The sequence below is a fragment of the Somniosus microcephalus genome, chromosome 1 (genome assembly GCF_052327205.1).
Source record: "Somniosus microcephalus isolate GS21.2 chromosome 1, FLI_Smic_1.0, whole genome shotgun sequence".
Classification (NCBI taxonomy): Eukaryota; Metazoa; Chordata; class Chondrichthyes; order Squaliformes; family Somniosidae; genus Somniosus; species Somniosus microcephalus.
The window spans coordinates 36,917,933-37,062,111 of record NC_140987.1 but is presented as its reverse complement, the minus strand read 5'-3'; positions in this window follow the sequence as shown (position 1 = coordinate 37,062,111).

Sequence of the window (144,179 nt, the reverse complement as noted above, 5' to 3'; positions counted from 1 at the left end):
TAATCTAGGAAAGGCAGCAGCCAATTTGCGCACAGCAAGGTCCCACAAACAGCAATGCGATAAATGACGAGGAAATCTGTTTCAGTGATATGGGTTGAGGGACAAATGTTGACCCCAGGACAATGAGGAGAACTCCCCTGCTCTTCTTCGAATAGCAGTCATGAGATGTCACTTCCTTCCTTCTTTTCACTTTTATTTTGCGATAAGGTCCCACATAAGAGATTAGCGTGCAAAATTAAGGCACATGGGATTGGGGGCAAGGTATTGACTTGGATAGAGAACTGGTTGGCGGACAGAAAGCAAAGAGTTGGAATAAACGAGTCGCTTTCCGAGTGGCAGGCAGTGACTAGTGGGGTACCGCAAGGATCGGTCCCAGGACCCCAGCTGTTTACAATATATATTAATGATCTGGACGAGGGAATTGGATGTAATATCTCCAAATTTGCAGACGACACAAAGCTGGGTGGGAGGGTATGCTGTGAGGAGGATGTCGTGAAACTCCAGTATGATTTGGACAGGTTGGTTGATTGGGCAGAAACATGGCAAATGCGCTATAATGTGGATAAATGTGAGGTTATCCACTTTGGTGGCAAAAACAGGAAGGCAGATTATTATTTGAATGGCAATAGGTTGGGAGAAGGGGAAGTGCAAAGAGACCTGGGTGTTATTGTGCACCAGTCGCTGAAGGTAAGCATGCAGGTGCAGCAGGCGGTTAAGAAGGCAAATGGTATGTTGGCCTTCGTAGCAAGACGGTTCTGTAGTGTATGTACTTTTAAGAGAGAACTACTTTTACAGCTCCTGTATACTGTAGTACCGGCAGTGACCACACCTGTATATAAGCCTTGAGCATGCCTCCGTACCCCAGTCTTGAGACTACCCTACTCCAGTAAATACCTGTTGATTGTTAAGTTACAGCATCCGTGTGGTTATTGAAAAACATCATACTCTCAGAATCACGGATCTAACAGTGGCAACGAGTGGCGATTCAAATCTACCTGCAACTCTGCATTTTCCCTTCGAGGATTTGCTCCGGGAGGGCGGTGGAAGAAAGTCGAGGCCAGAAACACGGGCGTCGACCACGAGCAACCGCCCAGTCGTCCGGCAGAGAGTGAACATCGCAGGAGAGGCTGTGGAGAGCCGGGCTTGGTTCCCCAGCCACGACGATCAGCAATAGACTGACGACAGGTACAGCGCAGACCCTTCCCGTACAGCGGCAGCTGGAGCCAACCGACGGCGGAGAGAAAGCCGAGCAGCGTCGACGGGGTAAGACAGAGGGTGAAGCGCACAGGGTGCAGCCGGGGGTTGAAAACCGAGCGGCGTCGAGGAAAAACAAAACGGAGAGAGAGAGGGTAAAGCAACAGCCGGGTTCAGGACCGAGTGGCGAAAACGGGAAAGGCACACACAAAAAAAAAGAACGCGCAGAGCACAGCCAGGGCTCAAGGGCTGAACAGTGTCTGCGGGGAGAAGAAGGGAGAGCGCGGGAGATGCCATTGAGCCGCGGAGAAGAAGGAAGAACGCGGGAGACGCCATTTTTAGAAGCCGCAGCGGAGAAGAAGGGTGAGCGCAGGAAGGAAGGAAAGCGTGGGAGACGCCATTTTGTGCCAGCGCAGAAGAAGGGGAAGCGCGGGAGATGCCATTTTTGACAGTTAAATCACACCCAGGGATGCAGAAGAGTGGCAGTATCTCTACGTTCGACAATGAAGTCGAAGATTGGGCGACATATGTGGAACGTATTGAGGTGTACTGCAGGGCGAATGAAGTGCCAGATGCTAGGAAAGCACTGCTTTTTAAAATTCCATGGGTGCAAAAACTTATGGTTTACTGCAAAACCTAATAACCCCGGAGGAGCCTGTGAACAAGAATTTCGAAAGCATAGTAGAAATCCTACAGGACTACTATAACCCCACACTGCTGCTGATAGCAGAACGATTTAAGTTCCATAAAAGGAACCAACACAAAGACGAAAGCAATGCTGAGTACCTAACGGAACTGCGCAAGCTATCGAAACACTGCCAGTTTGGAGTGGAACTAGCAGATACGTTAAGGGACAAGTTTGTGTGTGGGCTGCAAAGTGAAGGAACCCAGAAACGGCTTCTATCAGAAAAGGATCTTACGCTGGACAAGGCTTTCAGTATGGCAGTATCACACGAAGCAGCCGCAAGGGGCGCTGCAGAGATACAACGGAGACCGCAAGAATATGGCACCACTCAAATGTCCTATGGAACAGGGAAGTGCTATCGCTGCGGCAGAACAACACATGACCAGAAGGATTGTTGGTTCAAGGACCAAGTGTGCAGACAGTGTGGAAAAGCAGGACACATAGCAAGAGTCTGCAGGTCTGGGAAGAAAACAAACAGTAAGAAATCTCCACAGGAGAAGTACAAAAAGGTACACCAGGTGGTGGACAGTAGTTCAGACGAACAGAAAAGTGACACAGACTCCGGCAGCAAGGAGCTGGGTTGTCTGAAACTACATAAGGTAACCAAAATGGAGGATCACCAGACTATCTGGGTTACACTCAAGATAGACGGAATCCAAGTGAAAATGGAATTGGACACAGTATCAGCCCTAACAGTCATAAACCAAAGGGACTACAAGCGGCTATTTTCACATATACCCTTGAAAGCTACAGAGATTGTCTTGAAGACGTACACGGGGCAAAAAGTCTACCCCAAAGGAAAAATAAGGGTGAAAGTGATATATAAAGGCCAGGAAATACCAAAAATGGATATATATGTATTGCCAGATGGAGGACCACCACTGCTAGGATGTGAATGGATCGGGAAGATACAATTAGATTGGCATTCCATACAGGCACTGAAGGATGAGGCCAAAAAGGATGACGACGTCACACCTGGACGACTGTCAAAAATGCTAACTGACGCAAAAGAAGTGTTCCAGGAGGGACTCGGAACAGTAAAAGGCACGAAACAGCATGGAAACGCTGATGGTCTATCGCACCTGCCACTGCCTACTGTGGAGGAAGCACCAGCAGTGGACCCTATCGAGATATTTTATTCGTCAATAATTGAACGATTGCCAGTAACGAATGCGGATATAGAGAAGGAGACCCGCAATGATCCGGCGCTGTCTTGGGTATATGATTTGACGGTGAGGGGATGGCCAACACATGGCGACTCACTGTTGCCAGCATTCTCATCCAGAAGAGAACAGCTGTCAGTATGCCAGGGGACAGTGATGTGTGGATCCAGAGTGGTGATTCCACCCAAGTTAAGGGAGAGAGTGCTAAATGAGCTACATGAAGGTCATCTGGGGGGAGTGAAAATGAAAAGCCTTGCTAGGGCTTATGTGTGGTGGCCGGGAATCGATCAACAAATCGAAGACATAAGAACATAAGAACATAAGAAATAGGAGCAGGAGTAGGCCAATTGGCCCCTCGAGCCTGCTCCGCCATTCAATAAGATCATGGCTGACCTGATCCTAACCGCCAATCCACTATGACAGGACTATCTCCTGAATCTAACAGCATTAGACACACGAAAACAGGAGCAGGATCAGGCTACACGGCCCCTGGGCCCGCTCCGCTACCCACAGGGCCATGACCTATCCGAACCTAGACTCATGTCCAAATTCCTGCCCGCTCTCCGTAACCCTTAATTCCCTTTTCTACTAGGAAACTGTCTATTTCTGTTTTAAATTTATGTAATGATGTAGCTTCGACAGCTTTTTGGGGCAGCATATTCCATGGACCTACCACCCTCTGAGTGAAGTAGTTCCTCCTCATCTCAGTTTTGAAAGAGCAGCCCCTTATTCTAAGACTATGCCCCCTAGTTCTAGTTTCACCCATCATCTGGAACATTCTCCCTGCATCCACCCGATCCAACCCCTTCATAATCTTATATGTTTCAATAAGATCGCCTCTCATTCTTCTGAACTCCAATGAGTAGAGTCCCAATCTACTCAACCTCTCCTCATATGTCCATCCCCTCATCCCCGGGATTAATCGAGTGAACCTTCTTTGTACTGACTCGAGAGCAAGTATGTCCTTTCTTAAGTATGGACACCAAAACTGTATGCAGTATTCCAGGTGCGGTCTCACCAATACCTTGTACAACTGAAGCAATACCTCCCTATTTTTATATTCTATCCCCCTAGCAATGAAAGCCAACATTCCATTGGCCTTCTTAATCACTTGCTGCACCTGCACACTAACCTTTTGAGTTTCGTGCACCAGGACCCCCAGATCCCTTTGTACTTCAGTACTTTCAAGTTTCTTGCCATTAAGATAATAACTTGCTCTACGATTTTTCCTGCCAAAGTGCATAACCTCACACTTTCCAGTATTGTATTCCATCTGCCAAATCTCTGCCCACTTACTTAGCCTGTCTATGTCCCCTTGCAGGTTTTTTATGTCCTCCTCACTCACTACTTTCCCTCCCATCTTAGTATCATCTGCAAACTTTGACGTGTTACACTCGGTCCCCTACTCCAAATCGTTAATATAGATTGTAAAGAGTTGGGGACCCAGCACTGACCCCTGCAGAACACCACTGGTTACTGATTGCCAGTCTGAATATGAACCATTTATCCCAACTCTCTGCCTTCTGTTAGATAGCCAATCCTCTATCCATGCCAGAATATTACCCCCACTCCCGTGATTTTTTATCTTAAGCAATAATCTTTTGTGTGGCACCTTGTCAAATGCCTTTTGGAAGTCTAAATACACTACGTCCACTGGTTCACCTTTATCCACCCTATATGTTACTTCCTCAAAGAACTCCAGCAAATTTGTCAAACATGACTTCCCCTTCATAAAACCATGCTGACTTTGTCTTATTAAATTATGATTATCCAAATGTCCTGTTACTGTCTCCTTAATAATGGACTCCAAAATTTTACCTACCACAGATGTTAGGCTAACCGGTCTATAGTTTCCAGCCTTCTGTCTACTGCCCTTTTTAAGTAAGGGTGTTACATTAGCAGTTTTCCAGTCTGCTGGGACCTTTGCTGAGTCCAGGGAGTTTTGGAAGATTATTACCAATGCATCCACAATCCCTACCGCCACTTCCCTCAAAACCCTGGGATGTAAGCCATCAGGTCCAGGTGATTTATCTGCCTTGAGTCCCATTATTTTACCAAGTACTGCTTCCTTAGTGATTTTAATTGTATTTAGCTCCTCCCCCCCTATAGCCCCCTGCTTGTCAAGTGTTGGGATATTCTTGGTGTCCTCTACTGTAAAGACTGATGTAAAATATTCATTCAGTGTTTTTGCCATCTCCATATTTCCCACCATTAATTTCCCGGTCTCATCCTCTAAGGGACCAACATTTACTTTAGCCACCCTTTTTCTTTTTATATAACTATAAAAACTCTTACTATCTGTCTTTATATTTTTTGCTAATTTACTTTCATAATGTATCTTCCCTTTCTTAATCAATCTTTTTGTTATTTTTTGCTGTCTTTTAAAGTTTTCCCAATCCTCTATCCTCCCACTAGATTTGGCTACCTTATATGCCCTTGTTTTTAGTCGAATACTATCCTTAATTTCTTTACTTAGCCACGGATGGCTGTCTTTTCTTTTACACCCTTTTTTTCTCAGTGGAATATACTTTTTTTGGAATTTGTAAAATAACTCCTTAAATGTACACCACTGATCATGTATCGTCTTATCCTTTAACCTATTTTCCCAATCCACTTTACTCAAGTCCGCTCTCATACCTTCATAGTCTCCTTTATTCAAGCTTAGCATGCTTGTTTGAGATACAGCCTCCTCACCCTCTAACTGAATATGGAATTCAACCATGTTATGGTCACTCATTCCAAGGGGATCCTTTACTAGGACATTTTTAATTAATCCTGTCTCGTTACACAGGGCCAGATCTAAGGTTGCTTGCCCCCTGGTTGGTTCAGTTACATACTGCTCAAGAAACCCATCCCTAATACACTCAATGAACTCATCCTCAAGGCAGCCCTGCCCAATTTGATTCATCCAATTTATATGATAGTTAAAATCCCCCATAATTATAGATGTTCCCTTATTACAAGCCTCAACTATTTCCTGATTGATACTCCGTCCAACCGAGTTGCGACTGTTCGGAGGCCTATATACTACACCCACTAGTGTTTTTTTCCCCTTATTATTCCTTATCTCCACCCAAACTGTTTCATTATCCTGATCCTTTGACCCAATATCATTTCTCTGTATTACAGTGATTCCTTCCTTTATTAACATAGCCACCCCACCTCCCCTTCCTTCCTGCCTGTCCTTCCTGATTGTTAAATAACCTGGTATGTTTAATTCCCAGGCATTGTCACCCTGCAGCCATGTTTCTGTAATGGCCACAAGATCATACCCATATGTAGCTATTTGTGCCTTTAACTCGTCTATTTTGTTACGAATGCTACGTGCATTCAGATAGAGAACTTTCAAATATGTTTTATGACACTTAGTTCCTGCTATTGCCCTTTTTATTACTTTACCTTTTACTCCACACCTTCTACCCCTTCCTGACACGCTCTGGTTTTTAATTTCCCCACTGCTACCTAAGTCTATGACCTTCTCTGTTGTCATTTGTATTATTTGCTCTCTGGGAACCTCCCCCCCACTAGTTAGTTTAAAGCCCTCTCTACAGCCCTAGTTATATGATCCGCCAGGACTCTAGTCCCAGCACTGGCCAAGTGAAGCCCGTCCCAACGGAACAGCTCCCTCCTGTCCCAGTACTGGTGCCAGTGTCCCAGGAAGCAAAACCCATTTCTCCCACACCAGTCTTTGAGCCACGCATTTAACTCTCTTATTTTATTTGTCCTAGCCAAATTCGCTCGTGGCTCAGGTAATAATCCAGAGATTATTACCCTTGTGGTTCTGCTTTTTAATTTGGCCCCTAGCTGCTCAAACTCCCTCAGCAGAACCTCCTTCCTTGTCCTATCTATGTCGTTGGTACCAACATGGACCACGACAACTGGATCCTCCCCCTCCCACTCCGAGTTTCTGTCCAGCCCAGAGGAGATGTCCTTAACCCTGGCACCGGGTAGGCAACACAGCCTACGGGACTCTCGCTCTTGGCTGCAGAGAACTCTATCTATCCCCCTAATAATACTATCCCCTACCACTACAACATTTCTATTTACTCCCCCCTCTTGAATGGCCCCCCTCTCCACGGTGCTGTGGCCAGGTTGCTCATCCTCCCTGCAGCCCCTGCTTCCGTCTCCACAGGGAGTAAGAAGCTCGAACCTGTTGGACAAGAGCAACGGCTGCGGCTCCTCCAACACTACCTTCTGGATCCCCGTACCTGCCTCACTCGTGGTCACACCGTCCAGTCCCTGACCATGGGCTACATCTGAATTAATTAACTTCATAGGTGTGACCACCTCCTGAAACACAGAGTCCAGGTACTTCTCCCCCTCCCTGATGTGTCGCAGTATCTGAAGCTCAGACTCCAGCTCATCAACACGGAGCTGGAGATCCTGTAGCAGCAGGACACTTGTCACAGATGTAATCACCGTTAGCCTCAATGGGGGTCTACCGGCTCCCACATCTCGCAACAGTAACACATCATCTGCTCCATTCTATGTAATTAATTTAATTTTTTTTTAATTTAATTAGATTAAATCAATCCCTCTAAATTACACCAGTTTAATGGTTAACCAACTGTCTCCCTTACAGCACAGACCCTAGAAAAAAACCGCCGAATTTAAACTTGTAATAAAAAGAAGAAATACTCACCAACCAATCCAACCAATCACCTACCTGCTTCCTGGTGACGTCACTCTTGGATTATTTTTTACCTCTCTCCTCTGCTGTTGATTTGGTACGCCTCTGGTCGCTGCCGCTGGTTTTTATGCCGGTTATAGCTCCTCCTCCTGACCTCGCTGCTCACTCCTAGGTCCGATGCTGGTCTCGGGCCTCTGGTCGCTGCCGCTGGTTTTTATGCCGGTTATAGCTCCTCCTCCTGACCTCGCTGCTCACTCCTAGGTCCGATGCTGGTCTCGGGCCTCTGGTCGCTGCCGCTGGTTTTTATGCCGGTTATAGCTCCTCCTCCTGACCTCGCTGCTCACTCCTAGGTCCGATGCTGGTCTCGGGCCTCTGGTCGCTGCCGCTGGTTTTTATGCCAGTTATAGCTCCTCCTCCTGACCTCGCTGCTCACTCCTAGGTCCGATGCTGGTCTCGGGCCTCTGGCCGCTGCCGCTGGTTTTTATGCCGGTTATAGCTCCTCCTCCTGACCTCGCTGCTCACTCCTAGGTCCGATGCTGGTCTCGGGCCTCTGGTCGCTGCCGCTGGTTTTTATGCCGGTTATAGCTCCTCCTCCTGACCTCGCTGCTCACTCCTAGGTCCGATGCTGGTCTCGGGCCTCTGGTCGCTGCCGCTGGTTTTTATGCCGGTTATAGCTCCTCCTCCTGACCTCGCTGCTCACTCCTAGGTCCGATGCCTAACCAAGAGCTGCTCAGGATGCCAGAAGGTCCAAAATGCACCACCACATGCCCCTCTAAACCCATGGGAGTGGCCCTCCTCTCCATGGCAATGGGTGCATATTGATTTTGCTGGTCCATTCATGGACTCAATGTTCTTAATAGCAGTGGATGCTCATTCGAAGTGGCCTGAGGTGATAAAAATGTCCTCAACCACTACAGAGAAAACGATTGCAGTCCTACGGACCATATTTGCCAGAAACGGCTTGCCAGAGCAGATTTGTTCTGATAATGGACCACAGTTTGTGTCCGAAGAGTTTCGAAAATTTATGAGAAGGAATGGGGTAAGGTATTACACATCCGCCCCGTATCATCCAGCCACAAATGGATTGGCTGAGAGGTTCGTACAAACCTTTAAGAAGGTGATAAAGGCCATGTGCGACGATGAAATTCCACTACAGCATAAGGTGGACAATTTCTTATTAGCCTACCGAAACGCGACACATGCAGTTACCAACCAGACCCCGGCCATGATGTTCTTTAATCGAAGGTTGCGATCTCCTCTGGACTTGCTTAGACCAAATGTGCGAAGAAATGTTGAGGATAAACAATTCCAGCACATCAATGAGAAGCCGACAAGGAGCTTCAATGTAGGACAACCAGTCTTGGCCTGTGACTACCGAACAGAGAAATGGCAACCCGGAACGATATGCACATGGCAAGGGCCATTAATGTACACAGTGGATGTCAGGGAAAACATTGTGAGATGCCACGTTGATCAGATCTTAGCGTCACAGGAATGAGTCAACCCCATGTCTTGCGTACCTGGGATGAACCCGACATACTGGTAGCATCTACCTCCGAACCAGTAGCAGTGGAAGCCGATGAACTAACCGATGAAAAGGGGCCAGAATCACCTCCGCACCAAGAACAAGAACCTCAGGAAAGGCGCTATCCCGAAAGGATCAGGAAGCCGCCCCAAAGACTGAATCTATAAATGGACTATTGTTGTTTAATGTACATGTTAAAGTGTTAATTGTTATTTGAATATAATGGGTACTACTAATCTAAAAGGGGAGGAATTGTAGTGTATGTACCTTTAAGAGAGAACTACTTTTACAGCTCCTGTATACTGTAGTACTGGCAGTGACCACACCTGTATATAAGCCTTGAGCATGCCTCTGTACCCCAGTCTTGAGACTACCCTACTCCAGTAAATACCTGTTGATTGTTAAGTTACAGCATCCGTGTGGCTATTGAAAAACATCATACTCTCAGAATCACGGATCTAACAGGTTCGAGTACAGGAACAAGAATGTCTTGCTACAGTTGTACAGGGCCTTGGTGAGACCGCACCTTGAGTATTGTGTGCAGTTTTGGTCACCTTACCTGAGGAAGGACGTTCTTGCCATGGAGGGAGTGCAGCGAAGATTCACCAGGCTGATACCTGGGGTGGCAGGAATGACGTATGAGGAGAGATTGTGTCAATTGGGCATATACTCACTGGAGTTTAGAAGATTGAGAGGGGATCTCATCGAAACCTATAAAATTCTGTCAGGTCTGGACAGACTAGATGCAGGAAGGATGTTTCTGATGGCCGGGGAGTCCAGAACCAGGGGTCATAGTCTAAGGATAAGGGGTAAGCCATTTAGGACTGAAATGAGGAGGAATTTATTCATCCAGAGAGTGGTGAACCTGTGGAATTCTCTACCACAGGGACGGTGGAGGCCAGTTCATTAAATATATTGAAGAAAGATTTGGCTATATTTCTTGAGGCTAAAGGGATCAAGGGATATGAGGAGAAGGCAGGCACAGGGGTACTGAATTTGGATGATCAGCCATGATCTCATTGAATGGCGGAGCAGGCTCGAAGGGCCGAATGGCCTACTCCTGCTCCTATCTTCTATGTTTCTATGTTTCTATGTTTTACCACCAGCCGAGCTGGGTTTTTAAAGTTTTAGGGGATCAATTATCTATATTATAAAGCGGTTTGTCTCTCTTTTTGTCTGTTTGTCTGTTTGTCTGTCTGTCTGTTATACGCTCAAAAGTTATAGAGCATACCTACACACATGTTATATCAAAGAAAGCTTATCATTAGGGGAGTCTAATAGGCATTTTTACTTTTTGTCAGAAAAAAATTGTTCGGACAGTATACAAAAAAGGTTCAAAAAACGGCAACATTCCGCTCATTAGCGTTGAGTGATGAGATGGTTGACCAATCATACAGGGGATTAACCTGATGGTTGACCAATCGGTGCGTCATGGGGGGTGTTTCATTGCGTGTGTGGGCGGGCCTAATCCTTCCGAGCTGAGGTGAGTGGCCGCCATCTTGATTCCTAACAATTCTTTTATTTTTCCCACATTCTGCGTGTTTATTTTGAAATATAGATTTCCAGCAAAAATAAAGTTGCTTTGAAAAGAAAAAAAAATCCTTCTCCAAAGGGGCACTCAGGCTTTCCCCCCTTCGGCGGTGGATGAGCAGCCTGCAGGCCTCACGCCTCGAAGCCTCAGCCTCTCCTCGCCAGCCACGCCCGAGCTAGGCACCGCCCGTCCCGCTGGGCCCGCCCCGCGATCGCCACCATCTTGGTAAAGGCTGGCGGCGCAGGACTGAGCTGAGCGTAGCCATCGCCGCCATCTTAGTAAAGGCTGGCGGGAGTCAGCGCGCGCGGTCAACGTCGGCGGCGGCCCGTAGCGCAACCTCAGCTAAGGTGAGTCTGGCTGGGCCTCACTTGCTAGGCCGTGCACCGGCCGGCCCTGAGGCGCTGATCCGCACACGGGGGCTTCGTCTCACCGCGTCCGGGCTCTGAGGAAAGGCAGAGAGAGAGGGGGAGGGAGGGACAGAAAGGAAATCAGGGAGAGACAGGGGGAGGGAGAGGAGAGGGGGAGGGAGAGGAGAGGGGGGGAGGGAGAGGAGAGGGGGGAGGGGGAGGGAGAGGAGGGGGGAGGGGGACGGAGAGGAGAGGGGGGAGGGTGAGGAGAGGGGGGAGGGAGAAAGGGGGGGAGGGAGAGGAGAGGGGGGGAGGGAAGAGGAGGGGGGGAGGGAGAGGAGAAGGGGGGAGGGAGAGGAGAAGGGGGGAGGGAGAGGAGAGGAGGAGAAGGAGAGGAGGGGGGTAGTAAGAGCAGGGAGGGAGGGAGAGGAGAGGGGGAGGGAGAGGAGAGGGGGAGGAAGGGAGAGGGGGAGGGAGGGAGAGGAGAGGGGGAGGGAGAGGAGAGGGGCAGGGAGGGAGAGGGGGAGGGAGGGAGAGGAGAGGGGGGAGGGAGAGGAGAGGGGGAGGGAGGGGGGGAGGGAGGGAGAGGAGAGGGGGAGGGAGAGGAGAGGGGCAGGAAGGGTGAGGAGAGGGGCAGGGAGGGAGAGGAGAGGGGCAGGGAGGGAGAGGAGAGGGGAGGGAGAGAGAGAGAGTAAAGCAGGGAGAGACAGGGGCAGGGAGAGAGAGAGGGTGAGGGAGGGAAAGAGTGAGGGGGTGGGACAGGGAGGGAGAGCTCGCCTTCTTCCTTCCTTCCTTCCTTCGCAGGGGTCGATCGGGCCAGGCCTGAGGCGCTCCTTCCCCCCCTCTCTCTCCAGGCTAATCCCGAACGAAATCCAGCAGTCTCTCTCTCTCTCTCTTCTCCCCCCAGTCTCTCTCTTCTCCCCCCAGTCTCTCTCTCTTCCAACAACAACATGCCTTCAAAAAACCCTCGGCACCGCCGGGCACTCCAGCTAGTTTAGAATAATAGAGAAAGATAATCACAAGTTGTTGGTCTCAGTAACAGAGTTTTTTTAAGGAATGCTTGAGGTGGAAAGCTGTTATTCTTGAGGGTTAAGGGCAATTGCTTTCAGTGCTGAGACATGTTTGCTCGCTTGCGGTAGAACCCAAAGGCAAGTTAAAGTCTTAAAAGTCTGTTGCCAGGGGAAACAGCCTTTTCAAAGTGGGATGCTGATGAATTATATCTCTGCTGAAGGACACATTACAAAGCATGCAAAGTCCCCTCTCACCTCACGGACGTGGGTTTCATAGAATCATAGAATAAGCACAGAACAGAAGGAGGCCATTCTGGCCCATCGAGTCTGCGCCGGCTCTTTCGAAGAGCAATCCAGTTAGTCCCACTCCCCCCGCTCTTTCCCCATATCCCTGCAAATTTTTCTCCTTCAAGTATTTATCCAATTCCCTTTTGAATGCTGCTGTTGAATCTGTTTCCACCGCCCTCTCAGGCGGCGTATTCCAAATCCTAACCACTTTCACACACTTTTCCTGAGGATTAATGTGCCTCATCTTAACAAATTAAAATTAAAATCAAAACTTTCATTAAAATATAACAATGTTAATATGTTGCCCACAGAGAAGTGTTTGCTTAAGCATTAGAAAGTTATAAATATATCTCGAAAAAAAAACTGTGCGCAGATTTTATATACGGGGCAGTTTCTAATGAATTTGCACAGCAGGGACACGGATACGGAGTTCTGGTGCAGAGGTCAATGGGCCCTATGCGATTTTCCATTCATCAAAGTTCATTGGTTGAAAAACCTGAGGAGCCGATCTCCTTTCCCGATATGCGCTCCCAGTGTGCAAAGCTCCACAGCAGCAGCGCACATTCTTAAAACTTGCCCTATAATATATTATTTCAGGCCTGTCCATGTGGCTGCGAGGCTGATGGAATAAAGTCATAGCTGCAGAGTCGGCTCCCCAATCAGGATCTTCAGACACAAAACAGCGCTCACATGGCGAGCTGGTCAGGAAACCGTGGTGTTAGATCTGTGTATTTTGATGTTGTGTGTCCTTCAATAGCTAGACACAAGACTGCAGGGAACAATCAACAGGTGTTTACTGGATGAGGGTTACTCTAAAACTAAATATACAGATCCCTACTCAGGGTTTATATACAGGTGTGGTCACTGCCGGTACTACAGTATACAGGAGCTGTAAAAAGTAGTTCTCCCCTTAAAGGTACATACACTACAATTCCCCCCCTTTTAGATTAACAGTACCATAACATTCATTTAACAATTAACACTTTTAACATGCACATTAACTGAAAATAGTCCATTTATAAATTCAGTCTTTGGGGCGGCTTCCTGATCCTTTCTGGATCGCGCCTTTCCTGAGTGTCTTACTCTTGGTGCGGAGGCGATTCTGGCCCCCTGTCGTCGGTTGGTTCATCAGTTTCCGATGCTACTGTTTCTGGGGTAGATGCTACCAGTAGGTCGGGTTCATCACCAGGTACGCGAGACATGGGATTGACTCGTTCCTGTGAATCTATGATCTGGTCGACATGGCGTCTCACAATGTTCTCCCCAACATCCACTGTATACATTAGTGGCCCCTGCCGTGTGCATATCGTTCCTGGTTGCCATTTCTCTGTTCGATAGTCGCGGGCCAAGACTGGTTGCCCTACATTGAAGCTCCTTGTCGGCTTCTCATTGATGTGCTGGAATTGCTTATTCTCAACATCTCTTCGTACATTTGGTCTGAGCAAATCCAGACAAGATCTCAACCTTCGGTTAAAGAACATCATGGCCGGGGTCTGGTTGGCCGGGGTCTGGTTGGTGACTGCATGTGTTGCATTTCTGTAGGCTAACAGGAAATTGTCCACCTTATGCTGCAGTGGAATGTCGTCATCGCAATTGGCCCTTACTGCTTTCTTAAAGGTTTGTACGAACCTCTCAGCCAACCCATTTGTGGCTCGATGATACGGGGCGGATGTGTAATGACTTACCCCATTCCTTTTCATGAATCTTAGAAACTCTTCGGACACAAACTGTGGTCCGTTATCAGAGCAAATCTGCTCTGGCAAGCCATTCCTGGCAACTATGGTCCGTAGGACTGCAATAGTTTTCTCCGTGGTGGTGGAGGACATTTTGATCACCTCAGGCCATTTCAAGTGCGCATCCACGGCTATTAAAAACATTGAGTCCATGAATGGACCAGCAAAATCAATATGCACCTGTTGCCATGGAGATGAGGGCCACTCCCATGGGTGTAGAGGGGCATGTGGTGGTGCATTTTGGACCTTCTGGCATCCTGAGCAGCTCTTTGTGAGGTCCTCAATTTGCTGATCGATCCCCGGCCACCACACATAAGCCCCAGCAAGGCTTTTCATTTTCACCCCTCCCAGATGGCCTTCGTGAAGCTCATTTAGCACTCTCTCCCTTAACTTGGGTGGAATTACCACTCGGGATCCACACATCAAGGTCCCCTGGCATACTGACAGCTGTTCTCTTCTGGATGAGAATGCTGGCAACAGTGAGTCGCCATGTGTTGGCCATCCCTTCACCGTCAAGTCATATACCCGAGACAGTGTCGGGTCATTTCGGGTCTCCTGCTCTATAGCAGCGTTAGTTACTGGCAAGCGTTCAATTATAGTCGAATAAAATATTTCGACAGGGTCCACTGCTGGTGCTTCCTCTGCAGTAGGCAGTGGCAGGCGTGATAGCCCATCAGCGTTTCCATGCTGTTTCGTGCCCTTATACTCGATTTCATATTGGTTCGCCCCTAGAAAAAGGGACCATCTTTGTAGCCGTTGCGCAGTCATCACCGGAACGCCCTTCTTTGGATTAAAGATGGAGACAAGTGGTTGGTGATCAGTCAGCAAGGTGAACTTCTGCCCGTGCAGATAGCGGTTGAACTTTTTCACTCCCCACACATTTGTGGCGATTTGCTCGGAGCCCATATTCCTTCAATCTAGTGAGCACCTGCTCCATGTTGGCAAGGTGATCACTCTCATTTTCGCCCGTGACCAGGATGTCGTCCAAATAACACTGGGTCCCTGGAATCCCTTGCAGGACTTGATCCATTGCCCTTTGCCAAATAGCCGGAGCTGATGCTACCCCGAACACCAGCTGGTTGTATTGTTAGAGACCTTTATGAGTGTTGATCATGAGCTACTTTTTTGAGGCTTCTTCTACCTCCATTTGCAGGTACGCCTGGGCCAGATCAATCTTAGTGAAGCGTTTCCCTCCAGATAGCGAGGCGAAAATATCTTTAATCCGCGGAAGCGGATATTGTACCATGTGAAGGACTGGGTTCACTGTCACCTTAAAGTCCCCACAGATGCGAACCTTCTTTGGTTCCCCAGGCGTATTACTCAATGACCTCTTCATTACAAGAACGATGGGTGTAGCCCACTCGCTCCAGCCCACTTTGGACAGTACTCCTGAACGTTCCAAACCTTCCAGCTCTGCTTCGACGGCTGGGCGGATCGCATAAGGCACCGGTCTGGCATTAAAAACTTTGGGCTTGCATTTCCCTCTATTTTGATCGTCGCTGTTATGCCTTTTAGTGTTCCAAGTCCCTCCTGGAACACTTCTTGTGCGTCAGTTAGCATTTTTGACAGTCGTCCAGGTGTGGCATCGTCATCCGTTTTGGCATCTACAGTCAGTGCTTGTATGGAATGCCAATCTAGCTGTATCTTCCGGATTCATTCACGTCCTAGTAGTGGTGGTCCTCCATCTGGCAATACATATAGGTCCATTTTTGGTGTTTCCTTGCCGTTATATTTAATGTTCACCCTTATTTTTCCTTTGGGGTAGACTTTTTGCCCCGTGTACGTCTTCAAGACAATCTCTGTATCTCTCAAGGGTATATGTGAGAATCGCCGCTTGTAGTCCCTTCGGTTTATGACTGTGAGGGCTGATCCTGTGTCCAATTCCATTTTCACTTGGACTCCAGCTATCTTGAGCGTGACCCAGATAGTTTGGTGATCCTCCATTTTGATCACCTTATGTAGTTTCAGACAACCCAGCTCCTTGCTTCCGGAGTCTGTATCACTTTTCTGTTCGTCTGAACCACTCTCCATTACCTTATGTACCTTCTTGTACTTCTCCTGTGGAGATTTCTTGCTGCTGGTTTTCTTTCCCGACCTGCAGACTCTTGCTATGTGTCCTAATTTTCCACACTGTCTGCACACTTTGTCCTTGAACCAGCAATCATTATGGTCGTGTGTTGTTCTGCCGCAGCGATAGCACTTCACTGTTCCGTATGACATTTCATTTGTGCCATATTCTTGCGGTCTCCGTTGTATCTCTGCAGCGCCCTTTGCGGCTGCTTCATGTGATACTGCCATGCTGAAAGCCTTGTCCAGCGTAAGATCCTTTTCTGATAGAAGCCGTTTCTGGGTTCCTTCACTTTGAAGCCCACACACAAACTTGTCCCTTAAAGTATCTGCTAGTCCCGTTCCAAACTGGCAGTGTTTCGATAGCTTGCACAGTTCCGTTAAATACTCAGCATTACTTTCATCTTTATGCTGGTTCCTTTTGTGAAACTTAAATCTTTCTGCTATCAGCAGCGATGTGGGGTTTAAGTGGTCCTGTAGGATTGACACTATTATGTTTCCAAAATCCTTTTCCACTGGCTTCTCTGGGGTTACTAGGTTTCGCAGTAAGCCATACGTTTTTGCACCCATTGAATTCAACAATACCAGCGCTTTCCTCTCATCTGGCACTTCATTCACCTTGCAGTACACTTCTATGCGTTCGACATATGTCGTCCAATCTTCAACTTCATTGTCGAACACTGTGATACTGCCTCTCTTCGGCAGCCCTGGGTGTGGTTAGACTGGCTCAAAATGGCGTTTTCCCCGCGCTCTCCCATCTTCTCGCGGCTCAAAATGGCGATTTCCCGCGCTCTCCCTTCTTCTCCGCTGCGGCTCAAAATGGTGTTTCCCGCGCTCTCCCTTCTTCTCCGCTGCGGCTGCTCGGCCCTTGAACACCGGCTGCGCTCTGCGCATTTCCCTTTCTTCCCCGCTGACGCTGCTTGTCCCTTGAACACCGGCTGCGCTCTGCGCGTTTTCCTCTCTCTTCTCCCGTCGACGCCGCTCGGTCCTGAACACCGGCTGTGCCCTGTGCGCTCTACCCTCTCTCTTCTCCCGTCGACACCGCTCGGTCCTGAACGCCGGCTGTGCCCTGTGCGCTCTACCCTCTCTCTTCTCCCGTCGACGCCGCTCGGTCCTGAAAACCGGCTGCGCCCTGTGCGCTCTACCCTCTCTCTTCTCCCGTCAACGCTGCTCGGCCTTTTCTGTGCCGTCGGTCGGCTCTAGCCGCCGCTATCCGGGAAGGGTCTGCGCCGTATCTGTTGCCAGCCCATTTTGCTGGACCACCGTGACTGGAGAACCAAGCCCAGCTCTCAACAGCCTCCCCTGCGATGCTCAATTCTCCGCTGGATGACTGGGCGGTTGCTCGTGGTCGACGCCCGTGCTTCTGGACTCGACCTTCTTCCACTGTTCTCCAGGAGCGAATCCCTGGGAGGTGATGCAGAGTTGCAGGTAGGTTCGAATTTGCCTCATCGCCAATGTTAGATCCGTGTATTTTGATGTTGTGTGTCCTTCAATAACTAGACACGAGACTGCAGGGAACAATCAACAGGTGTTTACTGGATGAGGGTTACTCTAAAACTAAACGTACAGATCCCTAGTCAGGGTTTATATACAGGTGTGGTCACTGCCGGTACTACAGTATACAGGAGCTGTAAGAAGTAGTTCTCCCCTTAAAGGTACATACACTACACGTGGGCCCGCAACCCCAATGTTTCCGTTCATTCATTTAAATTAACAGAAAATCAGGGGGCTGTGAGAGTCCAATTTCCTGAACCGAGCTCCATGCAGAAACCACTGGGCAAGGAGTACCCGAATGGGAAATTGGCCCTTATTGCATTCAGACTAAGATTAAACTCACCAGCCTAAAAACTACTGTGTGTGATACTAGCATGATTATATCACATTACTAAGTCCACTATTCTAACAGAGGCACTGACACATTTATTTATTTTATTTATTCATTCACAGGGTGTGGGCATCGCTGGCAAGGCCAGCATTTATTGCCCATCCCTAGTTGCCCTTGAGAAGGTGGTGGTGAGCCGCCTTCTTGAACCGTTGCAGTCTGTGTGGTGAAGGTACTCCCGCAGTGCTGTTAAGTAGGGAGTTCCAGGATTCTTTTTTGTAGCGGTTTGGTACAACTGAGTGGCTTGCTGGGCCATTTCAGAGGGGCAGTTCAGAGTCAACCACATTACTGTGGGTCTGGAGTCACATATAGGCCAGACCGGGTAAGGACGGCAGATTTCCTTCCCTAAAGGACATTGCTGAACCAGTTGGGTTTTTACAACAATCTGATAGCTTCATGGTTATCATTATTGATACTAGCTTTTTATTCCAGATTTATTGAATTGTGTTTTTTTTAAACTGAATTCAAATTCACAAACTGCAATGGAGAGATTTGATGTCACTTTTTTTTTATTATTCATTGATGGGATGTGGGCGTTGCTGGCTGGCTAGGCCTGCATTTAGTGCCCATCCCTAATTGCCCTTGAGAAGATGGTGGTGAGCCGCCTTCTTGAACCGCTGCAGTCCATATGGTGTAGGTACACCCACAATGCTGTTAGGAAGGGAGTTCCAGGATTTTGGCCCAGCGACAGTGAAGGAACGGCGATACAGGTCCAAGTCAGGATGGTGTGTGGCTTGGAGGGGAACTTGTAGGTGGTGATGTTCCCATGCGTCTGCTGCCCTTGTCCTTCTAAGTGGTAGAGGTCACGGGTTTGGAAGGTGCTGTTGAAGGAGCTTTGGCGAGTTGCTGCAGTGCATCTTGTAGATGGTACACACTGCAGCCACAGTGCGCCGGTGGTGGAGGGAGTGAATATTGAAGGTGGATGGAGTGCCAATCAAGCGGGCTGCTTTATCCTGAATGGTGTCGAGCTTCTTGAGTGTTGTTGGAGCTGCACTCTTCCAGGCAAGTGGAGAGTATTCCATCACACTCCTGACTTGTGCCTTGTAGATGGTGGAAAGGCTTTGGGGAGTCAGGAGGTGAGACACTCGCCGCAGAAATCCCAGCCTCTGGCCTGCTCTTGTAGCCACAGTATTTATATGGCTGGTCCAGTTCAGCTTCTGATCAATGGTAACCCCCAGGATGTTGATCGTGGGGGATTCAGCGATGGTAATGCCATTGAATGTCATGGGGAGATGGTTAGAGTCTCACTTGTTGGAGATGGTCATTGCCTGGCACTTGTGTGGTGCAAATGTTACTTGCCACTTGTCAGCCCAAGTCTGAATGTTCTCCTAACACATCTATTAAAAAGCGGAAAAATACAGTTACATGAATGTTAATTGGCTTCCATGTTTCAGCACTGGACTGGGAATAGTTAAGTGACAAAAAAAAACTGTCCCACATTTTAGATCTCAAGTATTCCATTTACAGTTGCTATGGGGACAAGCCCTGATTTTAATTCCCTGGCAGGATTCACATGCTTGGGCCCCAAGCGGACGGCAAATCCTCTGGCCTTCCGTTGTGTAACTCCCGAGTAACATTTGCATAGGCCCTGTCTGTCTCCAGCCCGAACTTGCCAGATAGGGCTAACAAGCGGGAATTTTGGGCGACAGGAAGCTGAAAGAGCGCTCCTCGGCACTCGGGTAAATGCTTGGAACGGGGAGCCAGGAGGATATCACTGTCAAGGGAGAAGGAGCGAAGCCTGGGAGGCCCAAGGCTTGCTTGTGGGGCCCTGAGAAGCATTCCTGTGAAGGGATAATTACTAGTCCTATCCCCTTTAGGGCTACCCCGGATCAGGCATATTCCTCAAACGTTCACTTTCAACTAAAGTTTGAGGTAGCCGAATCCTAAAGACGCTTAATTGGGTCTAAAGGTCCGGACTATCTCACCCTAAAGGAAAGGAACAACCCGAGAATGTTACCGTCCTCCAGATAGCGCTTTTAATAAGTTTAGCTAGACTGTAACGTTCCGGATATTATGAGGGTCCGGAAAATTCCCCCAGAATTCTGCAACTCCTCACCAAAGTGTGTACAGAGATTGAGTTTGCGACTTTTTGATACAGAAGTCTTATGTGAGACAATTCTAAAAAAAATATAGATTTATTAAAGAGCCGCCATGCAATTTACAGTTGGTGAGTCAATCGCAACATTACCAGTTCCAAAAAGAGAAAACTTACAATCTTATTATCAGAGAATCTTTCTTTTAAATCTTAACTTCACTACAGTATTACAGTACTTAGGGCTAAAAATTCGGTATCGCCGCGCCAGGTCTTTAGTGCCCGAAATTTTGCGCTCGCCCGGATTCCCGTAGCGCCCGCCTGAAATTCAGTTGCGCCGCCCCAAGACGGAGGCGGGCGCTATTGCAGGGTTTGGCCGCCTCGTTTGGGGCGATGAAAGTCAGTTTCAGGCGTCCAGCTGCCGCTGCGGCACCCGATGCGGTGCGGCAGGCTGGGGTACTGCAGGCCTCCTCCTTCTCTTAAGGAGGAGCTGCCTGCAGCCGTGAGATCGCCGCTGGATTCCCCCGGCAAATGAGCCCGGCACCACGGAGAAGTGCCGGGCTCACGGGAGTCAGACACCAATGCCGCGGGGGGGTGGTGCAGGAGTCCGGGGAGGGAGGTGCGGCCAGGCGGCCGCCGGGAAAGCGGCCGGCCGCCCCTCCACCTTTATGCGCCGGCCTCTCGGAGCTGCAAGGCACCGTTTTTCAAACGCTGTTTGCGGCCACTACGGGCGAGGCGGCCGCAACTGAATTTGTCCATCGGCACGGAATAGCATTGGAACCGGGGCGCTGCGCACACCGATGACATCATTGGTGCCGGCGCAGCGCTACCGGCTAACGCCGATGTTAGGGACCAGCTGAATTTCGGGCGCTAAAAGACTTCCGGCGCAAACCACTCTATAGCCAATAAGTGGGCGCAAACGTGACTGAATTTCTAGTCCTTAGTGTTCTACAGGATATCCACCAAAATCAAATACCTTTGATCCCCGAGGTACAAAGAGTTGGAGACTTACACAGCCACCTCTGAAGCCGAAAATCGCTTTGCCCGATTAAAGTGAGTCTACTATCCCAGTTGAGCATTCAATATTTATAGCCTTCTCCAGTGGTATATCCTTTAAGGTTTTCTGCTGATGCAAGCTAATTATGTGAGGAGATTGCAGGGGCTCTGGCACAAATTTTCAGGACCTCTCTGGCCACAGGGGAGGTGCCAGAGGACTGGAGGACAGCTAACGTAGTACCATTATTCAAGAAGGGTAGTAGGGATAAACCAGGGAATTACAGGCCAGTGAACCTAACATCAGTGGTAGGGAAATTATTGGAAAAAATTCTGAGGGACAGACTTAGTCTCCACTTGGAGAGGCAAGGATTAATCAATAATAGTCAGCATGGCTTTGTCAGGGAGAGATCATGTCTAACCAATTTGATTGAATTTTTCGAGGGGGTGACTAGGTGTGTAGATGAAGGTACTGCAGTTGATGTAGTCTACATGGACTTCAGTAAGGCTTTTGACAAAGTCCCGCATGGGAGACTGGTCAAGAAGGTAAGAGCCCATGGGATCCATGGCAATTTGGCACATCGGATCCAAAATTGGCTTAGTGGCAGGAGGCAGAGGGTGATGGTCAAAAGCTGTTTTTGCGACTGGAAGCCTGTGTCCAGTGGTGTACTGCAGGGATCGGTGCTGGGTCCTTTGCTGTTTGTAGTGTACATTAGTGATTTAGATATGAATGTAGGAGGTATGATCAGTAAGTTCGCAGATGACATGAAAATTGGTGGAGTGGTAAATAGCGAGGAGGGAAGCCTCAGGCTGCAGGACGATATAGATGGGATGGTTAGATGGGCAGAACAGTGGCAAATGGAATTTAACCCTGAAAAGTGTGAGGTGATGCATTTTGGGAGGACTAACAAGGCAAGGGAATACACAATGAATGGTAGGACCCTAGGAAGGACAGAGGATCAGAGGGACCTTGGTGTGCATGTACATAGATCCCTGAAGGCAGCAGGACAGGTAGATAAGGTGGTTATAAAGGCATATGGGATACTTGCCTTCATTAGCCGAGGCATAGAATATAAGAGCAGGGAGGTTATAAGGGAACTGTACAAAACGCTAGTTAGGCCGCAGCTGGAATATTGTGTGCAGTTCTGGTCGCCACACTATAGGAAGGATGTAATTGCATTGGAGAGGGTGCAGAGCAGATTCACTAGGATGTTACCTGGGCTGGAGCACTTCAGCTATGAAGAGAGACTGGACAGGCTGGGGTTGAATTCCTTAGAGCAGAGAAGGCTGAGGGGGGACCTGATTGAGGTGTACAAAATTATGAGGGGCGTAGATAGGGTAGTTAGAAATAAATTTTTCCCCTTAGTGGGGGGGGTCAATAACCAGGAGGCATAGTTTCAAGATAAGGGGCAGGATGTTTAGAGGGGATTTGAGGAAAAACATTTTCACCCAGAGGGTGGTTGGAATCTGGAACTCACTGCCTGAAAGGGTGGTAGAGGCAGGAACCCTCACAACATTCAAAAAGCATTTAGATGCGCACTTGAAACGCCATAGCATACAAGGCTATGGACCAAGTGCTGGAAAATGGGGTTAGAATAGACAGGGCTTGATGGCCGGCATTGACACGATGGGCCGAAGGGCCTCTTTTGACTCTATGACTATCTCTAGTCATTTTTCTGCTGACCTCTGCAATTCTTACTGCCAGTTCAGCCAGACTCACGTCTCATCTTAAGGTGTTCTAACTTACCATATAAAAAACGATGTGACAGCAGGTGTTCCTTACTTGATGTCATCTTTACGAGGGCAGATGTTCCTTCCTTTATGTGCTTCTTTACGAAGTGTAAATTAGAACACCTTATCCAGGGTGAACCATTGTTTCGTTCCAAAAAAGTTCAGCCTGTCGGAGCCCTTAACCTTCTGTTTCAATAAGGTTATTTATTCATGGTCAACAACTACCTTATCTCAATAGCCAGGATGCTTTCACAGCTATTTCATCGTTAGGTTTCTCGATTTCCAAACCCAGTTTGTCATGTTTTGATAAGGCCAGAATACTTTCCTAAGATAGTTAATTTTTCTGAATAGGTTATATGGCTTATTCCTTAACACCTGCTCTTGCGACCAGGTTGGAATGACCGGGAAGCCACGACAACTTCCCCATGTAGCCCCTCATGTTAAAGTTGCAATCGGGCCATGATGATATCGCTCCCTTCTGACGGGGTGTCTCTCTCGCCTGCTCAAAAATTGCAACCTACAGGCAGGTGTCCTTTGTAACTGCCTGCCCTCCCAGTTTTCCACCGGATGGGTGGGGTTAAAATCGATCCTTCATTTCAATGGTAAACAGCGCACTGTCTGAAATGTGAAGGAGCCAATAAAGACAAGTTCCGGAACATGACCGCTCATCAAGGACACCTGGGATTGTCGTCCTTTCTTTTTTTATCGTTTTGTGGTTTATTATATGTCTTCTGAAGAAAATATTATGGGAATCGAGAAATACGGTATTCTTGTGACAAATCGGGTAAATATTTACCACTGTGATTACCTCACCTGGAAAACCCAGTGCTCCAACGTACTTTTCCTTAAAAATGATCAGAGGCGGGGATAGGTCCATCCCACAGTTAGATCATCAAAATGAACAATGTTTGTATGTGATCCCATAGAAAGAAAGACTTGCATTTATTTAGCGCCTTTCATGACCTCAGGATGTCCCAAAGCGCTATACAGCCAATGAAGTACTTTTGAAGTATAGTCACTTGTTATAATGTAGGGAGGTCAAAGCAGATCAAGAAGATATTCAATCATAGGGCTCTCATACCACACAGATACTCTGAGATCAGGATGGCTTAGAATCCTTTTTTTTGCAAGTTTGATGGAAACAAATTAATATTGGTCGGGCAGTCAAGATGTTTGACTCAACTATTTTCTCATCAGATCCTATCCGAATCATGCCCTACTTTCCATGCGTCTTCTGGCATCCTTGTTCCAAATAATTAGGGCATATGATTTTACGTGGTATGAGATCCGGTGACAAATCCCATGAATTTCTGCATTTATCACAATTTTCCACCCGCATTTACATGGAAACTGTAAATACAGTGACTGGACCGGGACGGTGACTGGGCCGGGACGGTGACTGGGCCGGGACGGTGACTGGGCCGGGACGGTGACTGGACCGGGGCGGTGACTGGGCCGGGACGGTGACTGGGCCGGGACTGTGACTGAGCCGGGACAGTGACTGGACCGGGACGGTGACTGGACCGGGACGGTGACTGGGCCGGGACGGTGACTGGGCCGGGACGGTGACTGGGCCGGGACGGTGACTGGGCCGGGACGGTGACTGGGCCGGGACGGTGACTGGGCCGGGACGGTGACTGGGCCGGGACGGTGACTGGGCCGGGACGGTGACTGGACCGGGACGGTGACTGGACCAGGACGGTGATTGGGCCGGGACAGTGACTGGGCTGGGCCGGTGACTGGGCCGGGACAGTGGCTGGACCGGGACGGTGACTGGGCCGGGACGGTGACTGGGCCGGGACGGTGACTGGGCCGGGACGGTGACTGGGCCGGGACGGTGACTGGACCGGGACGGTGACTGGGCCGGGACAGTGACTGGACCGGGACGGTGACTGGGCCGGGACGGTGACTGGGCCGGGACGGTGACTGGACCGGGACGGCGACTGGACCGGGACGGTGACTGGACCGGGATGGTGACTGGACCAGGACAGTGACTGGACCGGGACGGTGACTGGACCGGGACGGTGACTGGACCGGGACAGTGACTGGGCCGGGACGGTGACTGGACCGGGACGGTGACTGGACCGGGACGGTGACTGGGCCGGGACAGTGACTGGGCCGGGACGGTGACTGGGCCGGGACGGTGACTGGACCGGGACGGTGACTGGACCAGGACGGTGATTGGGCCGGGACAGTGACTGGGCTGGGCCGGTGACTGGGCCGGGACAGTGACTGGACCGGGCCGGTGACTGGGCCGGGACGGTGACTGGGCCGGGACGGTGACTGGGCCGGGACGGTGACTGGGCCGGGACGGTGACTGGGCCGGGACAGTGACTGGACCGGGACGGTGACTGGGCCGGGACAGTGACTGGACCGGGACGGTGACTGGACCGGGACGGTGACTGGGCCGGGACGGTGACTGGGCCGGGACGGTGACTGGGCCTGGACGGTGACTGGACCAGGACGGTGACTGGGCCGGGATGGTGGCTGGACCGGGACGGTGACTGGACCGGGACGGTGACTGGGCCGGGACGGTGACTGGGCCGGGACGGTGGCTGGACCGGGACGGTGACTGGGCCGGGACGGTGACTGGGCCGGGACAGTGACTGGGCCAGGACGGTGACTGGGCCGGGACGGTGACTGGACCGGGACGGTGACTGGACCAGGACAGTGACTGGGCCGGGACGGTGACTGGGCCGGGACGGTGACTGGACCGGGACGGTGACTGGGCCGGGACGGTGACTGGGCCGGGACGGTGACTGGGCCGGGACGGTGACTGGACCGGGACGGTGACTGGACCGGGACGGTGACTGGACCGGGACGGTGACTGGGCCGGGACGGTGACTGGGCCGGGACGGTGACTGGGCCGGGACGGTGACTGGACCGGGACGGTGACTGGACCGGGACGGTGACTGGGCCGGGACGGTGACTGGGCCGGGACGGTGACTGGGCCGGGACGGTGACTGGGCGGGGACAGTGACTGGACCAGGACAGTGACTGGGCTGGGCCGGTGACTGGACCGGGACAGTGACTGGGCTGGGACGGTGACTGGACCGGGACGGTGACTGGGCCGGGATGGTGACTGGGCCGGGATGGTGACTGGACCGGACAGTGACTGGGCCGGGACAGTGACTGGGCCGGGACGGTGACTGGGCCGGGACGGTGATTGGGCAGGGACAGTGACTGGACCAGGACAGTGACTGGGCTGGGCCGGTGACTGGACCGGGACAGTGACTGGACCAGGACAGTGACTGGGCTGGGCCGGTGACTGGACCGGGACAGTGACTGGGCCGGGACAGTGACTGGGCTGGGACGGTGACTGGGCCGGGACGGTGACTGGGCCGGGACGGTGACTGGGCGGGGACAGTGACTGGACCAGGACAGTGACTGGGCTGGGCCGGTGACTGGACCGGGACAGGGACTGGACCAGGACAGTGACTGGACCAGGACGGTGACTGGACCAGGACAGGGACTGGACCAGGACAGGGACTGGGCCGGGACGGTGTGGTGATTATTCTTGTTTTGTAAGAAGTATTGTGATTGGTTGTCTGTTTCCTGCCTTGAGATGTATGCTGTAAACTCATTGGTAGTTGATGTCATGTGATTTGTGGTGGCCATCTTAAATTCAGTTCTCTACAGCCTTGGTTGGGACTGGGTGTTGAAGATGTGCTGCTGGGTTTTTAAGGTTAATAAAGCCTAGATTTAGAAAGGCAAATCTACTCTTTATTTCAATTTATTAGCCTTTTGTTAGAATGGAACGATATCTTCAACCGGAACGATTTAATGCTGACCCTAATTCTGCAGGAGTGGATGATAAATGGAAACACTGGTATCGTACATTTAAAAACGTTTTGGGTGTGTTGGATCAAGAGTCTCTAAATAAGTTGAATATACTGATCAACTACATTACTCCGGATGTGCATAAGTATATCTTGGACTGTGAAACTTACGAATTGGCTATTGCTACATTGGAAAAGATTTTTGTTAAACCAAAGAATTAGGTATTTGCACGTCATCTTTTATCTGCCCGTAGGCAGCAGGTGGGAGAATCTTTGGATGCTTATTTACAAGCACTTCGGCGCCTTGGTGCTAACTGTAATTATAAGGCCGTGTCGGCAGAAGAATATAAGGAAGAATCGGTACGGGATGCTTTTATTAATGGATTACTGTCCAGATCAATTCGTCAGCGGTTATTAGAAAATAAGACTTTGGATCTCAAGAGTGCTTTTGAGCAAGCCTCTACATTGGATTTGGCTCAGAGAAGTTCGGATTCTTACGCTCTTTTTAATCGGCCTGCGACTGTGGTTTCGGCAGTTCCGGATGAAAAGGAATTATGTGGACTTAATAGGAGTGGTTTACCAGATTCTGAAACAGTTTCTACTTCGGCTGCTGTTGCCTCTAGGATTCAGAAGTGTTATTTTTGTGGGAACGCCCGGCACCCTCGTCTGAAGTGTCCTGCTCGGGAGGCTGTGTGTAGTAAATGCGGCAAGAGAGGTCATTATGCACGTGTTTGTAAATCAATTGCCTCCTCTGCGACTATTCAGCCTTTAGATAGGGCATTTATTGCATCAGTTTCTGCTGCCTTTGCTCATGGCCTAAATAAAGCTATAGTTACGGCCCAAGTTAATGGGTTAGAAGTGAAGGCCCTTATAGATACGGGCAGCACCGAGAGTTTTATAAGTCTTCAGTTTGTGAAGGAGAAGCGTTTCAAAATTTTGCCTGTTACTTATCAGGTGTGTATGGCTCAGACGACTCTCACCTCACAGGTAGCTGGTTGTTGCCTTGTGAAATTAATTCTTCTAGGTAATACGTATACTGATATACTCCTATCTGTTTTGCCTAATCTCTGTGCGGATATTTTGATTGGTCATGATGTGCTTCAATTACACGAGTCTCTCAGTCTTTCTTTTGGAGGAACTAAGCCACCTTTATCTATTTGTGGATTAACTTCTTTATCCATTTCTCCATTATCACTTTTTTCCAATTTGATGCCGGATTGTAAGCCAATTGCTACCAAGTCAAGAAGGTATAACAGTCAGGATAAAGAATTTATTAATTCTGAAGTTCAACGTCTTTTATTGGAAGGAATCATTGAACCTAGTTGTTCACCCTGGCGGGCAAAAGTAGTTGTCACCACTAACGAGAGACATAAGAAACGAATGGTGATAGACCACTCTCAAACTATTAATAGGTATACTCAATTAGATGCGTACCCTTTGCCTAAGATTGATGAGCTTATCAACAAAGTATCTCAGTATAAGGTTTTTAGCACTATTGACCTAAAGAGTGCTTATCATCAGATTCCTATTGTTAAGAGGGATCAACCATATACGGCCTTTGAGGCTGGCGGAAAGCTGTATCAGTTTTGCCGAGTACCATTTGGTGTTACTAATGGTGTTGCCTGTTTTCAACGGGCAATGGATGCTTTTATAAGTGATATCTCTCTCTCTGACACCTTTTCATATTTAGATGACATCACGGTGTGTGGCAAATCAAGGGTGGAGCATGATTCTAATTTAGAAAGATTCCTTCAAGCTGCGGAAAAAGTTGGTTTAACTTTCAATAAAGAGAAGTGTATCTTTTCGACCACTGAGGTAAATCTACTGGGGTATATTATCTCGGGAAACAAGATTAAACCAGATCCAGAGCGCCTGCGACCATTGATTGATTTACCCTGTCCTACTAATTCTAAGGCTTTGCAATGAGTTGTTGGACTGTTTTCTTATTATTCTAATTGGATTGCAAATTTTTCGCCGAAGATCCGGCCCCTTATTCGGGTTACGACATATCCTCTATCATGGGAGGCCAGGACGTGTTTTGATAATTTCAAAAAGGATATCCTTGGAGCAGTTGTGCATTCTATTGATGAGCAGGTTCCCTTTGTGATTGAGACGGACGCTTCCGATTTTGCAATTGAGGCTACTCTGAACCAAAATGGAAGACCTGTGGCCTTTTTCTCACGTACTCTGAACAATAGTGAGAAAAGACACACCTCAATAGAGAAAGAGGCGTATGCAATAGTAGAAGCACTGCGTAAATGGAGACATTATTTATCGGGGTGACATTTTACGTTGGTAACTGACCAAAAATCTGTGTCCTTCATGTTTGATGTCAAACATTTTGGAAAGATCAAGAATGATAAAATAATGAGGTGGAGGATTGAGTTGGCATGCTACCATTTTGATATAGTTTACCGTCCGGGGAAGGATAATGTTGCTGCTGATGCGCTGTTGAGGGCTTATTGTTCTGTGATTCACGGAGATACGCTTATTAATCTTCATAATGCTTTGTGCCATCCTGGTGTTACGAGGATGATACACTTCGTACGCAGTAAGAATTTGCCCTTTTCAGTTGAAGACGTCAAGCGGATGACTTCATCATGTTCTATCTGTGCTCGGTGTAAACTGAATTTCTTTAAGCCTTAGCGAGCTCATCTTATAAAGGCTACTTCTCCTTTTGAACGTTTGAGCATTGATTTTAAGGGGCCTCTTCCTTCAACGACTCAGAATCGATATATATTTACTGTTGTGGATGAGTTTTCAAGGTTCCCTTTTGCTTTTCCTTGCGCAGACGTATCAGCTGCTACAGTTATCAAATGTCTGACTCAACTTTTTGTCATCTTTGGGATGCCTGCGTATATCCATTTGGACCAGGGAAGTTCTTTTATGTCTTCCCAGTTGAAGGAATACCTCCAGAGTCGGGGAATCGCTACTAGTAGAACTACCCCGTATAATCCCCAGGGTAATGGACAGTGCGAATGATATAATGGGGTAATCTGGAAGGCAGTTATGTTGGCTTTGACATCCCGGAACCTTAAGAATACACAGTGGGAAATGGTATTGCCTGATGCCCTGCATTCCATTAGATCATTGCTTTCAACGGCTACTAATGTGACCCCCCATGAAAGGATCTTTAACTATCCGTGGAGATCTACTACGGGATATTCGGTACCTTCATGGCTTACTATGCAGGGACCTGTGCTGCTTCGACGCCATGTTAGATTGTCAAAATATGATCCTTTAGTGGAGGAGGTGGAGCTGTTGGAGGCAAATTCCCAATATGCTCATATTCGATTCCAAGATGGGAAAGAAAGTACTGTTTCAATTAAAGACTTGGCTCCTTGTGGTGGCCAGCCCTCTTCTGAGGATATTAACAATAGTCATGATTCAGATAATGTGGATTTCGTCACAGATACTACGAATATTTCCAATCCTATTGCAGATAATTATAATTCTATTAGTCAGCCATCGATGGATGTTCATGACCGTCCCAGTTTACCTCCTGATAGGATTTCTAATCCGGAAACCGTTGATAATCGGGATATGGATAGCCTTCCTGCAGAAGATACTTCCGTGTCTCCTGGTGTGGGAGGGCAAGGAATTTCACCAAGGTTAAGAAGGTCGACACGAACAAGATATCCGGTCGACCGATTGAAAATGGACTTTTAAAATAATTTGATAGTAATGTTTTAAAATTGTTGAAATATTATATTTGTATTATTTTAGTTATAAATAATTAATTGTAAATTGTAAAGGCTACCTAGGTTGGAGTATGTTTTAAAAGGAGGGGTGAATGTGGTGATTATTCTTGTTTTGTAAGAAGTATTGTGACTGGTTGTCTGTTTCCTGCCTTGAGATGTATGCTGTAAACTCATTGGTAGTTGATGTCATGTGATTTGTGGTGGCCATCTTAAATTCAGTTCTCTACAGCCTTGGCTGGGACTGGGTGTTGAAGATGTGCTGCTGGGTTTTTAAGGTTAATAAAGCCTAGATTTAGAAAGGCAAATCTACTCTTTATTTCAGACGGTGACTGGGCCGGGACGGTGACTGGGCCGGGACGGTGACTGGGCCGGGACGGTGACTGGGCCGGGACGGTGACTGGGCCGGGACGGTGACTGGGCCGGGTCGGTGACTGGGCCGGGACGGTGACTGGGCCGGGACGGTGACTGGGCCGGGACGGTGACTGGACCGGGACGGTGACTGGACCGGGACGGTGACTGGGCCGGGACGGTGACTGGGCCGGGACGGTGACTGGACCGGGGCGGTGACAGTCTTCCTACTTCTTCTTAGGCAGTCCCTCGGAACCGAGGATGACTTGCTTCCACACTAAAAATGAGTTCTCAGGTGACTGATGAGTCCAATGTGGGACCTACAGTCTCTGTCACAGGTGGGGCAGACGGTGGTTGAAGGGGCTGGTGGGTGGAGTGCTTGGGTTGACGTGCGCTCCTTGCGCTGCCTGTGCTTGGCTTCTGCTTGCGCCCGGCGGTGTTGGACTTCGTCGTCGATGTCTGCCTTGTTGACAGTAGGCTCCCAAGGTGTCGAAAGTGGTCCACGTTGTCCAAGGCCTTGTCATGGATTTTGATAATCGGGGGGCAGTATTGTGTGGCGGGGTCATGTTGGTAGAGGACCTTTGTCTTACGGATGTTTAGTGTAAGGCTCATGCTCTCGTATGCTTCAGTGAAGGTATTGACGATGGTTTGGAGTTCGACCTCCGAGTGAGCGCAGACGCAAGTGTCGTCTGCATACTGTAATTCGACGACAGAGGATGGGGCGACCTTGGATCTGGACTGGAGGCGATGGAGGTTGAACAGTTTCCCATTTGTTCTGTAAATTAGCTCCACTACAGTGGGGAGCTTACTGAGGGTGAGATGGAGCATTGCAGCAAGGAAGATTGAGAAGAGCGTTGGTGCAATGACACAGCCTTGCTTGACCCCGGTCCGTATGTGAATTGGGTCTGAGGTGGAACCGTTGGTCAGGATCATGGCTTGCATGTCATCATGAAGCAGGCAGAGGATAGTGACAAACTTTTGAGGTGCTTCCGAGTTTGAAGAGGACACTCCATAATCCCTCACGGGTGAGTGTCGAAGGCCTTTGTGAGATCCCTCCATTTCTCTTGTTATTGACGTGCGGTGATGATCATGTCCATTGTGCCCCTTAGTGGGAGGAATTCGCATTGTGACTCTGGGAGGAGCTCTTCGGCCACTGGGAGAAGGCGATTGAGGAGGATTCTTGCAATGACTTTCCCTGTGGCAGACAGCAGGGAAACTCCTCTGTAATTACCGCAATCGGACTTGTCACCTTTCTTGAAGATGGTCACAATTACGGCATCTCTGAGATCCCCTGGCATGCTCTCCTCCTTCCAGATAAGAGAAATGAGCTCATTAATTCACGCCAGTAGTGCTTCTCCGCCATGCTTTAGTGCCTCGGCGGGGAATCCATCTGCTCCTGAGGCCTTGTTGTTCTTCAGTTGTCGGATGGCCTTTTCAACCTCATGCTGGGCTGGGGTTGTGCTGAGATGGTGGCGGGTAGCATGCTGTGGGATGGAGTTGAGGACACTCGTGTTGAAGACAGAGTCGTGGTTGAGGTGATCTTCGAAGTGCTCCTTCCAGTGGGCATTGACTGCCTCTCTGTCCTTGATGAGTACCTCTCCGTTCTTGGCCCGCAGCGGGGAAGGGCCTTGGGTGCTTGTGCCGTAGATGGTCTTGACTGCGCAAAAGAATCCACGCACGTCGTGGTTGTCAGCTAGCTGCTGGATCTCCTGCGCTTTCTCCACCCACCATCTGTTCTTTAGTTCGCGAGTTTTTTGTTGGACCTCAGCCTTCAGGCTTCTGTAGAGCTGTTTTCTTGCCCTCGAGTTCTGTTGCTGTTTCCAGATCAGGAATGCCTTGCGCTTGTGACTTATTAGCTCCTGGATCTCCTGGTCATTCTCGTCGAACCAGTCTTGGTGTTTCCTGGCCGAGTCTTTTCACAGGTGCTGATTATGGAGGCCTTGCGTGCAAACCAGATGCTGTGGGCACTCTGTGTCTCTGCATCACTGGGAGTCGTCAGGTTGTTTGTGAGGCGCAGGCTGAATAGGGCTTTCTTAGCGGGGTCTTTGAGTGCTCCAGCGTTAATTTTCCTGCGGCATTGTTTCTGTTGCCGCTGCTGTTTTGGGGCTACATTGATGGAGATGACAGAGCGGATTAGGCGGTGGTCTGTCCAGCAGTCGTCAGCTCCTGTCATGGCGCGGGTGATGCAGACGTCCTTGCGGTCCCTCACTCGGACGATGACGTAGTCCAGCAGATGCCAGTGCTTGGAGCGAGGGTGCTGCCATGAAGCCTTGTATTTGTCTCTCTGATGGAACAAGGTGTTGGTTATGACGAGGCCATGTTCTAAGCATTTCGACAGGAAGAGGGTACCATTGGAGTTAGCTTTCCCTACCCCCTCTCTGCCGATCACACCTCCACATTGACAGGGCCAGGACAGTGACTGGACCAGGACAGTGACTGGGCCAGGACGGTGTCTGGACCAGGACAGTCATAGAGTCATAGGCCTAGAAAATCAGTTGGGCGCGCCAGCCGTTAGCGCCTTAGGGGGAGTAGATCTCGAGCGCTAGGCGCTTATCGCCCGGGCGCAGCGCGATCTGCGCCTCTCCCCAACTTCAGGACACATTTAGCGCCGGCGCAAAGTCTTAGCGCGCGCCCTGCTGCACGCACAGATCATGACGTCATTTAATAGTGCAACACCCTTTGTGCGCCCCAAACCGGAACTTCACTCGTGCCGGCCCATTGTGCGCCGGGCGTCCCGAGCGACTGTGAAGTGGAACGGTACACAGGCCAGCCGGGCAGGGGGGAGCGCTAATTAAAGGGCACTTACCCAGCAGTATAAAGGCCAGCCATTTTGCAGCATTCACTCTTGTGCAACGGTTTTTTGGACAGATACCAAGGAGGAGAGTTTACTGCTTTGGACCAACACTTGGACAGGTATTTTTGGCTCAGGCCAGAGCTTACCAATTATCTTTGCCTTCATTCAGAGCTCAGTGTTTGCCAGCATATAATGGGGGCTGCATTGGGTGGCAACGCAGAATTTCAGCCTTATGCCAGAAGGGCTTACAGACGCCGTGAGAGAGTGGCAGCCCTGGCTAGACGCAGAGGGGGCAACAGGCGTCATCACTGAGGCCTTACCCACGCAGGGTATACCGCCCGCAGACCTCCTATCTGACCATGTCTGCCGCGATGTGTGTTAGGAGGCTGCGATTCCGAAGGGAGGTGGTTGCAGACATCTGCCGGCTGCTTCAGAGAGATCTGCAGCCACAGCTGATGCGCAGGACGTCTCTGTCGGTGGCAGTGAAGGTGACGGTGGCCCTCAACTTCTATGCCTCCGGCTCCTTCCAATCCGCTACTGGGGACATCGCTAACATCTCCCAGTTCGCCGTGCATTGCTGCATCCGCCAGGTGACCGAAGCCCTTTTCAGAAGGAGACATCAATTCATCTCCTTCCCCATGACCCTGGACAAGCAGCAGCAGCGTGCAGTGGGGTTTGCAAGAATAGCGGGCTTCCCCATGGTGCAGGGCGCCATTGACTGCACGCATGTGGCTTTGCGGGCACCTCTTGAGCATGCCGAGGAGTACCGCAACCGGAAGGGCTACCATTCCCTCAATGTACAGCTGGTGTGTGACCACAGGCAGCGCATCCTAGCTGTCAATGCCCGCTTTCCAGGCAGCAGCCATGATGCCTTTATCCTGCGACAGACAACTGTGGCTGACATGTTCCAGGCACAGCCTCCCCCAAGAGGATGGCTTATCGGGGACAAAGGCTATCCATTGTGTACCTGGCTCATGACTGTAAAGTCTGTGGGTTATATGGTGAATTAATACACAGACTACAAGAGTAACTTTAACAGGACTTTACTATTCGAAGGTCAGGGCGAATCTGCCCAATCAATCCTTACACAGCGCTTATATACCGGTGTGGTCACCACCGGTATTACAGTATACAATAGCCAAGACAAAGTAGTGCAACCCTTAAAATAGTTCTCTTAAAGGTGGAACGTTACATACACTACAATGACCCCGCTCCACGCGCCCACGACCCCTGCTGAAGAGGCATACAACGAGAGCCATCAAGCGACGAGGAACCTCATAGAACAAACAATCGGCGTGCTCAAGCAACGGTTCCGCTGTCTCGACCGCTCCGGGGGAGCCCTCCAGTATTCGCAGGATCGAGTCTCCCAATTCGTCGTCGTTTGCTGCATGCTGCACAACCTGGCTATCCGCAGGACTCAGGCACTGCAACCTCACGTTGGACCACCACCTCAGGAGGAGGAGCAGGAGGAGCATGAGGACGACGAGGACGAGGAATACCAGCCCAGGAGGGACGCACAAGGTCCAAGGGCCGCCCGTCGTCGGCTTATTGAACGTCACTTCTAGGCCCCCTGTCAGGGAATGGCTTGTGCCAATGATAGAACATGATTGCAGCCGCTCCGCAAGCCCTCAGCCGGTTAAGGCAACAAACACTTCAAAGATCAAACATGGACAATGTAAATAAATAAAATGCTTTATTGTACAAACTCTGGGCCCTTCCCACATGAAAACCAAAAACAGATGAAACCCCCAAAAAACACTCAAACACATAACTCGCTCCCACAACCTGGGGAGGATTAACAAAATAGGGCAACTAAAATGGCCGTCATTCTCCGCCTTCGTCCAAAACAAACATCACATCATCGGCCTTCAAAAAACAAACATCCAATTCTCGGCCTCAAGAAACAAACACAAATGGCCACACATTCGACTATTTGGCCCGCTATGGCGATGCCTTGGCCATCTTTGGGTGGCCGCTGCCCACCCTGCTGCTCCGCCTCAAAGTAAGGCCATTGGCTGCTGCAAGGCTGGGGGCAGGCTCCTGAGGGGCAGATGTCGTGACTGCAGATGCCCTTGGGGGTCGGCCTAGTCGAGGTCTGGCCGTCGAGCGGCCGGCTGTTGATTGCTGCAGCTGTGGCTGGCCAGCATCAGTCGCTGCAGCAGCTCCTGGCAGCTCCACTGGGGGAGTGGCAGTGGCGGCTGGAGGAATGGCGGCAAGCTGGCGGATGGCAGGCGCTCGCTGGTCGCCTGAGACACTGGCACTCGCCCGGGCCAGCACTGCAGCATTCGCACCAATCTACCGAGGGACAGACCGATGTGCGCCTGCAGCGCGCTGGGTGCCCTGGCGATGCCTGGCTGACACCGCGAGTGTGGCAGCAGTGAGTGCCCGTGTTGACCTGTTCACTGACCGCAGCAGAGCAGCCAGTGACTGGACGGCACCACTAATCACCTGGCCAGTCGCTGACAGATCTGCCCGGTATTCCGCCCGACTGGTGGCCTCTAAGGGCCCGAACTCGGCCACACTCCAAGAGAGGGAATCGATGGACTCAGGCAACCGTGCCACTGCCGCCATGAGCTCCGTGTGCCGGCGCTCCGAGTCCGCGGACAAGTCTTCGAGGCGTTCCATCTCCTCGGCGAAGAGCAGCATCTCCTGACTGGAGGCCGGACTCTCCCTCTGGGGAGAAGGCCGCCGAGCTGGCCGACCCTTCCTCCGTTGCTGGAGGCCGCTGGGCCCAGCAATTGGACTCGCCTCCGACGCATCCCCCCTCTGGGGAGAAGGCCGCCGAGCTTCCACCCCCCTCCCACCTTTCTGCAGCACGCAGGTCCCAGGAGCTCCCCTCCCCTTCGACACTTCCGCCACGCTGCCCTCCAGGGAAGATGTGTCCCCTACATTGGCCTGGGTGGCCGCGGCTGAGGGTTCCCCTGATGGGCCGCCTTCCTCTTGCTCCTCCTCCTGCTCCTCCTCGGAGGGTCTGTCACTGGCAAGTTGAGGGACCCCCTCTTGACCATCTGAAAGCAGGAAGGCACAAGAGTAGCTTTAGAGTGAGGAGAGGGCGTCAGTGCGGGATGCATGAGTGGTGGCATTCAGCGCATTGGTCGGACAGTGGCAAAGGATGTAGATCTGATGCGCAAGTGGGACGAGAGAGGTGCAAAAGGTGATGTCCTTACCATTGCTTCCCAGAACAGGGTCGGCATCTCCACATGCAACGGGCCCAATCACCCGGCCACCCATGAGGCGCTCCACGCGATGTTGCAGGTCGGTGAGTGGCTGGATATGGGGTCGTCCTCCCCCGGTCGCAGTCCGGCTCTTGCGATTATTCGCCAGCTTGGCCTGCAAGAGAAAGGACGGCCTCTAAGTACAGTGTGTCGCCGTGATCTTGTGTGCACTGCCTCCCATGGTGGAATAGCCTGGCCAGTGTGTCGCCATGATCTGGTGTGCACTGCCTCCCATGGTGGAATAGCCTGGCCAGTGTGTCGCCATGATCTGGTGTGCATTGCCTCCCATGGTGGAATAGCCTGGCCAGTGTGTCGCCATGATCTGGTGTGCACTGCCTCCCATGGTGGAATAGCTTGGCCAGTGTGTTCAGTGCAGAATGTGCAATTGATGCTCATGCCTGTGCCATGGCTGCTGGATGAAGGCTGGCCATTAGAGCTTTCAGGTCCCTTTGCCCATAATGTGAGGTGCACATGCAAGGATGAGGAGGTCATTGGAAAGGGTACTCACCCTGACAATGCGTGTGAGGTCATTTAACTTTTTGCGGCATTGGGCACCGGTCCTGGGGACGTCGCTGTTGGCTGACAGCTTGCTGGCGACATGCCTCCAGGCTCTCCTGTAGACGCGGACCGTCGCCTTCTTGCCATTGTCCGGGTACAAAACATGGCGCCTCTTCTCCACAGCAGCAAGCAGCACACTCAGATCACGCTCTGAGAAGCGCTGCGCACGTTCACGTACCTTTTCCATGTCTTCAGGCGCTATTTGGGTCCAGCAGCAGTGTTCAGGCCTAGCTGGAGAACTCCACTATCCAGGGCGTGGCAGCAGACACAGTCGACCCTTCCCCCTTAAGAGCTGGCCGGCGCCAGGGTGTCTGCTGTCAGTCACGAGATGGCCGCACCTGCGCTGCGCCCGGCCTCGGCGCTATCGATCACCACCTCCGGCTTAGCGCCCAAAGAGGCGTCCAGCAGCAGTTTTAGCGCTCACCCGAACTAGTAGGGCGAAGCTAATGAATATCGGAGTAGTGGCCTAGATTTGGCGGCGGCCGCAAACTTTAGCGGACGCCCCACTTTAGCGCCCCAAAAGTGGCGTCAATGCATTTTTAGGCCATAGAGTTATACAGCACGGAAAGAGGCCCTTCGGCCCATCGTGGCCACGCCGGCCATCAAGCCCTGTCTATTCTAATCCCATTTTCCAGCATTTGGTCCGTAGCCTTGTATGCTATGGCGTTTCAAGTGCTCATCTAAATGCTTCTTGAATGTGGTGAGGGTTCCTGCCTCTACCACCCTTTCAGGCAGTGAGTTCCAGATTCCAACCACCCTCTGGGTGAAAAAGTTCTTCCTCAAATCCCCTCTAAACCTCCTGCCCCTTACCTTGAATCTATGCCCTCTTGTTATTGACTCCTCTACTAAGGGAAAAAGTTCCTTTCTATCTACCCTATCTATGCCCCTCATAATTTTGTACACCTCAATCAGTTCCCCCCTCAGCCTTCTCTGCTCCAAGGAAAACAACCCCAGCCTGTCCAGTCTTTCTTCATAGCTGAGGCGCTCCAGCCCAGGTAACATCCTGGTAAATCTCCTCTGCACCCTCTCCAAAGCAATCACATCCTTCCTATAGTGTGGGGACCAGAACTGCACACAGTACTCCAGCTGTGGTGTTTTGTACAGCTCCATCATAACCTCCCTGCTCTTATACTCTATGCCTCGGCTAATGAAAGCAAGTATCCCATATGCCTTTTTAACCACCTTATCCACCTGTTCTGCTGCCTTCAGGGATCTATGTACATGCACACCAAGGTCCCTATGATCCTCTGTCCTCCCTAGGGTCTTACCATTCATTGTGTATTCCCTTGCCTTGTTAGTCCCTCCAAAATGCATCACCTCACACTTTTCAGGGTTAAATTCCATTTGCCACTGTTCCGCCCATCTGACCAACCCATCTATATTGTCCTGCAGACTGAGGCTGCCCTCCTCGCTATTTACCACCCCACCAATTTTCATGTCATCTGCGAACTTACTGATTATACCTTTTACATTCACATCCAAATCATTAATGTAGACCACAAACAGCAAGGGACCCAGCACCGATCCCTGCGGTACCCCACTGGACACAGGCTTCCAGTCACAAAAACAACCTTCCACCATCACCCTCTGCCTTCTGCCACTAAGCCAGTTTTGGATCCAATGTGCCAAGGCACCCTGGATCCCATGGGCTCTTACCTTCTTGACCAGTCTCCTATACGGGACTTTATCGAAAGCCTTACTGAAGTCCATGTATACCACATCCACTGCACTACCCTCATCCACACACCTAGTCACCCCCTCAAAAAATTCAATCAAATTGGTCAGACATGATGCCCCCCTGGCAAAGCCATGCTGACTATTCCTGATTAATCCCTGCCTCTCCAAGTGGAGACTAGTTCTGTCCCTCAGAATTTTTCCAATAATTTCCCTACCACTGATGTTAGGCTCACTGGCCTGTAATTCCCTGGTTTATCCCTACTACCCATCTTGAATAATGGTACTATGTTAGCTGTTCTCCAGTCCTCTGGCACATCCCCTGTGGCCAGAGAGGTTCTGAAATTTTGTGTCAGAGCCCCTGCAATCTCCTCCTTTGCCTCACACAGCAGCCTGGGATACATCTCGTCCGGGCCTGGGGATTTATCCACTTTTAAGCCTACTAAAACCGATAGTACCTCCTCTTTCTCAATACTAATTTGTTCAAGTATATCACAGTCCCCCTGCCCAATTTCTATGTCCACATCGCCCTTCTCCGTAGTGAACACAGATGCAAAATATTCATTTAAAACCCCACCTACATCTTCTGGCTCCACACACAGATTGCCACTTTGGTCCCTAATGGGCCCTACTCTTTCCCTAGTTATCCTCTTGCCCTTAATATACATATAAAACACCTTAGGATTTTCCTATATTTTGCTTGCCAGTGTTATTTCATGGCCCCTCCTCGCTCTCCTAATTTCTTTTTTAAGTATCCCCCTGCACTTTTTATACTCCTCTAGGGCTTCCTCTGTCTTTAGTCCTTTGTATCTGCCAAAAGCCCTCCTTTTTTTCCTAATCCATTCTCGTATATCCCTTGACATCCAAGGTTCCCTGGGCTTGTTGGTCCCACCCTTGACAGTGACTGGACTGGGACAGTGACTGGGCCGGGACAATGACTGGGCCGGGACAGTGACTGGGCCGGGACAGTGACTGGGCCGGGAGAGTGACTGGACCGGGACAGTGACTGGACCGGGACAGTGACTGGACCAGGACGATGTCTTGACCTGGGCCTTGACAAGTGATCTGACCTTTACACAGCGCATTCAACACAAATATAAAGGCAAGTTAAAGCGAGCCTTGGCGCTCACTGCTTGTGTCAAATATCTTGTTGCCTGCTTGTGGAGATGCTTAATAATGGTAAATTACTGGTTCCACTGATTGATCACTTCAATTCCCATCAGTGGTTATGTGAAGAACAAGTGGAGTGAAAGTGAGAGGCTAATCAATTCACCAGTAACTACCATCACAAAACTCTCTAAACTGACATAAGCTCTAAAAACAGTCTGCTCCTGATCATTAAAAGAATTTTTCGACTAAAAAATATGAATTAGCCAATAACTTGAATTAGCAATGTAAATAGTACAACTAGGTGAGAATTTAGTGCAAAAAATACTTGAATTATCAACAACAACTTGCATTTATATAGCACCTTTAACATAATAAAATTGTAGTGTATGTAACCTGTACTACCTTAAGAGGATACCTTAAGGTGATGGACTACTTTTAATGGCTCCTGTACATTGTAGTACCGGTGGTGACCACACCGGTATATAAACCCTGCGGAGCAAAGTGTACTTCAGTTCTGCCCTGACCCTCAATCACTAAAGATCTGTTTACTTACTTCTGTAGTCTGTGTCCTGTTATTCAGTATAACTGCACTTGTAAACACAGACTCAACAAAAATGTCGCAGGGTGCTTCACGGGAGCATTATCAAACAAAATTTGACACCGAGGCACCTAAGGAGATATTAAGTCAGGTTAAAGAGGTAGGGTTTAAAGAGCCTCTTATAGGAGGAGAGGGAGGAAGAGAGCTACAGAGGATTAGGGAGGGAATTTAAATTAAATAATATAATTTGTGGAGCATAAACACCGGCATAGACCAGTTGGGCCGAGTGGTCCATTTCAGTGCTGTAAATTCTATGTACTGTGTACGATGTAAAATTACTAACAGAGATTGACCGTAAACTTGTATTCATCAGGCTACATATAGAAAGGTCAGAGGAGAAGTGAAAAAGAAAATGAGAGGGGCAAAGAGAGGGTATGAGAGTTGAATGGCAGCCATTATAAAAGGTAATCCAAAAGTCTTCCACAGGCATATAAATAGTAAAAGGGTAGAACGAGGAGGAGTGTAGGCCAATTAGGGACCAAAAAGGAGACCTGTGCATGAGGGCAGAGGGTAAGGCTGAAGTACTAAACAAGTACTTTGTATTTGTCTTCACCACGGAAGAGGATGCTGTCATAGACATAGTAAAGGTAGTGGAGATACTTGATAGGATAAAAATTGATAAAGAGGAGGTATTAGTAAGGCTGGCTGTACTTAAATTAGATAAGTCACCAGGAGCGGATGGGATGAATTCTCGAATGCTGAGGGAATTGAGGGAGGAAATCGCGGAGGTATTGGCCATAATATTCCAATCCTCCTTAGATACGGGGGTGATGCATGAGGACTGGAGAATTGCAAATGTTACACCATTGTTCAAAAAAAGGTGTAAAATTAAAGCCAGCAACTACAGGCCTGTCAGTTTGACTTTGGTAGTAGGGAAGTTTTTAGAAACAGTAATCAGGGAAAAAATTAACAGTCACTTGAGCAAGTGTGGATTAATTAAGGAAAGCCAGAATGGATTTGTTAAAAGCAAATCATGTTTAACTAAAATAACAACAGAAAATGCTGGAAATACTCAGCAGGCCAGGCAGCATCCATGGAGAGAGAAACAGAGTTAACGTTTCAGGTCTGGGACACTTCATCAGAACTAACTTGGTTGAGTTCTTTGATGAGGTAACAGAGAGGGTTGATGAAGGCAATGCAGTTGATGTAGTGTACATAGATTTCCAAAAGGCGTTCGACAAAGTGCCACATAATAGGCTTGCCAGCAAAGTTGATGCCCATGGAATAAAAGGGACAGTGGCAGCATGGATATGGAATTGGCTAAGTGACAGGAAACAGAGTGGTGGTGAACGGTTGTTTTTCGGACTGGAGGAAGGTACAGAGTGGTGTTCCCCAGGGGTCAGTACTAGGACCACTACTTTTCTTGATATGACTTGGATGTGGGTGTACAGGGCACAATTTCAAAAGTTGCAGATGACACAAAACTTGGAAGTATAGTGAACAGTGAGGAGTAGAGTGATAGTCTTCAGGAAGACATAGGCAGGCTGGTGAAATGGGCAGACACGTGGCAGATAAATATTAACACAGAAAAGTGTGAAGTGATACATTTTGGTAGAAAGAGCGAGGAGAGGAAATATAAACTAAATGGTACAACCCTGAAGAGGGTGCATGAACAGAGAGTCCTGGGGGTATGTGTGCACAAATCGTTGAAGGTTGCAGGGCAGGTTGAGAAAGCAGTTAAAAGGCTTACGGGATCCTGGGCTTCATAAATAGCGGTATAGAGTACAAAAATGTGGAAGTTATGAAGAACCTGTATAAAACATTGGTTCGGCCTCAACTGGAGTATTGTGTCCAATTCTGGGCACCGCACTTTAGGAAGGATGTGAAGGCCTTAGAGAGGGTGCAGAAAAGATTTACGAGAATGATTCCAGGGATGAGGGACTTCAGTTAAGTTGATAGACTGGAGAAGCTGGGGTTGTTCTCCTTGGCGCAGAGAAGATTGAGAGGAGATTTGATAGAGGTGTTCAAAATCATGAGGGGCCTAGACAGAGTAGGTAGTGAGAAACTGTTCCCATTGGCGGAAGGGTCAAGAGCCAGGGGACACAGATTTAAGATGATTGGCAGGAGATCCAAAGGCGACATGAGGAAAAACATTTTTACACAGCGAGTGGCTTGGATCTGAAATGCACTGCCTGAAAGGGTGGTGGCGGCAGATTCAATCATGGTTTTCAAAAGGGAATTGGAAAAGTACCTGAAGGAAAAAAATTGCAGGGCTACGGGGAAAGGGCGGGGGAGTGGGACTAGTTGAAGTGCTGGCATGGGCTCGATGGGCCGAATGGCCTTCTTCTGTGCTGTAGCTATTCTACGATTCTATGGGGGAAAAATTCGGTTGCTTTGCACCTCCCGTTAGCGACCTAAGAGCGCCCGGGCAACGCTTCCCGCGAAATTCAGCGGGAGTTTAAAGGCAGTGGTAACCGATAATGCCCCGTTCATGCCCCGGCCGCGATCTTCGGTAGCGTCCCCTGACGTTGTGTCCGACGGGGTCAGGGGGGCCTACCTGCGGCTGGGACAGCGCTATTTAAAGGCGAGGTGCCAGGCGGCCATTTTTGTTGCTGGCTGCCTGCCATACCTGCCTCTGCTGCTGTCCCTGGCCTCCTGAGAACCGCCCCCCCCCCCCGCGGAGCGCCAGCTGCGTTCCATAAGCCTGGCACTTCTCTTGAGTGCCGGGCTCTTTTGCTGGCACTCTGATCCCGGTGGCCCTGCTGGGCCCTGGGTCATGCTGTGCAAGGCCCCTCCCCTTTAATAAGAGGAGGAAGGCCTGCAATAGCGCAGCGTGACGTGCCGCAGCGCACCGCGATATTCCCTCGCAGTACCCCAAGAGGGAGGCAGGACGCTTCCAGTAGCGCCCCACTTCCCTCTTGAGGCGCTACCACTCAATTTCGGCCACGGGGACGCAAGTAGCGCCCCGGCGAAGTTAGCGCCCCAAAGAGGGCACGATTCAATTTTTCCCCCAATGATTTAAAACTTAAAATGAGGTCTGATGAAATCCTTCATCACTTTCAAAGACCAGAGTAAAATCTTATGGAGGCACAAAATAAATCCTGTAGCAGTTACCAGACAGAATAATTGCTTCAGGATCCCGAGCACGTAATTAAAGTTTACTTAGATCAGAAAGCAAGAACAGACTCTCTCAAAGGTATGGAGAATTGGGACTAAGATGCAGCAGCCAAAATAAACGAATGTTTAAAAAAAGCACTGGGGGTTGTGAGGCTGAGATAGACCAGTGTATTGGCCATGCTAGATGTGCTCCTATCTAGTTATCCAGCAAGTTAAACACTTATTCAAAATAATTCTTCGTGAAGCCGTTTGCTGTTTTGAAGCTTTACTTGAACAAATTTGTGAAACTGTAAACAAAGACAAAATATGCTTTGTACATAAACTGAGTACTATACATTTGATATTACATAAGATATAAACATATTTACAACAGTCGAATAGACTAATTGTATAACTAACTAACATTTGGACTCACTTCTGTAACTATCAAATATTAACCTTTTATATACATATTATTGTCAAAATACTACTCTGACAATGTTGCTATTATGCTAACAAACAAAGATACTCACAGATATTGTGCTTGGCCTAACATATGAAATCAGATTACATTGGATTGTGAAACCCTCATGGAATCCTCCATTACTGCCAGGTTCTTCCTGGAATTCTACTTCCTGGGATTCTACTTCCTGGGTTACACAGGAAGAAAGGTATGAAGGTCAAATGACCTCTCACAGGAAGAAAGGAACAAAGGTCAAATGACCTCACACAGGAAGAAAGGAACAAAGGTCAAATGACCTCTGCTTCATACAAACACACTGCTAACACATAACCACCACCAGAGGGTGCTATCTGCACATAAAATAGTCCATCGGTCCAGAACAACCAGAGTTAGTGATTGAAGCAGGGACCGTGTTAACATTTTAATTAATATAGTATTCTGGGTGTTTTTTCCCAGAAAATAAAAGTTCAGAAATGAAATTCTTAGGCCGCGATATCGCCAGCGGAGGCGGGATCGCGATGGGACAGCTGGTGGGTGGGTTCCGGTCCCGCTCCCAGCTGCAGCCACTCTGTGAAAAGGATTTTCCGTTAATAGGGCTTGTTAAGTCCGCTCTGCAGGCTTCCTGTCCTTAAAGGGATCAATGCCGCATTCATTTTGATGTTTGTGCTGTCGGTGTTCTACAGCATTGATGTGCTGCAAACACCGACAATCACTGCACAGCTGTGCACAGCTGCACCCAGGCTCTGCCATGACTCCCTCCAGATGCTTATGGAGAGAGTCACAGCACGCAGGGAGGTTCTCTTCCCTTCCCATGGGCGGAAGAGGCCTCCCCAGGAGATCAACGCAGCCTGGCTGCACATTGCATAGGAGGACACAAGCAGTGATGTCATCAGGAGGACCAGGCTGCAGAGGTGCTAACATTTCAATGATCTCAGTAGATCACAAGACGTTACTGCAAAGCCACACTCAACCTCATCCTGCTGTGCCACTCATCACATCTCCATAACTTTGCCTTCCCTACCCTACTCCTGCACATCCTTACTCACACCAACTTACCTTGTGCCTTCTCCCATCCCTCTCTATCTACATTATCACTTCCCCATCTCACTAGCCACCCTTCACACTCACCCTCATCCTAGTCCAATCATACCAACTAACAACACACAAGGGTAGGCACTTGGGTGTTTTATGCAATGTTCATGTAATTTTCTGTTAATGTGCTGTCAAACATTGAAATCTTTATTTTCAACAGTTCACCTTATTGTACAGATCTGTGCTTACCTTTGGCAGTGTCTTACTGAGTTGCAGTGAATGGTGAGACATAACGGTATCGCCCACAATGGTGATGAGCATGAAAGGAATGGCTTGGTCATTGTAGGAATGCTTTATGGTGTTGGTGTGGGGTGGTGTCAACCTGGCGCATCATGTGGCAGCCAGGGTGTACAGCATCAAGTGAAGTAAATCTGGCCATGGTGATGCCATCGCTCGCCTCCCGGGCAGCAATGTGTGCTCGGGTGCTGATGCCCTGTGTCCTGTGCAGCATCAGGTGATTGCAGAGAAGTTTGGTGATGTTGGTGTGCCTGGTGATGTTGGTGTTGGGGCTGATTGTGGAGGGATTCAGAGGATCAAGGTGAGGTTTTTTCAAGAGCACCGATGTTGCTGGAATAAATGGCAGCTGAAGTTGAGATGACAGAAGCGATCTGTCAATGGTGAGAGAGCTTGCTCCAAGGAGGTGACAGTGGATAGAGAGTTTACTCCAAACACTTCCAAACTGCATACAGGCTCAAGCTTCTGACATTGGAAAGTGACCAGCTCTGAAATGGTAACTTTTATACCACTTTTGCAGCTGTCACCTATTCACAGCAATGGGGAGACATAGAGAACCCGACCTACTTACCTGACGTGATCTCTGAACGACAGGAACCCCGTAAAAAATGTGGGAAAATAGAAAACGGCTGGCAAAATACTAGCAACAAGCAGTTAACTATCTTAACGGCCTCACCCAAAATCGCAGACCCGACAATCTGGAAACTTACATGGAGGTGGGTTCGGAGCAGGATCCCAACCCGCTGTCAATCATTTTGATTTTGACAGCGGACCCGCCTCCAAACCCACACGCTGAGTGCCAGCAAAATTCAGCCCTTAGTGTGAGGGTTGTGAGGCTGTGTTAGACCAGAGTTAGTGATTGAAGCAGAGACCGTGTTAACATTTTAATTAATATAGTTTTCTGGGGGTTTTTCCCCAGAAATTAAAAATTCAGAAACAAAATTCTTAATGTTCAAAATTATTATGCCCTGGGAAAAGGATTTCAAGATTAAGACACTCCTGTTAATTAACTTTCAGTGCAGGTATCTTTATAATTTTGAAATGCTGTAGAACATCTGTTGATGGTGTTCACAGCGTTATATAGATTTGATTGTTTCATTCGAACACTAAACCTCAATGCAGAATAAAGTGCTCGCTTTTAATTATGTTGCAGCGTTACATAGGAAGCGGCTGAAGCAAGTTTCTTTCCCTTGTCCAGGGGGAGAGAGGCCTGACAACTGTCTGAGGCTGAATCAGATTGTTTGCAACCTTAGTGTCATATTTGACCCTGAGATGAGCTTCTGACCACATATTCGTTGGATCACCAAGACCCGTTTACTTCCACCTCCGTAACATTGAATGACTCCGCCCCCTCCTCAGCTCATCTGCTGCTGAAAACCCTCATCTGGCCGGCCCCCTATCTTCCACCCTACATAAACCTGAGCTCATCCAAAACTCTGCTGCCCGTATCCTAACTCGTACCCATCACCCCTCTGCTCGCTGATCAACACTGGATCCCAGTCCGGCAATGCCTCAATTTTAAACTTCTCATCCTTGTTTTCAAATCCCTCCATGGCCTCGCCCCTCCCTTTCACTGTAATCTCCTCCAGCCCTACAACCCTTCGGGATCTCTGCACTCTTCCAATTCTAGTCTCTTGCGTATCCCTGATTTTAATTACTCTACCATTGCCAGCCGTGCCTGCAGCTACCTAGGTCCTAAGCTCTGGAATTCCATCCCTAAACCTCTCCGCCTCTCTACCTCTCTCTCCTCCTTTAAGATGCTCCTTAAGACCTAACTCTTTGACCAACCTGACCTAAAAACTCCTCATGTGGCTCGATGTCACATTTTGTTTGATAACGCTCTTGTGAAGCGCCTTGAGACATTTTACTACGTTAAAGGCATTTTATAAATACAAGTCGTTGTCTTTTGTTGCAGCATCGTGTCATGTCCCAAAGTGCTTCGCATAAAAGTGATTAATTTTTGAAGTGTAGTCACTGTTGCTATGTATGTAAACACAGCAGCCATTTTGCTCACAGCAAGGTCCCACAAACAGCAATGAGATGAATTACCAGACAATCTATTGTTGGTGGTGTTGTTTGAGGGAAAAATGTTGTCCAAACCAACTCCCTGTTCTCTGTATCATGGCATGTGAAGATGTAGACAGGGCCTTAGTGTAATCATCCAAAGCACAGCATCTCCAGGAGTGCAGCATTCCCTCAGTACTGCACTGAAGTGTCAGCCTAGACTATGAATTCAAATCCTTGAGTGAGGCTTATCCTCAACAACAACAGCTTGAATTTGTGCTCTCGTGGGCTCGATGGGCTGATGGGCCTTCTTCCGTGCTGTAACCATTCTATGATTGTATGATTCTATGATCTAGTCGGTAGTCCTTTTCAGCTTCACCACCTGGGGAGCAATCTGGCTGAGTGGATCACCCAACTGCTGTGGGACTGACTCGATGTCACCCCATGGGATGAAAATCAGGAGGGTTCTACAATGGGCGGGTGATCCGCTTCATTAGATTCCAGCCCAAGCGGTGAAGGTGGACAATATCCCCCCAGCTTCTTATCACATCCTCAGGACACCCCAAAGCACTTTGCAGCTAGCGAATTTCTTTTGAGTTGCAGTTATTGGTGTAACGTAGGCAAACTTGGCAGCCATTTTGTGCATTGCAAGGTTCCACTGACAACAAATGAGATAAATGATGGGATAATTTTCTGGGGGGAGGGTTTGTGTTGTTTGTGGAGAGAGTATGCTTGGCTAAGGAGGTCCCGAAGCTTCTTGAAATAATTACATAGAATTTACAGGACAGAAACAGGCCGTTCGGCCCAACTGGTCCGTGCCGGTGCTTATGCTCCACCCAAGCTTACTCCCACCCTAATTCATCTCACCCCATCACCATATCCTTCTATTCCTTTCTCAACATCTTGTATTCATATAGCACCTGTAACGTAGTAAAACGTCCCAAGGCGCTTCACAGGAGTATTAAAAGGGAAAAAAATTGACACTGAGCCACATAAGGAGAAATTAGAGCAGGTGACCAAAAGCTTGTTCAAAGAGGTAGGTTTTAAGGAGCGTCTTAAAGGAGGAAAGAGAGGTAGAGAGGCGGAGAGGTTTAGGCAGGGAATTCCAGAGCTTAGGGCCTAGGCAATAGAAGGCACAGCCACTAATGGTTGAGCGATTATAATCAGGGATGCTCAAGAGGGCAGAATTAGAGGAGCGCAGATATCTCGGGGGGTTGTGGGGCTGAAGGAGATTACAGAGATAGGGAGGGGCGAGGCCATGGAGGGATTTGAAAACAAGGATGAGAATTTTAAAATTGAGGCATTGCTTAATCGGGAGCCAATGTAGGTCAGCGAGCACAGGGGTGATGGGCGAATGGGACTTGGTGCGAGTTAGGACACGGGCAGCCGAGTTTTGGATCACCTCAAGTTTACGTAGGGTACAATGTGGGAGGCCAGCCAGGAGTGCATTGGAATAGTCAGGTCTCCAGTTAACAAAAGCATGGATGAGGGTTTCAGCAGCGGATGAGCTGAGGCAAGGGCGGAGACGGGTGATGTTACGGAGGTGGAACCAGGTGGTCTTTGATGTGCTGCAGCTAAGTGGTCGGAAGCTCATTTCAGGGTCAAATATGACACCAAGGTTACGAACATTGTGGTTCAGCCTCAGACAGATGTTCAGGAGAGGGATGATGTCAATGGCTAGGGAATGGAGTTTGTGGTGGGGGCCGAAAACAATGGCTTCGGTCTTCCCAATATTTAATTGGAGAAAATTTCTCCTTATCCAGAACTGGATGTCAGACAAGAAATCTGACAATTTAGAGACTGTGGCGGGGTCGAGAGAAGTGGTGGTGAGGTAGAGCTGGGTGTCGTCAACATACATGTGGAAACTGACGCTGTGTTTTCCGATGATGTTACTAATGTTGTTAAGAGTTATTAAAATCATTCTGGAGTAGAGTCCACATAGTTCTCAAGCTATTAGGTTAAAATTGTGGTGTGAAATTAGTAAATAATGAGCTTTTGCATGAAAATTTCCTTCTGCTATTTTATTAAGTGTGCAATTTCAAATAAGCCTTCATTAAATGAGCAGACAAAAGAATTTTTACAGGAATGTATTCATGTATTTGTTATTCATATCACACAGCGCTACTTCAAACCTACTGCTTTCTTGAACAACAAACAATTTGCTCACTACATGTTTGGGAGACCTGCAGTTTGGTTCTAACTAACACAGTAAATTGCAGCTATTTGTCATGTGTCCATGTTGTGCAAGGTGTGAGCGGGAGAGGGGGTGGAAGACACTGTCTTCAACAAGAAGACAATCAGCCCGTTTTCAAGAAGGAGTTAGATATATTTCCTAAGGCTAAAGGGATCAAGGGATATGGGGAGAAGGCAGGGACAGGGTACAGAGTTTGGATGATCAGCCATGATCTCATTAAATGGCGGAACAGGTTCGAGGGGCCGAATGGCCTACTCCTGCTCCTATCTTCTATGTTTCTATGTTTACTTCCTTACAACACAGGCCCCAAGGCAAGCCCTGTTTGAATGTATTCAGATCTGTCAGCATTGACATGGATTGGTAGCATCGATTTCTCAGAGAGGGGTCTACCGTCTGTGGGGTTTTCAGAATTCAAGCAGCTACCAAGAATTTATGATCGGCTAAATCATTGCCATTTATGCCTTTTGGGTTTCTTTTCCATTTGTTTTTTTTTGCTTCATTTGGTTTAAGACGTGAATGCTAATGATATCAGCAGACGCAGCTGGTGAATTACACAGGGTCGACAAGAGGTCACCTTCTGACTTTACGCTTCCCAAATAGTCAGACGATCGTACCTGAATTTGTAATCTGCCCTCACACCAAGCGTGAAGGTGGAAAATTACCATTACACATCTATCCCCAGTCCACATTAAACCAAATATAACAGCATTAGCGCTGAGTACTGGGTCACATGGGCCCATGCTCTGACTTTAAAGAAGGTCAACGTAAAGTGACTAGAAATGTTTATCCTACTGACATCCTTTCAAGATTTACTGAAGTGAAAAACTACTCGCATTATAATACAAATCAATTGAGTGGTTATTTTTATTCATTCTCAGCATGTGTGCATCTCTGGCAAGGCCGGCATTTATTGCCCAGCCTTAGTTGTCCCTGGCAGGTGGTGGTGAGCCAACTTCTCCTTGAACCGCTGCAGTCCGTGTGGTGATGGTGCTCCACAGTGCTGTTAGGTAGGAAGTTCCCAGGATTTTGACCCAGCGACGATGAAGGAACGGCGGCGATATATGTCCAAGTTAGGATGTTGTATGACTTGGAGGGGAACTTGGAGGTGGTGGTGTTCCCATGCATCTGCTGCCCTTGTCCTTCTAGGTGGAAGAGGTCACGGGTTTGGGAGGTGCTGCCGAAGAAGCCTTGGCGAGTTGCTGCTGTGCATCTTGTAGATGGTACACACTGCAGCCACGGTGCGCCGGTGGTGGAGGGAGTGAATGTTTAAGGTGGTGGATGGGGTGCCAATCAAGCGGGCTGCTTTGTCCTGGATGGTGTCGAGCTTCTTGAGTGTTGTTGGAGCTGCACTCATCCAGGGAAGTGGAGAGTGTTCCATCACACTCCTTATTTGTGCATTGTAGATGGTGGAAAGGCTTTGGGGAGTCAGGAGGTGAGACACTCACCACAGAATATCTAGTCTCTGACCTGCTCTTGTTGCCACAGCATTTATGTGGCTGGTCCAGTTAAGTTTCCGGTGAATGGTGACCCCAGGATGTTGATGGTGGGTGATTCGGCGATGGTAATGCCGTTGAATGTCAAAGGGCAGTGGTTAGACGCTCGCTTGTTGGAGATAGTCATTGCCTGGCACTTCTGTGGCGTGAATGTTACCTGCCACTGATCAGCCCAAGCCTGAACGTCGTCCAGGTCTTGTTGCATGCGGGCATGGACTGCTTCATTATCTGAGAAGTTGTGAATGGCACTGTACACTGTGCAGTCATCAGCGAACATCCCCATTTCTGACCTTATGTTGGAGGGAAGGTCATTGATGTAGCAGCTGAAAATGGTTGGGCCTAGGACACTGCTCTGAGGAACTCCTGCAGCGATGTCCTGGGGCTGTGATGATTGACCTTCAACCACCACAACCATCTTCCTTTGTGCTAAGTATGACTCCAAGCTGTGGAGAGTTTTCCCCCCCAATTCCCATTGACTTCAGTTTTACTAGGGCTCCTTAATGCCACACTCAGTCAAATGCTGCCTTTATGTCAAGGGCAGTCACTCTCACCTCACCTCTGGAATTCAGCTTGTTTGTCCATGTTTGGACCAAGGCTGTAATGACATCTAGAGCCGAGTGGTCCCGGTGGAACCCAATTGGCTGGATTGGATTTGTCCTGCTTTTTGTAGACAGGGCATACCTGGGCAATTTTCCACATTGTCGGATAGATGCCAGTGTTGTAGCTGTACTGGAACAGCTTGGCTAGAGGCGAAGCTAATTCTGGAGCACAAGTCTTCAGCATGATAACCGGGATGTTGTCGGGGCCGATAGCCTTTGCTCTATCCAGTGCACTCAGCCATTTCCTGATGTCACATGGAGTGAATCGAATTGGCTGAAGACTGGCTTCTGTGGTGGGGACCTCAGGAGTCAGCCAATATGGATCATCCACTTGGCACTTCTGGCTGAAGATGGTTGCAAATGCTTCAGCCTTGTCTTTTGCACTCACGTGCCGGGCTCCTCCATCATTGAGGATGGGGATATTCATGGAGCCTCCTCATCCCGTTAGTTGTTTAATGGTCCACCAGCATTCACAACTGGATGTGGCAGGACTGCAGAGCTTTGATCTGATCCGTTGATTGTGGGATCGCTAAGCTCTGTCTATAGCATGCTGCTTCCGCTTTTTAGCATGCATGTAGTCCTGTGTTGCACCTTCCCCAGGCTGGCACCTCATTTTTAGGTACACCTGGTGTTGCTCCTGGCCTGCTCTTCTGCACTTCTTATTGAACCAGGGTTGGTCCCCTGGCTTGATGCTAATGGTAGAGTGAGGGATATGCTGTGAAGGAATAAGCCATACAACCTATTTAGAAAAATACACTATCTTATGAAAGTATTCTGGCCTTATTAAAACAGGACAAACTGGGTTTGGAAATTTAGAAACCTAACGATGAAATAGCTGTGAAAGCATTCTGGCTATTGAGATAAGATAGTTGTTGACCCTGAATAAATAACCTTATTGAAACAGAAGTTAAAGGGCTCCGACGGGCTGACCTTTGGGGAAAAAAACAATGGTTCACCCTGGATAAGATGTTCTAATTTAAACTTCGTAAAGATAGCACATAAGATAAGGAGCATCTGCCCTTGTAAAGATGACATGAAGTATGGAACACCTGACATCACACCGTTTTTATATGGTAAATTTAGAACACCTAGAGATGAGACAAGATTCTGGCTGAAGTGGCAGTAAGAGTTGCAGAGGTCGGCAGAAAAATTACTAGAGATAATTAGCTTGCATCAGCAGAAAACATTCAAGCAAATACCACTGGAAAAGGATATAAATATTGAACTCACAAATGGGATAACAGACTCGCTTTAATCGGGCAAAGCAATCCTCGGCTTCAGAGGCGGCTCTGTAGTCTCCAACTCTTTGTACCTCGGGGATCAAAGGTATTTGATATTGATGGATATCCTGAATGGAAACATTTAAGAACTGTAATACTGTAGCAAAGTTAAGATTTAAAAGTAAGATCCTCTGTCAATAATAAGATAGCATTTTTTCTCTTTTTAGAATGATTAATGTTGCGATTGATTGATTCACCAACTGTAAATTGCATGTCGGTTCTTTAATAAATCTATATATTTTTAGACTTGACTCACATAAGACTTCTGTATCAAAAACTCACAAACTCAATCACTGTACACTCTTTGGTGAGGAGCTGCAGAATTCTGAGGGAGTTGTCCGGACCCTCATAATATCTGGGATGTTACAGTCTAGCTAAACTTATTAAAAGCGCTATCTGGAGGACAGTAACATTCTCGGATTGTTCCTTTTCTTTAGGGAGAGATAGCCCGGACCTTTAGACCCAATTAAGCATCTTTAGGATTCGGCTAGTTGAAAGTGAACGTCTGAGAAATACGCCTGATCCGAGTTAGCCCTAAAGGGGCTAGGACTAGTAAATATCCCTTCAATGCCTGGCCATGAGGTTATAGGTTGTGGTGGAGTACAATTCTGCTGATGCTGATGGCCCACAGTGCCTCATGGATGCCCAGATTTGAGCTGCTAGATCTGTTCTGAATCTATCCTATTAGCACAGTGGTAGTGCCACACAAAACGATAGAGCATGTCCTCAGCATGAAGATGGGACTTTGTCTCCACAATGACTGTGCAGTGGTCACTTCCACCAATACTGTCATGGACAGATGCATCTGCGGCAGCTAGATTGGTGAGGACAAGGTCAAGTAGGTTTTTCCCCTCACGTTGGTTCTCTCACCATCTGTCCCAGGCCCAGACTGGCAGCTATATCCTTCAGGACTGGGCCAGCTCGGTCAGTAGTGGTGCTACCGAGCCACTCTTGGTGATGGACATTGAAGTCCCCTACTCAGAGTAAATTCTGTGCCCTTGCTACTCTCAGTGCTTCTTCCAAGTGGTGTTCAACATGGAGGAGGTAATCAGCAGGAGGTTTCCTTGCCCATGCTTGACCTGAAGCCATGCTTGAGACTTCATGGGGTCCAGAGTCAACGTTGAGGACTCCCAGGACCATTCCTTCCCGACTGTATACCACTGTGCCGCCACCCCTGGTGGGTCTGCCCTGCTGGTGGGACAGGACATACCCAGGGATGGTGATGGAGGAGTTTGGGACATTGGCTGAAAGGTATGAGGCTGTTGCTTGACTAGTCTGTGGGACAGCTCTTCCAATTTTGGCACAAGTTCCCAGATGTTAGTGAGGAGGACTTTGCAGGGTCTACTGGGCTGGGTGTGCCATCGCCGTGTCTGTACCTGTCGATGCCGTGTGGTCTGTCCAGTTTCATTCTTATTATTGTGTTTCGTAGCGATTTGTTACAACTGAGTGGCTTGCTAGGCCATTTCAGAGGCAGTTAAGAGTCAACCACTTTGCTGTGGGCCTGGAGTCACATATAGGCCAGACTGGGTAAGGACGGCAGGTTTCCTTCCCTAATGGACATTAGTGAACCAGATGGGTTTTTACGACAATCCGATAGTTTCATCGTTGCATTACTGATACTAGCTTGATATAAAAGTAAGAAGTCACACAACACCAGGTTATAGTCCAACAGTTTTATTTGAAATCACAAGCTTTTGGAGCGCTGCTCCTTCGTCAGGTGAAGTGGAGAGATGCATAAAGACACATCCCACCATCAAACTCACCATGGACTACTCCTCAGAATCGGTTTCATTCTTGGACACACGAATCTCCATCAAAGACGGACACTCTTATGTTCATGAATAAATAGACATTCTTATTATGAACACAGCGAGCTTTTGCTAGTTACTTTATTGAGCACATGTGGACTAGGTACAGTATCTGTAGAGGCTTCCATCTTGACTGCTGCCTTGTGGGTAGCCTAGTGCCTCATGGGTAATGTAGTCTTAATATACATACAGCTGGGTAGTGTAGTCTTATATACATACAGCTATATACAGCTCTACACAGCTCTACGGCTCCACCTAGTGTCCACTATAGAATGACATGTTATTGATCATTACATCCCCCTTTCTTTGAGGTTTAACAAAATCAATATCAATCAACTTTCAAGAAAACAATAAAGATAATATCAGTAACACTTTTGTTAGTGCTCCATAAACATAAACATTTTCAAAACAGTCAACACATTTTCAAAGCTTTATATTGTACTCAAAGATTAAGTCTATCAGGCTCTTTTACTTCATGTGTGGATCTTCTCAACACGGGTAAGTCTGATGTGTCTTCATGAGATTGTTCTGGCGGTGAATGACAAGATGCAGTTGTGGCATTGTCATCAATCTGGTCTTGAATAGTCTCTTGGGTTTTTAGGAGGGAACGACGGTTCCTCCTGAGAATCTGTCCTTCCTCAGTTCTATCAGTGTATGACCTTGGTCCTACTTCCTCAAGAACTGTAGCTTTCCTGTTCCATGCATCTGGATCCTCAATCCTGACAACATCATCCCTTGTCAATGGTTTTAGAGTTTTGGATGACTTGTCATAGTATGATTTCTGTTTCAGCTTTAACAGTTGAAGTCTCTGTCTCAGTTCCTCACTTTGCTGTTCTTTTGCGCAGCAGGGTGGCGTGGTGCGCAACTTGCGACCCATTAGTAGTTCAGCAGGTGAAGAACCACAGTCTAAAGGTGAGGCTCGGTAGATCAGCAGGGCGAGATAAGGATCAGACTTGCTTTCTGTCGCTTTCTTCAGTAGCTGCTTGAGAACTTGAACACCTTTCTCTGCCTTACCATTTGACTGAGCATACAAAGGACTGGATGTGATGTGCTGAAAGTCATAATGTGCTGCAAACTGTTGCCACTCCTTACAGTTGAAGCACGGGCCATTGTCGCTAACGGCAATCCTGGGAATTCCATGTCTGGCGAATATGGATTTCACATGCATTATGACACTGCTTGCTGTGGTGCTTGAGAGCAGCGCCATCTCAGGATTAGATAGTGTTGTATCCGTGTGTTAACGGAGACACGGAATGCAGGAGTTGGTTTAACAGGTGTTTACGGAACAAAGTCTGGAGGTGAACTAAAAGATACAAGACACTATACAGGCTTATATACCCAAGTGGTCACTACCGGTATTACAGTACACAGGGGCCCTTAAAGGTACATACACTACAATTCCTCCCCTTTTAGATAATTGGTACATAACATTTTAAGTAATCATTAATTAACATGTTTACAAGAACAATAATCTACACATTTGCTGTAGTTAATCAATTATAAGTCAGTCTCTCCGGAGGCTTCCTGATTCGGTCCGGATAACTACTCGGTGGTGTAGTAGTTTTCGGTGGTGTAGTAGGTTCTTTTGGCAAGGTCGATTCGGCTTGAATGCTAGTGTCGGGTTCATCTGGTTCCAGTATCACCGGATCGGAGGTAGATACTATGGGTATCTCTGCTTCATCATTAGGCGTATAGAGTTGTGGTGTAGGTTGTCCCTTTTCGGATGACTCTATGATCTGGTCAGCATGGCGCCTTATTATACTTTCTCCAATGTCCACGGTATACATCAGCAGTCCTAGTCGTGTGCAAATAGTTCCAGGCTGCCATTTCTCGGTACGGTAGTCTCGGGCCAAAACTTGTTGACCTATCTGGAAGGTTCCAGTTGGCCTTTCATTCATGCCTTGAAACTGCCAGTTCTCTGCGTCCCTTCTGATGTTTGGCTTGATCAAATCCAGCCGGCATCTTAGTCTTCTATTGAAAAACATCATGGCGGGAGTTTGGTTTGTAACCACATGTGTTGCATTCCTGTACGCAAACAAGAAGTTATCTACCTTATGTTGTAGATTTAAGCCTTCATTACCCATGGCCTTTCAGCTAATCCATTGGTGGCGGAATGGTATGGGGCGGACGTGTAGTGCTTAACTCCATTGTTTTTTAAGAACTTTCTGAATTCTTCGGACACAAATTGCGGTCCATTATCAGAACAGATCTGTTCAGGCAGCCCATTCCTGGCAAATATGGTCCTTAATACTGTGATGGTTTTTTCCGTGGTGGTGGAGGACATCTTTATTACCTCCGGCCACTTGGAGTGTGCATCAACCGCGATTAAGAACATTGAGTCCATAAATGGACCAGCAAAATCGATATGTACTCTTTGCCATGGAGATGAGGGCCACTCCCATGGATGTAGAGGGGCTTGTGGTGGGGCGTTTTGGACCTTCTGGCATCCTAGACAGCTCTTGGTCATTTCTTCGATGTCTCCATCGATACCTGGCCACCACACAAACGCTCTGGCTAGGTTCTTCACTTTCACTCCACCCAGATGCCCCTCGTGAAGATCCTTTAGCACTTTATCCTGGAGTTTGGGTGGAATCACCACTCTGGATCCACACATCAAGGTTCCTCAGCACACTGACAGCTGTTCTCTTCTTTGCGAGAATGCTGGCAACAGTGGTTCACCATGTGCTGGCCATCCCTTCACCGTTAAATCGTAGACTCGTGAGAGAGTCGGGTAATTTCTCGTTTCCTTTTCAATGGTAGAATTTGTTACTGGTAGACATTCCACTATGGTTGAGTGGAACATCTCCACTGGGTCCACTGTAGGTGCCTCTTCTACTGTTGGCAATGGTAGGTGCGATAAACCGTCAGCATACCCATGCTGTTTTGATCCTTTGTATTCTATGTCATATTGGTGTGCCCCTAGGAAAAGGGACCACCTCTGTAGCCTTTGCGCTGTCATAATGGGAACGCCCTTTTTAGGGTTGAATATGGAGACGAGGGGTTGATGGTCAGTCAACAAGGTAAATTTTTGTCCGTGTAGGTAATGGTTGAATTTCTTCACTCCCCACACCAGGCTGAGTGCTTCCCTGTCGATCTGGGCATAGTTACGCTCAGCTGAGTTCAATGAGCGTGACGCAAAAGCTATCGGCCGCTCCGAGCCATCAGGGAATCTATGCGATAATACCGCTCCTACGCCGTAAGGGGGTGCATCGCACGCCAGTCTGATTGGCAGTGATGGGTTGTAATGAGCCAACACTTCCTTGGACGTGATCAAGCCTTTGCATTTATGGAAGGCACGTTTACAGTCTTCGCTCCATTTCCAAATTACTCCTGTTTGTAGCAGTGCGTTAAGAGGGTGCAGAACAGTTGACAAGTTTGGTAAAAATTTATGATAGTAATTTATCAATCCCAGGAACGACCTTAATTGTGAGACATTTTCAGGTGCTGGGGCTTTTATGACTGCTTCAATTTTTTCAGGTGACTTATGCAACCCTTCTTCGTTAGTTATATGGCCACAATATGATATTTGTTTCTGGAAAAATTCGCACTTGGGGCAATTTGCTCGTAGGCCCCGTTCTCTCAGCCTCATGAGCACCTGCTCCAAATTGGCAAGGTGCTTGTTGCCGTATTCTCCTGTTACAAGGATTTCGTCTAGGTAGCATTGAGTCCCCGGAATCCCTTGCAGGACTTGCTCCATAGCTCTTTGCCAGATAGCTGGAGCTGATGCTACTCCGAAAACCAGTCGATTGTACTGATACAGGCCTTTGTGTGTGTTTATCGTGAGATACTTTTTAGAGGTCTCCTCAACCTCCATCTGTAGATATGCCTGTGCCAAGTCAATTTTGGTGAAACGTTTCCCTCCGGATAGTGAGGCGAAAATATCTTCTATCCTCGGAAGAGGATACTGTACCATGTGAAGGACCGGGTTTACAGTCACCTTGAAGTCCCCACAGATGCGAATTTTTCTCTGTTCTTCAGATTTATCATTATCCAACGTTTTCTTCATGACCGGGACGATGGGTGTTGCCCACTCACTCCAATCTACCTTGGATAACACGTCTGCCTTTTCCAAATTCTCCAGCTCTGCCTCGACTGCTGGATGAATTGCGTATGGCACCGGCCTTGCCTTAAAAAACTTGGGAATTGCCGCATCTTCCACTTTTATTGAGGCGGTGACGCCTTTCAAGGTTCCTAGTTCCTGTTGAAACACTTCTTTAGCGTTGGCCAAGATGTCTTTTAATCGTTCAGGTATGACGTCATCATCATTTTTTTTCTTACTGGTCACCGTCAGTGCCTGAATGGAGTGCCAGTCTAAACATATCTTCCTGATCCATTCACGTCCCAACTGCAGTGGACCACCATCTTGCAGAACCTATAAATACAACTTCTGTATTTCCTTGCCGTTGTATACAACAGGCACCCTTATTTTCCCTCTGGGGTATACTTTCTGCCCCGTATATGTCTTCAAGATAATGGATGTGTCTTTCAAAGGTATATGCGGAAATAGCCGCTCGTAATCCCGTCGACTTATGACGGTCAGAGCTGATCCTGTATCTAGCTCCATTTTAATTGGGGACCCCGCTATCGTGAGGGTAACCCAAATGGTCTGGTAATCTTCTTTGGCAATTACATTATGTAATTTGAGACCGCTTAATCTCTTGTTTCCGGAGTCGCTATCGCTCTTCTGGTCTTCGGAGCTACTGTCCGTCATCATTTGTACCTTTCTGTACTTTTCCTTATTGATTTCTTTTCTGTCAGTGGATTTTTTGTTTCCAGATCGGCATACACTTGCAATGTGTCCCATCTTTCCACATTGCCTGCATGCTTTGTCCTTGAACCAGCAGTCCCTCTGGTCATGGGTGGATCTGCCACAGCGATAACATCTCTCGAAACCCCGTGTCATTTCATGGGTGCCGAAGTCCTGTGGCTTTTGCTGTATCTCTGCAGCTCCTCTTGCTGCTGCTTCGTATGATACAGCCACACTGAAAGCCTTGTCCAGTGTCAAATCTTTCTCAGAAAGTAGCCTTTTCTGTGTTCCTTCACTTAGGAGACCGCAGACGAATTTGTCTCAGAGAATCTACCAGTCCTGCCCCGAATTGGCAGTGCTTTGACAGCTTTCTTAATTCGGTGAGGTAATCAGCGTTACTTTCATTCTTGTGCTGATTCCTCCTGAAGAATTTGAATTGTTCCGCTATCAGCAGCGGTGTTGGGTTTAAGTGCTCCTGTAGGGTATCAACAATCTCCTTAAAATTCTTGCCCATCGGTTTGGCTAGAGTGATTAAGTTTTGTAACAGCCCGTATGTCCTTGCGCCCATCAGATTTAGAAGTACCGATGCCTTTTTATCATCCTCTACTTCATTCGCTGTGCAATATACCTCCACTCTTTCCACATATGTGGCCCAATCCTCTGTATCACTATCGAAAGCAGTAATATTGCCAGTCTTAGGCATCCTGAAAATCAAAACTGGCGCCTCCCGCGCTTTCCTTTCTTCCCTGCCGAGAAAAAAATGGCACCTCCCGCGCTTTCCCGCCGCTGACAATGCTGTTATCCGCGGTTTTTATTTACACAGATATTTTTAATAGTTGGAGACTCGTTCCCGCCGGACTCTCTGGGACTTTTCCCTCCCTCTGCTTGGTCCGAACGCCGACCTGCTTTGCAGCGCCGGCCGTCTCCCGAGTGCTCCACCCTCCGTCTCTGTTTGCCTCCGCCTTCCGACTCGCTGCTCGGCCCCGCTGCAGAGCCACCTGATCGAGCCCCAGCCCGCCGACCAGGAAGGATTAGTACAGTACCTGCCACCAGCCCGGCTAGCTGGTGAAACCACAGTTTTACTTTTTTTTTCTTTTTCTTTTTCTTCGACCTTCGTCTGAGGAATCGACCTCCTTGAGGTGCTGCCGAACTGCAGGTAAGTCCGTTTCCAATTCGTCGCCACTGTTGTATCCGTGTGTTAATGGAGACACGGAATGCAGGAGTTGGTTTAACAGGTGTTTACTGAACAAAGTCTGGAGGTGAACTAAAAGATACAAGACACTATACAGGCTTATATACCCGAGTGGTCACTACCGGTATTACAGTACACAGGGGCTCTTAACGGTACATACACTACAGATAGTCTTTACCATTTAAATGAAAAAGGTCCATACCAACCTTTTGCCATGCTGCTGTTGGTATGTCAGCTACTATCATTGGTTCCTTTGCTTGTTTGTTTTGGTGTTTCAGACATGTCTCACATTTGCCTATCATGTTCTCAATGTCCTTATTTATGCCAGGCCAATAAACAGTGTCTTTTGCTCTCCTTTTGCATTTTTCGATTCCGAGGTGTCCCTCATGAATCCTTTTGAGCATGTCTTGACGTAGAGCCTGTGGAATGACTATTCTGTTCTGTTTTAGTAATAGTCCACTTGCAACACTCAATTCTGACCTTATGTGAAAATATTTTGGACAGGAACCTTTTGGCCAACCATGATGAATGTTCTCTATTACTGTTTGTAATACTGTATCTTTTACTGTTTCTTCTGCTATTTGCTTTGATTTTGTGTCTGACACGGGCAGCGCAGCAGTGACCATACTCACATGAACATCCACGTCTTCTTCAGTAGAGCTCACATGACTCATTGTGGGTGCTCGGGATAGTGCATCTGCTAACACTAAGTATTTGCCTGGTGTGTAGATCAATTCAAAGTCATATCTTTGCAGCTTCATCATGAGTCGTTGAATCCTTGGAGACATCTCATTCAGGTTGTTTTTTAATGATGGCAACCAGAGGGCTGTGGTCTGTCTCAACTGTGAAGGTGGGAAGTCCATATATGTAGCCATGAAACTTTTCTAGTCCAACTACCAAGCCTAGACATTCCTTTTCAATCTGGGCGTATCGACACTCAGTATCAGTCATAGACCTGGAGGCATCGGTAACAGGCTTCCAATCTTCACCCTCTGCTTGTAGCAAGACCGCACCTAGGCCATCTTTTGATGCATCCATTGACACTTTGATTCTTTTTGTTGGGTCAAAGAAGGTGAGTACAGGTGTGGTTGTCAGCACTGTTTTGAGGTTTATCCACTCTTATTCATGTCTTTCTGTCCATGCGAACTCATTTGTATTATGTAGCAGGTCTCGCAGACAGGCTGTCTTGGCTGACAAGTTAGGAATGAACTTTCCAATGAAGTTTATCATCCCCATGATGCGTAGCACTCCTTTTTTGTCAGTGTGTCGGGGCATTTTGAGTATGGCGTTTACTTTTTCCATATCTGGCTCTATTCCTTTACCAGATAGATTATCTCCTAGGAAAGTGACTTCCTGGACGCCAAACTGACACTTGGCTTTGTTGAGCTTCAGTCCATTCCGGCGTATGCTCTGTAGCACTTTAGTCAGTCTCTCATTGTGTTCTTTCAGTGTGGAGCCCCAGATGATGATGTCATCAACATAGACCCGAACTCCTTCCAGACCTTCAATTATGTGTTCCATCGCTCTATGAAAGATTTCAGATGCAGATATTATCCTGAAAGGCATTCTGAGGAAACAATACCTGCCAAATGGTGTGTTGAAGGTACAGTATTTGGTGCTCTCTTCATCCAGTTTTAGTTGCCAAAATCCTTGTGAGGCATCGAGCTTTGTAAAGTATCTGGCACCTGACATTTCACTGGTGATTTCTTCTCGCTTGGGAATCTGGTAGTGTTCACGTTTTATGTTTGCATTTAAGTCCTTTGGATCCATGCATATTCTTAGATCATTGCTCTTTTTCTTTACACATACCATGGAGTTAACCCAGTCTGTTGGCTCTTCGACTTTCCTGATGACTCCTAGTGTGGTCATTCTGTCCAGTTCATTCTTGAGCCGGTCACGCAGGGGTGCTGGAACTCTTCGTGGAGCATGTACCACTGGCTGAGCATGCTGCTTTAGTTGCATCTTGTAAGTGAATGGTAGAACTCCAAATCCTTTGAACACATCCTGGAAATTATTCACTACAGAATCCACCGAGTCATCTGGTCTGCTTATGGCACAGTTTATACGGTGGACTCTTTTGACCAGTTCTAAGTCCTCACAAGCTTTGTCACCCAGTAGTGAATCAAGCCTTTCAGCCACAACAGAAAACATGAGATGATGCACTTTGTCTTTGACTGTCATTTTAAGTCTGCATACACCTAAGCTATCTATTTACTGTCCATTATAGTCCTTTAGTAGTACTGACTTTTTCTGTATTTTTGGCTTTTCTTTCATATTGTTAATGTCACTCATACTGATTAAGTTTGCTTTTGCCCCAGTGTCTAGTTTCAAGGTAACTAATGCTCCATTTACCTGCAGTGGGATCATCCATTTGTCCTCTTTTACTGCATTAACTTTATGTTCAGCATTGTCCATTTCTGAGGGCTGCACATTTTCTGTATCCTTTTTGATATTGTCACATGACACCATTCCTACAAAAAATGTCTCACTTAAATCAGTGTCCTCAATTACATTAACTCGTTGCCCTTTCTTAGTTTGTACTTTTGAAAAGCATTGTTTGGCAAAGTGATTCTTTCCATTACACTTTGTGCACATTTTTCCAAACGCTGGGCATTGTCTTAACTGGTGTTTGTAACCACAGCGTTTACAATTAAAAATTTCATCCTCCGATTGCTTTTCATTTCTGTTCTGCCCATGTTTCTTCCCCTTATAGGACACAGCACCGACAGCAGCATTATCACGCATTACAATCGCATCATTATTGATTTCACTGAAAGTCTTCGCGTGCTTTCGAGCTAGTTCGCTGGCTTGGCATATTTTCACCGCATTTTCCAAATTTAGTTCGGTTTCTCTCAACAGACGTTCCCTGACTTTTTTATCATGAATACCAAACACAATCTGGCCACGAATCATGGATGCTTTGAGCTCAGAGAAATTACATGTCTGTGCTTTCAGTTTCAGATCAGTTATAAAGCTATCAAAAGTCTCATTTTGCTGCTGTGTCCGAGAACAGAAGATGTATCTTTCATCGGTCTCATTCTTTTTGGGAGAGCAATGTGCATCAAAATTTTTTAGCACATCTTCTAATTTTTCTCTGTCTCCTCTGGATTAAATACAAATGTATTGAATACCTCTATCGCCTGTGGGCCTGCAGCCGTAAGCAGCAATGCTATCTTCCTTGCGTCTGGCTTTGTACCAAATCTGATGGCTGCAATGTAGAGTTTGAATTGTTGTTTAAAAGTCTGCCAATTGTATTCGATTTTTCCTGTGAGTTTCAACCGCTCTGGTGGCTTCAAATTCTCCATGTCGCTTTTCACAATTTTTAGCAGATCTTCACCATCCTGGTACCATCTTATGTTCATTAATAAATAGACATTCTTATTATGAACACAGCTAGCTTTTGCTAGTTACTTTATTGAGCACATGTGGACTAGGTACAGTATCTGTAGAGGCTTCCATCTTGACTGCTGCCTTGTGGGTAGCCTAGTGCCTCATGGGTAATGTAGTCTTAACATACATACAGCGGGGTAGTGTAGTCTTATACATACAGCCATATACAGCTCTACACAGCTCTACAGCTCCACCTAGTGTCCACTATAGAATGACATGTTATTGCTCATTACAGACACCTCAGCACTTCACTCTACCACAAGCCCATGGACAGCCTCAGGATGCTCCACTTCTCCAGCTTCCACCCTAACCACGTTAAAGAAGCCATCCCCTATGGACAAGCCCTGCGAATACACAGGATCTGCTCAGACGAGGAGGAACGCGATGGACACCTACAGACACTGAAAGATGCCCTCGTAAGAATGGGATATGACGCTCGACTCGTCGATCGACAGTTCCAACAGGCCACAGCAAAAAATCGCATAGACCTCCTCAGAAGACAAACACGGGACACAATCAACAGAGTACCCTTCGTTGTCCAGTACTTCCCCGGAGCGGGGAAACTACGCCATGTTCTTCGCAGCCTTCAACATGTCATCGATGACGACGAACACCTCGCTAAGGCCATCCCCATGCCTCCACTACTCACCTTCAAACAGCCGCCTAACCTCAAACAGATCATCGTTTGCAGCAAATTACCCAGCTTTCAGGAGAACAGTGACCACGACACCACACAACACTGCCACAGCAACCTCTGCAAGACATGCCAGATCATGGACACAGATACCTTCATCACATGTGAGGACACCACCCACCAGGTACATGGTACATACTCATGTGACTCGGCCAACATTGACTACCTCATACGTTGCAGGAAAGGATGCCCGGAGCATGGTACATCGACGAGACCATGCAGACACTGCGACAACGGATGAACGGACACCGCGCAACAATCGTCAGGCAGGAGTGTTCCCTCCCAGTCGGGAAACACTTCAGCAGTCAAGGACATTCAGCCTCCGATCTTCGGGTGAGCATTCTCCAAGGCAACCTTCGAGACACACAACAACACAAAATCGTAGAGCAGAAACTGATAGCCAAGTTCCGCACTCATGAGGATGGCCTCAACCGGGATCTTGGGTCCATGTCACGCTACATGTAACCCCACCTGACGTAGGGTCATCCAGACTCGAGTCGTCGTTGGCTTGTTCTCTCTACACAGATGCGGCCGGACCTGCTGTGATTTCCAGCAAAAAAAATGTTTTTTTGCCTGTTTTTTGTTTTTCATACAGACCCCAGCATCTGCAATATTTGACCCCTTGTGACCCCACCTCATTATTCTTTGATGTAATGTTTTCCTGACTGACCTGTTTGGACACCATTCACACCTTTGATTGCTGTGATTATCTCTCTGCCGAGGTGTGATAAATGGCAGTTGGAAAGATTACCTGTAATCATCTGGCATTATTCTCTGACTATATAAGCTCTGTCTTTATGCATCTCTCCACTTCACCTGACGAAGGAGCAGCGCTCCGAAAGCTTGTGATTTCAAATAAAACTGTTGGACTATAACCTGGTGTTGTGTCACTTCTTACATTTGTCCACCCCAGTCCAACACCGGCATCTCCACACCATGATATAAAAGTAGTCATGAAGCTTATCAGTAAGGCTATCAGATAATATCACTTGAGGCACGATGAGGCTTACCTAATGCATTAGTCAGTTTTCCAGTGTGCCGGTTCAGCAGCCTTCAGCATGTCCAGACACTTCACTGAATTTCTAGTACTACCTTAAGCTCAGATATTTAATTAAAATTAAATGGTAAAATTAAATTAAAAACTGCTTAACTACCAACGTCACAGAGTTGTGGGTTTCAGCTTTAGCCGCTGCATGTTAGAAATTCATAGACAGAAGAACCATAACTGGAAAGAACTGCAAAATCATCTTTGCAGCACAGAAGAATGCCTTTCCGTCCATCGTGCCTGTGCCAGCTCTTCATCCATTCATCTCCATTCCCCTACCCTTTCATTTTATCTTGTTTAAATATTGATCCACTTCCCTTTTAAAGGTTGTTATTGTTTCTGCTTCTGGTAGGGTATTCCATACTGTAATAACCCTCTGCCTCAAGATGCTGGCAAGGCCGGTATTTATCGCGCATCCCTAATTGCCTTGAGAAGGTGGTAGTGGGCCTTCCACTTGAACCGCTGATAGAAAATGGCTTGCTAGGCCACTGCAGAGGGCAGTTAAGCATCAACTACTTTAGCCTGGTACTGAAATAGGACAGCATTAATGAATCAGGTGGGATTTTACAACAATCCGGCAGCTTCATTTGGGGAGAGATTGAGTAGATTGAGCCTATATCCTCCGGAGTTCAGAAGAATGAGAGGTGAGCTCATTGAAATATATGAGATTCTGAGGGAGATTGACAGGGTAGATGCTGCGAGGTTGTTACAACTTGGCTGGCGTGTATAGAACTAGGGGCCATAGTCTCAGGATAAGGGGTGGGTCATTAAAGACTGAGGTGAGAATTAATTTCTTCACTCAGAGGGTTGTGAATCTTTGGAATTCTTTACCCCAGAGGGCTGTGGATGCTGAGTCATATATTCAAGGCTGAGATAGATAGATTTTTGGACTCTAGGGGAATCAAGGGAAATGGAGATCGGGCGGGAAAGTGGAGTTGAGGTCAATGATCAGCCATGATCTTATTGAATGGCGGAGCAGGCTCGGGGGTCCGTATGGCCTACTCCTGCTCCTAATTCTTATGTTCATGGTCAATTTTTACTGAGACTAGCTTTTTATTTCTAGATTTGTTTTTTTTTACAAACTGATTACAACTTCTAAAAACTGGCATGGTGGGATTTGAACATACATTCATCAGAACTATTCATCCAGGTCTCTGGATTATTGGTCCAATAACATAACCACTACACCAGGAAGGATGCGAAGGCCCTTGAGAGGGTGCAGAGGAGATTTACCAGAATGGTTCTGGGGATGGGGATCTTAGCGACAAGGACAAGTTGGAGAAGCTTGATTTGTTTTCATTAGAGCAAAGGAGGTTGCAAGGTGATTTGATAGAGGTGTACGAGATTATGACAGGTTAGGATAGGCTAGACGGGGAAAGGCTGTTCCCACTAGTTGATGGTACAAGGACTAGGGGACACAGCTTTAAGATTTTGGGTAAGAGATACAGGGGGGATGTGATGAAAAACTTTTTTATGCAGCGAATGGTGAGGACCTGGAACTCGCTGCCGACGGAAGTGGTGGAAGTGGAGACACTCAATCTTTTCCAGGGGAGACTGGATAGACACTTGAGGGAAATAAACTTGCAGGGCTACGGGGATAGAGCGGGGGAATGGGACTGGCTGGATTGCTCTACAGAGAGCCGGCATGGACTCAAAAGGCCGAATGACCTCCTTCTGTGCCGTTATGACTCTATGACTCTATGGCTACTGTATCCGTGCAACCCAAATACAAGCGAGCTGCTTCTCAAACAACGCTTCCACTTCTCTGAGCTTCTGAGCTGACATATGCTCATCCAAAATGGCTATCAAGCCTGGGCCCAAACTGCTGAGCTGCTAACACTGTAAGAGAAACAGATTATGATTGTGCAATCTCAGTTGAAAAAATACAGAGGAATGTGATAAAAGCCTAGTGCAAGAAGGATGTCAGGAAAAATTAATTTTCAAGTAAAAGTGATCAAAACCAGGGATGGTCTCCCAGGTAAAAAAGAAAAAGAAAGTCTTGCATTTCTATAGTGCCTTTCACGACCAGCTGTCTCAAAGCGCTTTACAGCCAATGAAGTACTTTTGAAGGGTAGTCACTGTTGTAATGTGGGAAACATGGCAGCCCACTCTGCGCACAGCAAGCTCCCACAAACAGGTGGGGTAATAGAGTCATTCAAAAGGCAGTTAGATGCTGTGATGGGCAGGGATCTGAAGTGCTATGGAAGGGGTGAGCTTGGTGGGCTGAATGGCCTGCTTCATCTCTGTTTACCTTTGTGAAATTTCAAGTTCCTACACAACTCTCATTCCAGTCTATTTAATTTGTTTTAATTAAAAATTCATATTCACGGGGCTCCTCCTGTTCATTAACCAAATTGCAACAGACGTATTAAAGTGGCATAATTGAAGGGAGAGTGTGGCTGCTCCTTATCATTGATGTTAATGGGATCAGTTCCTCGAGACCTGATTTATCTGTGATACTATCTGAACGTGGAAGTAGAGTGATCTCTTGTTTAGCTGGCATTTGGAAGCTTGAATGCATCTGGAGACTGTAATGAATTGTACTTGATATAAAGCTTAGCCTGCAAAGGCTTCTGCCTGTCACTGTTACACTATAGCAGTGGACTAGGTACTCACATGAAAGTTTGGTTATACATCCATGCAATCAGCTGTTGCTGGGTTGTTCTAGGTATTGTGTGCTCTGATTCCATCACGAATCAGGACATCTTTATTTCCACAAAGTAGCATCACTCATCCAAACTTTTTAACAGCAAGCGATTCACTGGGTCAGGAACCAATTGCCCAACAGTGGCCACTTGGCTTAGTTGGTAGCATCTGTGCCTCTTGATCAGAAGCTTATCACCTACAACCATCCCAGATCTCTGCGCTCCTCCAATTCTGGCCTCTTGCACACCCCAGCTTTGCTTTGCTCCACCATTCTCAGCCGTGCCTTCAGCTGCCTGGGCCCTCAGCTCTGCAATTCCCTCCTTAAACCTCTTTCTCCTCCTTTAAGTCACTCTTTAAAACCATCTCTTTGCCCAAGCTTTTGGGCACCTGTCCTAATATCACTTTATGTGGATCAGTGTCAAATTTTGTTTGATAACGCTCCTGTGAAGCGTCTTGGGATGTTTTCCTACATTAAAGGTGCTTTATAAATCCAAGTTGCTGTTGAGGATAAGCCCCACTCAAGGATTTGAATTCATAGTCTAGGCTGACACTTCAGTGCAGTACTGAGGGAATGCTGCACTGCTGGACTGAGGCCCTGTCTATATCTTCACACGCCATGATTCAGAGAACAAGGAGTTGGTTTGGACAACATTCTTCCCTCAACCAACACCACCAACAATAGATTGTCTGGTAATTCATCTCATTGCTGTTTGTGGGACCTGGCTGCTGTGTTTACATACATAGCAACAGTGGCTACACTTCAAAAATTAATCACTTTTATGCGAAGCACTTTGGGACATGACACGATGTTACAACAAAAGACAACGACTCGTATTTATAAAATGCCTTTAACGTAGCAAAATGTCCCAAGGTGCTTCACAAGAGCGTTATCAAACAAAATATGACACCGAGCCACATAAGGAGTTTTTAGGTCAGGTTGGTCAAAGAGTTAGGGCCTAAGGAGCATCTTAAAGGAGGAGAGAGAGGTAGAGAGGCGGGGAGGTTTAGGGATGGAATTCCAGATCTTAGGGCCTAGGTAACAGAAGGCACAGCCACCAATGGTGGAGTGATTAAATTCAGGGATATGCAAGAGGCCAGAATTGGAAGAGTGCAGAGATCCCGAAGGGTTGTAGGGCTGGAGGAGATTACAGTGAAATGGAGGGGCGAGGCCATGGAGGGATTTGAAAACAAGGATGAGAATTTTAAAATTGAGGCATTGCTGGACTGGGAGCCAATGTAGGTCAGCGAGCAGAGGGGCGACGGATGAACGAGACTGGGTGCGAGTTAGGATACGGACAGCAGAGTTTTGGATGAGCTCAGGTTTATGTAGGGTGGAAGATAGGGGGCCGGCCAGATGAGGGTTTTCAGCAGCAGATGAGCTGAGGAGGGGGCGGAGTCATTCAATGTTCCGGAGGTGGAAGTAAACAGGTCTTGGTGATCCAGCGAATATGTGGTCAGAAGCTCATCTCAGGGTCAAATATGACACTAAGGTTGCAAACAATCTGATTCAGCCTCAGACAGTTGTCAGGCCTCTCTCCCCCTGGACAAGGGAAAGAAACTTGCTTCAGCCGCTTCCTATGTAACCCTGCAACATAATTAAAAGCTAGCACTTTATTCTGCATTGAGGTTTAGTGTTCGAATGAAACAATCAAATCTATATAACGCTGTGAACACCATCAACAGATGTTCTACTGTATTTCAAAATTATAAAGATACCTGCACTGAAAGTTAATTAACAGAAGTGTCTTAATCTTGAAATCCTTTTCCCAGGGCATAATAATTTTGAACACTAATAAGAATTTTCTTTCTGAATTTTTATTTTCTGGGAAAGAACCCCAGAAAACTACATTAATTAAAATGTTAACACTGTAATGTATGTACCTTAAGGGAGAGAACTACTTTTTACAGCTCCTGTATACTGTAGTACCGGCAGTGACCACACCTGTATATAAACCCTGAGTAGTGATCTGTAAAGTTAGTTCTAGAATAACCCTCATTCAGTAAACACCTGTTGAATCGTTCCCTGCAGCCTGCTGTCTGATTATTGAAGGACACAACATTAAGATACACGGACATAACAAACACAGTCTCTGCTTCAATCACTAACTCCGGTCTAACTCAGCCTCACAACTCCCAGTGTTTTTTTAAAATACTAGATTATTTTGGCTGCTGCATCTTAGTCCCAATTCTCCATACCTTTGAGAGAGTCTGCTCTTGCTTTCAGATCTAAGTAAACTTTAATCATGTGCTCAGGATCATGAAGCGATTACTCGGATAACTGCTACAGGATTGATTTTGTGCCTCCATAAGATTTTACTCTGGTCTTTGAAAGTGATGAAGGATTTCATCAGACCTCATTTTAAGATTAAAATGTCAAGCAAATATATTTTAAAGAAGATTAAAAAGCATATAAGTAACTTTAAATGAGTAGTTATATATTAACCGCAGTCAACCTTTCACTTATCTTCTTCTTTGGCTGTGCCTTCTGCTGCCTAGGCCCTAAGCTCTGGAATGCCCTGCCTAAACTGTAGTGTATGTACCTTTAAGGGGAGAACTACTTTTTACAGCTACTGTATACTGTAGAACTGGCAGTGACCACACCTGTATATAACCCTGAGTAGGGATCTGTACTGTTTAGTTTTAGAGCAACCCTCATCCAGTAAACACCTGTTGATTGTTATCTGCAGCCTCTGTCGATTATTTGAAGGACACACTACCTAAAGATATCCAGATTTAACATTGGCGATGAGTCGTTTCGAACCTACCTGCAACTCTGAAGAAGGGCGATTCCACCAGTGCGGGCGTCGACCATCCAGGGAGAACTTGAGCATCGCAGAGGAGGCTGTAGAGAGCTGGGCTTGGTTCTCCAGCCGCGACGATCCAGCGCAGCGGGCTGGCAGCAGGTACGGCGCAGACACTTCCCGGACAGCGGCGGCGGGAGCCGACCGATGGCACAGAAAAAGGCAAAGCAGCGTCGACGGGTAAGAGAGAGGGTAAAGCGCACAGGGCACAGCCGGGGTAGAAGACTGAGCGGCGCCGAAGAGAGAGGGGAAAACGCACAGAGCGCGGCCGATGTTCAAGGGCTGAGCAGCGTCCGCGGGGGAAGAAAAGGAGGGAGAGCACGGGAAGACGCCATTTTGAGCCAGTGGAGAGGAAGGGAGAGCGCGGGAAGAAAGGAAAGCACGGGAGATGCTATTTTGAGCCAGCAGAGAAGAAGGGAGAGCACGGGAGACGCCATTTTTAGCCAGTCTAACCACACCCAGGGATGCCGAAGAGTGGCAGTGTCACAGCGTTCGACAATGAAGTCGAAGATTGGGTGACATATATAGAGCGCATAGAGGTGTACTGCAAGGCGAATGAGGTGCCAGATGCCAGGAAAGCACTGGTATTGTTGAATTCCATGGGTGCAAAAACATATGGCTTACTGCGTAACCTAGTAACCCCAGAGAAGCCAGTGGAAAAGGATTTTGAAAGCATAGTGGCAATCCTACAGGACCACTTAAACCCCACACCGCTGCTGATAACAGAAAGATTTAAGTTCCACAAAAGGAACCAGCATAAAGATGAAAGTAATGCTGAGTATTTAACGGAACTGCGCAAGCTATCGAAACACTGCCAGTTTGGAACGGGACTAGCAGATACATTAAGGGACAAGTTTGTGTGTAGGCTTCCAAGTGAAGGAACCCAGAAATGGCTTCTATCAGAAAAGGATCTTACGCTGGACAAGGCTTTCAGCATGGCAGTATCACACGAAGCAGCCGCACGGGGCACTGCAGAAATACAACGGAGACCGCAAGAATATGGCACAAATGAAATGTCATATGGAACAGGGAAGTGTTATCGCTGCGGCAGAACAACACACGACCATAAGGATTGTTGGTTTAAGGACCAAGTGTGCAGACAGTGTGGAGAAGTAGGACACATAGCAAGAGTCTGCAGGTCGGGAAAGAAAACCAGCAGCAAGAAATCTCCACAGGAGAAGTACAAAAAGGTACATAAGGTGACGGAGAGTAGTTCAGACGAACAGAAAAGTGATACAGACTCCGGAAGCAAGGAGCTGGGTTGTCTGAAACTACATAATGTAATCAAAATGGAGGATCACCAAACTATCTGGGTCACGCTCAAGATAGACGGAGTCCAAGTGAAAATGGAATTGGACATAGGATCAGCCCTAACAATCATAAACCGAAGGGACTACAAGCGGCTATTCTCACATATACCCTTGAGAGATTAGAGATTGTGTTGAAGACGTACGCGGGGCAAAAAGTCTACCCCAAAGGAAAAATAAGGGTGAACGTGATATACAACGGCAAGGAAACACCAAAAATTGACCTATATGTATTGCCAGATGGAGGACCACCACTACTAGAACGTGAATGGATCCGGAAGATACAGTTAGATTGGCATGCCATACAAGCACTGACAGTAGATGCCAAAAAGGATGACGATGTCACACCTGGATGACTGTCAAAAATGCTAACTGATGCACAAGAAGTGTTCCAGGAGGGACTCGGAACACTAAAAGGCATAACAGCGACGATCAAAATAGAGGGAAATGCAAGCCCAAAGTTTTTTAAGGCCAGACTAGTGCCTTATGCGATCCGCCCAGCCGTTGAAGCAGAGCTGGAAGGTTTGGAATGTTCTCGAGTACTGTCCAAAGTGGACTGGAGTGAGTGGGCTACACCCATTGTTCCTGTAATGAAGAGCTCGTTGAGTAATACGCCTGGGGAACCAAAGAAGATTCGCATCTGTGGGGACTTTAAAGTGACAGTGAACCCAGTCCTTCACACGGTACAATATCCGCTTCCGCGGATTGAAGATATTTTCGCATCGCTATCTGGAGGAAAACGCTTCACTAAGATTGATCTGGCCGAGGCGTACCTGCAAATGGAGGTAGAAGAAGCCTCGAAACAGTACCTCACGATCAACACTCATAAAGGTCTCTATCAATACAACCGGCTGGTGTTCGGGGTAGCATCAGCTCCGGCTATTTGGCAAAGGGCAATGGATCAAGTCCTGCAAGGGATTCCAGGGACCCAGTGTTATTTGGACGACATTGTGGTCACGGGCGAAAATGACAGTGATCACCTCACCAACCTGGAGCAGGTGCTCACTAGATTGAAGGAATATGGGCTCCGAGCTAATCGCCACAAATGTGAGTTTTTCCAGAAGCAGATCTCGTATTGTGGCCATGTTATTGATGAAGAGGGGTTACATAAGTCCCCTGAAAATATTGAGGCAGTAGTCAAGGCTCCAGCACCGGAAGATGTGTCACAACTGAGGTCGTTCCTCGGGCTGGTGAACTACTACCATAAGTTCTTGCCGAATTTGTCTACAGCACTACACCCACTGAACACCCTACTGCAAACGGGGGTACCATGGAAGTGGAATGACGAATGTAAACAAGCTTTCCAGAAGTGCAAAGAATTGAGCACATCAAAAGAGATGTTGGCTCATTTCAACCCAGCACTACCAATTCGGTTGGCGTGTGATGCATCACCCTATGGTATTGGAGCGGTGCTGTCGCACAAATTCCCGGACGGCTCGGAGAGGCCAAAAGCCTTTGCGTCTCAGTCACTAACCTCAGCCGAGCGTAACTACGCCCAGATTGACAGGGAGGCCCTCAGCCTAGTGTGAGGAGTGAAAAAGTTCAACCACTATCTGCACGGGCAGATGTTCACCTTGCTGACTGACCACCAACCACTGGTCTCCATCTTTAATCCAAAGAAGGGCGTTCCAGTGATGACTGCGCAACGGCTACAAAGATGGTCCCTTTTTCTAGGGGCGAACCAATATGAAATAGAGTATAAGGGCACGTAACAGCATGGAAACACTGATGAGCTATCACGCCTGCCACTGCCTACTGCGGAGGACGCACCAGCAGTGGACCCTGTCGAAATATTTTATTCGTCTATAATTGAACATTTGCCAATAACTAACGCGGATATAGAGAAGGAGACCCGAAATGACCCGACACTGTCTCGGGTATATGATTTGATGGTGAAGGGATGGCCAACACATGGCGACTTACTGTTGCCAGCATTCTCATCCAGAAGAGAACAGCTGTCAGTATGCCAGGGGGCCTTGATGTGTGGATCCCGAGTGGTAATTCCACCCAAGTTAAGGGAGAGAGTGCTCAATGAGCTTCACGACGGCCATCTGGGAGGGGTGAAAATGAAAAGCCTTGCTAGGGCTTATGTGTGGTGGCCGGGGATCGATCAGCAAATCGAGGACCTGACAAAGAGCTGCTCAGGATGCCAGAAGGTCCAAAATGCACCACCACATGCCCCTCTAAACCCATGGGAGTGGCCCTCCTCTCCATGGCAATGGGTGCATATTGATTTTGCTGGTCCATTCATGGACTCAATGTTTTTAATAGCCGTGGATGCGCACTCGAAATGGCCTGAGGTGATCAAAATGTCCTCCACCACCACGGAGCAAACGAATGCAGTCCTACGGACCATATTTGCCAGGAACGGCTTGCCAGAGCAGATTTGCTCTGATAACGGACCACAGTTTGTGTCCGAAGAGTTTCGAAGATTTATGAAAAGGAATGGGGTAAGGCATTACACATCCGCCCCGTATCATCCAGCCACAAATGGATTGGCTGAGAGGTTCGTACAAACCTTTAAAAAGGCAGTAAGGGCCATGTGCGATGACGACATTCCACTGCAGCATAAGGTGGACAATTTCCTGTTAGCCTACAGAAATGCGACACATGCAGTTACCAACCAGACCCCGGCCATGATGTTCTTTAACCGAAGGTTGAGATCTCGTCTGGATTTGCTCAGACCAAATGTACGAAGAAATGATGAGAATAAGCAATTCCAGCACATCAATGAGAAGCCGACAAGGAGCTTCAATATAGGGCAACCAGTCTTGGCCCGCGACTACCGAACAGAGAAATGGCAACCAGGAACGATATGCACACGGCAGGGGCCATTAATGTACACAGTGGATGTTGGGGAGAACATTGTGAGACGCCATGTCGACCAGATCCTAGTGTCACAGGAACGAGTCAACCCCATGTCTCGCGTACCTGGTAATGAACCCGACATACAGGTAGCATCTACCCCAGAAACAGTAGTATCGGAAGCTGATGAACCAACCGACGACAGGGGGCCAGAATCGCCTCCGCACCAAGAGCAAGACACTCAGGAAAGGCGCTATCCAGAAAGGAGCCCCAAAGACTGAATTTATAAATGGACTATTTTCAGTTAATGTTGCATGTTAATTGTTAATTGTTAAATGAATGTTATGGTACTGTTAATCTAAAAGGGGAGGAATTGTAGTGTATGTACCTTTAAGGGGAGAACTACTTTTTACAGCTCCTGTATACTGTAGTACCAGCAGTGACCACACCTGTATATAACCCTGAGTAGGGATCTGTACTGTTTAGTTTTAGAGCAACCCTCATCCAGTAAACACCTGTTGTTTGTTATCTGCAGCCTCTGTCGATTATTTGAAGGACACACTACCTAAAGATATCCAGATTTAACATAAGCCTCTCTTTCCTCCTTTAAGACACTCCTTAAAACCTACCTCTTTGACCGAGCTTTTGGTCACCTGCCCTAATTTATCCTTATGTGGCTCGGTGCTAAATGTTTTGTCTAAAAATACTCCTGTGCAGCACCTTGGGACGTTTTACTATGTTAAAGGTGCTATATAAATACAAGTTGTTGTTGTTGTTGTTGCCGGACTGGCAGTTCTTATCTGACCTGCATATTTAAAGAAGTACTCCACTGGCTTAAGTTGGGTGCCTTTGCCGCCGGCTCAGGGCAGCGGGTGGGAAATCGGCGGGTAAGTCTCCTGGGCCACTTTCATTGCCCAGCTGCCTGATTTCCGCTGGGTGAATGGGCTAAAATCCAGTGTATCTGGGACTTCAGAGCAGGAAGAGAATGTTGGAATGCAGTAAGAATGTGGAACTCACTACCACAGGGAGTAGTTGAGGCCAATAGTATAAATGCATTTAAAAGGAAGCTAGATTAACACATGAGGGAGAAAGGAATACAGGGATATGTTGACATATGTCTTGACAAAGGGTTTTCACCCGAAACGTTGACTCTATTTTCTCTCCACGGATGTTGCCTGGCCTGCTGAGTTTTTCCAGCATTTCCTGTTGTTACTTCGGATTTCCAGCATCTGCAGTATTTTGCTATCGTACAGGGATATGTTGATGGGATTAGATGAAGAGGGGTGGGAGGAGGCTCGTGTGGAGCATAAACACCGGCATAGGCTTGTTGGGCCCAACAGCCTTTTTCTGTGCTGTGAATACTTTGTAATAATGTTACAGTGAGACAGTCACCTGTTTGTCTGACAGCTAAACTCACCTCCCAAATATCCTGCTCGTCTGAAATCACTGACATTTTACATTGTTACATAACTCCAAAAATGAAATTTATTCGAATGACATCTTTAGGTAATATTAGAATTTCATTATTTTTGTGTTGCTTATTTAGTAGGAATCACAATGCACCTACATGCAGGTCGGTGAACTGCAATCAATATAAAAATGTTCAATGTACAGTCTTGTTCCATTTTGTCTTAATGAAACACTCGGCCTCTTCGCTAACTTGCCTCCGGTGCAAATATTCTGCATGTGTGCGAAAGGTTATAAAGAAACAAAATAAGACACACGGCGTGTCACCATGTTGTTAAAGTGTCCTGAAGCATTTCAAGAGATGAATTACTTTTTGGAATGTAGTGACTGTTATGTGGGCAGACCTGGAAGCCATTCCACGTCAGAAATTGCCTCATAAACAGCTACAAGATGAACAGCTAGCTCATTTCTTCATTGCTTTTTGACAGCGCTGGTTGAGGAGGACATGTTGGCCGGGACACCAGGAAGAACTCCTTGTTCTACTTTCGAATAGTGCCATGGGATCTTTGATGTCAATCTGAACAGCTGGAAGATGGGACCTTGGTTGAATGTCTCACTGAATGTCTCAGCACTGCACTGTCAAGTCACTTTGAATTATGTGCCCTAGATTATACGTGGGAAAATGTTTAAAATTGCAGCTACCATCAACAGCTGAGAATAGTGAAAATGAATCTGATCGGTAAGTAGCTGAAGCATAGCAAAAAGCCATGTGGTTAGATTATTTCTCCACAGAACAATTAGTATAGGGGGAATCAAACTTCTCACTATTCCCCGGGATGATTGGAGACGAGCAAACTCAGGTGGAAAAGTATTCCGGCGCTGAGTGCACCTTTAAGTCGATTCCCCTCTCCATGTTTTCTCAATCTTTTTGGTATCTCTTTGGCTCATTTGCAAACGTATCGCCTGTCAGCCAGTGGTGCTACAGGCGCAAGTTTCTTGTATTTATAGAATCATAAAATGGTTACAGCAAAGAAGGAGGTCATTCGGCCCGTCGAGCCCGTGCCGGCTCTCTGCAAGAGCACTTCAGCTAGCCCCACTCCCCCGCCCTTTCCCCGTAGCCCTGCAAAATTTTTTATCCTTCAGGTACTTATCCAATTCCCTTTTGAAAGCCACGATTGAATCTGCCTCCACCACCCTCTCAGGCAGTACATTCCAGATCCTAACCACTCGCTGCGTAAAAAAGATTTTCCCCATGGCACCTTTGGTTTTTCAGCCAATCACCTTAAATCTGTGTCCTCTGGTTCTCAACCCTTCTACCAATGGGAAGTTTCTCTCTATCTACTCTGTGCAGACCCCTCATGATTTTAAACATCTCCATCAAATCTCCTATCAAACTTCTCTGCTCTAAGGAGAACAACCCCAGCTTCTCCAGTCTATCCACATAACTGAAGTCCCTCATCCCTGGAACCATTCTCGTAAATCTTTTCTGCACACTCACTAAGGCCTTCACACCCTTCCTACAGTGGCCTAACTTCCTGGCTTTTGTACTCTATAGGCTCGATTTTGCCATTGGGGGCGGGCTGGGGCGTGTCAGGTGGTTTTCGTGTTAGGACCCCGACTCCGATGTGAAGTGGGAAAAAAGTGCAATTTTGCCCTAATTGGGCACTTGATTTCCAGCGTGTGGGAACCCCTGGCCCAATGAGTCTTCTCATACAGAAAGTCGCCTCCGATGACGTTATCAATGCTGCTGGATTTAAGGCCTGCAAGCAGCCTTGCTTCTTTTCGAGACTTTAAACTTTATGGCCATTGTTGTGATCGCTTCATTCAGCAACTATGTCCAGCAGTCGGCCAAAGTGTGCTCCAAGATTCGATGAGGCCTCCCTCCAAGCTCTGGTGGAGGGAGCAAGATGAAATAAGGAGGTGCTCTTCCCTTCCTCAGGGAGGAAAAAGCCTCCCCAGCAGACTAAAGCTGTGTGGCTGCAAATGAAAGAGGGAAGCAGTTTGTCTCCCAGAATGCTGCTGAAGAGCGCAGGCTGAACAACGCTTTTAAACGGGTGCACAGAAATTTCCTGGTGGCTCAGCTGCTTGCACCTATTTTACACGGGTTTTACGCCAATGCTTGCACCAATAGATATGAGAATGTGCGCACCCAGGAAACTTCTGTGTACCTCCCTCCACAGGCCAGCCGCAGATGTAACACATTATTGTAAAGGCGCAGCAGGTGATTAAATCACATTGAGGGTTGTAAAGTCCGCGCCTCAATAATACACGGACTTTGGGAGAGCAGTTTAACAGGTACTTTACTGAACAAGAGGCAGCTTGAAACTGAAACTACAGAAGCCTGCTAGGGCCTTTTATACAGGGGTGGTCACTGCTGGTACTGCAGTCTAAGACCAGTTATTCCCTTAAAAGGGACATACACAACAATTCCTCCCCTTTTAGATAAACAGTACATAACATTCATTTAACAACGAAATAATAACTAATTACAATTACAATTTTCTCAGTAATATATACATCAACTGGAATAGCCATTTATAAGTTCAGTCTTTGCGGAGGCCTCCTGATCCGGACTGGATAGCGCCTTTCTCGAGTATCCTGTTCTGGCGGTGGAGTCAATTCTGGCTCATTGTCATTGGTTGGTTCGTCAGCTTCCAATACCACTGCTTCTGAGGTAGACGCAATCTGTACTTCGGGCTCATTACCAGGTGCACATGCTTGTGGTACAGGTTTGGCTTGTTCCTGTGACTCTAGAATCTGGTCAGCGTGGCGTCTCACGATGCTCTCTCCAATGTCCACTGTGTACATTAGTGGTCCCTGCTGTGTGCATATCGTGCCTGGCTGCCATTTTTCTGTTCGGTAGTCGCGGGCCAAGACTGGTTGCCCTATCTTGAAGCTCCTGGTTGGCTTCTCATTTATGTGCTGGAACTGCTTATCCTCAACATCTTGTCTTATGTTTGGTTTGAGCAAATCCAAGCGACATCTTAGTCTCCGGTTGAAAAACAGTACAGCTGGAGTTTGGTTGGTTACTGCATGTGTTGCATTCCGGTAAGCAAACAGGAAGTTATCCATCTTGTGTTGCAGTGGTATGTCATCATTATACATTGCCTTTATGGCCTTTTTAAAGGTCTGAACAAACCTCTCAGCCAATCCATTTGTGGCTGGATGATATGGGGCAGATGTGTAATGTATCACCCCATTATTCTTCAGGAACCTCCGGAAATCCTCAGACACAAACTGTGGGCCATTGTCGGAACAGATCTGTTCTGGCAACCCATTCCTGGCGAAGATGGTCCTTAGGACTGCAATAGTTTTCTCCGTGGTGGTGGAGGACATTTTAATGACCTCTGGCCATTTCGAATGGGCGTCCACAGCGATTAGAAACATTGAGTCCATAAATGGACCAGCGAAATCAATGTGTAACCATTGCCATGGAGATGAGGGCCACTCCCATGGATGTAGCGGGGCCTGTGGTGGAGCGTTTTGGACCTTCTGGCATCCTGTGCATCTCTTGGTCATATCCTCGATTTCTTTATCGATTCCCGGCCACCACACAAATGCCCTGGCTAGGCTCTTCATTTTTACCCCTCCCAGATGACCCTCGTGAAGCTCATTCAGTACTCTATCTCTCAACTTGGGTGGAATTACCATTCGGGATCCACACATCAAGGTTCCCCAGCACACTGACAGCTGTTCCCTCCTTGGCGAGAATGCTGGCAACAGTGAGTCGCCATATGCTGGCCATCCCTTCACCGTCAAATCATAGACCCGAGAGTGTGTCGGGTCATTTCGGGTTTCCTTCTCAATACTTGCGTTTGTAACAGGCAAACATTCGACTATGGTCGCATGGAATATCTCCACCGGGTCCACTGCAGGTGCTTCTTCCACCGTAGGCAACGGTAGGCGCGACAGCTCATCAGTGTTTCCATGTTGTTTCGTACCTTTGTACTCTATGTCATACTGATGTGCCCCTAGAAAAAGTGACCATCTTTGCAGCTGTTGTGCCGTCATCACCGGAACGCCCTTCTTTGGGTTAAAAATTGAGACCAGGGGTTGATGATCAGTCAGTAGGGTGAATCACTATCTGCATAGTGATTGAACTTCTTCACCCCCCACACCAGGCTGAGGGCCTCCCTGTCAATCTGGGCGTAGTTACGCTCGGCTGAGGTTAACGAGCGCGATGCAAAGGCTATTGGCCTCTCTGAACCGTCACGGAATTTGTGTGACAGCACCGCTCCAATGCCGTAAGGTGACGCATCACATGCCAACCGAAATCGGTAGTGTTGGGTTGTAGTGGGCCAATACTTCTTTTGAAGTGATTTGGCATTTACATTCCTGAAAGGCATGCTTACACTCATCACTCCATTTCCATGTTACACCAGTTTGAAGGAGGGCATTCAGTGGGTGCAGAATTGTAGATAAATTCGGCAAGAACTTATGGTAGTTGTTCACCAACCCGAGGAACGACCTCAGTTGCGACACATTTTCTAGTGCTGGAGCCTTGACTACAGCCTCAATCTTGTCCGGCGACTTATGCAACCCTTCCTCATCAATCATGTGGCCACAATACGAGATTTGTCTCCTGAAGAACTCGCATTTGGGACGGTTGGCTCGTAGCCCATATTCCTGCAATCTCGTGAGCACCTGTTCCAGGTTGGCAAGGTGTTCATTGTCATTTTCGCCCGTAACCAGGATGTTGTCCAAATAACACTGGGTCCCTGGGATCCCTTGCAGGGCTTGTTCCATTGCCCTCTGCCACATAGCCGGGGCCGATGCTACCCCAAATACCAGTCGATTGTACTGGTAAAGGCCTTTGTGAGTGTTTATCATGAGGTATTTCCTAGATGCTTCTTCCACCTCCATTTGTAGATACGCTTGAGCCAGGTCAATCTTTGTAAAACGTTTCCCTCCAGATAGTGAGGCAAAAATATTTTCTATTCGCAAAAGTGGATACTGTACTGTGTGCAGGACTGGGTTCACAGTCACCTTGAAGTCCCCACAGATGCGAACCTTCCTTAGCTCCCCAGGTGTGCTGCTCAATGCTTTCTTCATTACAGGAATGATGGGTGTGGCTCACTCGCTCCAGTCCACCTTAGACAGCACCCCCGAATGCTCCAGACTCTCCAGTTCAGCTTCCACAGCTGGGCGTATCGCGTATGGCACTCGTCTGGCCTTGAAAAATTTTGGGGTTGCGTTATCCTCAATCTTTATGGTTGCCTTTACTCCTTTTAGAGTCCCAAGTCCTTGTTGGAACACCTCTTCCGCGTCAGATAGAATTTGGGACAGACGTCCAGGTGCGACGTCATCATCTTTTTTGTCAGTCACAGTTAGTGGCAGAATGGAATGCCAATCCAATTGTAGTCTTCGGATCCATTCACATCCCAATAATGGTGGTCCTCCATCTCGTAGTATATACATGTATAATTTCTGTGTTTCCTTTCTGTTATATTCAACTGGCACCCTTATTTTTCCTCTGGGGTAGACCTTTTGCCCCGTGTATGTCTTCAATACAATGGACGTGTCCTTTAAGGGTATGTGTGAGAATAGCCGCTCATAGTCTCGTCGATTCATGACAGTTAGGGCTGATCCTGTGTCCAATTCCATCTTCACTGGGGACCCTGCTATCATGAGGGTGACCCAAATGGTTCGGTGATCTTCTTTTGCGATCACGTTGTGTAACTTTAAACAACTTAGTCGCCTGCTCCCGGAGTCCTTATCGCTCTCCTGATCTTCTGAACTACTATCTGTCAGTTTCTTTACTTTCCTGTACTGTTCCTTAGTAGTTCTTGTCGTGTTGGTCTTCTTTCCCGACCTGCAGACTCTTGCTATATGTCCCATTTTCCCGCATTGCCTGCATATTTTGTCTTTAAACCAGCAGTCCTTCTGCTCATGGGTTGTTCTGCCGCAGCGATAGCACTTTTCGGCTCCATACGCCATTTCGTTAGCGCTGTATTCTTGTGGTTTCTGTTGTATTTCCGCAGCTCCCCATGCTGCTGCTTCGTAGGATACTGCCACGCTGAAAGCCTGTTCTAGCATCAGGTCCTTTTTTGAAAGTAGTCGTTTCTGGGTTCCTTCACTCTGGGGCCCGCAGACAAACTTATCCCGTAAGGTGTCTGCCAGTCCTGCCCCGAACTGGCAGTGCTTCGATAACTTGTGTAGTTCCGTAAGATAGTCAGCATTGCTCTCATCTTTTTGCTGGTTTCTTTTATGGAACTTGAATCTTTCTGCTATCAGCAGTGGTGTAGGGCTTAGATGTTCCTGTAAGATATGAACAATCTCCTCAAAACTTTTCTCCATTGGTTTAGCTGGGGTAATTAAATTCCGCAATAGGCCGTACGTACTCGCACCCATCAGGTTTAATAATACCGACGCCCTCTTTCCATCAGCCACCTCATTTGCCTTGCAGTACACTTCAATTCTTTCCACATACGTGGTCCAGTCTTCTACCTCGTTGTCGAAAGCAGTGATACTGCCACTTTTCGGCATCTTGGCCGATTTAAAATGGCGCCTCCCGCGCTTTTGCTTCTTCCCCAATGGAATAAAATGGCGCCTCCCGCGCTTTTGCTTCTTCCCCAATGGGATAAAATGGCGCCTCCCGCACTTTTGCTTCTTCCCCTTACTGCTATGCTGCTCCTAGCGTTCTACAGGGTAATGGCGGCGACCCGCAGCTTCGGCGCGTCTCGCTTTCCTTCCCCCCCGTTTAGTTTCTCTCCGCTGTCCTGTTCTCGAGCACCGACCGCGCCCTGTGCACTCCACCCTCTCTCTCTTGTTTTCTTTCCCTGGCGATGCTGCGCAGCCCGATTTGTAGAGCCGCTCGATCGAGCTTGAGCCCGCCGCAGTCTGGAAGGGTCAGCGCGCTACCTGCTACCAGCACGATTCGCTGGAACCACAGTCTCTCCCGCAATTCTCCAAACACCGATGGATTCTTTGGGCGGTTGCCCTCGGTCGACGCCCGTTGCTCAGACTACGACCTTCCAGGACCTTCCTTTCAGGCGAGATCCCCGTGAGATGATGCCACACTGCAGGTGAGTTCGAACTTACTCGTCGCCACTGTAAAGTCCGCGCCTCAATAATACACGGACTTCGGGAGAACAGTTTAACAGGTACTTTACTGAACAAGAAGCAGCTTGAAACTGAAACTACAGAAGCCTGCTAGGACCTTTTATACAGGGGTGGTCACTGCCGGTACTGCAGTCTAAGACCAGTTATTCCCTTAAAGGGACATACACAACAAGGGTATTCTGGGTTTTGTTCTTTAATGAATAAGAAATGATATAAGAAGTTGTTTATGGTCAGAATTAGATTTGTCCAAAGAGCTTTAATATTTCAAGTTGTAATGCTTTAACCTACAGCCCTCCGAGATCTCAGCGGTCCTTCAATTCTGGCCTCTTGCGCATCCCCGATTTTATTCCTTCCATCATAGGGGCCGTGGCTTCAGCTACCTAGGCCCTGAGCTCCCTACATTACAACAGTGACTACACTTCAAAAGTACTTCATTGGCTGTAAAGCACTTCGGGATGTCCAGTGGATGTGAAAGGTGCTGTATAAATGCAAGACTTACTTACGTACTTACTTACTTTCTTTTTTTCTTTCTTTCTTTCTCCCTCCCTAAACCTCTCTGCCTCTCTACCTCTACCTCTCTTTCGTCCTTTAAGATGCTCCTTAAAACCTACCTCTTTGACCAAGATGTCCTAATATCTCCTTATGTGGCTTGGTGTTAAATTGTATTTGATAACGCTCCCGTGAAGCGCTTTTGGATGTTTTACTACATTAAAGATGCTATATAAATGCAAGTTGTTGTTGTTGTTGTTAACAATAGACTGCTGATCTATGAAATTAATAGCTTGAAGCGCTGAACCATTTATTTTCTTATATGACCACAAACCTTGGAGAATTAGCTGAAACAGAAGGGATTGTTGAAAAGGTTGAATGCTAAACAGCACAATACCTCTTAAATCTTTGAGGCAGGGAGGAAATGAGTTAGCCAGTAGCAGAGGTTTATAAATCTCTTTGAAAGATATCATAGCTTACCATATTGTAGCTGCAAGTTGTGTTGATTTCTTTTTGGGTTCAATAAAGACTCATTTCTTGAAAGAGAAAGTTGTTTTAATCTAAAGTCTATTCAACTCTTTTTAAACAGCCTTTTTACAGAACACTCCATACTGTGATGCAACTAGAATCAAAGTGAAAGTAAAACTCTCTGCCTTGCTTCTCTCGGTCACATGACCTCTGCTGGTCAGGCATAAGTAATCAATACCTGCAATCATGCTATTAAGACATCATAATCGAACAGGCAAATAACATCACTATTTGCTGATATCATTACATCTCCCTTTCTTAAACCAAAAGTATTTTACTTTTAACTAACAACATGTTTTCTTTGTATTAATCTGCATTTTAACTGTAACACTTAATGAACTTACATTATCATTATCATGATCAAGGTTTTTTACCCTTGCTTTGTGTGTTCACATGAAATATGTCAATACACTAGAACTAGAAGAAAGAATAAGATAACATTACTTTCTTCTTTAACAATAGTCCTTAAATTTGCTCAATGAGTCTCTCAGGAGGCTTCACGTGTCTTGAGGATTTTCTGATTGATTGTCCTTGAATCTGAGTTGTTGCCTCAGATGATTGGTTCTCAGCTGTGTGAGCAGGTTGTTCACCAGTATCAGTCTCTTGACCTGCTGTGGCTGGTCCCATGAGAAGATCTCGACGATTTCTTCTCAGAACAGCACCCTCATCTGTCTGAATGGTGTATGATCTTGGTTGAACTTCACTCAGGACAGTTCCCTTCTGAATCCATGTGTTTGTTTTGTCTTTCAACCTTACTTGGTCACCAGTGTGGAGTTCAGGTAGGTTTTGTGTTCCTCTGTCATAGTAGTACTTTTGCTTTTCTTTCTGTTGCTCTTTGAACTTCCTCACTTTCTCCCCCTCTTTTGTTTTCAGGAGGTTCTCCGGGATGGGTAGGTTTGACCTTAGCCGACGTCCCATCAGGAGTTGGGCTGGTGACATACCACACTCGAGCGGCATTGTGCGGTATACAAGCATGCTTTGGTAGAAGTCAGTTCCACTGTCTTTTGCCTTGTACATCAGTCTTTTCACTGTCTGGACCGATTTTTCCACTAGTCCATTGGACTGTGGATAGTGAGGACTTGACGTTGTGTGGACAAAGTCCCACTCTTTGGCAAAGTGTCGGAAATTTGCATTGTTAAACTGGGGTCCATTCTCTGTGAAGACCTCGCTTGCCACGCCATGTCTGGAGAATATGGCTTTCATACTTATCACAGCTTCTGCAGTGGTGGTGTACAGTCTACAAACCTCTGGATATAGGGAGTAATAGTCTGTGACGACAAGATAGTCCTTCCCTTGACATACGAATAGGTCAGCGCCTACCTTCTGGTAAGGTCTGTCTGGTGCTGGGTGTGGCTTTAGTGGTTCTACTGGATTGCTTGCTCGATATTTCAGGCATATTGTGCAGTTTGACACCTCATTTGTCACATCTTGGTTCATTCGTGGCCAGTACATCACCTCTCGTGCTCTTGTCTTACACTTTTCGATTCCCAGATGTCCTCCATGGATCTTTTTTAGCATCTCTTTTCTCAGACTCTTTGGGATAACTATTTTACTTCCTTTGTAGATGATGTCTTCGACCACTGATAGTTCCGCCCTGCAGTTCCAGTACTCTGCCATGTCAGGTGAGCAGTCTTGCTTCATGTTGGGCCATCCATCCAAGATGTTTTTCTCAGTCGTCTCATTGTTTCATCTTTGTCTGTTTCAGTCTTTATGAGCTCCATTTTTGCATCTGCTATGGGCAGTGCACTTGTGATCATGTCCACGTAGGCGTTCACTTTTTCATCCATTGTGGTGTTTGCGGGCTCACTTGGATCAACAGCTCTGGACAACGTGTCTGCTGTATACATCAGCTTACCTGCTGACGACACTAAACTAGGAGGAGGGGTGGGCTCTGATGAGGATGTCAGGAGGCTACAGTGCGATTTGGACAGGTTGGGGGAATGGGCGGATACGTGGCAGATGCACTATAATGTGGATAAATGCGAGGTTATCCACTTTGGGGGTAAAAACAGGAGGGTAGATTATTATCTAAATGGCAATAGATTGGGAGATGGGGAAGTGCAGAGGGACCTGGGTGTTCTTGTGCACCAGTCACTGAAGGAGAGCATGCAGGTGCAACAGGCGATCAAGAAGGCAAATGGTATGTTGGCCTTCATATCAAGGGGGTTCGAGTATAGGAATAGGGATACCTTACTACAGCTGTACAAGGTGCTGGTGAGACCGCATCTGGAGTATTGTGTACAGTTTTGGTCGCCCCATCTGCGGAAGGATGTTCTTGCCATGGAAAGAGTGCAACGGCGATTCACCAGGCTGATACCTGGAATGGCGGGAATGACCTACGAAGAGAGATTAAATAGTTTGGGCTTGTACTCACTGGAGTTTAGAAGATTGAGAGGGGATCTCATCGAAACATATAAAATTATGGCAGGCCTGGACAGGCTGAATTCAGAGAGAATGTTTCCAATGGCCGGGGAGCACAGAACCAGGGGCCACAGTCTAAAAATAGCGGGCAAATCATTTAAAACAGAGATGAGGAAGAATTTCTTCACTCAAAGAGTGGTGAGCCTGTGGAATTCCCTGCCACAGAGGGCTGTGAAGGCTAATTCAATAAATATTTTCAAGAGAGAATTGGATATATTTCTGAAGGCTAAGGGGATTAAGGGTTATGGAGAAAAGGCGGGGACGGGGTACTGAACTGGTAAGATCAGCTATGATCTCAGACGAAGATCAGCCATGATCTCATTGAATGGCGGAGCAGGCTCGAAGGGCCGAATGGCCTACTCCTGTTCCTATCTCTATGTTTCTATGTGTGTACGCAACATTCAGTGTATAGCGTTGCAGCCTGATCATCATTCTTTGTATTCTAAGCGGACAGCTATACAGTGGCTTTTGGAACAATGCAATCAAGGGCTTATGGTCAGTCTCTACACTGATTGCTTGTCCTGCCACAAACTGGTGAAATCTTTCACAGGCGTATGTGATGCTGAGCAGCTCCTTTTCTATTTGAGCATATCGCGTCTCCGCATCTGTCATTGAGCGCGATGCATATGCAATAGGTTGCCAGTAGTCATATTGTTGCAGAAGAACGGCACCGAGCCCACTCTGTGATGCATCTGATGATATCTTGATGGGTCTCGCTGGGTCATAAAACCTCAGAACTGGTTCCTCTGTGAGCAGTTTCTTTAGATCGCTCCATGACTTCTCATGCTCATGATTCCATTCCCATTCTATGTTCTTTTCAGTTAGTCTTCTCAGTGGCGCTATTTTTTCCTGAGAGGTTGGATATGAATTTACCCATGTAGTTGATCATTCCATTAAACCTCTGCATGTCCTTTTTGCATTGTGGCCTTGGCATATTCTCAACGGCGGACACCTTTCTGGGATCTGGTCTGATGCCCTCACTGCTAAGGATATCTCCCACGAATGTCAGTTCTGTCACCCCGAGCTGGCATTTCTCTCTATTCAACTTCAGGTTTGTTTTCCTTGTTGCTTCCAGCACTTTTTTCAGTCTCTCGTCATGCTCAGTTCTCGTGGTTCCCCATACTATGATGTCATCCATTGATGTATCAACTCCCTCTAGGTGCTCATAGATCATATGGATAGTCTTGTGATACACTTCAGGAGCTGAGGCAATGCCAAATGGTAACCTTAGGAATCTGTATCTGCCAAATGGAGTGTTGAACGTGCACAGTCTTGAACTTGCTTCGTCCAGCTTCATCTGCCAAAATCCGGAGGATGCATCTAACTTGCTGAAATATTTTGCATTTGCAAACTGTGCCATGATTTCCTCACGTGTAGGAAGCTTGAAGTGCTCTCTCTTTATTGCTCTGTTTAGATCTCTTGGATCCAGGCAAATTCTGAGCTTTCCATTCTTTTTGTCCACTACGACAAGGGAACTCACCCACTCAGTTGGCTCATCTATCTTCTGAATCACGTTCACGCTTTCCATCCTGTCCAACTCTGCCTTCAGTTGCTTTTGAAGAGCAAACGGAACTTTTCTACATGGATGTATGACCGGTGTCATACTTTTATCTACTCTGATCGTGTGTTCTCCTGGAATGCAGCCTAGACCCTTAAATAGGTCTTTGTACTCTTTCATGAGTTCATCATAGACTGTCTCTCCTTCGCCTTCCACAACGAGGACTCTCTTTACCAGGTTCAGTCTCTCACAGGCTTTTAACCCTAGTATGGCTTGCACATCCTTTGGCACCACGATTAATGCTAGCGTGTGCTCTCTGTCCTTGTGTGTTACTTTGGCAATGCATTTTCCTTTCACTGGTATATCAGTACCTGAGTATCCGGTCACTTTCACTTGTATTCTATGTAACTTTGGTCTGGGTCTAATTCTCTTAAAATCGGTCTCTGATATCACATTAACTTGTGCTCCAGTATCCAATTTAAATGGAATGTGTATGTCGTTCACTTTTAGTGTCAACATCCAGTCTCTTTCTTCTTTTTTGTTTTCAGACACCACATCTACATAGAATTCCTCTATCTCGCTTTCATCTACTGTATGGACCTTGCTTTGTTGCGCTTGGTTCTTACAGCAACGGGCATAATGGTTGTTTTTGTTGCATCTATTGCATGTTTTACCATATGCTGGACACTTTCTTGGTGGATGCTGTGTACCGCATCGATTACATGACTTCCGATTGTCTCTTTCATTTTCGTTTGCTGGCCACGTCTCTTTTTTCACTTTGGCGCTCTCTTTGTTAAACGGTTTGTATCCGTTCTTTCTCACTGCATCCACGTTGCAGCTACTGTCACTGAACAGCTCCTTTGCCTGCAACTTCACAGTCTCTGTAACCCTACACAGTGCTATGGCTTTTCCCAGGTCTAGATCTTGCTCTCTTAGCAGCCTTTCCCTTAGACCATTATCTCGAATACCACACACCAGTCTGTCTTTTATCAGCGAGTCTGAGAGTCCCCCAAATTCACACGATTTGCTCCGGTTTCTCAGTTCAGTCACATACTGATCAATAGTCTCGCCGATTTTCTGTACACATGTGAAAAATTTGTGCCTCTCAAACGTAACGTTGCGTTTAGGTATGCAGTAGGCCTCAAACTGTTCCATTATTTTATCTAGCTTCATTTTGTCTCCATCAACAGCAAATGTGAAGTTATTATATACCTCCAGCGCTTCATCACCCACGACATGTAAGAACAGTGACGCTTTTACATTATCACTTTTCTCTTCAGCTCCGATTGCTGATAAATACAACTCTAAACGTTGTTTGAACCTTCTCCAATTTTCAGCCACATTACCTGACAATTGAAGCGTCGCCGGTGGGTGTAAACCTTCCATTTTTTCACTTCGTTAGCTATTCTCTAATGGTAAGCAACGATGTTCTCTTCTGGCTTGCTAATCTGTGGAGAGCTGATTTCTCTTACTTGCCACAACTGCTTGCACTGTCCCATCAAGTTGCTAACTTCAGATTTTTTTTTTTCTTTCAGCCACTTCTGACATCATGTGTTGATTTCTTTTTGGGTTCAATAAAGACTCATTTCTTGAAAGAGAAAGTTGTTTTAATCTAAAGTCTATTCAACTCTTTTTAACAGCCTTTTTACAGAACACTCTGTACTGTGATGCAGCTAGAATCAAAGTGAAAGTAAAACTCTCTGCCTTGCTTCTCTCGGTCACATGACCTCTGCTGGTCAGGCATAAGTAATCAATACCTGCAATCATGCTATTAAGACATCATAATCGAACAGGCAAATAACATCACTATTTGCTGATATCATTACACAATTCTGTGGTCAGTCGCTACAGTATAGGTTGCAACCAGGCAAAACCTCATTTATACTGCAAAGCTCCAATTAGAAAACACACGACCGAGAGCTCTGAAAACAGGGGCTTAAAACTCTAATCTACCACAACTTGCATTTATATAGCGCCTTTAATGTAGTAAAAATGTCCCAAGGTGCTTCACAGGAGCGTTATCAAACAGAATTTGACACAGAGCCACAAAAGGCGACAGTAGAACAGGTGACCAAAAGCTTCATTTAAGAGGTAGGTTTTAAAGAACGTCTTAAAGGAGGAGAAAGAGGCAGAGAGGCAGAGAGGTATAGAAAGGGAAATCCTGGGTTAGGGGCCTAGGCAGCTGAAACCACGGCCACCAATGGTGGAGCGAAAAAAATTGGGGATGTGCAAGAGGTCAGAATTGAAGGAGCGCAGAGATCTCAGAGGGTTTTAGGGCTGAAGAAGGTTACAGAGATGGGGAAGGATGAGGCCATGGAGGGGTTTGAAAATCAGGATGAGAATATTAAAATCGAGGCGTTGCTGGACCGGGAGCCAATGTAGGTCAGCGAACACAGGGGTGACGGGTGACGGGTGATGCAATGCTCCCAGTTGCACTTTAAATATTATGACAGCACAGGAAGAAGCGGCCGTACTCTCAGTAAGTTCAAATAAACTCTTCGTACGTTTGAAAAACTCCCTGTAATTCATGGGGGGCCCCATGGGCACTTTTCAATACTAGGTGAAACCCTGCACTCAATTTATACTTCATGTCCCAAGCCTTGTGCATCTCCAGCGGAGTCTTTTGTACCCTCCATCCCCCAATCCCCCCAGAATCAGGTCAGGATCCAAGTCTGGGCTTTTTTCTTCACTCCCACATGGCAGCTGTCCTTCATTCTGTCAGGGCCATTCACACTTCATCCAGAGCCATCCTTTGTTCCTTGAATATCGCTTAATGTCTATCAATGCCTCTTAATCTCTCCTGCTTTCTAACTTATCTCTGACCTTCCTTTTTGTTCTTTCATCTCCTCCCCCTTTTCCCAGCCCCCACTTGCTTTAAAATCTATTCCCTTTTCCTGCTTTGTTTCCAGTTCTGACGAAGGGTCTTCGACCTTGTTAGATCCGTGGTTCAGTGGATAAATAATTACACGGATGCTGTACATAAACAAATAACAGGTCTTTACTGGAGGAGGGTAATCTCTAGACTGGGGTACAGAGGCATGCGCACAGTTTATATACCGGTGTGGTCACTGCTGGTACTACAGTATACAGGAGCTGTAAAAAGTAGTTCTAACTTAAAGCACATACACTACAATTCCTCCCTTTTTAGATTAATAATACCCCCTTAATATTCAAATAACAATTACATTTTTACATGTACATTCAATAACAAAAGTCCATTTATAGATTCAGTCTTTGGGGCGGCTTCCTGACCCTTTCGGGATAGCGCCTTTCCGGAGGTTCTTGTTCTTGGTGCAAAGGCGATTCTGACCCCCTTTCATCGGGTAGTTCATCGGGTTCCACTGCTACTGGGTCTGAAGTAGATACTACCGGTATGTCGGGTTCATCCCCAGGTACTTGAGACACGGGGTTGACGCATTCCTGTGAGGCTAAGATCTGATCGACGTGGCGTCTCACAATGTTCTCCCCGACATCCACTGTGTACATTAATGGCCCCTGCCTTGTACATATCGTTCCGGGTTGCCACTTCTCTGTTCGATAGTCCCGGGCCAAGACTGGTTTCCCTACATTGAAGCTCCTTGTCGGCTTCTCATTGATGTGCTGGAATTGTTTGTCCTCAACATTTCTTCGCACATTTGGTCTGAGCAAGTCCAGACGAGATCTCAACTTTCGGTTAAAGAACATCATGGCCGGGGTCTGGTTGGTAACTGCATGTGTCGCGTTTCGGTAGGCTTATAAGAAATTGTCCATCTTATGCTGTAGTGGAATTTCCTCATTGCACATGGCCTTTATCGCCTTCTTAAAGGTTTGTACGAACCTCTCAGCCAATCCATTGGTGGCTGGATGATACGGGGCGGATGTGTAATGCCTTACCCCATTCCTTTTCATGAATTTTTGGAACTCGTCGGACACATACTGTGGTCCATTATCAGAGCAGATCTGCTCTGGCAACCCGTTTCTGGCAAATATGGTCCGTAGGACTGCAATCGTTTTCTCTGTAGTGGTTGAAGACATCTTTATCACCTCAGGCCACTTTGAATGAGCATCCACTGCTATTAAGAACATTGAGTCCATGAATGGACCAGCGAAATCAATGTGCACCCGTTGCCATGGAGAGGAGGGCCACTCCCATATGTGTAGAGGGGCATGTGGTGGTGCATTTTGGACCTTCTGGCATCCTAAGCAGCTCTTAGTTAGGTCTTCGATTTGTTGATCGATTCCCGGCCACCACACATAAGCCCTAGCTAGGCTTTTCATTTTCACTCCCCCCAGATGACCTTCATGTAGCTCATTTAGCACTCTCTCCTTTAACTTGGGTGAAATCACCACTCTGGATCCACACATCACTGTCCCCTGGCATACTGACAGCTGTTCTCTTCTGGATGAGAATGCTGGCAACAGTGAGTCGCCATGTGTTGGCCATCCCCTCACCGTCAATTCATATACCCGTGACAGCGTCGGATCATTGCGGGTCTCGTTCTCTATATCCGCGTTTGTTACTGGCAATCGTTCAATTATTGACGAATAAAATATCTCGATAGGGTCCACTGCTGGTGCTTCCTCCACAGTAGGCAGTGGCAGGCGCGATAGCCCATCAGCATTCCCATGCTGTCTCGTGCCTTTATATTCTATTTCATATTGATTCGCCCCTAGAAACAGGGACCATCTTTGTAACCGCTGTGCAGTCATTACTGGCACACCCTTCTTTGGATTAAAGATGGAGACAAGTGGTTGGAGGTCAGTCAGCAAGGTGAACTTCTGTCCATGCAGATAGTGGTTGAATTTTTTTACTCCCCATACTAGGCTGAGGGCCTCCCTGTCAATCTGGGCGTAGTTGCGCTCGGCTGAGGTTAGTGACCGAGACGCAAAGGCTACTGGCCTCTCCAACCCGTCTGGGAATTTGTGCGACAGCACCGCTCCAATGCCGTAGGGTGATGCATCACATGCCAAACGAATTGGTAGTGCTGGGTTGAAATGGGCCAACACCTCTTTTGATGTGATCAATTCTTTACACTTCTGGAAAGCTCGTCTACGTTCGTCATCCCACTTCCATGGTACCCCTGTTTGCAGTAGGGTGTTCAGCGGGTGTAATACCGTAGACAAATTTGGTAAGAACTTGTGGTAATAGTTTACCGGCCCGAGGAACGACCTCAGTTGTGACACATTTTCCGGTGCTGGAGCCTTGACTACTGCCTCTATCTTGTCAGGGGACTTATGTAACCCCTCTTCAGCGATGACGTGGCCGCAATACGAGATCGGTTTCTGGAAAAACTCGCACTTGTGGCGATTAGCTCGTAGCCCATATTCCTTTCATCTGGCGAGCACCTTCTCCAAGTTAACGAGGTGATCACCGTCATTTTCGCCCGTGACCAAGATGTCATCCAAATAACACTGGGTCACTGGAATCCCTTGCAGGACCTGATCCATCGCCCTTTGCCAGATAGCCGGAGCCGAGGCTACTCCAAACACCAGCCGGTTGTATTGATAGAGACCTTTATGGGTGTTGATCGTAAGGTAATGTTTCGAAGCTTCTTCTACCTCCATTTGCAAGTATGCCTGGGCTAGATCAATTTTGGTGAAGCGTTTACAACCAGATAGCGAGGCGAAAATATCCTCAATTCGTGGAAGCAGATATTGCACCGTGTGAAGGACTGGGTTCACTGTCACCTTAAAATCCCCACAGATGCGGACCTTCTTTGGTTCTCCAGGCGTATTACTCAATGACCTCTTCATTACAGGAACGATGGGTGTAGCCCACTCGCTCCAGTCCACTTTGGACAGTACTCCTGAATGTTCCAACCCTTCCAGCTTTGCTTCAACCACTGGTCTGATCGCATAAGGCACTGGTCTGGCCTTCAGAAACTTTGGGCTTGCATTATCCTCTATTTTAATTGTTGCTGTTATTCCTTTTAGTGTTCCTAGTCCCTCCTGGAACACTTCTTTTGCGTCAGTTAGCATTTTTGACAGTCGTCCAGGTGTGACGTCGTCATCCTTTTTGGCCTCCACCTTCAGTGCCTGTGTGGAATGCCAATCTAAATGTATCTTCCTGATCCATTCACGTCCTAGCAGTGGTGGTCCTCCATTTGGCAATACATATATATTCATTTTAGGTACTTCCTGACCTTTATATGTCACTTTCACCCTTATTTTTCCTTTGGGGTAGACTTTTTGCCCCGTATACGTCTTCAAGACAATCTCTGTAGCTTTCAAGGGTATGTGTGAAAATAGCCGCTTGTAGTCTCTTTGATTTATGACTGTTAGAGCTGACCCTGAGCCCTGTGTCCAATTCCATTTCCACTTGGACTCCGTCTATCTTGAGTGTAACCCAGATAGTCTGGTGATCCTCCATTTCGGTTACATTATGTAGTTTCAGACAACCCAGCTCCTTGCTTCCGGAGTCTGTGTCACTTTTCTGTTCGTCTGAACCACTGTCCATCACCTGGTGTACCTTTTTGTACTTCTCCTGTGGAGATTTCTTACTGTTGGTTTTCTTCCCAGACCTGCAGACTCTTGCTATGTGTCCTGCTTTCCCACACTGTCTGCACACTTGGTCCTTGAACCAACAATCTTTCTGGTCATGTGTTGTTCTGCCACAGCGATAGCACTTCCCTGTTCCATAGTTCATTTCGTTGGTGCCATATTCTTGCAATCTCTGTTGTATCTCTGCAGCGCTCCTTGCGGATGCTTCGTGTGATACTGCCATACTGAAAGCTTTGTCCAGCGTAAGGTCCTTTTCTGATAGAAGCCATTTCTGGGTTCCTTCACTTTGTAGCCCACACACAAACTTGTCCCTTAACGTGTCTGCTAGTCCCGCTCCAAACTGGCAGTATTTCGATAGCTTGCGCAGTTCCATTAGGTACTATGCTTTCAAAATTCTTGTTTACCGGCTTCTCTGGGGCTATTAGATTTTGCAGTAACCCATAAGTTTTTGCACCCATGGAATTTAACAGAACCAGTGCTTTATTAGCATCTGGCACTTCATTCGCCCTGCAGTACACCTCAATACGTTCCACATATGTCGCCCAATCTTCGACTTCATTGTCGAACGTAGGGATACTGCCAGTCTTCGGCATCCTTGGTTGTGCGTTAACTATCCCCAATGGCGCCTCCCGCGCTTTCCCTTCTTCTCCGCTGGCACAAAATGGCGTCTCCCGTGCTTTCCTTCCTTCCCGCGCTCCCCGTCTTCTCCGCTGCGGCTTCGCAAAATGGCATCTCCAGTGCTCTTCCTTCATCTCTGTGGCTCAATGGCGCCTTCCGCGCTCTCCCTGCTTCTCCGCGGCTCAATGGCGTCTCCCGCGCTCTCCCTGCTTCTCCGCGGCTCAATGGCGTCTCCCCTTGCTTCGCCCCGCGGACCCTGATCAGCCCGTGATCCCTGGCTGTGCTCTGCGCGTTCTTCTCTTGATATTTGTCGACGCCGCTCAGTCTAGAACCCGGCTGTTTCTTACCCTCTCTCCGGTTTGCAGTATTTTTCCTCGACGCCGCTCGGTGATCAACCCCTGGCTGCGCCCTGCTCTTTTCACCCTCTTTCTTACCCTGTCGACGCTGCCCAGCTCTCTCTCGCTGCCGTCGGTCGGCTCCTGCCGCCGCTGTTCGGGAAGGGTCTACTCTGAACCTGTCGTCGGTCTCGTACTGCTCGTTGTGGCTGGGGAACCAAGCCCGGCTCTCCACAGCCTCCCCAGCAAAGTTGGATCTCTGCCTGACTGCTGGGCGGTTGCTCGCGGTCGACGCCCGTGTTCCTGGACTCGACTATTTTCTTTTTTTTTAATGTTGCAGGTAGATTCGCATCAACACTCGTCACCACTGTTAGATCTGTGGTTCAGTGGATAAATAATTACACGGATGCTGTACATAAACAAATAACAGGTCTTTACTGGAGGAGGGTAATCTCTAGACTGGGGTACAGAGGCATGCGCACAGCTTATATACCGGTGTGGTCACTGCCGGTACTACAGTATACAGGAGCTGTAAAAAGTAGTTCTAACTTAAAGCACATACACTACAGACCTGAAACATTAACTCAGTTTCTCTCTCCACGGATGCTGCCCTGGCCTGCTGAGTTTTTCCAGCGTTTTCTGTTGTTATCCAGGAATTATACTGTCGCTTTAGCATCGCTGCAGAAACCGCTTCAGAGCAGCGCTATTGTTTTTATTATTGATTTTCGCGAAGGGTTCTTTCTGCAAACTTCCAGTCAACTTTTTCAAATAATTGGTACAGTTCTCTATTGTTTTATTGCCCAGTTTCTTTTTGATTAAGCCATTAGATGTTTATGTAGAAAACTCCCTCCCTAAGCCTCTCCGCCTCTCTCTCCTCCTATAAGTCGCTCCTTAAGCCTACCTCTTTGTCCGAGCTTTTGGTCACCTGTCTTAATATCACTTTATGTGGCTCAGTGTCAGATTTTGTCTGATGACATTCCTGTGAAGTGCCTTGGGGACATTTTACTATGTTAAAGGCGCTATATAAATACAAGTTGCTGTTGTTATGAAAGATTTACAGACAGATTTGAAGGATTACTTAACACAGCATCCACCATCGGTAGCTATTATGGGGTTTAAAGCGTCAAAGTTGTACGTGAAAATGACCCAAAAACATATCAAGGGAGCCATTATATTCCTGCTGGACACGATCTAAAAGTCTTGATTTTTCCCAGCCAACCCGCTCTCTGGTGAGGTGTTGGCAATTGGCCCAGAGAAAGCTCGCAGCAATTTCATACACTTCAGAAGCTGTCATTACTGGTTACCCACGCTGTCACTGATACATAGGGATTACTGCACTCCGCCTGTTCTATTATCCCAGCAACCACTTTAGAGATTTGGGGCATTGAGTTTAGGACCAAAGTGTAATGTTCCCTCCCTGCTACATGATCACAATTCTCTTTGGCGCACACGCACCAACTGTGTGTGTGATATCACAAAGATCAATCAGCCAGATCAATGCCAGCCAGTACCAAAGGATTTTCATTTTGAGTCACGTTTTAATGAAAGCACATCAGATTGGCTCAAGCTTATTGATTCACAGTATTTACCTCCGCTCAGAATTAAGTTTTGCCAACCAAAGCTTCTGACATTTCTTACATAAGTGAAGCCATTGTAATTACTGTGTTGTTTGTCCAACGAGTCCTTTCTCTTTTGCTAAGAGCATATCAGGGTGGCTGAATGTCTTGTGGTTTGGAGGATTTGAAATGTAATATGCTATTGTAGGAATGTCTAGTTCCTATCCAAAGACTGAGGTCCACTCAGGCGCTCAAACAAAACGAAGTTTAATGGAAACTAACAGGTTTAAACAAGTAACTGCAGGAGAACATCGAGTGTAGGTTTATTCAGTTCGGAGGCTCCACGAGGACTGCTGGCTGGTCCCGTGGTTGATGTCATGACGTCATCACATTCTTCCCACCAGTGGGGGATCACGTGATGTACGGCGTGACATCATCGCGTTTACCCGCGCTGTTAAATTAATCACGCTCTGTACAAGTAAACAGTATAAATAAAGATACAGACTCAGGCTGTAGCTAACATGTTGTTAAAAATGATCTGAGTCCTTTATTGGCTCCGCCACATGCGCCCCCCCAAAATTGTCTTTAACAGCAAAAGTGAGACGGCGAGGAGGCCTGACAAGCCTGTCCGAGCGACTTCTGTAACCTTGAAGTGGAAGCTGATGGACGGTGGTCAAGCTGGCGGCCGATTGTGGTGGATCTGGCACGGCGACTGTGGGCGGTCGGCCCCGTTTTGGCGGTTGAGCGATTTCGACTGGGCGGTCCAGGATTAAGTGTGCCGGCTTCAGCCGGTCAACCGATATGTGGTCCGGTTTACCTCCGATATCGACCGAAAAGGTTTTGTCTCCCGGCTCTATGACGCGGAAGGGACCAGTGTAAGGAGGCTTGAGCGGGTCCCGGTGAGCGTCGTGGCGGATAAACACGTACTCGGCGCTTTTCAGCTCAGTTGGGATGTAGGAGCTCTGTAAGGCATGATGCGACGTAGACACTGGAGCAAAACATCTGGCCGCTTCCTGGTGGCTGACGAGTTGCTGGGATGCAGACCATGGCTCTGTTGGAGACGGGACGAAATCCCCTGGTACTCGTAGTGGCTGGCCATATACGAGTTCCGCCGAGGACGATTGTAAATCTTCTTTGGGTGCCGTACGAAGACCCAAAAGGACACAGGGAAGTCCGTCCACCCATCCCGCGCCTTGAAGACTGGCCCGCAGAGCGGCTTTGAGCGACCTGTGGAATCGCTCGCACAGGCCGTTCGCCTGTGGATGATAAGCGGTGGTGCGATGTAGTTTGGTGCCGAGCCCCTGAGCCACAGCGTTCCAGAGCTCAGAGGAAAACTGCGGTCCACGATCGGAAGAGATGTCCGCCGGTACCCCGAAACGAGCAACCCAAGAGGAGATGAAAGCTCTGGCCATGTCTGCCGAAGTGGTGGAAACCAAAGGAACTGCCTCTGGCCATCTAGTGGTGCAGTCTACCATTGTGAGGATGTGTGTAAAACCTTGAGAAGGTGGAAGCAGCCCCACGAGGTCCACATTCACATGGTCGAAGAGGAATTTTAGGTACCGAAGCACGGAGTCCATCAAGCGCTGGAAAGCCTGTGCAGCGTTCTTCAAGCCAAACGGCATCCGCAGAAATTTGAACAGGCCGAATGGGGTGATGACTGCGGTTTTCGGGACGTCTTGCAGGTGCACGGGGACCTGGTGGTAACCACGGACGAGGTCGACTTTTGAAAAAAAGGTATTTCCCGCCAAATGGGCTGAGAAATCTTGGATATGCGGGATCGGGTACCGATCAGGAGTAGTGGCGTCATTCAGGCGTCGGTAGTCGCCGCATGGCCGCCATCCGCCGCCGGGTTTCGGAACAATGTGGAGAGGCGAAGACCAGAGACTATTCGACTGGCGAATAATCCCCAGCCACTCCATCATGTTGAACTCCGCTTTCGCAGCCGCGAGCTTGCTGGGTTCGAGTCGTCGGGCCCGTGCATAAACCGGGGGGCCGGTGGTAGTGATGTGATGTTCTACACCATGTTTAGTGGCCGAGGAGGAGAAAGTGGGCCTGGTCAGATCTGGGAACTCTGAGGAGCCGAGTGAAATCGTCTGGAGGTGGGAACGCACAGAAGACAGTGCGCGGCACGGCGTTACCGCGGTGGCACGGGTTGGAGTGGAACGTGGCTGCATTGATCAACCGGCGGTGTCTGACATCGACCAGGAGGCCGCTGGCGCACAAAAAAGCCGCCCCAAAGATGGCCTGCGTGACTTTGGCCGTGATGAATTCCCAGTGAAAACGCTGGCCGCCGAAACACACCTGTTCCGCCGCCTTCCGAAGGTCCGAACGGCTGTGCCATTAACCACCGCGAGGGCGGGGCCATGGCATCCAGCTAGTATATCAAGATTTGACGCAGGTAGGATGCTACACTGCGCCCCGGTGTCGCAAAGGAAACGTCGACCAGATAGGGAGTCGGTGATGAAGAGAAGCTTCCCTGAATCTCCGATGGCCATCGCTGCTGCGGGGCGCTCGTTAGACCCGGTCCTCTTTCACCAGGGTGGCTGTAGATGCTTTTTTTTGTGCGAAAAACTGCAGGGAGGGCGGCAGCATCTTGCTTTCGCGCCAAAACGGGCGTGGTAAAAGCACAACCCCGCTGATTGAGGAGCTGGAGCAGCATCTGTGGGGGATGGGCGCCTCGTGGCCGCGCAGTGCTGTTGTGTCACCGCGAAAATCTTGTCCGCTTCGGCAGCAAGCTCCGCGCAGTCTGTGACTTCTGACCTGGCTAGGCAGCCTGAACTTGCTCCGGGAGTAGGCTGAGGAATAGCTCCCTGAAGAGGAAGCATTCCAGCTCGGACCTGAGGAGCATGAGCATCTGGCCCATGAGCTCGGACGGCTTGGAGTCCCCGAGGCCGGGCATAGCGAGCAGCCGACGGGCGCGCTCCGTCTTCATGAGCCTGAAGACCTGCAGCAACCGCGCCTTTAAGGTGTCATACTTGCGATCAGTAGGCAGACTACCGAGTAGGCTGATGATCCGCGAGGCTGTGGTGCTGTCGATGGCGGAGACAACGTAATAATAACGGGTCTGATCCACAACGATGTCCCTGATGGCGAACTGGACTTCAGCCTGGATGAACCACGCGGCTGGTTGTTGCTCCCAGAATTGCGGTAGCTTCAAGGTAACGGCGTTTGTTTCCATGTTGATTATCTTCTGCGAAAACCGTTCGCAAAAGTCGGGGTCACCAATGTAGGAATGTTTAGTTCCTATCCAAAGACTGAGGTCCACTCAGGCGCTCAAACAAAATGAACTTTAATGGAAACTAACAGGCTTAAACAAGTAACTGCAGGAGAACATCGAGTGTAGGTCTATTCAGTTCGGAGGCTCCACGAGGACTGCTGGCTGGTCCCGTGGTTGACGTCATGACGTCATGACGTTCTTCCCGACAGTGGGGGATCATGTGATGTACGGCGTGACATCATCGCGTTTACCCGCGCTGTTAAAGTAATCATGCTCTGTACAAGTAAACAGAATAAATAAAGATACAGACTCAGGCTGTAGCTAACATGTTGTTAAAGGGAATTATATACAAACGATCTGAGTCCTTTAGTGGCTCTGCCACACTATCAAATATTAAAGACTTTAAAATTGAGTCGGCTTGTGGAGGGCAGGAGGAGGCTAAACTGGGAAGATTGGAAACAAGAAAAAGATATGGAAGACTCTTGACACTTTTTGTAATCATTTTCAGTTTGTTTCACGGGAATCTGTCGGTTCATTTTAAAAGGAGATCCCATTGTTGTATCTTTCAAAAAGTATACATTGTTAATGGGGTCCGCGGCCTCACAGCCCAACTCACTCAGGGCACCACTTACCTTGTTCTCATTGAAACCGGTGGTTTTATGGGTGTTTGAGGAGGTCCTTCACCACCTCTCCCATTGCTCATGTCACCACAGTCGTCCCTTCCCCCACATCAATAAGAGTCTCACCTGCCGTTCAACTAGCCTCCCATTCCCATATCATATTCCACCATGCAGCCATCTATCACATGATCCTAGCATGCAGCACATCTTCCCCTTTCCTCTATTTCTTATACACCTACCCATACAACCACAGCAGGTGTAGCACCTATGCATAAGTTTATATCCAAGCTATTAGCTGAGGCATAAAAACACTCTTTCCAAGTGCAAGTAATTCCTTCAATCCTGTATGCATCGCTCACGGTGCAGTCTCTATGTTGGAAGAATCAAATGCAGATTGGGTGATTGCTTTCTTGAGAACCTCTGACTTGACCCCAAGTGTGACACTGACCTCCATGTGGCCAGTTCAACTGCCCTTCTCCTTCTCAGTTCAGCCTTTCCGTCTTTGATCTGACACTATTCTAACGTTTTGCCTCGCACCATCATCCCTTTTGTCTCTTAATCTCTCCTGCCTTCCATCCTATCACAGACCTTCCCTTTTGTTCTTTCCTCTCCCCTCCCCCCTTTCCCTGCCCCTACACTTGCTTAAAAACCTGTTCCATCTCCAACTTTTTCCAGTTCTGATGAAGGGTCATCGACCTGAAACGTTAACTCTGTTTCTCTCTCTACAGATGCTGCCTGACCTGCTGAGTATTTCCAGCATTTTCTGTTTCTTTTTCAGATTTCCAGCATCCGCAGTATTTGGCTTTTGTGTTACTATTCCAACTAAGCTCAATGCAAATATCCAGAATGGTATCTTATCCTCCTCCTGTGCTCTCTGTAATCCTCAGACTGAAATTTTACTTCAGACCTCAGCTGTCTCCCTGATTTTCCTGTGAAATGTCTTCCATTGACATTCCAGTGTATTCCCTTCCATTCTAGAGCTGAAAGGAGGGAGGAACTTAAAACAATTACTATCACTAGAGAAGAAGTACTAGGCAAACTAATGGGACTAAAAGCTGACAAGTCCACTGGACCTGATGGCCTGCATCCTAGGGTCTTAAAAGAAGTGGCTGCAGAGATAGTGGATGCATTGGTTGTAATCTTCCAAAATTCCCCAGATTCTGGAAAGGCCCCAGCGGATTGGAAAACCACAAATGTAATGCCCCTATTCAAGAAAGGAGGGAGACAGAAAACAGGAAAATATAGGCCAGTTAGCCTAACGTCTGTCATTGGGAAAATGCTGGAATCCATTATTAAGGGAGTAGTAGCAGGACACTTAGAAAATCATAATAATGTTAAGCAGAGTTAACATGGTTTTATGAAAGGGAAATCACATTTGACAAATTTATTAGAGTTCTTTGAGGATATAACGAGTAGGGTGGATCAAGGGGAACCAGTAGATGTAGTGTATTTGGATTTCCAGAAGGCATCCGATAAGGTGCTACATAAAAGGTTACTGCACAAGATAAGAGCTCACCATGTTGGAGGTAATATATTAGCATGGATAGAGGATTGGCTAACTAACAGAAAATAGAGAGTAAGGATAAATTGATCATTTTCAGGTTGGCAAACTGTAACTAGTGGGGTGTGTAATCAACCACCACCTAGACCGAAGGGTGTGTTGATGCGGGGGGGGGGGGGGGGTGGAGGACACAGGCACAGTCACAAGATTGGTAAATGTAAAACAGCAGTTAGCTGTGTTTTATTTTTAGAAAACTGGGAAAAAAGGTTCACGTCTGGCAAAATCCAAAAACATATGACGTTCAACAAGTAAAATGAAGAACAAAAAAAAACCATCACCCGCCCCGGGTGGTTAGGAAGGCAGTCCTTAAATCAATTTTCTCCAAAAACAATAAGCCAGGGTTACTTTACCACTGGATCTTTCTCAGCCGGTCCAGGGATCATATCAGACTCTCAGAACTAAACAATATTCCACTCGGGTTCAATAGTAGACCTCTCTGTGACAGCTGCAAGCTGGTTTTCAACAGCAGTCTTGGCTTTCTCCTCAGGTACTGGCCCTGAAGGGATGCACTAGTTTGCCTTTTGAACTCCTGAGCTAATGAGTAGATTTGCCTCAGGTGTGTTGGAGGTGGGTGTGGCCTTCACCTGAATTGGAGTGAGAGGGGGACTTTGTCTCCATCTGGTGGCTACATACCGTCCATCCACCACAAACCGCCCCCATAGCTCACAGGTGCCACAGGGATCAGTGCTGGGACCTCAACTATTTACAAACTATATTAATGACTTGGATGAAGGGACCAAGTGTACTGTAGCCAAATTTGCTGATGATACAAAGATGGGTGGGAAAGTAAGATGTGAGGAGGACACAAAGGCCTCGGTTTTTATTGGGCCATGAGGCGGGCTTTTAGGCGTGCGGGGGGTTAAAATCGCAAAACCTAGGGGTCGCAACCCCCCCCCCACCGCCTGGTTCCCGCCTCCTTTTCCCACATAAAACGCGCCTGGTGGGGATGGCGCCTGTGAAACCTGGCGTGAACACTATTGGCTTGCTGACTATCAGCTGCAGGTCCAACATTAAAGAGGATATTTGATCAGTTATCATTTGCAGGTGGCAGGACTTTGTTGTCTCAGGTCTGGGGGAACTTTTACCAGGCCTAACCACACCTGTGGAAGGTTGGAGCCTCACACACATCTCCAGTGTGACCTCCTGGGAAACCCCGCTCGCCACCTTCACTCAGCGCTTCCTCAATGGAGTCACACACCAGAAGCATGGGAGCCATTTATTTCCTTCCCTTCTGGGCATTAGATGAGCTCAGAACCAGCCGCGGCACCAGCAGAACCAGGAACAACAGCAGCAGCAACAGAAGCGCCAGGCTGCTGCTCACCCACCTGAAGCTGCACAGGCCAGAAGGGGCCAGCGCTTGCAAGTGGCTTGAGAGCACCTTGCTGCACATCAGGGGGGCCATGGGGACCTGTATCTGCACTGGCAGTCCTACTCAGAAGGACTTCCATGAAGGTCTGGTTTCTCTGTTCAATAGATGCCCATCGCTCCTCAAGAGATGTCATTCTATTATGAACACTCACCGTGTTTGCTATACCCTGGCGACTTATCTCCTCCATGGAGGTTGCCATCCTTTCCATGGTGATGCGTTCATGTGCCAATGACTCCACAAAGGCTCTGCTCATGTTCGCTATGCACTCCTCCAGCTACCCTGGAGACAAAATCTGCCAGAGACTCCTGCATCTGTTCCTGGAGTTCCAGCGCCGCTGATCTTATGGATTTACCCAGAGGCAGAGGGTTGCTGTGCAGCTGAGCTGAGCTGGCAGAGTCCTGCGCCCTCTGACTAGGACTCCCCACTGCTATCCCTGTCTCCACAATCTGCTGATGCTCACTTGTGAGCTGTGATACACCAGGTGACAACAGTACTCTCTGTCCCGAAGGTCCCACCGAGGTGCTGGATGCGCTGAATTCTGATGACACTGTGCCCTCAGAGGTTGCAGATTCCTCTGAGGAGTCTGGAAGCTCAGGCTCTTCCTCCTGGACAGTGGGGACGGGGGCTCTCGATGGTCCTGTGGGGGAGTGAAGGAAAGAGTTGGAGCGGCAGAGCAGGGCTATAAAAGGCCCCAGAGACCAGGTAAGGCCTCACAGTGTCGGCGGGAATCTCGAGCGGCAGAGCGGGGCTATAAAAGGCCCCAGGGACCAGGTAAGGCCTCACAGTGTCGGCGGGAATCTCGAGCGGCAGAGCGGGGCTATAAAAGGCCCCAGAGACCAGGTAAGGCCAACCAGTCTCCAGTCTGGGAACTCGGAGGGAAGAAGAGAGGTAAAAAGTAATCCAAGTGTGATGTCACCAAAAAGCAGGTAAGTGATTGGTTGGTAAGTATTTCTCCCTTTTTAAGCTTAAATCTCTTTGGTTTATAGTTTCTAAGGTGTGATATTCACCATCTAGAATCGGGGCAGAGGGTATTTAAGAATAATATTAATAAATATAATTCATTACATTGAATGGGAGATCAGGTGATGTGTTGCTGCTGCAATATGTGGGAGCTGGTGGACACCATTGATGCTCACGGTGATCACATTTGCAGTAAGTGTTGGCTGCTCAAGGAATTCCGGCTCCGTGTTGAAGAGCTGGAGTCCGAGCTTCAAACACTGAGACACATCAGGGAGGGGGAGAGTTACCTGGACTCTGTGTATCACGAGGTATTCACACCAATTAGATTAATTAATTCAGATGTAGTCCGTGGCCAGGGTCAGGATGGTGTGACTAGAAGTGAGGCAAGTACGGGGATCCAGGAGGTAGTGTTGGAGGAGCCGCAGCCCTTGCACTTGTCCAACAGGTTCGAGGCTCTTACTCCCTGTGAGGATGGGAACAGGGACTGCGGGGAGGATGAGCAACCTGACCACAGCACCATGGAGCGGGGGGCCATTCAAGTGGGGGGAGTTAAAAGAAATGTTGTAGTGGTAGGGGATAGTATCGTTAGGGGGATAGATAGAGTTCTTTGCAGCCGAGAGCGAGAGTCCCGAAAGCTGTGTTGCCTGCCCGGTGCCAGGGTTAAGGACATCTCCTCTGGACTGGAGAGAAACCTGGAGTGGGAGGGGGAGGATCCAGTTGTCGTGGTCCATGTTGGTACCAACGACATAGATAGGACTAGGAAGGAGGTTCTGCTGAGGGAGTTTGAGCAGCTAGGGGCCAAATTAAAAAGCAGAACCACAAGGGTAATAATCTCTGGATTATTACCTGAACCACGAGCGAATTTGGCTAGGACAAATAAAATCAGAGAGTTAAATGCGTGGCTCAAAGACTGGTGTGGGAGAAATGGGTTTTGCTTCCTGGGACACTGGCACCAGTACAGGGGCAGGAGGGAGCTGTTCCGTTGGGACGGGCTTCACTTGGCCAGTGCTGGGACTAGAGTCCTGGCGGATCATATAACTAGGGCTATAGAGAGGGCTTTAAACTAACTAGTGGGGGGGAGGTTCCTTGAGAGCAAATAATAAAAATGACAACAGAGAAGGTCATAGACTTAGGTAGCAGTGGGGAAATTAAAAACCAGAGCGTGTCAGGAAGGGGCAGAAGGTATGGAGTAAAAAGTAAAGTAATAAAAAGTGCAAAAGTAGGAACTAAGTGTCACAAAACATATTTGAAATTTCTCTATCTGAATGCACGTAGCATTCGTAACAAAATAGATAAGTTAATGGCACAAATAACTACATATGGGTATGATCTTGTGGCCATTACAGAAACATGGCTGCAGGGTGACAATGCCTGGGAATTAAACATACCAGGTTATTTAACGATCAGGAAGGACAGGCAGGAAGGAAGGGGAGGTGGGGTGGCTATGTTAATAAAGGAAGGAATCACTGTAATACAGAGAAATGATATTGGGTCAAAAGATCAGGATAATGAAACAGTTTGGGTGGAGGTAAGGAATAATAAGGGGACAAAAACACTAGTGGGCGTAGTCTATAGGCCTCCGAACAGTTGCAACTCTGTTGGAAGGAGTATCAATCAGGAAATAGTTGAGGCTTGTAATAAGGGAACATCTATAATTATGGGGGATTTTAACTATCATATTAATTGGACAAATCAAATTGGGCAGGGCTGCCTTGAGGATGAGTTCATTGAGTGTATTAGGGATGGGTTTCTTGAGCAGTATGTAACTGAACCGACCAGGGGGCAAGCAACCTTACATCTGGTCCTGTGTAATGAGACAGGATTAATTAAAAATGTCCTAGTAAAGGATCCCCTTGGAATGAGTGACCAAAACATGGTTGAATTCCATATTCAATGAGAGGGTGAGAAGGTTGGATCTCAAACAAGCGTGCTAAGCTTGAATAAAGGAGACTATGAAGGTATGAGAGCGGAATTGAGTAGAGTGGATTGGGAAAATAGATTAAAGGGTAAGACGATACATGATCAGTGGTGTACATTTAAGGAGTTATTTTACGACTTCCAAAAAATATATATTCCACTGAGAAGAAAAGGGTGTAAAAGAAAAGACAGCCATTCGTTGCTAAGTAAAGAAATTAAAGATAGTCATAGAGTCATAGAGTCATAGAGTTATACAGCACGGACAGAGGCCCTTCGGCCCATCGTGTCCACGCCGGCCATCAAGCCCTGTCTAATCTAATCCCATATTCCAGCATTTGGTCCGTAGCCTTGTATGCTGTGGCATTTCAAGTGCTCATCCAAATGCTTCTTAAATGTTGTGAGGGTTCCTGCCTCCACAACCCTTTCAGGCAGTGAGTTCCAGACTCCAACCACCCTCTGGGTGAAAAAGTTCTTTCTCAAATCCCCTCTAAACCTCCCGCCCTTTACCTTGAATCTATGCCCCCTAGTTATTGACCCCTCTACTAAGGGAAAAAGCTCCTCAACATCCATCCTATCTATGCCCCTCATAATTTTGTACACCTCAATCATGTCCCCCCTCAGCCTCCTCTGCTCCAAGGAAAACAAACCCAATCTGCCCAGTCTCTCTTCATAGCTGAAGCGCTCCAGCCCTGGTAACATCCTGGTGAACCTCCTCTGCACCCTCTCCAACGCGATCACATCCTTCCTGTAGTGTGGCGACCAGAACTGCACACAGTATTCCAGCTGTGGCCTAACCAGTGTTTTATACAGCTCCATCATAACCTCCTTGCTCTTATATTCAATGCCTCGGCTAATGAAGGCAAGTATCCCATATGCCTTTTTTACCACCTTATCCACCTGTTCCGCCGCCTTCAGGGATCTGTGTACTTGCACACCCAGATCCCTCTGACCCTCCGTCTTGCCTAGGGTCTTACCATTCATTGTGTATTCCCTTGCCTTGTTAGTCCCCCCAAAGTGCATCACCTCGCACTTTTCCGGGTTAAATACCATTTGCCACTGTTCCGCCCATCTGACCAACCCATCTATATCGTCCTGCAGACTGAGGCTACCCTCCTCGCTATTTACCACCCTACCAATTTTTGTATCATCCGCGAATTTACTGATCATACCTTTTACATTCATATCCAAGTCATTAATGTAGACCACAAACAGCAAGGGACCCAGCACTGATCCCTGTGGTACCCCACTGGCCACAGGCTTCCAGTCACAAAAACAACCTTCGACCATCACCCTCTGCCTTCTGCCACTAAGCCAGTTTTGTATCCAATGTGCCAAGGCACCCTGGATTCCATGGGCTCTTACCTTCTTGACCAGTCTCCTGTGCGGGACTTTATCGAAGGCCTCACTGAAATCCATGTATACCACATCCACTGCGTTACCCTCATCCACACATCTAGTCACCCCCTCAAAAAATTCAATCAAATTAGTCAGACATGATCTTCCCTTGACAAAGCCATGTTGACCATCCCTGATTAATCCTTGCCTCTCCAAGTGGAGACAAATTTTGTCCCTCAGAATTTTTTCCAATAATTTTCCTACCACTGATGTTAGGCTCACTGGCCTGTAGTTCCCCGGTTTTTCCCTACTTCCCTTCTTGAATAATGGTACTACATTAACGGTTCTCCAGTCCTCTGGCACATCCCCTGTGGCCAGAGAGGTCCTGAATATATGTGTTAGAGCCCCCGCAATCTCTTCCTTTGCCTCACACAGCAGCCTGGGATACATTTCATCTGGGCCTGGGGATTTATCCATTTTTAGGCCAGCTAAAACCGCCAATACCTCCTCCCTCTCGATGTTAATATGTTCGAGCATATCACAGTCCCCCCGCCCTATTTCTATGTCTACATCGCCCTTCTCCATAGTGAAAACAGATGCAAAAAATTCATTCAGAACCCCTCCTACATCTTCCGGCTCCACACACAGATTGCCACTTTTGTCCCTAATGGGCCCTATTTTTTCCCTAGTTATCCTCTTACCCTTAATATACTTATAAAACATCTTAGGATTTTCCTTTATTTTGCTCGCCAGTGTTATTTCATGGCCCCTCCTTGATCTCCTAATTTCTTTTTTAAGTATCCCCCTGCACTTTTTGTACTCCTCTAGGGCTTCCTCCGTCTTTAGCCTTTTGTATCTGCCAAAAGCCCTCCTTTTTTTCCTAATCCATTCTCGTATATCCCCTGACATCCAAGGTTCCCTGTGGTTTTTGGAACCACCCTTGACCTTTACGGGAACATGTTGCCATTGTATGATCTCAATCTCCCTTCTGAAAGCCTCCCATTGCTCCGATGCGGATTTTCCTACAAGTAGCTGATCCCAGTCCATTTTGGCCAGATCCTGCCTTATCCTATTAAAATCGGCCTTCCCCCAATTTAGAACCTTTATTTCCGGCCCATCCATGTCCTTTTCCATGACCACCTTAAATCTTACCATATTATGGTCACTGTCACCAAAGTGCTCACCTACTAGCACTTTTTCCACTTGGCCAGCCACATTCCCTAGAATTAGGTCCAGTACCGCCCCCTCTCTTGTAGGACTTTCCACATGCTGGCTCAAAAAGCTCTCCTGGATGCACTTTAAGAATTCTACACCCTCTGAGCCTTTCACACTCTGATTATCCCAGTTAATATTGGGGAAGTTGAAATCCCCCATTATTATTACCCTATTATTTGCACATTTCTCTGAGATTTGCCTACATATCTGTTCCTCTATCTCCCCCTGACTGTTTGGAGGCCTATAGTACACTCCCAGCAAAGTGCTTGCCCCCTTTTTGTTTTTAAGCTCCATCCATATGGCCTCATTAGAGGAACGTGCTAATATATCATCCCTCCTTACTGCAGTAATTGACTCCTTAATTAATATTGCGACACCCACTCCTCTTATACCTCCCCCTCTGTCTCGCCTGAAGATTCTGTACCCCGGAATATTGAGCTGCCAATCTTGCCCCTCCCTCAACCATGTCTCCGTGATAGCAACAATATCATACTCCCATGTGTTTATCAACACCTTCAGTTCATCCACCTTATTTGCAAGACTCCTTGCATTAAAATAGATGCCATCCAGCCTTGCCCTTATATGTTTGCCCTGTCTACCAAGCTGACTTGTTTTTTTCTCTATAATTGGCAGCACATCACCCCCTATTTCAGCTCCCCTCTGTATCCCATCCCCCTGCCAAGTTAGTTTAAACCCCCCCCAACAGTGCTAGCAAACCTCCCCGCAAGGATATTTGTCCCGCTCTGGTTCAGGTGCAACCCGTCCGACTTGTACAAGTCCCACCTTTCCCAGAAGCAGGCCCAGTGATCCAGGAAAGTAAAACCCTCCCCCCTACACCAACTCCTTAGCCACGCATTCATCTGCTCTATCCTCGACTAAAAACAAGGGCATATAAGGTAGCCAAATCTAGTGGGAGGATAGAGGATTGGGAAAACTTTAAAAGACAGCAAAAAATAACAAAAAGATTGATTAAGAAAGGGAAGATAGATTTTGAAAGTAAATTAGCAAAAAATATAGAAACAGATAGTAAGAGTTTTTATAGTTATATAAAAAGAAAAAGGGTGGCTAAAGTAAATGTTGGTCCCTTAGAGGATGAGACTGGGAAATTAATGGTGGGAAATATGGAGATGGCAAAAACACTGAATGAATATTTTGTATCAGTCTTTACAGTAGAAGACACTAAGAATATCCCAACACTGGACAAACAGGGGGCTAAAGGGAGGGAGGAGCTAAACACGATCAAAATCACTAAGGAAGTGGTACTCGGTAAAATAATGGGACTCAAGGTGAATAAATCACCTGGACCTGATGGCTTACATCCTAGGGTCTTGAGGGAAGTGGCGGTAGGGATTGTGGATGCATTGGTAATAATTTTCCAAAACTCCCTGGACTCGGCAAAGGTCCCGGCAGACTGGAAAACTGCTAATGTAACACCCTTATTTAAAAAGGGCAGTAGGCAGAAGGCTGGAAACTATAGCCTAACATCTGTGGTAGGTAAAATTTTGGAGTCCCTTATTAAGGAGACAGTAACAGGACATTTGGATAATCATAATTTAATAGGACAAAGTCAGCATGGTTTTATGAAGGGGAAGTCATGTTTGACAAATTTGCTGGAGTTCTTTGAGGAAGTAACATATAGGGTGGATAAAGGGGAACCAGTGGACGTAGTGTATTTAGACTTCCAAAAGGCATTTGACAAGGTGCCACACAAAAGATTATTGCTTAAGATAAAAAATCACGGGATTGGGGGTAATATTCTGGCATGGATAGAGAATTGGCTATCTAACAGAAGGCAGAGAGTTGGGATAAATGGTTCATTCTCAGACTGGCAATCAGTAACTAGTGGTGTTCCGCAGGGGTCAGTGCTGGGTCCCCAACTCTTTACAATCTATATTAACGATTTGGAGGAGGGGACCGAGTGTAACATATCAAAGTTTGCAGATGATACTAAGATGGGAGGGAAAGTAGTGAGTGAGGAGGACATAAAAAACCTGCAAGGGGACATAGACAGGCTAAGTAAGTGGACAGAGATTTGGCAGATGGAATACAATACTGTAAAGTGTGAGGTTATGCACTTTGGCAGGAAAAATCGTAGAGCAAGTTATTATTTTAATGGCAAGAAACTGGAAAGTACTGAAGTACAAAGGGATCTGGGGGTCCTGGTGCACGAAACTCAAAAGGTTAGTATGCAGGTGCAGCAAGTGATTAAGAAGGCCAATGGAATGTAGGCTTTCATTGCTAGGGGGATAGAATATAAAAACAGGGAGGTATTGCTTCAGTTGTACAAGGTATTGGTGAGACCGCACCTGGAATACTGCATACAGTTTGGTGTCCATACTTAAGAAAAGACATACTTGCTCTCGAGTCAGTACAAAGAAGGTTCACTCGGTTAATCCCGGGGATGAGGGGATGGACATATGAGGAGAGGTTGAGTAGATTGGGACTGTACTCATTGGAGTTCAGAAGAATGAGAGGCGATCTTATTGAAACATACAAGATTGTGAAGGGGTTGGATCGGGTGGATGCGGGGAGGATGTTCCCGATGATGGGTGAAACTAGAACTAGGGGGCATAGTCTTAGAAAAAGGGGCTGCTCTTTTAAAACTGAGATGAGGAGGAACTACTTCACTCAGAGGGTGGTAGGTCCATGGAATATGCTGCCCCAAAAAGCTGTAGAAGCTACATCATTACATAAATTTAAAACAGAAATAGACAGTTTCTTAGAAGTAAAGGGAATTAAGGGTTACGGGGAGCGGGCAGGAATTTGGACATGAGTCTAGGTTTGGATCGGTCATGGCCCTGTGGGTAGCGGAGCGGTCCCAGGGGCAGTGTAGCCTGATCCTGCTCCTATTTCGTGTGTCTAATTCTGCTGGATTCAGGAGATGGTTCTGTGATAGTGGATTGGCGGTTAGGATCAGGTCAGCCATGATCTTGTTGAATGGCGGAGCAGGCTCGAGGGGCCGATTGGCCTACTCCTGCTCCTATTTCTTATGTTCTTATGTGAGGTCAAGGTTACATGCAGATTGCATATTGCAGATGATCATAGGTCCATCTGTTATAGCTTCAGAATCATTATCAGCGACTCATGCAATGTCAATGAGAGAGGTGGAAATCTATTCTGCCACCAGCTTGCTGTGATGCACCCGTCTGTCCGTCCCCCACTTGCACCTCATCCTCCAGTCCTACGATCTCCAGGATCGCCTCCTCCCAGGGGGTGAGGTGGGCTACTGATGGTGGCCCTCCTCCTGTCCTCGCTTGTTCTCTTTTATTGTGAGCTCTCTTGGGCTCATGTCATACTACATGTAACCCCACCTGATGTAGGGTCATCCAGACTCGAGTCGTCGTTGGCTTGTTCTCTCTACACAGATGCAGCCAAACCTGCTGTGATTTCCAGCAAAGAAAATGTTTTTTGTCTGTTTTTTGTTTTTCATACAGACCCCAGCATCTGCAACATTTTACCCCTTGTGACCCCACCTCATTGTTCTTTGATGTAATGTTTTCCTGACTAACCTGTTTGGACACCATTCACACCTTTGATTGCTGTGATTATCTCTCTGCCGAGGTGTGATAAATGGCAGTTAGAAAGATTACCTGTAATCATCTGGCATTATTCTCTGACTATATAATCTGTGTCTATAGGCATCTCTCCACTTCACCTGATGAAGGAGCAGCGCTCCGAAAGCTTGTGATTTCAAATAAAGCTGTTGGACTATAACCTGGTGTTGTGTGACTTCTTACATTTGTCCCTGAAGAAGGGAACAGGGCCTCCCTGTGGGCCCTAGCATCATCCAGTAATGCCTGGAGTGAAGCCTCATCAAATTTGAGAGCAGATCTGGCCCTTCTGCTGGCCGTTGCTCCTGCAGGCTCCTGTGCCATCTTAATGGTGAAGTTTGGGAGCCTGCAGAGGAAGCAAGGCTTGCTGTGGACCTTAAAAGCAGCAGCAATGATGACGTCATATTCTGTGACTTTCTGACTGGAAATACTCAATTTCCAAGGTTTCCCACACACTGGAAATCAATTGGCCAATTGTGTTAAATTTGCATCAATCTCACAGACCCATTTACAATCGTGTCGGAATCACTAAATTCGGGGAACCCGCCAATTCCCCACACCTGAACTAAAATCGACCCCAAAGAGTCTGTAAAGAGATATAGATAGGTTAAGTGAGTGGGCAAAAATTGGGCAGATGGTGTATAATGTGGGAAAATGTGAGGTTATCCACTTTGGTAGGAAGAATTAGGGATGGGCAATAAATGCTGGCCTTGCCAGCGATGCCCATATCCCATGAACGAATAAAATAAGATAGAGAAGCAAAATATTATTTAAATGGAACGAGACTACAGAATGCTGTGGTGCAGAAGGATTTGGGTGTCATCGTACATGAAACACAAAACGTTAGCATGCAGGTACAGCAAGTAATTAGGAAGGCAAATGGAATGTTGGTCTTTATTTCAAGGGGAATGGAGTATAAAAGTAGGAAAGTCTTGCTACAATGGTACAGGGCATTGGTGAGACCACATCTGAAGTATTGCGTACAGTTTTGGTCTCCTTATTTAAGGAGGGATATACTTGCATTGGAGGCAGTTCAGAGAAACATAGAAACATAGAGATAGGAACAGGAGTAGGCCATTCGGCCCTTCGAGCCTGCTCCGCCATTCAATGAGATCATGGCTGATCTTCGTCTGAGATCATAGCTGATCTTACCAGTTCAGTACCCCGTCCCCGCCTTTTCTCCGTAACCCTTAATCCCCTTAGCCTTCAGAAATATATCCAATTCTCTCTTGAAAATATTTATTGAATTAGCCTTCACAGCCCTCTGTGGCAGGGAATTCCACAGGCTCACCACTCTTTGAGTGAAGAAATTCTTCCTCATCTCTGTTTTAAATGATTTGCCCGCTATTTTTAGACTGTGGCCCCTGGTTCTGTGCTCCCCGGCCATTGGAAACATTCTCTCTGAATTCAGCCTGTCCAGGCCTGCCATAATTTTATATGTTTCGATGAGATCCCCTCTCAATCTTCTAAACTCCAGTGAGTACAAGCCCAAACTATTTAATCTCTCTTCGTAGGTCATTCCCGCCATTCCAGGTATCAGCCTGGTGAATCGCCGTTGCACTCTTTCCATGGCAAGAACATCCTTCCGCAGATGGGGCGACCAAAACTGTACACAATACTCCAGATGCGGTCTCACCAGCACCTTGTACAGCTGTAGTAAGGTATCCCTATTCCTATACTCGAACCCCCTTGATATGAAGGCCAACATACCATTTGCCTTCTTAATCGCCTGTTGCACCTGCATGCTCTCCTTCAGTGACTGGTGCACAAGAACACCCAGGTCCCTCTGCACTTCCCCATCTCCCAATCTATTGCCATTTAGATAATAATCTACCCTCCTGTTTTTACCCCCAAAGTGGATAACCTCGCATTTATCCACATTATAGTGCATCTGCCACGTATCCGCCCATTCCCCCAACCTGTCCAAATCGCACTGTAGCCTCCTGACATCCTCATCAGAGCCCACCCCTCCTCCTAGTTTAGTGTCGTCAGCGAATTTGGAAATATTGCATCCAATTCCCTGATCCAGATCATTTATATATATTGTGAACAGCTGGGGTCCCAGGACAGATCCTTGCGGCACCCCGCTGGTCACTGCCTGCCACTCCGAAAACGAGCCGTTTATTCCAACTCTCTGTTTTCTATCCGCCAGCCAGTTCTCTATCCACGTTAATACTTTGCCCCCAATCCCATGAGCCTTAATTTTGCATGATAATCTTTTGTGTGGAACCTTATCGAAGGCTTTCTGGAAGTCAAGGTACACCACATCCACTGGCTCTCCCCCATCTATTTTACCAGTTACTTCCTCAAAAAATTCCAGCAGATTAGTCAAACACGATTTACCCTTTGTAAATCCATGTTGACTCTGTCCGATCCTTTCCCCATTTGTCAAGTGCTCCGCTATTTTATCCTTAATAATGGACTCTAGCATTTTGCCCACAACCGATGTAAGGCTTACTGGTCTATAATTCCCTGCTTTCTCTCTACCCCCCTTTTTAAATATTGGGGTAACATTAGCTACCCTCCAATCCACGGGTACTGTTCCCGAGTCAATGGAGTTCCGGAAGATGATCCTTAGAGCATCTGCTATCTCCAGGGCCACCTCCTTAAGTACCCTAGGATGTAGTTTATCAGGCCCCGGGGATTTGTCGGCCTTCAGTCCCCTCAACTTACCCAACACCATATCCCTAGAGATACTAATTTCTGTCAGCTCCTCCCTCTCATTAGTCCCTATGTTTGCCGATATTCCTGGGAGGTTATTTGTGTCCTCCTTTGTGAATACAGAACCAAAGTATGAGTTTAATTGGTCTGCCATTTCCTTATTCTCCATTATATATTCTCCCGAATCGGACTGCAAGGGACCGACTTGGGATTTTACCAGTCTTTTCCTCCTGATATACCGATAAAAGCTTTTGCAGTCTGTCTTTATGTTTGCTGCAAGTTTACTTTCGTATTCTATTTTCCCCTTCCTGATTAATCCCTTTGTCCTCTTTTGCTGTATCCTGTACTGCCCCCAATCTTCCGGTCTGGTGCTTTTTTTTGCCAGTTGATATGCCCTTTTTTTTGATTTTATGCTGTCCCTAATTTCCCTCGTTATCCACGGTTGAGTCACCTTTTTAGGTTTATTTTTATGCCAAACCGGTATAAACATGTTCTGGAATTCTTCCATTCTATCTTTGAATGCTTGCCATTGTCTATCCACTGTCAATCCCCCCAGAAACACCACCCAATCAATCTTACCCAATTCCCGTCTCATACCCTCGTAATTCCCTTTATTTAAGTTCTGGACCTTAGTCTCTGATTCAATTTCCTCACTCTCCATCTCGACTGAGAGCTCGATCATATTATGATCGCTCTGACCCAAGGGGCCTCGTACAAGAAGATTGCTGATAAGTCCCTTCTCATTGCACAATACCCAGTCTAAAATGGCCTGATCTCGAGTCGGCTCCTCGACATATTGGTCCAGATAACCGTCCCGAAAACATTCCAGGAATTCCTCCTCCTCAGAATTTTTACTAATTTGGGTAGTCCAATCAATATGTAAATTAAAGTCACCCATGATGACAGCTGTGCTCTTATCGCACGCTTCTCTAATTTCCCTTTTTATGCCTTCCCTCACCTCCATATTACTATTTGGAGGCCTATATATCACACCCACTAACGTTTTCCTCCCCTTGCTATTTCTCATTTCTACCCATACAGATTCCGTTTCATCCGAGTTAATATCCTTCCTTTCCATTGCATTAATCCCCTCCTTTACCAGCAATGCTACCCCACCTCCCCTACCTTTTTGCCGATCCTTCCTAAATATTGTATATCCCTGGATGTTAAGTTCCCAGCCTTGCCCACCCTGCAGCCACGTTTCTGTAATCCCAATCAAATCATACTTGTTTACCTCTATTTCCACAACTAATTCATCCACCTTGTTCCTAATGCTTCTAGCATTAAGATACAAAGCCTTCAGGCTTGCTTTTTTCACACTCTCATTATGAATTAGTTCACTAGAAGGTTCACTAGGTTGATTCCTGAGATGTAAGGGTTGTCTTATGTGGAAAGGTTGAGCAGGTTGGGCCTATACTCATTGGAGTTCAGAAGAATGAGAGGTAATCTTATTGAAACATGTAAGATTCTGAGGGGGCTTGACAGGATAGATGCAGAGAGAATGTTTCCCCTCATGGGGGAATCTAGAACTAGGGGGCTTAGTTTCAGGGTAAGGGGGCACCCTTTTAAGACGAAGATGAGGAGGAAGTTCTTCTCTCAGAGGGTCGTGAATCTTTGGAATTCTCTACCCCAGAGAGCTGTGGAGGCGGAGTCATTCAATATATTCAAGGCGGAGATAGACAGATATTTGAGCTACAGGGGAGTCCAGGGTTATGGGGAACAGGCAGGAAAGTGGAGTTGAGGCCAAAATCAGATCAGCCATGATCTTATTGAATGACAGAGCAGGCTCGAGGGGCCGAATGGCCTACTCCTGCTCCTATTTCTTGTGTTCTTGTGTTCTTACTACTCAAATTTTGTCTTTCGAATGCTTTTCCGCACCCTGACTGAATCGCCTTTGATTATCAACCAGAACTTTCAACGCTTTCCAGATTTTCAAATACATCTGTTTATAGGTGGTTAAATCCATGCGTACCTCCTTGTAATAGCAGGCAGCACAGTTAGACCTTGATCTTCTGTTCTTTCCTCCCTCTTTGCCTTAGTTAATACCCTGAAATGATGGGATGTTAAACCGAGGTCCCAGCTTTGTGTTCAGGTGGATGTGAAAGATCCCCCAGCTTAATTTGAAGAAGTTCGTGGAGCTCTCCTGGTGTCCTTTTGTATCCAGAGATATCCCATTCTATCAGGAACTTGTCCTGCTCTTTTATGAACATTTGCAACATATCCACATCCACTGCACAAGCCAGCAACCTACTCCAAAAGGTCAGTACTGTTCTGGGAAATGAAAAACCTCCTGACATCGAATCTAGTTCAATGTTATGTAACTTGTACGCATGTCCCCTCCTTCTCCTTAACTTATCTAATTTAAATGGTCTGTCCACATGTACACAGTCTCTTCATAATTTTAAATATTTAAATTAATTAACCCTGAGGTTTATGCTTTTCTAAAGTAAAGAGACACAGCTCACTGAACCTATCGTGATAGTTAAGGGCTTTTAAACTAGGTATTAATCTAGTAGCCCTCCTCTGAACCTTTTCTAGGGCCTCAACCTATGCCACCGTGGGGATAGTGCAGGGAAAGTGGAGATGAGGTAGAAGATCAGCCATGATCTTATTGAATGGCAGAGCAGGCTCGAGGGGCCAAAGGGCCAACTCCTGCTCCTATTTCTTATGTTCTTATGTTCTTCTAGGTGGAAGAGGTCGCAGGTTTGGGAGGTGCTGCGGAAGAAGCCTTGGCGAGTTGCTGCAGTGCATCTTGTAGATGGTACACACTGCAGCCACAGTACGCCAGTGGTGGAGGGAGTGAATGTTTAAGGTGGTAGATGGGGTGCCAATCAAACGGGCTGCTTTGTCCTGGATGGTGTCGAGCTTCTTGAGTGTTGTTGAAGCTACACTCATCCAGGTGCCTGAAATCATACATATACTACGTTTGTTTATTGTGAAAGTTTCAGCGACCAGAATCAAATAAGATCAGCTTTTCTTATTCAGTAGCATCTTCTGACAAGGCAACTTATTTCCTACAGAGAGGTACATCAACCTATTGACTAAAACTGTCCTTTTTTTGACACTTGTAACAGTGCAGGAGAATACTCAGGATACCAGAGATCAGATGGAGCGAGCCTTTGGCGAAGTGATAGCATTCCCTCCTGAGTCAGAAGGTGCAGGGTTCGAAACCCGCTCCAGATGAGTGGAGACTGGAGCTCCGGGTCTGAATTTTGGGTTGATATTCATCAGGATACACATGGGTGTTTGGTGTGTGGGTGCCCACCCCCCTCCTCACTGGATGAGTTGCTGGAGCTCGTAAAACTGTCCCGCTGTAAATGACCAACCAGCCCCTTAGCTGGCAGAATGATGGTCACGGAAGGAGTGCTCAAGTCGCAACCTGTCAGACTGTTACTCAGTCTGCAAATCCTTCCACTACTGCAGACTCTTTGCCAAGAGAGAGGGAAGAGTGGAAGATGCGACAACAGCAAGCAGAGAGAAAGAGAGACGAAATACGAGGATTGTATCTGTATAGCTCAGGCTATGCGGTGGACTGTAAAACAAAATGACATAGGATTACACAGGATATACGGTGATGTAAAAAGACTACTAAGCACTTGGTTTGAGTATAAAACAAGGCTTTAATCAACTGTTTCACAACCATGAGATTCTAGTTACATCACTAGTTCCTGGTTAGAAAAACATCCTGAACAAGCTGGGCCCACGCCCGAGTATTTATACTCCTTGGACGGCGCCACCAGCTGGCCGTCCAGTGTTATTTCATGAGTCATTTCTTCATGAATGATAAGATTCATGACATACGGCACAGAAACAGGCCATTCGGCCCAACCAGTCCATGCCCGCGTTTATGCTCCACTCGAGCCTCCTACCATCCTTCCTCATCTAATTCTGTCAGCATAACCCTCTAGTCCCTTCTCCCTCATATGCTTGTCTAGCCTCCCCTTAAATGCATCTATACTATTCGCTTCAACCACTCCCTGTGGTAGCAAGTTCCACATTCTCACCACTCTTTGGGTAAAGAAGTTTTTTCTGAATTCCCTATTGGATTTCTTAGTGACTATCTTATATTGATGGCCTCTAGTTATGCGCTTCCCCACAAGCGGAAACATTCTCTCTGTATCCACTCTCTCAATGTTTTTCATAATTTTAAAGACCTCTATTAGGTCATCCCTCAGCCTTCTTTTTTCAAGAGAAAAGAGACCCAGCCTGTTCATCCTTTCCTGATAGGTATACCCTCACATTTCTGGTATCATCCTTGTAAATCTTCTCTGCACCCTCTCCAGTGCCTCAATAACCTTTTTATAATATGGCGACCACAACTGTACGCAGTACTATAAGGCCTAGAAATTCAGTGGGCTTTGCGCCCAGTTAAGGCCCAAAGAGGGCCTCTGCGCCAGTAGAGGAGGTTGCGCTGATTTTGAGCTCGGCGGTAATGGCGGCGGTAGCCGGTAGCGCTGCGCCGGCACCGATGACGTCATCGGTGTGCGCAGTGCCCCGTTTCCGCCCCGATGCCGGCCCGACCCCCATATTCAGTTGCCGCCGCCTCCTCCGTGGCGGCCGCTACTAACATCCGGAGACCAGGGCCTTACTGCAGCCTTAGTGGGGCGCATAAAGGTGGAGGTGCTGCCGTCCGCTTTTTCGGTGGCCGCCTGCCCGCACCTCCTTCCCCGGCCTCCTCCACCACCCCCCCCCGCGGCATTGCCGGCTGCTTTCCGCGAGCCCGGCACTTCTCCGTGGTGCCGGGCTCATTTGCTGGCACAATCCAGCGGCGATCTCCCCGTTGCAGGCACCTCCACCTTAAGAGAAGGAGGAGGCCTGCAGTACCGCAGCCTGCCGCACCGCATCGGGTGGCGCAGCGGCACCTAGAGCGCTGAAATTCAGTTTCAGCACCCCAAGCGGGGGCGGGCACACCCTGGAATAGCGCCCGGTTCCGACTTGGGGCGCAAAAACTGAATATCTGACGGTCGCAACTGGCTCCGCGCCCAGCGCTAACTTTTGGGCGCTAGCCAGCTGGCGGGGCCATAGTGAATTTCTAGGCCTAAGTGTGGCCTAGCCAAGGTTCGATACAGGTTTAGCATAACTTCCCTACTTTTCAATTCTATCCCTCTAGAAATAGACCCTAGTGCTCGGTTTGCCCTTTTTTATGGCTTTGTTAACCTGTGTCACAACTTTTAATGATTTGTGTATTTTTACTCCGAGATCCCTTTGTTCCTCTACCCCACCTAGACTCGCACCCTCCAAGTGATAAGTGACGTCCCTATTCTTCCTACCAAAATGTAATACCTCACATTTATCTGTGTTAACTTAATTTGCCAATTATATGACCATTTTGCAAGTTTATTAATGTTCGCCTGTAATTTGTTGCAGTCCTCCTCAGTATTGACTATCTCACCCAATTTGGTATCATCCGTAAATTTAGAAATTGTGTTTTTGATTCCAAAGTCTAAATTGTTAATGTAAATTGTGAACAGCAGTGGTCGCAGTACTGATCCTTGTGGAACACCGCTACCCACCTTCTGCCACTGTGAATAGCTACCCTTTACTCCTACTCTCTGCTTTCTGTCCTGAAGCCAGCCAGCAATCCATTCTGATACTTGTCCCCTGACTCCGCATTCTATGATCTTGTTCTTCAGTCTATTATGAGGTACCTTATCGAAGGCCTTTTGTAAATCCAGATAAATTACATCTACTGCATTACCATTGTCTACTCTCTCTGTTACCTCTTCAAAACATTCAATAAGGTTTGTCAAGCAAGGCTTTCCCTTTTGAAATCCATGCTGACTATTCATTATTATATTTTTGGTTTCTAGATTTTTCCTACCACTGATGTTAAGCAGACTGGTCAATAATTCCCTGGACATATTTTATCCCCCTTCGTAAATATCGTATTACGTTAGCTATCTGCCAGTCCTCTGGCACTATACCTTTTTCCAATGAATTATTAAATATGCATAGTAATGCCTCTGTTATCTCTTCCCTAGATTATTTTAAAATGTGTGGATGCAATCCATCTGGACCAGGGGTTTTATCCTCTTTGAGCTTGATTTGTTTATTTAATATATCCCCTCTTTTTTATTTTAAATGTGTTATATCATTACTAATCTCATCATCAAAAGTCATGTCCACCTCTTCTATCTCCCTGGTAAATACTGAAGCAAAATAATTATTTAATATTTCTGCCATCTCTCTATCATTACCTGTGGTATTATCCTATCTATACCTTAATGGCCCTATTCCTGTCCCAAACTTCCATTTTATATTGATGTGCCGATAAAATGTTTTACTATTTTGTTTTCTGTTCCTTGATAATTTAATTTCATAGTTCCAGTTTGCCTCCCTAATTGTTTTTTGACTTCTCTCCTAATCTTTTCATATTCTCCCTTATCATGCACTCCCCTGCTGTCTATGTACTTAATATTTGTTTCTTTCCTTATCCTCAATTGTTCCCTTATGGCTTTACTCATCTATGGAGTCTCATTATTGTTTAGTTTGTTCCTTCCTTTTAGCTAAATATATTTAAATGTTTCCCATTGCTGTTCTAGAACATAAGAACATAAGAAGTAGGAGCAGGAGTAGGCCATACGGCCCCTCGGGCCTGCTCTGCCATTCAATAGGATCATGGCTGATCTGAACTTGGACTCACGTCCACTTCCTTGCCCGCTCCCCGTAACCCCTAATTCCCTTATCAGCTAGGAAACTGTCTATCTCTGTTTTAAATTTATGTAATGTCGCAGCTTCCAAAGCTCTCTGAGATAGCAAATTCCATAGATTTACTACCCTCTGAGTGAAGAAGTTTCTCCTCATCTCAGTTTTGAAAAAGCAGCCCCTTATTCTAAGATTATGCCCCCTAGTTCTAGTCTCACCCATCAGTGGAAACATCCTCCCCGCATCCATCCGATCAAGCCCCCTCACAATCTTATATGTTTCGATAAGATCGCCTCTCATTCTTCTGAATTCCAATGAGTAGAGGCCCAAACTACTCAACCTTTCCTCATAAGTCAACCCCCTCATCTCTGGAATCAACCAAGTGAACCTTCTCTGAACTGCTTCCAGAGCAAGTATATCTTTTCTTAAATATGGAAACCAAAACTGTACGCAATATCCAGGTGTGGCCTCTCCAGTAGCCTATATAACTGAAGCAAGAATTCCCTGCTTTTATACTCCATCCCCTTTGCAATAAAAGCCAAGATTCCATTGGCCTTCCTGATCACCTGCTGTACATGCATACTAACCTTGTGTGTTTCATGCACCAGGACCCCCAGATCCCTTTGTACTGTAGCACTTTGCAGTTTCTCTCCATTTAGATAATAACTTGCTCTTTGATTTTTTCTGCCAAAGTGCATAACCTCACACTTTCCAACATTATATTCCATCTGCCAAACTTCTGCCCACTCACCTAGCCTGTCTATGTCCTTTTGCAGGTTTTTTATGTCCTCCTCACTCACTGCTTTCCCTTCCATTTTGTATCGTCGGCAAACTTGGATACATTGCACTTGGTCCCCTCCTCCAAATCGTTAATATAGATTATAAAGAGTTGGGGTCCCAGCACTGACCCCTGCGGAACACCACTAGTCACTGATTGCCAACCCGAGAATGAATCATTTATCCCACTCTCTGTTTTCTGTTAGATAGCCAATCTTCCACCCATGCCAGTATATTACCCCCAATCCTGTGATTTTTTATCTTGTGCAGTAATCTTTTGTGTGGCACCTTGTCAAATGCCTTTTGGAAGTCCAAATACACCACATCCACTGGTTCCCCTTTTTTCCACCCTGTTTGTTACATCCTCCAAAAATTTGAGCAAATTTGTCAAACATGACTTCCCCTTCATAAAACCATGCTGACTCTGTCTGATTAAATGATGCTTATCCAAATGTCCTGTTAATGCTTCCTTAATGATGGACTCCAACATTTTACCAACCACAGATGTAAGGCTAACTGGTCTATAGTTTCCAGCCTTTTGTCTACCTCCCTTTTTAAATAAGGGTGTTACATTAGCAGTTTACAATCTGCTGGGACCTTTCCTGAATCCAGGGAGTTTTGGAAAATTACCACCAATGCATCCGCAATCCCTACCGCTACTTCTCTCAAGACCTTAGGCTGTAAGCCATCAGGTCCAGGGGCTTTATCCGCTTTAAGTCCCATTAACTTACCGAGTACTATCTCCTTAGTGATTTTAATCGTGTTTAGCTCCTCCCCCCCTATAGCCCCCTGTTTGTCCAGTGTTGGGATATGTTTAGTGTTCTCTACTGTAAAGACAGATACAAAATATTTGTTCAGTGTTTTTGCCATCTCCATGTTCCCCACCACTAATTTCCCAGTCTCGTCCTCTAAGGGACCAACATTCACTTTAGCCACCCTTTTTCTTTTTATATAACTGTAGAAACTCTTGTTATCTGTTTTTATATTTTTTGCTAGTTTACTTTCATAATCTATCTTCCCTTTCTTAATTAATCTTTTAGTTATTCTTTGCTGGCTTTTAAATGCTTCCCAATCTTTTATCCTCCCACTAGATTTGGCTACTTTATATGCCCTTGTTTTCAGTTGGATTTATTACTTTACTTAGCCACAGATGGCTGTCTTTTCTTTTACGCCCCTTTTTCCTCAGTAGAATATATTTGTCTTGAAAGTTGTGAAATATCTCCTTGAATGTACACTACTGCTCATGTACCATCTTACACCTTAATCTATTTTCCCAGTCCACTTTAGTCAACTCTGCTCTCATACCTTCATAGTCTCCTTTATTTAAGCTTAGTATGCTGGTTTGAGATCCAACTCTCTCACCCTCCAACTGAATTTGGAATTCAACCATGTTATGGTCACTCATTCAAAGGGGATCCTTTACTAGGACATTTTTTATTAATCCTGTCTCATTACACAGGACCAGGTCTAAGATTGCCTGTCCCCTGGTTGGTTCAGTAACATACTGCTCAAGGAACCCGTCCCTAATGCACTCTATGAACTCTTCCTCAAGGCTGCCCTGCCCAATTTGATTTGTCCAGTCAATATGAAAGTTAAAATCTCCCATGATTATAGCTGTTCCCTTATAACAAGCCCCAATTATTTCCTGATTTATACTCCGACCAATAGAGTTGCAACTGTTAGGAGGCCTATAGACTACACCCATTAGTGACTTTTTCCCCTTATTATTCCTTATCTCCACCCAAACTGTTTCACTATCCTGATCCTTTGACCCAATATCATTTCTCACTATTGCAGTGATTCCATCCTTTATTAACATAGCTACCCCACCTCCCTTTCCTTCCTGCCTGTCCTTCCTAATTGTCAAATGCCCCTGGATGTTTAGTTTCCAGTCATGGTCACTTTGCAGCCATGTTTCTGTAATGGCCACCAGATCATACCCATGTGTAGTTATTTGTACCGTCAACTCGTCTATTTTGTTACGAATGCTGCGTGCATTCAGATAAAGAACTTTTAAATATGTTTTGTGACAATTTAATCCTGCTTTTACCCCCTTTACTACTTTACCTTTATCTTTATACATTCTGTCCCTTCCTGACACGCTCTGGTTTTTAATTCCCCCACTGCTACCTTGCTCTATTGCCTTCTCCGCTGACATTTTTATTTTTCGCTCTCTTGAAAACTCCCCCCCACTAATTAGTTTAAAGCCCTCTCTACAGCCCTTGTTATTCAATTTGCCAGGATTCTAGTCCCAGCACTGGCCAAGTGAAGTCCGTCCCAACGGAACAGCTCTCTCATGTCCAAGTAATGGTGCCAGTGTCCCAGGAAGCAAAACCCATTTCTCCCACACCAGTCTTTGAGCCACGCATTTAACTCTCTGATTTTATTTACCCTAGCCAAATTTGGTCGTGGCTCAGGTAGTAATCCAGAGATTATTACCCCTGTGGTTCTGTTTTTTAATTTGGCCCCTAGCTGCTCATACTCCCTCAGCAGAACCTCTTTCCTTGTCCTATCTATGTTATTGGTACCAACATGAACCACGACAACTGGATCCTCCCCCTCCCACTCCAAGTTTCTCTCCAGCCCAGAGGAGATGTCCTTAACCCTGGCACCGGGCAGGCAACACAGCCTTCGGGACTCTCGCTCTTGGCTGCAAAGAACCCTATCTATCCCCCTAATGATACTATCCCCTACCACTTCAACATTTATTTTTACTCCACCCACTTGAATGGCCCCTTATTCCACGGTGCTGTGGCCAGGTTGCTCATCCTCCCTGCAGTCCCTGTTCCCGTCCTCACCGGGAGTAAGAGCCTCGAACCTGTTGGACAAGAGCAAGGGCTGCGGCTCCTCCAACACTACCTCCTGGATCCCCGTACCTGCCTCAATCATAGTCACACCCTCCTGTCCCTGACCACGGACTACATCTGAATTAGTTAATCTAATTGGTGTGACTACTTCCTGGAACACAGAGTCCAGGTAACTCTCCCCCTCCCTGATGTGTCGCAGTGTTTGAAGCTCGGACTCCAGCTCATCAACACGGAGCCGGAGTTCCTCGAACAGCCAACACTTACTGCAAATGTGATCACTGTGAACATCAATGGTGTCCACCAGCTCCCACATATTGCAGCAGTAACACATCACCTGCTCTGCCATTCTATGTAATTAATTAAATTTATTATTATTATTTTTAAATACCCTCTGCCCCGATTCTAGATGATGAATATCACACCTCTATTTATTTGAACTTACCAACTTATAAAGGTTTTAAAGGGAAGGAAAAGTACTCACCCATCAGCTTGACTGTGATGTCACTTTTGAATTCTGACCTCCCTTTGGAATGTTGCCTGTGGAGCCTGTTTAGGCTGCCTTGCCTCGCTGCTCCGGCTTGACACCCGCTGCTGCTCCTGGCTGCCTTGACTGGGCCTCGCCTCACGCTCCACCTCCGCAAAGTTTGCTAATCCTGAGGCTAGCAGGAAAAACAAGACGAAAACAGAACAAAAACAGCACCTCACAGCCCACTTGCCCGGACTCTCTCACTTACCCAAACTCTCAAAAGGCATCATTGTTTGCCAATATTGTTGCCCTTTTTTGCCCCCAAGTTCTATTCTCAGTCCCTCAAAATCAGTTTTTCTCCAATCTATTAACATGGTATTTGTCATACTTAAGTCCTTCTCAATTATTAGCCCAGAAATTCATGTCGGGGGCTTCCCGCGGGTGCAAGCCCCCGACCTACACTTACCTAGCGCGCCGACAGTTGAAGCCTTGGCCTGCGTGGATTTCCTCTCTGTGGCCCGGTTCAGCTCCTGGCGCACTGTGCTTGCATGACCCAGCGGCGTACTTAGTGCGATGCATCAGCTGGGATCACGTGCGCACTGGGCAACCAATCGGAGGATGCAAAAGTTCATTCATGAGTTTGACAGTAAGAACTGTCAAACTCATGAAAACTCCGGGCGCCCAAAACAGTACTTAAACTTGAAATATTTTTTTTTTTAAATCACACTATGTAAATGAACTATAAATAACTTTAAATAACTGTTTCAATCAATGGCCCAGAAATTGGTGTCGGGGGCAAGCCCCCGACCTACACTTACATAGCGTGCCGACAATTGAAGCCTGGCCCTGCGCGGATTTCCTGTCAGTGGCCCGTTCAGCTCCTGGCGCACTGTGCTTGCGTGATCCAGCGGCGTAGTTAGTTCGATGAGCTGGCTGGGATCACATGTGCACTGGGCAACCAATCGGAGGTTGCAAAAGTTCATTCATGAGTTTGATAGTAAGAACTGTCAAACTCCTGAAAACTTCAGGCACCCAAAACAGTACTTAAACTTCAAATAAAAGTTAAAAAAACATCCCACTAATTAAATAAACTATTAATAACTGTAAAAAACTAATTTAAACAAGTATTCACATTTTTGAAAAAAAGAATTCTTTAACAAATCGGGTCTAAAAATACACTTACCTTACTGTAAAGTCTTTAAAAATAATAAACCTGTGGAGAAAATTTTCTAACTTCAATTAATAGACCACTTACCTTTTAAAACTAAGTACTTACGTCTGCTTTTTTCTCACGTAAAAACTGGAGGCCTTATCGCACGGGCAACCCTGTAAAAAAAAAGGAATTTCAGCGCGCACGCGCAGACTCCTGCGCTCACGCGTTCGACCTCTGAACCCCTTCGTTCAGAGGAAAGGAAATGCCGGTTTTCCGCGCATGCGCTGTGCATGCTGAAAACCGGCACTTCCATCAGGCCCACGCGTGAGTACACGGTGCTTACTCACGCGTTGGGACCCGAATTACTGGGCCAATAATTTAAATTTTTGAAAAAAATAATTTTATAAAAAATCGGGGCTAAAAATACACTTACCTTACTGTAAAGTCTTAAAAAATAATAAACCTGTGGGAAAAAAATTCTAATTCTAATTATTAGACCACTTACCTTTTAAAATTAAGTCCTTACGTCTGCTTTTTTCAAGTGTAAAAAGTGGAGGCCTTCACGTACGGGCAAACCTGGAAAAAAAAAGGAAGTTCAACGCGCATGCGCAGACTCCTGCGCGCACGCGTTCGACCTCTGAACCCCTTGGTTCAGAGGATCGGAAATGCCGGTTTCCCGCGCATGCGTAGTGCATGCAAGATTCCGGCACTTCCATCGGGTCCACGCGTGAGTACTCCGTCCGTACTCACGCATTGGGACCCGAATTTCTGGGCCATTATCTTAAAGCGTATTATATCATGGTCACTATTGCTTATATGTTCCCCTACTTTTACTTCTCTTATCTGCTCTGGTTCATTCCCCATTACTAGATCCAATAGCGAATCATCCCTTGTTGGGCTTTTTACATATTGGGTTAGAAAGGAGTCCTGTACACATTGTAGGAACTCTATTCCCTTATTCCCTTTACCTACCTCTTCTGCCCAATTAATATCGGGGTAGTTGAAATCCCCCATGATTATTAGTCTATGTTTTTTGTCTAATTTGTCTGCATATTTCTTCCTCCACCTCCCTTCCACTATTAGGTGGTCTGTAGACTATGCCCATTAGTGTGATTGATCATTTATTATCTTTTATCTCTATCCATATGGATTCTATTTTTGTCTACTGCCGTTATGTTATCCCTAATAAATACAGCTACTCCACCCCTCCTTTTTCCCTCCCTATCTTTTCTAAATATGTTATACCCTGCAATATTTAATTCCCAATTCTGATTTTTCTGTGGCCATACCTCAGTAATCCCTACTATATCGGGTTTCTTGCAATGCATGAGTGCTTTCGTCTCCCCTGTTTTATTATGGACACTGTGTGCATTGCTGTACAGACAGTTTAACTCATTTTTAATAGGATTTCCTCTCACTTTATGTTTACCATCTTTTTAGACTCCTGTTCTATACCTCTATTTATTCCCTTGCCATCAATGTCCTCCCTTACTTTATTCTTTCCTATGCTCTCTTTTCCTGTTTTGTTTATATTTAGGCTGGTTACGATTCTTGCAGATCCCTCCCCCCCATCTTACTAGTTTAAAGCCTTTGCCACCTCCCTATTTAACCTTTCCGCTAGGACACGGGTCCCATCCTGGTTCAGGTGGAGCCTGTCCCATCGGTACAGTTCCTTCCTGTCCCAGAACTGGTGCCTGTATCCCACAAAAAGGACCCCCTCTTTCCCACACCAGCCCTTTGGCCATGTTTTAATTCTCTTGATCTGTCTGTTTCTCTGCCAATTTGCACGTGGTTCAGGCAATAATCCAGAGATTATTACCCTCGAAGTCCTGCTTTTTAATTTAGATCCTAACTCCTGACACTCTTTCAGCAGGACCTCCTCCCTGTTCCTAACTATGTTGTTTGTTTGAACATGGATCACAACAACTGGATTTGCCCCCTTCTTTTCCAAGTTCCTCTCCAGCCGCCGTGAGATAACACTAACCCTGGCACCGGGTAGGCAACACACCCTTCGGGATTCTCGTTCTTGACAGCAGAGGACGTTATCTATCCCCCTAATTATAGAGTCGCCTATCACTACCGCATTTCTACTCTGCTCTGCCCCCGCGCACCATCCCCGCCGCCCCCCCCCCCCCGCCATGGACAGCCTTCTGAGCCATGGTGCCTTGGTCTGCATTGCGGCTGTCCTCCCCGCAGTCTTTCTCCTTGTCATCATAGGTAGCGAGTACATCGTACCTGTTGGACAGGACCAGTGTCTGCAGAACCACCTTCTCAACCTTTCCTAAATCCCTGCTACCCGTCTCCCTAACAGTCACACCCTCCCTTTCCTGATCCTGTGCTTTCCTCTGGGGTGTGACTGTATTGCGGATAAAACTGTCCAGAAATTCCTCCCCCTCCCTTATGTGTCGGAGTGTCTCCAACTCGCACTCCAGCTCAATGACTCTGAGCCGGAGAGATTCAAGATGGAGACATCTCCTGCAGACATGTTTGCTCGGGACAGTCTCGCTGTCCATAAACTCCCACATACTGCAGTCCAGGCACACAACCTGCCCTGCCATACCTTAGGCTAGCCTTATTTTATTTATTTAATTAGTTAAAGTCTTTATGCAGCAAAATCTGACAACACAGTTGACAATGTGGTTCTACAATATCAATATTTCTGGAACTAGCAGTGCTGGCTCTATAATTACCCCTTTGTGTATAGCTGCACTTCACCTCTCTGCATAATAGTCTCATTCCATTGCACTTTTACAGAAGCAACTGGGGCAATAAACACCTCTATCAAGGTATTAATGGGCGTTAAGAGCACTAATTACTGGAGTTTAAGTTTGAAATAGCTCTTTTGAAAGTTGTTACCTTTTAAAAGCATAACATTTACTGTTCAGATATGGTGCAATTTATGTATTATTAATTTGACTAAACAGACTAGACTGTTACACATTTCAATAATTTGCAGACAACCAAGATCCCCAGGCCAGTGTTTTGAATTCCAACCTCATGCGTTTACATTTGTTCACTATGTAAGAATCTTTAGGCGAGATCTTTGGGGGGGAAATTCGGTATCGTCCCATTTGGGGCGATAAATTTTGAACGTTTGAAAAATTAGCGCCAGGCGCTAATGAATCTGAGCTTCACCTAAATTGGCTGTTAGAGCTCCAGGAGAGAGCTGGAGTGCTAAATCAAGTGCTAATGACCTCATTACAGGGCATTACCGGCAGAGCGATAATGAATTTCAGGTGCAATGCAATCAGGAATGATCCTTCACACTGGCCTATTCCAGCTCTTAAAGAGGAGGTTGCAATATTGTGCAGGTCCTCATTATCAGCAGTGCCTGCAGTGAAGGTGACCTGCAACCAACTCAATCCCCTGATCGTGATGGCTAATCCCTCTCCCAGGGAGAGAGCTTGTCGTTTCATGGACGAGGCATTGGAGGCATTGGTCACGGGAGAGAAGCAAAGGAGGGCAGTGCTGTTCCCAAAAACTGGAAGGAGGCCATTGCCCCAGTTCTTCAAGGCAATGTGGAGGGAAGTGGACCAGGAGGTCTTGGCCAGTAGTGTGGTGGAACGCAGCCTGACACAGTGCAGCAAGAAATTCAACGACCTCGCTCGGGTGGTCAGGGTGAGTACATGCTTCAACAGGTCCTACATACCAGCATCTGAACCTCAGTCTGTATGCACTTCACAAACCACCACACCATCGAAACATAGACATAGAAAAATAGGAGCAGGAGTAGGCCATTCGGCCCTTCGAGCCTGCTCCGCCATTCAATATGATCATGGCTGATCCTCTATCTCAATACCATATTCCTGCTCTCTCCCCATACCCCTTGATGCTTTTTGTGTCTAGAAATCTACCTATCTCCTTCTTAAATATATTCAGTGAATTGGCCTCCACAGCCTGCTGTGGTAGAGAATTCCACAGGTTCACCACCCTCTGAGTGAAGAAATTTCTCATCATCTCAGTCCTAAATGTCCTACCCCATATCCTGAGACTGTGACCCCTCGTTCTAGACCCCCAGCCAGAGGAAACATCCTCCCTGCATCCAGTGTGTCTAGCCCTGTCAGAATTATATACATTTCAATGAGATCCCCTCTCATTCTTCTAAACTCTAGTGAATACAGGTCTAGTCGACCCAATCTCTCCTCATACGACAGTCCTGCCATCCCAGGAATCCATCTGGTTAACCTTCGCTGCACTCCCTCTATGGCAAGTATATCCTTTCTTAGGTAAGGAGACCAAAACTGCACACGGTACTTCAGGTGTGGTCTCACCAAGGCCCTGTATAACTGTAGTAAGACATCTTTGCTCCTGTACCCAAATCCTCTTGCAATGAAGGCCAACATACCATTTGCCTTCTTAACTGCTTGCTGCAGCTGCATGTTTGCTTTCAGTGACTGGTGTACAAGGACACCCAGGTCCCATTGTACATCAACATTTCCCAATCTATCACCATTTCAATAATACTCTGCCTTTCTCTTTTTCCTATTGAAGTGGATAACTTCACATTTATCCACATTATACTGCATCTGCCATATATTTGCCCACTCACTCAACTTGTCTAAATCGCCTTGAAGCCTTTTTGCATCCTCCTCACAACTCACAATCCCACCTATTTTTGTGCTGTCAGCAAACTTGGGAATATTACATTTGGTTCCCTCATCCAAATCATTGATATATATTGTGAATAGCTGGGGCCCAAGCTCTGATCCCTGCGATACCCGACTAGTCACTGCCTGCCACCCCAAAAAAGACCCATTTATTCCTACTCCCTGTTTCCTGTCTGTTAATCAATTTTCAATCCATGTCAGTATTTTACCCCCAATCCCATGTGTTTTATGTTTGCACACTAACTTCTCATGTGGGACTTTATCAAAGGCCTTCTGATAATCCAAATACACCACATCCACTGGTTCTCCTTTATCTATTCTACCAGTTACATCCTCAAAAAACTCCAGTAGGTTTGTCAAACACGGTTTTCCTTTCAGAAATCCATGTTGATTTTGTCTAATCCTGTTGATATTTTCTAAGTGTCCTGTTATCACATCCTTTATAATGGGCTCTAGCATTTTCCCTACTACTGATGTTAGGCTAACCGGTCTGTAGTTCCCTGTTTTCTCTCCCTCCTTTTTTAAATAGTGGGGTTACATTTGCCACCCTCCAATCTGCAGGAACTGTTCCATAATCTATAGAATGTTGGAAGATGACAACCAATGCATCCACTATTTCCATGGCTACCTCTTTTAGTACTCTGGGATGCAGATTACCAGGCCCTGGGGATTTATTGGCTTTCAGTCCCATTAATTTATTCAGCAGTATTTTTTTACTAATACTAATTTCCTTTAATTCCCCCTTCTCACTAGACCCTTGGTTCCCTAGCATTTCTGGGAAGTTATTTGTGACCTCTTCCGTGAAGACAGAACCAAAGTATTTGTTTAATTGCTCTGCCATTTCCTTGTTCCCCATTAAAATTCTCCCATTTCTGACTGTAAGGGACCTACATTTGTCTTCACTAATCTTTTTATTTTTACATACTTGTAGAAGATTTTATAATCCACTTCTTGTTCCTTGTAAGTTTACTCTCATACTTTATTTTTCCCCTCTTAATCAATCTGTTGGTCCCTTTTTGCTGAATTCTAAACTGTTTCCAATCCTCAGGCTTGCTACTTTTCTGGCAACTTTATATGACTCTTCTTTGGATCTAATACTATCATTAATTTCTTTTCCTTTTGTGTTTTTCTGCCAGAAAGGAATGTATAACTTGCAATTCATGCATTCGTTCCTTAAATGTTCACCATTGCCTATCCACCTTGCTTTTTAATGAAGCTCCCCAATCTATCATAGCCAACTCACTCCTTATACCTTCGTAGTTTCCTTTGTTTAGATTTAGGACCCTAGTTTTGGATTGGACTTCTTCACTTTCTATCTTAATGAAGAATTCTTTCATGTTATGTTCACTCTTCCCTAAAGGACCCCGCGTAACAAGATTTTTAATTAACCCCTTCTCGTTGCACAATACCCAATCTAGGATAGCCTGTTCCCTAGTCGGCTCCTCAACGTACTGGTCTAAAAAAACATCTCGTACACACTCCAGGAATTCATCCTCCACAGTATTATTGCTAATTTGGTTTGGCCAGTCTATATGTAGGTTAAAGTCGCCCATGACTACTGTAGTACCCTTGTTACATGCATCTCTAATTTCCTGTTTGATGTCATCCCCTTCATTACCACTACTGTTTGTCTGGCCTACAGACCTCTCCCAACAATGTTTTCTGCCCCTTGGTGCGTCTTAGCTCCACCTAGACTGATTCTACATCTTGATTTTCTGAGCCAATATCCTTTCTCACTATTGCTCTGATTTCATTCTCTTCTAACAATGCCACCCCACCTCCTTTTCCTTTTTGCCTGTCCTTCCTAAATATCGAATATCCTTGGGTATTCAGCTCCCAGCCTTGGTCACCCTGCAGCCATGTATCCGTAATCGCAATTATATTGTATCCGTTTACATCTATTTGCGCTGTTAATTCATCTACCTTGTTACAAATGTCTCATGTATTCACATACAGTGCCTTTAGATTTGTCTTTTTAACATTTTTAGACATCTTAACATTTTTTTGTACTATGGCCCTATTTGTCTTATTATCATTTTTTCTTAACTGGACCCTATTTGTTAGTGCACTCCTTTGTTAGTACGCTCTGTCCCTTCCTGACACAATCTGGTTATCCTTACCCCAATCACTTTCCTGCACTGCTTCCTTGTCTTTTCTCTTTTGTATTCTAGATTTCTCTCAACCGGGAACCCCCCCCTCCCCCTTATTTAGTTTTAAGCCCTATCTACCTCCCTAGTTATTCGATTTGCTAGAACTCTGCTCCCACCACCACCACTCACCCACCAAATATCTGTACCTACTTGAACTCACATCCACATCTCACGCCTTGTCTACAATCACAGCTATTCAACTACGGAAGGCATATCTCCCAAAAAAATATAGCTGGACTCTGACTTAAACACATTTGTTTCTCTTGCAGGCCAAGATGGCCCACAATAGGAGGGAGCAGCAGAGAACAGGTGGGGGTGATGCACAGCTCCAGCAGCTTTCAGACCTGGAGGAGCGAGTGCTGCGACTCACTGGGCAGCAGGTGGTGGGCGGTGTGGCCCTCGGCAATGTCGACCCCCCTTGGGGGCAACAATGGTATGTTCATCCCCTCTCCTTCTCTCATCCCACGTCCCCTTCACACCACAAGCCTTTCCCACTTTCCTGCTCCTGACACTGTCTGCATTCCTTGCTCCCTTCCTGCCCCGCTGCCCCCACCTTAAAGCAAGTCTTGTGTCTTTATACTTTCAGAGAATCAGCAGCCAGATGATCAGCCTGTCCCTCAGCCTCCCACTGAGAATGAGGAAGGAGAAGAGGAGGAGGAGCAAAGCACCGCGTCACTGCATGTCTCACCCGCAGGCACCACCTCAGATACTGGCACTACGCGATCTTTAGAGGCATGTTTAGTAGAGGGGTCTGCACTGGGTGATGCACTGGGGATGAGCAGGCTGCAGCAAGGTCAGGGGGAAAGGGTAGCTCAGGATCCAGCTCCCCGGAGGGCGACTTCGCGCGCGAATTCTGCCACACAGGACTCAGATGAGGACCTCGATGGAGTGGCCTTTAGAAGAAGGGTAATGGGCACACCGAGATGATAGGTGCAATGATAAGGGTGCCCGAGAACCTGTCGGCAATGGTAAGGAGCATGGAGGAGTCCGCCTCCAACATTGCACAAGGCTCTGCGCACACCATGGAGCCCATCCTTGGCAGTCTTCAAAGGATGGTGGACTCCCTGAGAGACTGTGGGGACCCAGACCTTATGCCGTGTGTCATGGGAGATGTGACAGTATGCTTTGCAGCACAGGTGGAAGCCACGCAACATCTTAGTGCTCTAATGCAGTCATCCAGTGTTGAAGCTGCTGTGTATGTACCTTTAAGAGAATAACTGGTCTCAGACTGCAGTACCGGCAGTGACCACCCCTGTATAAAAGGCGCTAGAGAGCCTCTGTTTGTTAGTTTCACTATTGACTTCCACCAATAAAGACTTGTTTGTTTTCACTCCTGCTGGTCCGTGTCTCAATCATTCACGGACTTAACACTGGCGACGAGTAAGAAACGAACTTACCTGCAACTCGGCAGCACCTCAGACGACATTGTTGAAGGTCGGAGCCAGAAGAAAGAAAAAAAAATAGAGTCCAAAGAAACTCGAGAAACGGGCGTCGACCGTCAATCATCGGTTTGAAAACTTGCAGGAGAGACTTTCCAGAGCCAGGCTGAGTTCACCAGTCTGTGGTTTCCCAGCTAATCGGGCTGGTGGCAGGTAGTGCTCTGATCCTTCCTGGGCTGCGGCGGGCTGAAGCTCGATCGGGTGGCTTTTCAATGGGGCTGGGCAGCGAGTCGGGAAGCAATGAGAGAGAGAGAGGGTGGAGCACACAGGGCGCGGCCGGTGCTTCGAAGCCGGGCAGCGTTCAGACCTAAGAAGAGGGAGGGAAGTGTCCCAGAGGGTCCGCTCCACGACGGGAAAATAATAAAAGAAAAAGAATCAATATTTAACGCGCAAGAAACCGTGGAAAGCAGCACTAACAACAGCGGGGAAGAAGGCAAAGCGCGGGAGGCACCATTTTGTTAAATCGGGGAAGAAGGCAAAGCGTGGGAGGCGCCATTTTAGATTTGCAAGATGCCGAAGACTGGCTGTATTACTGCTTTTGATAATACATTAGAGGACTGGACCACGTATGTGGAAAGAGTCGAGGTATATTTCGAGGCAAACGAAATAGCGGAGGGGAAAAAGGCATCGATATTGCTAAACTTAATGGGCGCTAGAACGTACGGCCTATTGCGGGACCTGATTACTCCAGCCAAGCCGAAGGCGAAGAGTTTTAACGAAATTGTTGCTGTCCTACAGGAACACTTAAACCCTGCACCGCTGTTGATAGCAGAAAGATTTAAATTCCACAGGAGAACTCAGCACAAAGATGAGAGCAATGCTGAGTATCTTACGGAACTACGCCATCTATCAAAGCACTGCCATTTCGGAGCAGGACTGGCAGATACCCTACGGGACAAATTTGTCTGTGGACTCCTGAGTGAAGGAACACAGAAGAAGTTACTCTCAGAAAAAGAGCTGACGCTAGATAAGGCTTTCAGCGTGGCAGTATCATATGAAGCAGCAGCCAGGGGAGCTGCAGAAATTCAACAAAAACCACAGGAATACGGCACCCACGAAATGACACGGGGATTTGCAAAATGTTATCGCTGCGGCAGAACTAACCATGACAAGAAGGGCTGCTGGTCCAAAGACAAAATATGCAGACAATGCGGGAAGATTGGACACATTGCACGGGTTTGCAGGTCTGGGAAGAAGACCAGCGACAACAAAAAGGCTACTAAGGAACCGTACAAGAAAGTACAAAAGATGACGGACAGTAGTTCCGAAGACCAGATGAGCGATAGTGAATCCGGAAACAGGAGACTAAGCTGTCTCAAACTTCACAATGTAATCACAAAAGAGGATCACCGAACCATTTGGGTCACCCTCACGATAGCAGGGTCCCAAGTTAAAATGGAATTGGATACAGGATCAGTGCTAACCATCATGAATCGACGAGACTACGAGCGGCTATTTTCACACATACCCTTGAGAGACACATCCATCGTCTTAACGACGCATACGGGGCAAAATGTATACCCCAGAGGAAAAATAAGGGTGCCTGTCAACTACAATGGCAAGAAAATACGGAAATTGTATCTCTACATACTGCCAAATGGTGGACCACCGTTATTGGGACGGGAATGGATCAGGAAGATAAACTTAGATTGGCATTCCATTCATGCAATGATGGTGGACGGTAAAAAAGATGAAGACGTCACTCCTGGATGATTGTCAACAATCTTAGCTAATGCCAAAGAGGTATTTCAACAAGAACTGGGCACTCTTAAAGGCGTAACCGCCTCGATAAAAATAGAAGAGAATGCAGTTCCCAAGTTTTTCAAAGCAAGACCGGTACCATATGCAATTCGCCCAGCTGTCGAGGCAGAGCTGGAGAATCTGGAGAAGGCGGGCGTGTTGTCTAAGGTCAACTGGAACGAGTGGGCAACACCCATCGTTCCTGTCATGAAGAAAACATTAAGCAATAAGTCCGGAGAGCCAAGGAAGATTCGCATCTGTGGGGATTTCAAGGTGACGGTGAACCCTGTCCTTCACACAGTACAATATCCTCTTCCAAGGATAGAAGACATCTTCACCTCACTGTCTGGAGGGAAGCGTTCTACAAAAATTGACCTAGCACAAGCATATTTGCAGATGGAGGTTGAAGAGTCCTCTAGGAAGTATCTCACGTTAAACACTCACAAAGGTCTTTACCAGTATGATCAATTGGTATTCGGAGGAGCATCGGCTCCGGCGATATGGCAAAGAGCGATGGAACAAGTCCTGCAAGGGATTCCGGGGACTCAGTGTTACTTGGACGACATCCTTGTAACAGATGAAGATGACAGTGAACACCTTAACAACCTAGAACAGGTGCTCACTAGACTACGGGAACATGGGCTGCGAGCCAACCGCCACAAGTGCGAATTTTTTAAGAAACAGATATCGTATTGTGGCCACGTGATTGATGAAGAGGGGTTACATAAGTCCCCTGACAAAATTGAAGCGGTTGTTAAGGCCCCAGCGACTGAAAATGTGTCGCAACTGAGGTCATTCCTCGGGTTGGTGAATTACTATCATAAGTTTTTGCCGAATTTGTCGACAATTCTGCACCCAGTGAACGCCCTGCTACAAACGGGGGTAGCATGGAAATGGAACGATGATTGTAAGCTTGCTTTTCAGAAGAGTAAGGACTTAATCACTTCAAGGGAAGTATTGGCTCACTACAACCCAGCACTGCCAATCAGGCTGGCATGTGATGCGTCTCCCTACGGCATTGGGGCGGTACTGTCACGTAAATTCCTTGATGGTTTAGAGAGGCTGATAGCTTTTGCGTCACGCTCGTTAACTTCTGCCGAGCCTAACTACGCCCAGATTGACAGAGAGGCCCTCAGCCTAGTGTGGGGGGTGAAGAAGTTTAATCACTATCTGCACGGTCAAAAATTTACTCTACTAACCGATCATCAACCTCTTGTCTCCATTTTCAACCCTCAGAAGGGCGTACCGATAATGATGGCACAACGGCTGCAGAGATGGTCCCGTTTCCTAGGGGCACACCAATATGACATAGAGTACAAAGGAACTAAACAGCATGGAAATGCTGATGGATTGTCACGTCTACCGTTGCCGACGGTGGAAGAAGAAAACCTTGCAGTGGATCCAATGGAGTTATTCCACTCGACCATAGTCAAATGTCTCCCTGTGACGAATGCAAACATAGAAAAGGAAACACGGAATGACCCGACACTATCACGGGTCTATGATTTAACGGTGAATGGATGGCCAGCACATGGTGGACCACTGCTGCCAGCATTCTCGCCGAGAAGAGAACAGCTGTCAGTATGCAGAGGAACCATGATGTGTGGATCCAGAGTAGTAATTCCACCTAAGTTGACGGATAGAATACTCAATGAGCTTCATGAGGGTCATCTGGGTGGGGTAAAAATGAAGAACTTAGCCAGAGCGTTTGTGTGGTGGCCGGGAATCGATAGAGAAATCGAAGAGATGACCAAGAGCTGTGTAGGATGCCAGAAGGTCCAAAACGCCCCACCACAAGCTCCTCTGCATCCATGGGAGTGGCCCTCATCTCCATGGCAATGGATGCACATTGATTTTGCTGGTCCCTTCATGGACTCGATGTTTTTAATTGCGGTGGATGCACATTCAAAGTGGCCAGAGGTAATAAAAATGTCCTCAACCACCACGGAAAAAACTATCACAGTTTTGTGAACCATATTCGCCAGGAATGGGCTGCCTGAACAGATTTGCTCTGACAATGGACCACAGTTTGTGTCTGAAGAGTTCCGGAGGTTCTTAAAGAACAATGGCGTTAAGCATTACACATCTGCCCCATATCATCCAGCCACTAATGGATTGGCCGAGAGGTTTTTCTAAACATTCAAGAAGGCTATCAAGGCAATGTGTAATGAAGATATACCCCTACAACACAAGGTGGACAACTTTTTGTTTGCCTACCGGAATGCGACACATGCGGTTACCAACCAAACTCCAGCCATGATGTTCTTCAATCGAAGACTACAATGCCGCTTGGATTTGGTTAAGCCAAATGTCTGAAGAGATGTGGAGAACAGACAGTTTCAGAATATGACTGAAAGGCCGACCAGGAGTTTTAAGATGGGTCAACCAGTTTTGGCCCGGGACTACCGCACTGAGAAATGGCAGCCAGGAACGATTTATACACGACAAGGACCTCTCATGTATACCGTGGATGTTGGGGAGAGCATTGTAAGACGCCATACTGACCAGATTCTAGAGTCACTGGAAAACTTCAACTCCACACCACGATCTGATACACCTGGTAATGAAATCGACGTTCCAATTGCAGCTACCGCAGAACCGGTAATATTGGAAGCAGATGAACCAAACAAAGACATTGATCCCGATGCAACATTGCCAGAAGAACCTGATACCCCAAAGAGGCGTTATCCAGACAGAATCAGGAAGCCTCCTCAAAGACTGAACTTATAATTGCTTAAACTTAACCAATGTATCTAGCAACAGTAATTGTGATTGTAATTCGTTATCATTTAGTTGTTAAATGAATGTTATGTATTGTTTATCTAAAAGGGGAGGAATTGTTGTGTATGTACCTTTAAGAGAATAACTGGTCTCAGACTGCAGTACCGGCAGTGACCACCCCTGTATAAAAGGCGCTAGAGAGCCTCTGTTTGTTAGTTTCACTATTGACTTCCACCAGTAAAGACTTGTTTGTTTTCACTCCTGCTGGTCCGTGTCTCAATCATTCACGGACTTAACAGAAGCCATCCAGTCTCAGACTGCTCTCATGCAGTCTCAGCTTACATAGAAACATGGAAACATAGAAGATAGGAGCAGGAGTAGGCTATTCGGCCCCTCGAGCCAACTCCGCCATTTAATGAGATCATGGCAGATCATCCAAATTCATTACCCTGTCCCTGCTTTCTCCCCATATCCCTTGATCCCTTTAGCCTTAAGAAATATATCTAAATCCTTCTTGAATATATTTAATGAATTGGCCTCAACTGCCCTGTGTGGCAGAGAATTCCACAGGTTCACCACTCTCTGGGTGAAGAAATTCCTCCTCATCTCAGTCCTAAATGGCTTACCCCTTATCCTTAGACTGTGACCCCTGGTTCTGGACTCCCCCGCCATCGGGAACATCCTTTCTGCATCTAGTCTGTCTAGTCCTGTTAGAATTTTATAAGTTTCAATGAGATCCCCTCTCATTCTGCTAAACTCTAGCGAATATAAGCCCAATCAACCCAATCTCTCCTCATACGTCAGCAAAGCTTGATGCTACGGAAGCTCTGACTGCTGCCATCATTGCTGAGTCCACCGCAGTCCACCGGGGATCTCACGGTGTCACAGCAGCCCAGCACTCTGTGATGCAGCATATTGGTGGGGATGTGGAGGTGCTGCTCCAGGGGAGTGGCAGTGGGTCAGGAACCTGCTCCCACCACTGCCACTCTGCCATTGCCCTTGCTGCTGCCTGTCATCCAGCCAGCCCAGACTTCTGCCACCCATCCTGAGGAAGCCACTGGCATGCTCGTCCTGCTTCTCTCTGATCATGGGAAAGGAAATGTAGTCCCTTCTCCTTCTGTAGAGAGCATCTGTGACCTCCCGGATGCAGTAATGGACGGTGAACTGCGATATGTTAGATGTGTCTCCTGTTGCACACTGGAAGGATCCACTGCTGTAGAAATTGAGGCCAACAGTTGTAATGATATCAGCAAATAGAGATGGTATTTGCCTGTTCGATTATGATGCCTTATGAGCATGTTTGCATGTATTGATTGCTTGTGCCTGACCAGCAGAGGGCATGTGACTGAGACAAGCAAGGCAGTTTAGTTTGGTTTCAGTTTCATTCTAGATGCATCACTAGCAAGGTGTCTCCTGAATGCTGTATAAAGAGTTGAACAGACTTTAGATTAAAAGACATTGGCCTAGAAATTCAGTGCCCTTAGCACTGATTTTGCGGCGCTAGAGGGCCTAGCGCTGCAATTGGCGCCGGTTCCTAAATTGCCTGGGGCCCTTCCGCGGCGGTAGACCGGTAGCGCTGCGCCGGCACCGATGACGTCATCGGTGTGCGCAGCGTCCCGGTTGCCGTGGTAACCCGGCCCCAAGCCGAAATTCAGTTGCGCCCGCCTCGCCCGTGGCAGGCGCAACTAAGACTCTGGCAACAGAGTCTTCCCCCAGTGTGCGCCGGCGCATAAAGGTGGAGCGGCGGCCGGCCGCGTTCCCGGCGGCCGCCTGCCCGCACCTCCCTTCCCGGACTCCTGCATTCCCCCCCCGCGGCCCTGATCAGTGTCTCATGCGAGCCCGGCACTTCCCCGAGGTGCCGGCCTCAGATGTCGGGTCAATCCGCCGGACAGTTGTCGGCTGCAGGCAGCTCCTCCTTAACAGGAGGAGGAGGCCTGCAGTTCCCCCGCCTGCCGCACCGCATCGGGTGCCGCAGCGGGGGATTAGCGCCGGGAAACCCAAGTTCACGCCCGCTTTGAGGCGCTAAAGGAGGGTTTTAGCACCCGCCGCCGTCTGGGCCCGGCGCACCCGAATTTTCGTCGGGCGCTGCCGCATTACCGCTGGCGCAAACTTTCTGGCGCTACAGCCCTGGCAAGACCAGAACCCAATTTCTAGGCCATTCTCTTTCATAAATGTCTCGTCATTGAACCCACAAAGAAATCAATACAACAGTGACCTTACTGCCACTGAGAGAGACGTGGTGGTCCTGATCTGAGGCTCAAGGTCTGGCTGCAGGAGACGGCAGAACTCTGTGACCACCTCCTTGGTGAAGCAGAGCTTTCTGAGACAATGCTCCTAAGTAAGATTGATTTAGGAGAAATGCTGCCGGAATACCCTGGGAGGGTAAGGCCTCCTGTTGAGGGCCCTGTTGGCCCTCCTCCCTCTGGCCACATTTTGCAATCTTTCTCTCTGCCACCACTGCCTCTGACGGTGATGCTGGAGGGAGGGTCCAGTGCCAGTACAGCCCCCATTAAATGATGGATATGTTGCACAATCAAATGTAACCCAAATGAAAGTGATGAATTTTTCTCAGCCAGAATACTCCTTCAAGTTGAAAACGCTCAAGTCGCTCAAAACGCCTCTTTGCCTTTGTCAAATTGAGAAGGCAGCATTCTTTGCTGACTAAAAAAATCAGAAGTTAACACCTTTATATAGCATTTCTCCAGCACTCACCTGACTGCATACCGCCTCCTCTACCTGTCGTTGCTAACGGCAGGCGCTCAGGCAGGGTGCAAGAGTGAATTTCTGGGCCGGGGCGCTGCCAGGGCACTGCTCACCCTGATGACATCACGATCTCTGGGTGCAGGAGGTCGTGGCGCTAGTGGTTCCTGCCGCCACAAACCTCCAGCTCAATTTCGCGGGCGTCGGTACTATCGCCGCACCCGGTCGCAAAGCCGGTAGCACCCCCCCTCCCCCCAGTTAGCGCCCCCCTCCCCCGGAGGTGCTAACGGGAGGTGCTAAGGTGCCCAATTTCTCCCCCATTGATTCCAAATGTTTCTGACATTGACCCGTAGTGGCAGTGGTTAAAAGTTTAGTCAGCACAAGCAAGGATCAGCACAATTAGTGTATCTCAAGCAGCAGTTTGCAAGGTATAATTAAGAGTTATACTACCCCATTTATGCCTTGGGCAAAAGTCGCAGTAAGCGTTATCCGAACTCCTCTCTAGCCGTGCCTTAGGCCCGTATTCGCCTCTGAGTGTCTCCAAGAATTACTTGAATGCTGCTCTGCTGACTTCTACACTTAACCCCTGCTGGTGTCCCTGTCTTATACCATTTCTTTCAATTCAAATCAATGGAGCTTCCCTCGGATCTATTACTCAACTTCTCTTTCTCCCTGATAGGTCCTCTCTCTTCTCCTCTGATCCCACATCATCACTCCCCTTCTGTCACTTTCCACTGACAAACACCTATATCAAGA